The following is a 144,179-nucleotide window of genomic DNA, read 5'->3' on the forward strand; positions in this document are numbered from 1 at the left end:
AACACCAACCGGGAGTAAAGGGGGCCTCCAGGCCTGGCCAGAGACCGCCACGGGGCAGGACCTTACCAATCGGGACTAAATGTCTCTTTTTTTCCCCTTTTTTCTGGTTTCTATTTTTGGTTTCTTTTTTCATTTAATGATTAGTTTTGATATTAAAATACATTTTCGAATACGCTGCTAATAGTAATATATATGTGTACTTCGAACGCGTAAGTTTTCGTTCAAACTTTGTACATAAATAACAAACGAATATACGCGTACATGCATATATATATGATGATCATATATATACACACGTTATTTTATGTACATATAATATGTGCATATATATATATATATATATATATATATATATATTACAAAGGTTTGATATATAAATTGTTTATGTCCTTAGCAATTCACTCCTTCAGATTTGGCATCCATGTTTCGTTCGGGTCATTGTAGAACTCGCCATTGGGGTTGATGACCTGATCATTTAGAAATCCTGCTATAGTCTCTCGAATTGCTTTAAGTTGGTCAAGTCGTATGACTCTTTTCCTCAACCATTCAGTCTTCAATAAAAGTTAAAGGAAAAAGTATTAATATATATATATATATATGTATGTGTATTGCTCATGTAATTACTTATACAAATGAGAGCAATAAAGAAATTATAAATATACGATCAAAATAATATAAAGGAAAAAGTATTTATATATGTACTTTGAGTTGCTCTTCAGGAGTTCTCTTTGAGTACGCCATGATGAACTCGCAAACATAGTATCCGCAGTAGTTGTTACCCTGCTCTTGCCTTAGAACCAACTTTTACGACAAAAAAATCAATTAGGGTGAATTAAAATCATCATATGGTGTTAATTGAATATAAATGTGTAGTTATAGTACTTACTTTGTGTGTGATTACACCCAATGGCGCTTTGCAATGTTTTATTTTTTGTTCCTCAATGAATATTTTCCAAACCCTGCTCCCAATAAAATAAAAAATTAATTTAACCTTTAATAATTGTTGAGAGATTGGCGCCATTATATATATATGTTGTTATAGAGAAACTAAATTAATTACCCTTGTATAATATCTATCATGTCTTGATACTCCGTTTGCGGTTTTCTCAACGAGTCTAAGATTTTCAATCTACTATTGGCCATATCGATGACCATTAATATCCAGTGATTGTTGCATATATATATATATATATATATATATATATATATATATATATATATATATATATGTGTGTGTGTGTGTGTGTGTGTGTGTGTGAGAGAGAGAGAGAGAGAGGTAACTAGCTAGTAAGGAAATATTGATGTCCTATATATATGATTGACATTAATTACTTATAATAACACTCACTTGAAGTTGTAGGGGAAGAGTATCTCCTTCTTGTCGCGTTGGTTCACTAAGAAATTAATGAGATTTCTCTCAGGTTGAGGCTTATAATCCTTCGGGGGGTTAGGGTGTTTGTATACGACATACGGATCAACGAACCCAACATCATTATCCTTTCTCTTTCTAAGTTCTGTCATCTCATATCTGCATACATGAAAATTATGAATATATAATAAAGAAATAGTGAATATAGTAGAAAATAATCACACTTACAGACAATAGCAGCTAATGAGACTTTTGTCGAGAGAGTCCAGGTGGCATAGTTGGTGTAATTCTAGAAGCTCGACATAGATAATGTCATTGCCACGGAAGTAATGGTGGTTTCTAATTCTGACAGAAAGATAGATTTGTCCCGCATCAGACGCCGACATGTACCACCCGTTTAGCAGGTACATTTGCGTACCCAGTTCACCTAATTTCTCTGGGTTGTATAGACTCTGGCCTGGTACAAATTTCTTGTAAGGATCCACTTCCGGAGCAGATGGTCCTTCAGCGAGCTCTTCGACAAGGTTCAAACCAGTGTCCTCATAAAACCGAAGAAACGACTCATAGCCGCCTACCTCCTCCACTAAGTTTAAGTTTGAACCATATTCGTTAGGAACGACAAGGGGGGATTGATTGTTGCGATTGTTGTCCGAGTTGTGCAACACCTTTCCCTACTCTCTTCTTTTTTTTGCGCCGCCTCATATGACTTGGTGAGAGAGCGGTCATAGTCCGATATCGATTGTTTCGCGGCGCTCTTAAGAGAATCCTGTTTTTTTGTTCCAACTTATTTGTTAGCTAATCTGGAGGTAGGAAGAAGTATGATGGCTCTGGGTTCTCCTTCGCTCATCGTGCCTGTTTTGCACCTTCAAAGAAATCTGTCACTTCTTTTTGTATTGCATCCTTTAATTCCTGTTCACTTTTCTCATAAGATAGTTTTTGGGGAATAACTGGATGTGTATTTGCTTTCTGCTTCTTTGCTGGCGGGCAGGGCAATGGCTTCGTTTGCGAGGCTGACCTCGTAGGGACTGGCTTTCTTGGAGGCGGGGGAGGCGTTGGAGACCACCTTGGAGGCAGTGCAGACTTTGGAGGCGACGGAGGCGTTGGAGACCTCGGCGGAGGAGTTGTGGACTTCCTTGGAGGCGGCGGAGGAGTTGAAGATGGTGGGGATGCAGCAGTGCCTTCGAAGGCATCATCATTGTCCTGAGCACTATGATGGTCGGGAGAAGCAACAACTGGACTTTGGTTGGCGGAGGCCCTGCTTTGTGAGTACAAAAAATAATGAGATATAAGTAAATGCTTATTATTAATCATGCCTATAGAAAAATATCAAAAAATTGTTTTGTTAACTTTTGTCCGCACCTAATGTCTGCTAGCGGTGGAGCAGACGCCCCAGGGATAATGATGTAGCGCTTGCGCCATAGTATATATGCCTTCTCTGCTTCTCCTAGAGTCTTCTCTCCATCACCTCTAGGAATGTCAAGAGCTAGATCCTCATAACCTTTGCTCACTTTATCCACTGCGACCCTAGCATATCCAGGTTGTATTGGTGCCCCATGGATTCTTGGTGTCTTGGTAGGGTCTGGAGGAGTAAAAACACCGACATCGACCTTGATTGTGTCATTCCCCCTTGGAACATGTAGCTCAATTGATGTCATTGGAGTAGTGACATCATCCACGGGGAAGCACGGCGCTGCGTCATCTTGCTTTGGTAGCTCAGTGGAAGCGCAGCTGCTTTTCAACTGACCAGGGGGCTAATATTAACATTCATTCCTGGCTCTGATGCCTGCCTCTAGGCACTCATTGCTATCTGCACTTGCTTTCTGATTTCTTCCTACATTCTTGCTTCCATTGCTTTTTCTCGCTCCTTTGCTTCAAGCACCATTTCCTCCAACATTGTCACCTGCGCTGCTTGCTCCTCCTTGCTTCTCTGGCGGCTTCGGTAGGTTTCCCTATCATTAGGGAAACCATGCACCCATGGAGTGTTGCGTCCTAAGTCTCTGGTTTGGCCAGTGTGTTCAGCAGTCCCGATGGCATACGTCAGCTCATCCTTCTCTCTATTGGGCTTGAACACACCAATCTCTTGAGCTTCTATAGCAAAAGCCAATCGGCGTGCTGCTGTTTCGAGTTTTTGCGCATACACTGCCAGACCGGTCTGTGGGTCGAGTCTTCCCCCATGACCAAAAAACCAATTCTTCGAGCGTGGGGGCCACTTGGCTGATTCTGGTTCGATCCCCTTGACAATAATGTCCGCTTCCATTTTTTGCCACTTCGGAATGGCAGTATCGTAGCCACCTGATCCCATGTCATGGTGGTATACCTTTTTTCGGGCATTCTCTTAGTTCCTTCTCACCCGTGCCTCACCCTCTACTGATGTCTTGTACTCTACGAAATCATTCCAATAGAGCCTCTATTTCGAGATCAGGCCCGTAGCAGTATTGAAATTCGGCGTTTTGTTCTTCTTGATGTATGTGTTGTATAGGTGTTTCTTCCAAGTCTGGAATTGTGTGGCCATCTTCTTCATAGCCCACGATCGAACTAGCTCCTTCAATTCATCATCGTTGATATTATCATAATCATCCGCTTGCAACGTGAAATGGGCAAGGATATCATTCCAGAGCAAATTCTTGTCAACATCAGAGACAAAACTAACATCAGGCTCGTTGATCTTTTTCTTCCATTCACGGATACTTATCGGAATTTTGTCCCTTACAAGGTACCCACAGTGTTCCACGAATTTCCTTTTATGTGGACCAAGTGGTTCGCCTGTCTCGATGTTGAATTCCGATATTATGTACCGGCCCTCTAGTGGTTTCTTCGGTCCTCGAACATTTTTGCTCTTCGCCGTTGTGGTCGTCGATCCAGAGGGCTACATATAAAAAATAATAAATAAATATCTTTTGTACACAGAAATATATACAATATTCACATATAATATATATTTAGTATATATACCTCGCCTATATTTTCTTGCAAAACATTTTCTTGCTCATTTACAAGAGCTAGGTATTGACTTCCGTCATCTACATCCTGCTCACCAGCATTGGCAATAATATTCATCATTTCTTCCTCCATGTTGTCTCCCGGGGCAGCCATATCTAACAAAATTTAAGTCACATATATAAACAAGTCATATATATACAATAAGTCATATACAAATTTATCTAAGTCACACATATATATATATAAACAAGTCATATATGTAAACAAGTCATATATGTACAATAAGTCATAAACAAAATAAATCTAAGTCACATATATAAACAAGTCATATATATAAACAATTCATATATGTAAACAAGTCATATATGTACAATAAGTCATATACAAAATAAATCTAAGTCACATATATAAACAAGTCATATAGATAAACAATTCATATATGTAAACAATCATATATGTCAACAAGTCATATGTAAACAAGTCATATATGTAAACAAGTCATATAAACAAGTCATATATATAAACAAGTCATATATGTAAACTAAGTCATATAAACGACGAATTCGCCCTAGCGAGAACGACAATTCGCTTTAGCGAGAACGACAGGGCGAATTCGTCGTTCTCGCTAGGGCGAATCGTCGTTCTCGCTAGGGTGAATCATCGTTCTCGCTAGGGCGAATCGTCGTTCTCGCTAGGGTATACAACAACGGGGCGGCGTTGCTACGCATATACAACAACAGGGCGGCGTTGCTCCGCATATACAACAACAGGGCGACGTTGCTCCGCATACAACACAACGAGGCGGCGTTGCTCCACATACAACACAACGAGGCGGCGTTGCTCCGCATACAACACAACGAGGCGGCGTTGCTCTGCATACAACACAACGAAGCGGCGTTGCTCCGTATACAACAAAACGACGGCGTTGCTCCGCATACAACACAACGAGGCGTTCCTCTGCATATATCACATACAAACACATATCGACGTATGTAGGGGTCGGCGGTGACGATCGACGTACGTAGGGGTCGGCGGTGATGGGCGTCCAGAAGTGGTGATGATGAGGGCGGTGTCGGTGGTTGGGCCGGGTGGCGTCGGTGGCGGCGCGAGCGTCGTGGCCGGCCGGGCCGGGGTGGAGTCGTCAGGGCCACGCGCGCGGCGTCAGTGGCGGCATGGCGTCGGGCACCAGGGGCGGCATGGCGTCAGGGGCGGCGTGCATCAGGGGCGGCGTAAGGGGCGACGTGGCGTTGGGCCAGGCTGTAGTGTGGCATCGGGCCGAGCGTTGGGGCGGTGGGGCGTCGGGGCGCTGGGCCGGGGTGGTCGGGGGGCGGCGCGTCGGCGAGCACGCTTAGTCAGGGCGTGCGCCGGGCCGGGGTGGTCGGGTGTGCGTGCGGGCGCTCACGAGGTGCGGCGTTGACGGCGGATCGGACGAGCGGCGGCGGGTCTGTTAGGTCTTGGCTCGGCAGTGGGGAGGAGGAAGAAGAGGGGCCGGGACGGGCGCAGAGGCTATATAAGGGAGAGGACCTTTAGTCCCGGGCCCTGTTAATGCCCGGGACTAAAGGTCGCACCTTTAGTCCCGGCTGGTGGTGGCGCCCGAGACTAAAGGTAACCTTAGTCTCGGCTAGTGGTGGAGCCCGGGACTAAAGGTTTTTGGCGGGCAGCCAAACTGCAGTTTCACTGCCCGTCAATTCATTAGGATTTTAATATATTTCTTTTTACACAAATGATAAAAGGATAGTTAATTGCACAGAAAATTAAATAAAAGACAAAAAAATATTTTAAAAAAATATAGATTCTATTTTGCTTTATTGCACACAGGAAAATTATGTGACCTAAAGTTTTAATTTTTTAATAAGTTTTAAAACACAATATAGTGTTTAAATTACTATTTCGATAATGCAAAAATATAGTGTTTAATTAAATTCAGAAAAACTCTTGTGTTTCGACTGGAAATTTATTTTCACATCATTTGAACGTGACATAATCCCACCATCAAACATAAATTTATTTTCACATCATTTCAACGTGACATAATCCCAACATCAAACATAAATTTGTTTTCACATCATTTCAACGTAACATAATTCAACATCAAACATAAATTCATAATTATTACATAATATCTCTAATACACACTATTGAACATCAATATATATATCAAGTGGGCACAGTAGTGAACTTCTTCTTGACGTATGTCCCTTGGTTATGATCGCGCCGTAACCATGGAGTGTCCTCATCGTTTAGCTAGATGCTAGGGTCTTTGTTCAGTGTGAAGGGTGAAATTTGGTCATCCTTTTCATAATCTTCTGACATGTCTGACTTGTCTTCGATTCCGACGATGTTTCTTTTTCTTGAAAGAAGTATGTGGCGCTTTGGCTCATCATTGATTGGGTGGTTGTCGTTTTTCCCTCTCTTCGGTTATGTAGACATGTCCTTGACATAGAACACCTGAGTCACATCCTCTGCAAGGACAAATGGTTCGTCTTTGTACCCAATATTGTTGAGGTCCACTGTTGTCATTCCATACTGGTTGTCGACTGCTACGCCGCCTCCAGTCGTCTTTACCCACTGGCACTTGAACAAAGGTACCTTAAAATGAGATGTATAGTCTAGTTCTCATATCTCCTCTATGCGGCCATAGTATGTTTGCTTGTTCCCACTAGGGTCAGTGGCATCTATGCGGACACCACTGTTCTGGTTGGTGCTCCTTTTATCTTGTGCTACTATGTAAAATGTATTCCCATTTATCTCGTACCCTTTGTATGTGAGGATATGCCACGATGGTTGCCTAGCCAACAAATACAGCTCCTCATCAATACTCTCATCACCCTGACATTCTTTTCGCAACCAGTCGCTGAAAGTTTCTATGTGCTGACGCGTAATCCATGCTTCAGACTTCCCTGAGAACTCAGATCGGAGGAGGTTCTTGTGTGTCTTGATATACGGATCTACCAAGGAGGAGTTCTGTAGATATGTGTAGTGTGCTTTATTGAAATAATCATTACCCTTACCAATATATGTTTTCTTCCCTAGTGTCCCCTTTCCACTTAGTCTCCCCTCGTATCGCGATTCAGGAACACCAATCGGGTTAATATCGGGAATGAAGTCAACACAAAACTCAATGACCTCCTCTGTTCCGTAGCCCTTGGCGATGCTTCCTTCTGGCCGAGCACTGTTGTGAACATATTTCTTCAGGATTCCCATAAACCTCTCAAAGGGGAACATGTTGTGTACGAACATAGGACTGAGAATAGTAATCTCCTTGACCAGATGAACTACGAGGTGTGTCATGATATCAAAGAAGGAAGGAGGGAACACCAACTCAAAGCTGACAAGACATTGAACCACATCATTCTGTAGTTTCGCTAGATCCATTGGATCGATTGCCTTCTGAGAAATTGCATTGAGGAATGCACATAGCTTCACGGTGGCTAGACATACATTTGACGGTAGAATTCCTCTTAATGCAACTGGAAGCAATTGAGTCATGAGTACGTGGCAGTCATGGGACTTTAAGTGTCCAAATTTCTTCTCTGGCACATTTATTATACCCTTTATATTCGAGGAGAATCTAGACGGTACCTTAATGCTATCTAGGCATTCAAACAAGCTGTCCTTCTCTTCTTTGCTAAGAGTGTAGCTGGCAGGACTTAAGTACTAGCGTCCATCATCTGTCTTCTCTGGATGTAGGTTGTCTCGTTCTTTCAAACACCGCAGGTCCTGTCGTGCTTCAATTGTGTCCTTAGGCTTCCCATATACACCCATGAAGCCTAGCAGGTTCACACAAAGATTCTTCGTCAGGTGCATCACGTCGATCGCGTTGCGGACCTCTAGGACTTGCCAATAGGGTAGCTCCCAAAATATGGACTTCTTCTTCCACATGGGTGCATGACCGTTGGCATCCTTCAAAACAGGTTGGCTGCCAGGTTCCTTTCCAAATATTACTTTCACATCATTGACCATATCGAGGACGTCCTCACCAGTTCGGTTGCGAGGCTTGGTCTGGTGGTCTGCCTTACCTTTAAAATGCTTGCCTTTCTTTCTTACGGGGTGATTTGTAGGAAGAAATCATCGATGCCCAAGGTACACAACCTTGCGACACTTTTTCAAGAATATACCTTTCATGTCACTAAAACAGCGCGTGCATGCATTATATCCCTTGTTTGATTGTCCTAAAAGATTACTTAGAGCTAGCCAATCATTGATTGTTACGAACAACAATGCTCGCAGGTCAAAGTGCTCCTGCTTGTGCTCATCCCACACGCGTACACCTGGCTTATTCCACAAAAGTAGAAGTTCTTCAACTAGTGGCCTCAAGTACACATCGATGTCGTTGCCAGGTTGCTTTGGGCCTTGGATGAGCACCGACATCATAATAAACTTACGCTTCATGCATAACTAGGGAGGAAGGTTGTAGATACATAGAGTAATAGGCCAAGTGCTGTGACTACTGCTCTGCTCCCCGAAAGGATTCATACCATCCGTACTTAAAGCAAACCTTAAGTTTCTTGCGTCACTTGCAAACTCGGGGAATTCTCTATCGATTGCTCTCCACTGGGACCCATCAGCAGGGTGTCTCAACATATTGTCTACCTTACGGTCTTCTTTGTGCCATCGCAACAACTTTGCATGGTCTCTATTTCTAAAAAGACGTTTTAAGCGTGGTATTATAGGAGCATACCACATAACCTTGGCAGGGATTTTCTTCTTGGGACGTTCGCCCTCAACATCACTAGGGTCATCTCGCCTGATCTTATACCGCGACGCGTGACATATAGGGCATGCATCCAACTTCTCGTACTCCGTGCCACGGTAGAGGATGCAGTCATTAGGACATGCATGTATCTTCTAGATTTCTAATCCTAAAGGGCAGACTACCTATTTTGCTTCGTACGTAGTGCTGGGCAATTCGTTATCTTTCGGAAGCATCTTCTTTTGGATTTTTAGTAACTCCGCGAATCCCTTGTCAGATACACCATTCTTTGTCTTCCATTGCAGCAATTCCAATGTGGTACCTAACTTTTTCTGCCCCGCATCACAAGTTGGGTAAGCAATTTCTTGTGATCCTCTAGCATGCGGTCGAACTTGATCTTCTTCTTTTCACTTTCGCATTCTCTTTGTGTGTCACGAATGGCCTGACCAAGATCGTCAGCGGGCTCCTCCTCTGCCCCTACCTCTTCTTCAACGGGCTTCTCCTCTCCTCACCTCTTCTTCAGTGGGCTTCTCCTTTGCCCCCACCTCTTCTTCATCTTCCCCCATTGCAGTATCATTGAAGGCACCATATTCAGCAAAAATGTCATCATCGCCCCATTGTTCTTCTTCACCTTCTTCCATTACAACTCCGGTTTCTCCGTGCTTCGTCCAACAAATATAGTTTGGCATGAAACCCGACTTGAACAAGTGTGAATGAAGAGTCTTTGAGTTAGCATATTCCATCGTATTCTTACATACGGCATATGGGCAGCACATGAAACCATCGCATTTGTTTGCCTCGGCCGCATGTAACAAAGAATGCACGCCGTCCATGAACTATTGGGAGCGACGATCAGCATTGTACATCCAATGCCGACTCATCTGCATTACATGACATAAATACCATATTAAAACCTAGAATATAATTAGTTAATTATACAACATGCATACCACCACAAAAGCTATAAATTTAAGAAAGCCTCGCTACAATGTAGACAATCCCAACTACCACTAAAACACTAAAGCTAAAATGCACTTCAGCAGCACAAGGATTTTGCGACCAATCCCAACTAAAACAGACAGATCCCCCGTTTATTCAACATCTTTGGGCTTCTTCGGCTGGATCACTGCCTCATTAGCTGCCATATCTGCTTGTTGTGCAAGATATTTTTGCACGAGTTCAACATACTCTTCCTCCCAGTAGAAGCCTGAACATCCAGTGCCATCCCACTGAAATTAAAACAGAAAATTAGAACTTTAATCACAACCATCATGAAAATAGGTATAAACTAACCATAGTCATTAAATACGATAAAATAACTCACATTGCGATCCGGACACTTGTAGAAAATACGACCCTTGTTGGGACCCTCCTTCTTCACTCGGTACTCCATCACAATCTTCGTCTCATCACAACACTTACCGCATGCAATGAGTGGGAGGCCCGGCCTAAGTCGCTTTGGAAACCCATGAGAGGCCGAGGACCCGGAAGCAGTTGCCATCTACTCTCTATACTCATTTTTAATACACTATAAATTTCTCATTTTATAAACAAATAAAATTAAAAAAACTCTAAAATTCTCTATATATCTAAACAATGAAGTGTGCTATGCATGCTACAAATGAATGGTGAATACTAGTTTTTAATAGCTACTTTAACCTTCCTTCATGTAAATATGCAAGCTTGAAGTGATTTTGAGCTCAAATTGCTTACAAATGAAAAAAAACCACAATAAAGAACCTTATATATATAGTGAACAAAATGAGATAAGACAATGGTGAAACATGAGAGTATGAAGTTGGTAACCTTTAGAACCGAAGAATCGACGGAGGAATCAAAGAAATCGACGGAGGAATCGAAGAATGGATGGAGAAAGAGCAAGAACACTGCTTAAATTTGAACTGAAGCTCTCGGGCGGGCTCGGGGAGGAAGAAGACGGCCAGCAGGATTTACAGGGGGGACCTTTAGTCCCGGTTGGTGGATCCAACCGGGACTAAAGGTCACTTTCTAGTCCCGGGCCATGCCACTAGCCGGGACAAGAGCTTTACTCCCGGTTGGAGCCACCAACCGAGAGTAAAGGTCGACCTTTAGTCTCGGTTGGTGGCTCCAACTGGGACTAAAGGTCCCCTGCCACAACGGCCTGGCGTAGGAGCCGTTCGGCAGGGACCTTTAGTCCCGGTTGGAGCCACCAACCAGGACTAAAGGTCTCTCTAGTCCCGGGCGTAATATTTCTCGAGACTAGAGCCTGGTTTGGCCCTTGGATCAAAGGTCTGTTCTCTACTAGTGGTAACAGCGGCTAGGCAGTATGTAATAGAATTAGCATCATCTTGATGGTGGTCCAATGCAATATGGTGGCAGTTGTTAGACCTTAGGGATCATTTAGAATTAGCATCATCTTGATGGTGGTCCAATGCAATATGGTGGCAGTTGTTAGACCTTAGGGATCATTTAGGTGCAGATAGGAGAGTGAAACTCTTACTGGTTGAATCAAATTAGACCTAGAACTTGCTACAGGAGAGGGAGATAGAGAGAGAGATGTAGGAGCATCTGACCGTCGATATTGGAGGATGACGAGCCATCCATGGCGTAGTCGTCTCGGAGGGTGTCGGAGTAGTACAAGCAGGGGAGTCTGGTGTGTCGTAGACGTCCGTCGTGGCGTAGAGGCGGTGGTGGTGCTTCCCGCCGCTGGTAGTGCCCCCTCTCTAGATCGGATTAGGGTTAGGACATCACGGTGAGGCGCTGGCGGCTGTGGTAAACCTCGTGTCTCGTGCCTCAGCCCCCACCGTCCTTTTATGGCACTACGCGACGGGGGCCATCAACTAGTAGAAAAGCTGAGCGCCCCCAATCAGGACACGGATCAAGGGCCCTAGGTCAATTGGTGGATATCAACCTAACATTCTCACCATTGATCTCACCTTATGACTTAAACTTAACTTTCTTTTTTTTTTCTTTTTTCTATTCCATCACAGATCAGTGCATAGAGCGTGCCTCATCGTCATGGTCAGTTGCCATTAGATTTAACAACTACAATGTACCTCTCTGTTTTGAAACAGATACTCAACTAGACCCTTAGTATCTAGAAATCATAGGCTTTTTCGTAAACCCATGTCGACTGTGTGTTCTCTGAACGTACTGGGTGGTAAGCCTTTGGTAAGCGGATCCGCAAGTACTTACTCGGTACTTATGTGCTCAATGCTTTCAAAATGATTCTGAATTTTCTCCTTTACAACACATAACTTAGTGTCAATATGTTTGGCAGCACACTTGACCAGTTGTCTTAGGAGTTAACTTACTTTAAATAGTTATTGTTGTTGTCTACCATTGTTAAATCCGGGTACTAATTCCCTTAACCTTCTTTTGCCTGTTTTTTAAGCCTCATGTCAAGCTATACTATGGTGTGCATCACTGATGACACCACAATAGTTTCTTTGGAGCTTTTCCACAATAATACTCCAACTGCGAGTGTTAGCAACTGCTGTGGATTTCACTACACATCTCGCCAAGACTTAACATTTGTACCCTTAACTATTTGAGAGTACTTGTTCTTTCTTACTCAACATGAGGCCTATGATACTTTACAAAATTGCAAGATATACTCAACTCTATTCCAGTGATCTATATCTGGACTGGACTTCTGTCAAAATATCCCGGATACGTAAACCACGTCAGGGTAAGTTCTTACTTGTACTTATACACTCATCAAGCTTCCAACAGCTGAAGCATATGGAACCATGTTTATTTGATCGATCTCATATCGGTTCCTGGAACACTTAAAGTTCTTAAATATATTACCCTTGACTATAGGAGCAGGCATAGGTTTACTCGCATGCATACTTTATTTCTTTAGAATCTTTTCTAAGTATGCCTTTGCGATAGTCCTAATACCCTATTTTCTTCTATCTCGGTGAATTTTGATTTCTAGAACCAATGCCGCTTCACCAAGATCATTCACATTGAAACTTGAGGACAAAACTTCTTCTCCAATGACAGATTAACATCACTACTAGTGAGTAGAACGTCATCTATTCACAGGATATGGAAAATGAATTTTTCATTCTTGATTTTTGCATAAACGCTATTGTCCTTCTTATTTTCTTTAAAACCAAAACTTTCTTATCATTTCATCAATTTCAAATACTACTGTCTAGAGACTTACTTTTAACCGATAAATAGATTTCTACAGGCGGCATCCCATACATTCTTTTTCTTCCACGATAAAACCTTTGGATTGTGCCATGTAAACGTTTTCATACAAATCTCCGTTGAGGAATGTCGTCTTTACATCCATCTGATGTAACTCTAAATCATAATGTGCCATTAACATCATTATGATTCTAAAAGAATCCTTGCATGAGACTGAAGAGAAAACTCTCATCGTAATCTATTCATTCTCTTTGCGTAAAGCATATTGCTACAAGTCATGCTTTATATCTCTCTACATTCCCTTTGGAGTCACATTTTGTCTTGTAGACCCATTTACAACCTACTGTTTTGGCTCCATAAGGAATTTCATCTAAGTCCCAAACATTGTTGGTATTCATCGAATTCATTTCAGCTTCCATAGCTTCTTGCCATTTAAACGAGTAAACGTTTCTCATGGCTTCTTCAAATAAGGTGGGATCACCCTCCATTTGAATTTCTTTACTAACATAAACTTCATAGTCATCAGAAAAACTAGTTTGCTAATTGTTTGAGACCTTCTAGGGCGTCAGCTACTGACACTTTCATATTGGGCTATTGTTGCTCTTCATTGCCAAGAGGCAATTGATTCTATAGGCTCCTGTACAATAAGATCATTGTATACATTATTCATCTTCTTCGAAGAGCAAACAACAGGTGTTGTATTAGTCATACAACATCAACAGGTATTGAGAAACTTGTTGCTCCTGAGTCACTGGAGTGGGCACGCAGTCCCTATTCTCTTCAAGTCTTAGGTCTCTATATACCTCTACATACCATGCTCCCCCAAATCTTCTCATTTTTTCTAAAAATCATATATCTTTAAATATCTTATTTTGGGTTTAATCTGTTAAAACCTCCTATGGCGCTTTAAGCACCACCTTAACATCTTTGAGGCTGACTACGCTATTTTCCTATTAGAACTTTAAAAGATCCAGTAATTTAGCTATTTCTCTACTTAGGGGTATCATTGTTGTAACCGTTGTACTCCTCCAACGGTCGCATTCATCTTAATTGATCTTTATCTCACTTTTAATGAAGAGTATTTTTCTTAATTGATCTTAATATTCTCCCCCTTGAAATATGGCATGAACTTTACTGCCATAATTTCGAGAACTATTCAGAAAACCTATGAACGAGGAGACACTTATAACTTATTTTATTCACATGATTATGTCATGTAAACAAAGTTATTTCTTGATCCATTTAGGAGTACACTTTCCTTATTTCACTTCAAGAACTCAACGAGGTCTTTCATTAGCAGTACTTTTGTAAGTCACGCTTGCATCTTTTCTTATCTTTTGGTTAGTATTGACCATGACGATGTATTTCTATTATGCCAAGGTCAATACTAGGACATCATAAGAGCTACCCAAACTTCTCTCGCTATGCGGGATACAAAACATGTGAATCATCACAAAACTTCTCCTGCCATGCAGGATTGACTAGCATAAGAACTTTGCCAAAACTTCTCCCCATGCAGGATACATCTATACGAAAACTTAGTCATGACGACTAAAACATTCACTTATACTTTATTTTCTAATTAAATCTTCCCGTTGGTTTCAATTTAATCAGAAAATTAGTAAACTAACAAAAAACTGTCCTGGACTAGCTTGACTCAAACCTTTTCATTCACATAGCCCAGCATTGCACCCTATTGGCATGCAGCCGAGTGATTTCGTCTGTTAAATAATCAAGGTGCTTCTGCATCAATTCTACATCGCCGCTAGACAGAAAATAGAATTAATGCATAAAACTCATAAATCAACTTAAAATACATACAACTACTCTTCAAAATTAAATTCTCCTGTTGGTTCAAATTTAATTAGAAGATAATGAACACTTCATCGTAGCGGAAACATGTTAATAAAATACATTCTATTAGTTCAGGAGCATTTCTTGGTCCTTATCTACTCTCTGTAAAATTGACCACGTTGGTGTAAAATTTATCAGAGATTTAAACCTCAATCTTGAACTCATTATAATATTGTTATCATCAGTCAGAAAATAATAATACCATAATCTGACTTAAACAAAAAATGGACTACTCCTCTAATTTAAATTTTCCCATTGGTTCCAATTTAATTAGAGGATAAACATAATCATAATTTACTAAATATAACTGCTCTTCAAATTAAATTCTCCCATTGGTTCAAATTTAATTAGAAGATAATCAACATTAAACTTTGCAGCGGACACTTAAGAATATAATTTATCTACTTTTCAGAAGCATTTCACTGTACTCATCTACTCTCTGAACAATTTATCCCATTGGTTCAAAATTGAATAGAGGTGAAAAACTAATCAAAATTCGCTTCTGAAAATAAATAAGCAGAAACTTTGCTACTGAAAATAGAAAAACTTAATTCGGACCAAGGCCGAACGGCACGGTGCGCCCTCATGCGATCCAGGCACGAAATCGGCCCAAGACCCATAGGCGCGCTGCACCCTCCCGCGTCCTAGGCCGTAACCTAGGCCTAGGCGGGGAAACCTCTTTCCCGCCTGGGCCACATTCAGCCCGAGCGCTGTCGACCGTCGATCTGCATCCGACGGTTGTCGGTTCTTCTCGCCCGAGTAAAACCCCGCCGTGGCTGCTCCCATGGAAACCCCTAGGTCATTCTTCACTTTCCTTTCTCTCTCTTCGGTCCCGAGACGGAGAGACGACTACAGAGTGGCGCCGCCACCTGTCCCTTCGCCGGTGAGCTCACTCACCCGAGGCTGAGCGGGCCGCCGTCGAGCGGTCTAGGCGACGGTGCCCTTGACTCTGCGTGGCTCTACTCCCCTAACCCTAACCTCATTCCGTCTCTCCCCTTTCTCTCTCTTAGCGGCAGCCACCGATCGAGCGAGCGTAGAGAGCCCCCGGAGCAGAGAGAGAGAAGGTGGTGTCATCGCTGGCCCCCTCGCCGGTGCGCGTGCTCCCCGGCGGGTGAGCGCGCCGTCGTCGAGTGGCCTAGCCGTGGCGCCCTAGCACGGCCGCAGTACATCGGGGCAGAGGCCCTTCCCAGGGTGATCCGGTGAGTTGAGGCCGGCAAGGTAAGCTGCGTCCCTAGCCCTTCCCCTTTCCCCTTGATCTTCTCTATTTGGATCTTCTTTCTTTTCTTCTCGGAGCTGGTCCGATTTAGGGTTAGGGTTAGGGTTAGGGTTAGCCCTACTGTTCATCTTCCCCGTCTGTCTTCGTGGGTTAGGGTTAGGGTTCGAGTTGTTCTCGAAACCGAGACCCCCTTTGCTGTTCTTTTCTTCACCCCGATTAGGGTTAGGGTTCGCATCGAACCCTTTGCTTAGATCCGAATCGGATCTCTCACCTCCTTCTAATTGCTGCTACCCCTACCAAATCTACGCCTAGATATCGGCTCTGATACCTTTGTTAGACCTTTGGAATCATTTAGGTGCAGATAGGAGGGTGAAACTCTTACTGATTGAATCAAATTAGACCTAGAACTTGCTACGGGACAGGGAGAGAGAGAGAGATGTAGGAGCATCTGACCGTCGGCTTTGGAGGATGACGAGCCGTCCATGGTGTAGTCGTCCCGGAGGGGGTCGGAGTAGTAGAAGCAGGGGAGTCCGGCATGGCGTAGACGTCCGGCGTGGCGCAGAGGCGGCGGTGGCCCAGTCCCGTCGTTGGCAGCGCCCCCTCTCTAGATCGGATTAAGGTTAGGACATCACGGTGGGGCGCTGGTGGCCGCGGTGAACCTCGCGTCTCGTGCCCAGCCCCCACCGTCCTTTTATGGCGCTTCGCGATAGGGGCCCATCAGCCAGTAGAAAAGCTGAGCGCCCCCGATCAGGGCGCGGATCAAGGGCCCAATTAATTGGTGGAGATCAACCTAATAGCAGTATGATGCGGGCTCAGTAGTGGTACCGGGCACAGGCGTTTGACAGTCCAGCAGAATAATCATATTCATTCCAGCAGCCTGAGCAGCGATCTGCAAGCAATGGCAGCCCTGCGGCGAGCATATGGCAGAAGAGCAAGCATGGCCGAGACAATGGCATGGCAAAGGCACCCCGGTAGCGGCTTGATGAGTTTGGCGTGGCCCAGCAGTGGCTTGATGAGCTCGGCGTGGACCAATAAAAGCAAGTGTGGCACAGCCCACAATGGCCCAGTGACCAAGCCTGATGGCAAGAGCATGACAGTTTTTCCTTTTTGAACGTAAGAGATGGCAAGCATGGCAGTAATCAATGGCAGCGGTGGCAGGTGAGATTGATGTAGCAAGATGATAGCAAGCACAGCAGCAAGGATAGCAGTAGCGTGCAGTGGCTGTATATGTTAGCAGCTCCAGCTCGCCAACCACATACGTGATGAATGGCCTCTAACATGAGTAGAAAGGGCAGCAGTAGTTCCAGATCGGCAGTCCCGTGATGAATGGCCGGCAACACGAAGCACTCCGGAAGTACGGCAGCTTGACGATCGCAATAAGATGAGTATATCAACGGCATAGAACACGCCCACGCAGCAATGGTCTAGCAGTAGCAATGAAGTACGTGCTCGGCAGCAAGCTTTTGACAGACGCGCCCCGGCAGTGACGTTCTCTGGCTCAACTCAACATAGCAACCCACGACGAGCCTCAGCAGTCCGTACATGGGCCTTTCCTGCTGGTGTCGTTGAAAGCTCTGGCAGCGTAACATACGCAAGGTGAGGAAGCAAAGCAAGTAGTCATGTGGCTGCATCAAAGAAAGAAGCAAGTAGAGGGCTACGTCCTTCCACAGGACCATATACACATGCGTGTGTCTGGCGTGATAGAAGCAAAGCAAGCTAAGAAGAGCCTCCCTGAGCACCATGTAGGAGAATACGTGTATGTGTATATGTTTATGTATACGGAAAAAAGAGAGAGTCAATGGTCAACCTAGCATAAGTTATGCCTAGAAGAGAGCGTGCGTCAACTGGCAAGGGGGACGTCATTTGCATGAGAGATTCTTTTAGCAAAGCTCTTGCTGTGGAGACCGGGCTGCCAAATAAGCTCTACATGCCTTGCTTGTTTGTCATCATGCATTGTCCGGGAGTTCGGGCCTAAATAACAAATGCCCTGGCGGGCAATGCACGGCTGAATAAAAAAAACATGGCGCAAGACATGACCAAGTTAAGAAACATCGTGGTGCACAATGCATGATCCGTTCAAGCTTAGCTTGCCCGCAAGTTTGGTCTGCACAATTCCCTAATCCCTATTGTCTGCTTCCAGCAGTTCCAGTCTAAAGTTTCCGAAGGTTTTGCGTCATAAGGTTCTTAAGCAAAGGTGAGACCGTCATTGTTTATGAAGTTTTTGAGTCTTCCAATTTTTTCGGATGAGACCGTCGTTGTTCATGAAGTTTTTGCGTCTTCCAATTTTTTCGGACTCGGCGGAGTTGGCGGTGTCGCGGCGACCGTTGCTGCGGTCGTCTCGACTGGCGCAGGCAACTCGGGGATCATGTGCGGTGAACAGAACATGGATGTGGGCGCCGGCTCAGACAGATAAGAACAGCTCGATCGATCACTGCAAGTTCCATGCTTAATCTGTGTTTGCTTGACTGTCGATAGGGTGCAAAAGAAAGGAATATATTAGAAATAAAGATAAAGCAATATAAAATAATATTTGTGCAACTTCAACGTTGCCTCCATCTGTATGACTGATATCGCAAAATTTAAGCAATACTTGTGTTCAATTACATATAAATGCATGAATAAATCTTCTTTTATATCAATTTGATGGGTAGTATTTGTTCTTTCTGGTGAGTTTTTCTTCTCTGCCGAGCAGCATTTTATTTCTTCTTAAAGTTCCATTCAAATGAGAATGTTTTCTGCCCTCATAGAGACTGGCCTTAGTGCTACAGGTGTTATTAGTACATTGGCTCCTCGGGGGTCGCCAACATCTCGTTGTCCATTTGGCTTGGTATGTAGCTGCAACAAGGACCTTGTCTAGGGTTCATGTGACATTTTCTATGAGGACCCACCTAGATTAATTAATCTAAAGTTCTAAACCAAGTGTTAATCTATTAACCAACTCAATGTAAGCTAACTAACCTCGGTAATCTCTGGAGATGCATTGCTTGCCTCCACTGGCACAAATATAGGATCATGATTGCAAGGTTTGTTGGGCGCGCTTAAGAGCTGAGACTGATGCTGCCAAATTGGTTACATCATATCAAACCATATCTAATTTAGAGTTTTTATTAAGTTTTCGCTTAATTCCTGTTGTCATAAGTAATTTACATTTTCATATAGTAGTATTCTGCTTCCATCCTGCATGTAGGTAGCATAGTTTTGCATTGTCGTATAATAGCATATTACAAAAAACATAAATATTTATGATATTAATTTTTGTAGGTTATGTAAGTGCTTGAAAGATCATGTATATCAGAAGTGCTATTGACGAGGTAGTCTTAACATTGCTACATAACATCATGTATGTATATGGCCTCCAGGATTTATTAGAGTTGTGACATAGATGTTCAATTATCTAATTTATTGCACTCATTTAAGTTTCGTCTATATACCACAGAAATGATCATATATATTTATGTTATGTTCTTGCAGGTAATGCAAGTGCTTGAAAGATCGTAAGGTTAGCCCATGCATATGAGAAGTGTTATTGCCAAGTTGAATTTTAGCACAGTTACATGACATGAGACAACATGTATATTAATCAATATAAAAAACCATCCTGATGGCTCTTTATCATAAACCCTTTGTTCAAAAAATTTTAAGACAATTTAAAGGAATACTCAAATGACGTAGGTACCCATGGATTAAACCCAATTAAGGAGTTTCTCCTCAAATTTTGATTTTTTTTAACAAATAACTTTGCCAAATCTTAGCATGGACACTGTGCAGAGTGTCTTATATTTCAGTATAAATTTTAAAAGTCATAATGAATTGTATTCTAGGACGAAGGGAGTAATTTAGAAACCACATTATCTAACAATCTTTTTTTCCTATAATATATAGGATGTCGTCAATTACAACCATAAACACGTGCGTATCACACATGTATAAGTATTAGTTAAGTTAAACTTTCTTTAGCCTGACTTGATCTATAAAAATCATTAGCAATATTCATATCTTTAAACATGTTTATTTTGAAAATATATTTGATGATCCATCTAATAATATTTATTTCGTATCATAATTGTTAGTATCTTTTTATACATATTTAGTTAAATTTAAGATTTATTTACTTGTTGAAAAAATAATAATGACATTTTTCAAGGGAGGGAATACCCTAGTACACCCACAGTTTGGCAGTTTCCTCGGAGAAAAAAAATGGCACACCAGCAGTCAAGTCAACATTATTATTGGTTACTCCAGCTGGCTACGTAGTGTACGTACACCCACAGTTTGGCAGTTTCCTCTGAGGAAAAAAAAGTTGCCTAAAGTACAACCGTAGTCAAGTCAACATTATTGGTTGCACAGCATATATATATATATATATATATATACACACGATTAGCCCTCGTTTAGTTCCAACCTAAAATCCTAAAAAGTGCTACAGTAGTCATCACATCGAATGTTTACGGCCCGTGCATGGAGTATTAAATATAGACGAAAAAAACTAATTGCACAGTTTGGTGGGAAATTGCGAGACGAACGTTTTGAGCCTAATTAGTCCATGTTTCAACACTAATTGCCAAATAAAAACAAAAGTGCTACAGTAGCCCTAAATTCCAACTTCCTAAAACTAAACGCGCGCTTAGGGATTGTGACTAAAATTTAGGTGGTGTCACGTGAGAATGTCGTATGTGGTGTTTGGATACTAATAAAAAAATAAATTACAGAATTCGTCAGTACTCAACGAGACAAATTTATTAAGCCTAATTAATCCGCCATTAACACATGTTACTGTAGCACCATATTGTCAAATCATGGACTAATTATGCCAGTCTCAATGGAGATTTCATAGAGTTTCATAGGCATTAAATATGCTGACATGGCACTGTCTTGATGAAGAGAGAGAAGATAAAAGTTTCATGGGAGTAGAGAGAGTTTCATGGGGATGAAACTCTTCTGCACTGTTTTTCAAAATATGGATGTATTAGAAACTGGGAGATGAAACCCCCACTGAGACTGGCCTTAGGCTTAAAAGATTCGTCTCGTAAATTAATCGTAAACTGTGCAATTAGTTTTATAATTAGTCTATATTTAATACTTCATGTATGTGTCCAAATATTAATAGGACACCGACTAAAGTGTAGGATGAGAAATCAAACATGGATGAGGAACCAAACCTAATTTTTTATAATTTGACCTTTTTTCGAAGAAAATTTACATTTGACCCCTACGAGACTTAAACTCATCTTTGGATCCTAGGGTCGACGCTAGGACTCATAACGTCGAGGTAACACGTCTCGGCGTCACAGATCTTGACGTCGATGTCGAAAACTAGATGATAACATGGTGCTGGCTCCGATATGACATAGCTCGACGGCAGAATACATTACGCTGAACTGCTCGCTACATATCTTGGGGCCGATCTGTACGCACCCACGCGACGGGATGGGTGCGGGAGACACGAGCGCGCGGACTGCGGCGTGCGGCTGCTGCGTGCGCCCCTCTCTCAGGACGCGTGCACGTTTTCACCACTTTATTATTATTTTTTCGCTAAATCTATACGGCGCTCCGGTGAAATTTGGCCGCATCTCACTCGATCTCTCGTGGCCGTCTGATGTCGCTGTGAACGGTGCGGGTGCATGCGGTGCAGGTGCTGCTGCGCGCCTGCGACCATGCAGCTTTGATTAATGACCATGACGCGCGATGGTAAAGCGGTGGAGGGCAAGTGCACGCAGCTTTGCTGCTGGTGCAGTGCTTTGTTGCAGGTGCAGTGACTGCTTTGCTACAGTGTTGGGCACGCGTGGGCCCGATTCTTGGCCAGTGTTGGGCTCATCATCACGCGTGGCTGGCTTGAGGCGGGGCCCGCCCGCTAGTCGGTTCTTCTCGTGGAAAAGTCGGTAACACCAAAGGTCCAGAGCTTTGCATTTGTATCGGCACCCACAGAGAGACACACACACAGTCCATTCGTCTCTCCTCACCCCTGCTTGCTGGTGCTGCATCCTCGTCTTAGCTTCCATCTCACCAGCTTCCCAGTCCCAGGCCCTCCAATGCAAGAAGGTCGGTCGTCTTCAGGTCGGTCCGCTCCCCCTCATCAGATCTTGCCTAGTATTTCTGCTTTGTGCTGCTTTGCCGATAATTTTGTGGGAAACTTGTTACTTTTATTATTCTCATTAAGCCTCTGTCTTGTTCTAGCGAAAAAGGCGCCCTGATCCCAACTTATTGGAGCGGTTTATCTGTACTACTACTAGAGTATGTTGTCGTACTGGTACTCCTACATCAGAAAAGGCTCGCGCCCTCAGATCTACGCACTTGCATGCTAGGTCTCTGGCCCCGTAACCACTTGGTTCCAATGAATGGATCGTTCCAATTAATGATTCATTTCACTCATATAGGAGTACTAATCATAGAACACTGTAGAATCGTAAGGAAACTAGCGTCGGGTAGCCTACGCGCCCGCAAAGCATCGAGTCTTCAGCAACGGGCTTGGAATTGGATGCTGATGTTGCCTTAGCGTCGGGTAGCCCACGCACCCACAAAGCATCGAGTCTTCAGCAACGGGCTTGGAATTGGATGCTGATGTTGGCAGGGCATGCACGGATCTCAGGGCTGTTTGTTTGGCCTGTAGCTTTTTGACTTTTGATGACTCAGAACTTGGCTTTTCTGTCTGGCTTTTGGTTTTTAACTTTTTTATAATAAGCTAGCGAATGTATCCGTACGTTGGCAACCGAATCCAATACGTATTGGAATCGGACTCCGTATCATCGTTAGACACGAGTTGTTCTAACTCGTATGAGCACGGTCATGAGTCCGGGTCACATACGAGAAACTCTCCACTGTCCAGGCAGTTAGGGAGAGGTGGACAAAAAAATAGGAATTAAATTTTGGCTCTTTAGTATTAGATATAGATTTTTAGTTTCTCAGCACACCAAAAGTCCGAACTTTTTAGCTTTTAGTTCATTTGCTCGTAAGCCAGTTTTTAAAAACTGCTCAATAGCTGGACTGTTTGTTTTAACTCGTGGCTTTTGATCGGTGAAAGCCGGCAGCTGAAACAAAATGGCTCATCCGTAACACAAGCTTGCACCTCGATTCGCATTCCCTCCCATGCAAGATGCATGGGCCATGGCCAGCAACAGGCTGCCCCCTGCCTCTGCCCGCCTGCTACTCTCTCTTTACTGTCCATCTGTCCCACATGCTTCAGATTCGGGTTCAACCTTAAATTTCCTGGATTCAGATTTAGGTTCAACATTAAAATGAAGTTGGAAGCCCTTCTTACAAATTGTGCTCCCATTTCATAGAGCCAAAGGAGCTCTTAACGACATAATTGCTCCACTTAAATGCTACAGTACTATACTCCCGTAAAATTTTCTGTATTATGTATTTGTCCAAACCGGCAAACCGTCCCCTCCCAACTTCGAGTTTGTAAGACTTTTATAGGATTCTTTTGTGCTATATATAATAGGTTATATAATAGGCCTATAAATAGAAACGTTGTTCCTTAGGTTTCTGACTTGACATTAATCAGATAGGTCCATGTAATATGTGTGCATCGGGCAAATATAATTATGCCACTGGGTCAATTGCCATGTTAAGAAATACCACAATCTTACTATTACTAATTCAAGACCCTCGACATACAGAGGCTTACTTTAATATAATATACTCATGAGACACCCTAGGAAAAAATGATACTTTTTATATATTCTCATAAGAATCAGAAACATCCGTCCATCAACCCGGTAGCATCGCTATTGTATCTACTTGGTCTGTTTTCTAAAAAGCTACCGATCACTGCTGTTACAAAAGATAATATAAAATAACCCAACTAAATTTTGTATTTAATTTGCCCACATTCACCACTATAATATATAGTCCACGTAACCCTGTGAGTTTGCATGTAAATAACACACCTCTGCCATTATTAAAAATAAACTAAAATATCCCCATATTTATACATTGAAACCACAAAGTTGTTCGCCCCTTACTGTAAGTTGTTAGAAACCACAAAGAAATAAATTACGTAAGTTGTTACTCAAACAAATTTATACATTGTCACTGAAACATTATAACGTATCGGCATGGATAGTTTAACTATAAGCACTATATTTTTTATTAAGAAAACTACACTCCTACGCTTATAATTCTTTGCTACGTAGATATGCTCCCATATTCACCCTCCCAGTCCATTCCGTGCCCTCCTCACCCCTGATATGATGGTTGACTCCCCTAAAACTAGCCTCCCATCACCTATATTTGGGACCCGGGCGGGCGGGTGGTCTTCCATCCTATATATACTTGATGAAACAAAGAGATAGTGCTTGCACTTGGGGGCTCAATTGTCGGCGAGATTAAGGGGATCTGCAGGACCATGAAGAGATCCAAGAAGAGTAATATTTTAGGGAGGACTATATGCTACTATAAAGGTTGAGTTTTAAGGATATTCTGCTGAGAATGCCCTAAGTAGATATTTGTTTTCCAAGACGGTCTAACATTCTCAATCCTCGTTCATCTATTGGCTGACAAATAACTTTCTATTTACAACATGTAAACAATGGGAATGCTAGTTCCGAGCGTGCATCCACAAAGCGTTTGGCCAGCATCAAGAAAAAAAGAAGAAGAAAAAGAAAATACTCACTCATGGCACAGCAACGCGGACACAGAAACTTGCCGGCGTTATGGTTTGAAGTCTCTAGGTTTAGGGTTTAGGGGTTCTGGGGGGTTTCCATGGTTGCGAGCTAAGAAGAGGTTTTTCAAGAAAGACGCCGGACCGGCGGGGGTATAGATGGCCAAAGGGCACGAGGCCCACGAGCACGTCCCATGGCCCGACGATTTGGCCCGACCTAGGCACGGCACGGCCCGGTTGCCATCGTGCCTGTGCCGGTCTGGCCCGACGAGAGGGCAGTGCCTGGGCTCCTCCCTCGGCACGACGTGCCGGCCCGGCCCAGCCCGATTAATAGCAGGCCTGCTAAAGGCCCATCCAGCCACCTCCGCTTCGCATAAAAATGAAAGAAACCCTACTCATCAGGGAGATTCGACTCCCGGGCGCCGCTCGCTCCCTTCTCTCCTTTCCGCTTCTTTCTCCGACTCTCTTGCTTCCTCTTCTTCTTCGACTCTCGCTTTCTTCTCTGCGTAGCAGCTCGTGCTCAGAGTGCCTAGCGCGCGGCGGCGCAGTAGCAGCTCGCACCCACGGAGGCGACGCAACAGCTCGCGCCCACGACAGCCATCGCACGGCACTAAAGCAGCTGGCGCCTCCATGACCCATAGCGTGGCGTCACAGCAGCTCACCCCCACGGCAGCGAATGCGGTGGCGGAGCAGCTCGCGCCTGGGCTGCCTTAGGCACGACGGGCTTGGCGTGCCGACGAGCCGGCACGGGACGGCCCGAACCTTATAGGCCCGTGCCTGGGCCGTAGGTGGACCCCGTGGGCGGGCACGCCCCAGCCCGATGAAGCAGCCGTGTCGTGCCGGCCCGACCCCCATCGGGCCGTGCCCTGGATAGGCTCGTGACGGGCCAGGTCGGGTGGCCCGAATGGCCATCTATAGGCCGTGGTGGTGGTCGAGACGACGGTGGGGGTGCCACCTGCTGGGGCGGTGGGAGAGGCCGGTTGGGCGGAGCGGTGGGAATAGCCAGAGAAGAAAAAGAAGAAGGGGCTTGTGATTAGCAGCGGCTGCGGCGGCAGTTCGCCACCAAAGCCGACAGGTGGTGGAGGCAGGGGTGCTGGCCTAGAGAAAGGGAAGTCAGATTGGATTTAGCGAGAGCGGTGACGAAAGGTGGCGGCATATACTTGTGGGCGCCGCCGGAGCCAGATCAGTTGAGGCGGTGGAAGAGGAGCACAGGAGGTTAAAGATGCTAGGAGAAAAAGGAGAAGGTGAGCATACACAATCATGTGGTAGTAAGGCCCTTTAAAGAAGAGTCTGTCTATCTCTCATTCGAGTGTTTGAGTGGCCGGGAGCACTCGATTTTTTTGTACTGGTCTTCTCCCTCCTCTCGCTGCCCGTCGCCCATCGCCCCCGCTGCAGCGCGGTAGGGTCTCGCCGGAGCTCCTCGTGGGGGCGTGGGCACGTCACCGCGGGCACGGGCGCGTGCTGTGGAGAATCGAGTGTTGGTTTCGTCCAAAACACTCGGTTGCCATATAACATTTCTGTTAAAGAAAGGGCAAGTTGCCATGTTTTATTTGTAGGTAAGTTGACAAAAGTTCGTATGCTCAGTCCGCTGACCAGTTCATTGCAATTTTTAAGAGCCTGTCTAAACTTGCGTTGCCACTGAAGCTCATATGTATCATAACAACAATTGGGTAGTTGGCCAGCTTCCATCGCTTTCCTCCTACCGAATGCTTATCCGATGGTACATATGACGTGCACCATCCCAAAACAATATACCACGTACCGCTACCCATACATCATACATGCCAAGAATCAGCCAACTCTTACACCGTGTCCTGCTAATGGATTGAACCTGCCCTTGTTCGACGGCCCCACCCATTCTGTTGTATAAACCTAATCTAATCCAACTCATGAATTGGTTCAACTCTTGAATTTGATGCAAGAAAGAATGTATGGGTTTACATAAAAACTATATATTGCATAAAACATGTGGGCCCACATAAAATGAACCATAAAGATAAAATCTTTTATTCACATTTTATAATAGTTCCTACTACGAATTAGTTGAAAATAAGTTTCAGCTGACCAGACGATCCAATACATGGCACATAGAGCACCCGTGGATCATCAAGTGAGTTCATTGTGGATTGAATAGTCTGGTCTTTCGGTTTGAGCAATCCATTAGAACACACTGGTTCTAGTGTTCATTGTTCTTTGGCGATATGCTCATATATAATTCGATTTGTTCTATGAAAACAGAGAGTTCTTTGGTGGTTTGCTGGTAGATCACTCATTCCTCGCACGAAGGTTTTAGTGGGATTCAAAAGGGGAATTAAATCTTTTGTACTAGTCAAAATCCCTCTCCTTTCTAATTGTAAGGGAACGGATAGACTATGCTAGTAAAAAATAAAATTCCTACCGCATTCAATAAACATATCATGCGAATAGAAGACCGTAGTCGTTACCACTAGTCGTGATATGCAGTGGAAGAACAGTTGCTGCAGTCTGGGCCAATGTTGTGCATGTCAATGTAGAGGAAGTCGTCTTCACGTCCCAGCAGCAGCCTCGGGCCTCTCATCCTTCCACCCGGAGTTTGTCGCGTTGGGGTTTGGGAATGGTAGAACCAAGTGTAAAGCCTTTATCCCTGCCTACCCTTATATATGTAGATTCTGTTAATGGACTTGTAGACTAGACTAGAGGCCTATTAGGACTTATCCTTGAGAATCAGTATCCTCCTTTGACCAATGTATGCATCCAATCTATAACGTGGATAATTGTCTCTTGGACACAAACAACACTAATCGCTTAGGTCCTGTTTGATTCTCAGGAATTGAGAGGAATTGAAAACTAATCTAATAATAAAATGGGAAGCACTTTCTAGATATTGGTTTCAATTCATGAGATCCAAACAAGTCATTAAAGAGATTAAAAACAAGAAGCCAGAAATAGGATTTGATTGTCCCAAGAAATCAGCCGTTTTTTTTTCCTGCCGTACGTCTCCGAATTGGTCACTATCATTGCCAGCCGCACCATATCGTTCACGCGCTCGGTGTGCTGCTCATCGTGTATTCAATTCGCAAACTTATGTCATCAAAAGCACGCATTTTGCAACAACACTTAATTGATCCCTTCTTGTTCGCGATAAACTGGTCTTCTTTTTCTCTCTAATTTTAATTTTTCATATTTATATTTATATTAATATTAAAGCAAGAACGTGACAATCTTGTAGGGATAAACAGGTAGCTTTTGTACCTACATCAACAGCTGCTTGCTCAAACTCCTTCCCCTGTACTACTAGCTGGGTTAGTCATTCAAAGCTCCTGCAGTCATATATAAATATAAATATAAATATAAATATAAATATAAATATAAATATAAATATAAATATAAATATAAATATAAATATAAATATAAATATAAATATAAATATAAATATAAATATAAATATAAATATAAATATAAATATAAATATAAATATAAATATAAATATAAATGTATATGTATATTTATTTATATTTATTGCAGAGCAGCACCAAACAAGGACATCAAGTTACATAATACAACAATGAGGCATGCAGATATAACATTCCAGCTATTACAACAAATTACAGCTAACTTCTCTGAGGAGCGGAAACTTGGCCAAGGCACATTTGGAACAGTTTACAAGGTAAGATTATCAGCGTAAGTGCAATCCACAGCTTTTTTCTTAGTGTGTCCTCCAAACTAGCCATACACCTGCACGGCTGCACCACATGCATGGTTTGTTCATAACAGAGGAATGTCGAACATGCCTCTTGACCCACAATTTATGTTTCATATATTAAGTTGAAGCAATATATATTTAACAGAAAACCACACAGGGATTGCACTAAGTGTTTGTCAATTGAGTACTTATATATGATATATATCATGAACAGGGGGTGCACAATGGTGAAGAGATTGCTGTGAAGATGTTTAGAGATAAGGACCCAGGACTTGATGACGCACGATTCCATGATGAGTTTGATAAGCTCAAAAGTCTCAGTCATCCAAACATCGTACAGTTAATTGGCTACTGCTATGAAACTCATCGTGAATATATTGAGCACGAGGGAGTACTGGTACATGCTGAAAAGATATACAGAGCACTCTGCTTAGAGTACTTGCACAAAGGGAGCCTTCAAAACCACCTATCTGGTAGGCGCTGATGCACCATTATTATTATTTTTTTGTTTCAGTCCACTTTATATAAAATTGTACTCGTTTACTTGTGCAGATGAATGCCATGGACTTGACTGGCACACGCGCTATAATATCATTAAGGGGAGTTGCGAGGGTTTAAAATACCTTCACATGGGATTAAAAAATCCAATCCACCATCTAGATCTGAAACCTGACAATATATTGCTTGACGGTAACATGGTACCAAAACTTGCGGATTTTGGTTTGTCCAAGATCTTGGAGCAAACCAGGAGCACGGAACATGTGCATGGAACACTGTAAGTTCCATGTCTAGGAATGCATTTTCTTGTCTATGACACCGAAATATACATAATTTTGTTGTCTGTGCTATATTTATGATGCGCAGAGGATACATGCCGCCTGAATATTGGGGTAACAGGATTCGCTCAACGAAGTTTGACATATTCAGCTTGGGTGTTGTAATCATGGAGATAATAGCAGGGCCAACAGCCCGCACAAGAATTGACGACATGCCTCCTCAGGAATTTACTGGTCTGGTATGAAAGTCTATGTTTCTATACCTAGATCAACTACCACTACTATAATAAACATACTAGTCTATTAACCCGTGTTTTCAGACAAGTTGGTATCTTACGAGCATAAGCATTAGTTTTTTAATACCTCTGGTAATAAAATTACTTATATTAAATTCAATATTTTTCTCTTTATTTATTTTCTACAATAAGCATAATATATACTATGTAGTCTCTATCTAGCTGTGATAAACTTATAAATTAGTGATTATATATTTGCATCCACATCCATAGTTTGTTTTCCATTTGCATGGCACCTTTTTGTATTTTTAATATCCATTTAGTTGAACCCTTAGTTAGACTGTGGTGGTTCTTGTTGCGGCCCATACCTCATGACATTATGAACCTAAATTTTAATTTTCAAATAATAGTCTTATTGATTTCTACAAATATTTTTTATCCTCAAGTTAACTTGAAACTCTTGTGCTTAGTGTATCTTTTATTAACACTTCTTTTGTACTTTTTTAAAAAATAAAGGCTCCAGGTCATAGACTGCACTCTTAAGTAAATAGAAATTTAAAACCTATAACATGTTGCTTAAGATCAGTGATAGAGCTTGAAGGAAGATCTAGAATGAATAGTAGTGCTAACCTCAAGAGGACATTAATATTTAAGGTGCTAACCTCAAGAGGACATTAATATTTAAGTCTTATAATGACTATTATTCCAAAGAAATCTCAAAGGCCAAAACTATATAGCCAAATGTTGTTTGCACTAACCTTCGCACTTCTAAAGATGTCTGAATTTTCTTATCAAAGAAATTATATGTGAAATAATTGTTACACTATCAATATAGATATGCCAAACATTTCTATTAAAATGTATAAATATACCTAAAGTAATAACTTATATAAATTGTATGTAAAGATTATTAATAATTTTAAATAATTTATTAATATCATTAGTATATGAGTCGTAAAGGAAATATTTTTCATGATTACTAAAACATAACACATATATTTGTATTCTATGCATGCATGTGTACATGATCTACATGATGGCACAACCTATATGTTTACTTTAATCAAAATTTTAATATATTAATATTAATAGAAGTGGGCAACGTAGAAAAATATATATGCTTTATGGTTATTTAAAAAAATTATAATAGAAAATGTTGATACTTTAGATTATATTTGAGGGGATGTTTTAGATTTTTCTTTAATAAATGTAAGTGGTAACTTATATGTAAATTTTAGGGGTTACATATATTATCTATCATAATAGTAGGTTCGCAATTAGATGCAAATTTAGGTTTACTTTAGATCATTTTCATTAGTGGTATACCTAGGCAATTTAAATATAGATTCATATGTTACCTTATGCTGGTAGCTATTTAGAAAATAAAATAGATACAGTAATTATATTATTATCAATTGTGATTAGAGTCTATAATAGACATCTAGATATTTTTGATTTTTTTAGAACTTCTAGAATTTGTCTTCTTTTTTTTCAAGCGAGCTTCATGAGGATTAGCATAGAGACTCCACTAGGGAACGCTAGTTAGAGTTTCTAGAAAATATATAAGCTCTTGTTGCATTACTTTATGTGACATCAAGGACCTCTAGTTTAGCTTTCAACCTTTAATTTAGTTGTTGCAATTGTTTATGCACATGTTAAGTCAAAACTCCCGTGTTTAGTTTATTTTCTATTTAAATTTTTTATTTTATTAAGAAAGATCATAGGTCCTAGGTTACCCTCTTGTTGTTACAACAGTATAAGTTTTATCATGCATGGCAGCACTCGACATGTTGAATTTATTATATAACATAATTATATATGGAATGCAATTGTCTTATAAAACATAAAGTGCTTAAACATAAATTACTAGTATTAATATCACATATGTTTCGGTCAAAATGTATAAACTTCTTTATAATAACAACTTATGAAATTTATTATTATGGAGTATTAATATAACTTAAATTGAATTGTTAGTGTTATTGCTATGTGGTTTATTAAGTGAACATTTTTCCACACTTGATAAGCAATTAAAATAAATATTTATCTTAATGTATACATGTTTACTTGGTCTACATGGTGGAACATAGCATTTTCTTACTTTTAACTTAACAGTTGTAAAAGTTTGTAATTTAGAAACATATAGCATAGTTTATGGAGATTTAATTTGTGAGATATTTTTGTTTATTATTTATGACGATAGAGTTGGATAATCTAGATACAAATTAAAATTTATTGCTTTCTATTTTTATTTCATGATGGCATATATATATATATAGGTAATTTGAATGCAAACATATGTGTTACTTTGCATTATCTTTAATAATGGTAGAGGTGGTTAATTTATATTCAAATTAGAGGGTTATTTATAATTATCTTTGATAATGACAGAGGTGGATAATTTATATATAGATTTATGGGGTTATTTTGAATTATCTTTTGTAATGGTAGAGGCGGATAATTTAGATGCAAAATTAGGGTTACTTTATGTATTTTCTTAATGATAGAGATGGGTAATTTTTTATACAATAGAATAGATCCAATGGTTATTATCAACGATAATGATAAGAGTACCCAATTAAAGGCCAGATGTTTCTGATTATTTTCTAGCATGTCTGGTGAGAATTAACGTGGAGACTCAATTGCTCTAATTAGTAATAGTAAGATAAGATTTTTATAAAAAATAGATCCAATGGTTATTATGATGATGATGTTAAGAGTCTACCAAATTAAAGGTCAAATATTTTTGATTATTATGAGAATCTGTAGAATTTATCATATAATTTGGAATGAAGAGAGTAGTTGCTATTCGCGGGTTTGGTTGAGATAGTTGTTAGTTGGATATTAACTAACAATTTGCTAGATTATTAGCTACATGTATTTGAATCTAAAGGAGCTAATTATTAACAGCTAACTATTAGCTTTATGGATCTAAACATGGTCTTATTTGGTTTGATGAGAATTGGAGGGTGATTATAAATCCCTTACATGTCAAAATCTTCTCTATCTCTTCCTCTTAGAGAGAGAATTAACCGAATAAGCCCTAAGAGAATGACGGCGTGGGTAGGTGTCGGATATATGGGCCTAGGGTACCCTCATTGAGCATATATCTAGCCCATCAAGTAAAGGGCGTTCAAGGATGAGGCCCACGAAGACTAGACGAAACCATCAGCTTAGGGATCACGACGTATCTAGGATATCTGGCGCCAACATAACCGTGGGAAGGATAGGATTGATCTATTGTAACAAACTAGTAATCCAATCTGGTAGGCCGATCGCCCTCGTTGTAACCCTACTTTACCTGCCTATATAAAGGGAGGTAGGGATCCCGCGTTCGGCACGACGAGAACATTCATTATCGCCTCATCTACTAGGTAGCTAGGAGCAACAACCCCTGTAATCGAGCATACGAATGCAAGCAGAGCAGCAGCACCAACTGGACTAGGGTTTTATGCGCCACCATAGCCTGAACCAGTATAAATCCTTGTGTCTCGTGTGCTACCATCTGATTCCTCTTACGCGATCACATTGCTAGGCATTGCTGGAGCTAAATCATTTGATAGTTGACACGCCAGGTAGGAGCCTTTCGCGTACAGATTGATATTGTGTTTTAGATGGGAATCATCTTCAACTTTGATGATGTCACGAGAAGATGCAGCCAGGCGGAAGGATCACCTTCGGTAACCTGGACTTCATCGCCGACCGGTTCGGGGACTTGCATTTGCAAGAACCCGAGCCACCCGTGGAGGAGGAGGAATAGCCTCCCTCGATCTGTGCATTCTTTGCCGAACTGGAGGAAGCAGTGGGTGAGGGGCCATGCGCTCTCGCCCAACACCTGAACCTCTACGGCCGCGCGTCTTCACCAAGATCGGCCGAGAACATGACCTCGACGCTGTAATCTAACTCTGGCAAGATCCAAACTGGGTCCCCAGATCGGATCTACCATCGCCACCCGACCACATTCTTCCTGGCTTCTTGATCGGGCTAAGGAACATGGTGGCAACATACTCAAGCTGGCTTCAACAAACCCTGGCAGAACCCACCGAACCACATATCAAGGAGAGCCATGCTCATGATTCGGACTCTTCTAGATACCTCTGTGACCTCACCACCTGGTTCATCGAGATGGTCGCCCACGGCGATGAAGAGATGGCAGAGGCTCCAGAAGGGTGGGACGATCCCAATGACGAGGAACCCATCCTTGATCTCGAGAACTTTGACTACGATTAGTATCTCCTCTATCTCTCCGAGGATGAAAAACTCAAAGAAAAGGACGTCGAATCCTCAAAGCAACTCAAGTGCTACATAAGCGTGCAAGATCCCAAGCCACCTTGGGAGGAACTCGAGAAACTTGCACTCAATTGTCCAACTCCCTCAGCGAGTGACGTGACCATTCCCAATGTGTCCTATGAGACCAGCAGCAATGCTTGCCTACGCCTATTGTGCCAGAACGATGCGCTCGAGATAGAGAACAACCATCTTCGCCAACCACTCAAGCAACCTTCTAACACACAGCAGATCCAGGTGCCAGCCAGCCACCCGACCGATGGCCAAAACTTGGTCAATCGCCCCTATAGGATGGTCAGGTTACTACAGTCAGTTGCCAATGTCGGACAAGAAAGGCTCTCGATGACTCAAAAGCTGATCCAAGATCGGGAGACTCCCGAATTGCGTCATGCGCTCGTGTCACATGACCCGTGGCAGCATCCCCAGGGACCAAGGGATGAGCGATATGTGGACCAAGCTTCCACCACCATTCAAACCCGATCGACAGCCGATTGGGGGGTGGACCAGATGCTCGCTCGGTCATCAACGCGCGGCGATAGGAACACGATACTCGTAATCCCACTCACTGCTAGAACAACTTCGATGGTAAGTGGGACCGCTCATTAGGAAAACGTGCTTAGTTGCCAATGAAACTTGAGTACAACATCCCGAGGGCTATCCCCGATGCACGCAAGAAACAAGGCTATCGGGACATGTTTGAGTGGATCATGAACAACCCTTGCTAGAATCACGGCTTCCCCGTAACTCACCTGGCCAAAGATTGCGCCGCCTATAGGCAACGTATCGCTCTGGAAGACCAGATGCGGATGGACCAGGACAGATACTAGGAGATCATGATGATGATGAGGGAGGCAATACAACCGCAGGATGCGCGATGCTTATATTTGGTGTCCCGCAAGCCTATCAAGATCGGAGACTCCAGAAGCTGACCCACAGGCAGGTCTACGCGACCGCACTAGCTGCCCCGCTACACCTATGTTGGTCTGAGAGGCCAATCACCTTTGATCGCACCGATCATCTGGATCGAGTGATCGAGGCCGGGCAGTTCCCCCTAGTAGTCAGCGCCGTCATCGAGACCGTGAAGGTGATGAAGATCCTCATGGATGGGGGAAGTGGCATCAACATCCTTTACAAGGATGCCTTCAACAAGCTCAACGTGGACATAAGGAAGCTACACGCGTCATAGTCTCCCTTCCACTGTATCATCCCCGGGCGGCGCGTCATGCCCCTGGGCATGATAGATCTCTCTGTGACATTCGGTGACGCTGTACACTACTGAAGGGAGACACTCTCCTTTGAAGTTGTTGATTTCCAGGGACCCTACATCGCTATATTCGGGAGGCCGTGTTATGCCAAATTCATGGCGGTCCTGAATTGCACCTACCTCAAGCTAAAGATGCCAGGACCTCGGGACATGATTATGGTATCTAGGAACTTCCAAAACACCAATCAATGTGAGAGGGACGCCGTTGAGTATGCGGAGGCCAACTCTCTAGACACGAGGCCAAGAAGGAGTTACCCGGGGGCTCCGGGTTACCCTTGCTCAACACAAGGGAAGAGCTCAATCTGATGGCTCTGAAGCAGCCGTCTCCCGTCGTCCTTGACCCCTTGACCTCCACCCCACCACTGGCTCCTACACCTGAAGGTCTCATCGGGTCTTGAGGGGGCAACCAATGACTCCCAATTATGTCGGTCTCATTTTTTCCTTTTATTATGGTTATCATTTATATTCTACAAAAATATTTTATTTCATATGAATCAATTGTAGTCCTGCGAGTATCTTGTGGAGAACCTCCCTAGTTCACTTGGGGGCTAAATTTTGCAGTTCAAGTTGGTTCCTGTTCATTGTAAAGCACATCGACATGTTACACTAACTTATCAACATGCTCGGGGGCTGCAACGATAACCATGCACACTGCTCACCTACGTTTTCTGTTGCTTAATCAAAGTCTCATAGACCTTGGTATGGTATAAGGGACTCAACAAGACCTTGTGTGGACTCGATCAGAACATTTTTGTTCCGGTGATTAATCCCCAGGTAGCTAAAGTCCAAAACTTAGCCAGCACCAAATGCTAAAGACAATAAAAACATAATACGCAGAGTCAAGTGACATGCAAGTTCATTACAAACGACCTTAAGCGTCGTTCGAACCATCTGATAAATCGGGCATACTGCCCTTCACTATCACTGAGGGATCCACATGATGGATTATGGACTCTGAGGGCTCTATAGCCCGTTGCTGGAGCCTACTGAACACCAAGGGGTCAGTATCGGTAGGTTTCCCCCTGATAGTGCCAATGTATAGGTCGATGTAGATTGTCCCAATGGTCACTAGTGCCATGTACGCCCTAGTGGACAAACCAAATTGGGCGATCTCCTCTAGGCGCCTCGGAATACCCCTCAATCGAGAAGCAACCTCGGACACAGAGGTATCGCCTTCTGGCTAAACAAAGGTTGCCTGGCAGGCTGTGCGTCCCGCTGTGACTGCATCTTGAAGCTCACCCTCAAGAGACGACACCTGAGACGTGTACTTCGCCTCCATGGTTGAATGAGCCTCCATGTGCATGTGTTCAACTTCAACAGTCGTAGCCTCTAGGCTTGCGTACGTAGACCTGCACTCAGAGAGCTCATCTTGAAGGTGCCTTGCCTTAGCTGACTCCGCTGTCAACTAGCACATCAGATGAAAACTTGCATGCAACCGTAACACGATTCACAGTGCAAAAGAAGGAATACCTTGGACATGCTCCTATAGCTCTTTTGTCTCTTCCTGGGCAGATGCCCTCTTCTGCCTCTCCCTCAAATATGCGGCACCAGAGGCATGAAGGGCAGCCTTCTCCCAGGACAACCCAATGATCACCTCAGCAGCAGCTGAATAACCAGAGCTTTAACAAACCACAATAACAACAAGAGAAAAGGTTTTGGCAACAACTTTACCTTGGGTCTCATCCTGATGATGCTTCAAGGTTGCCACTTCCCTCTCTAGTTCGGCTATCTGTGCTCTAGCCGTCGCATCTGGTCGAGGGAACCTCTCCCAATGAAGGTGGATTTCGTCGAAGAACTTTTCTGAATATGCTATAAGAGAAAGGCAGCATAAGTCTTAGCTTCATTCAGAACAAATCAACCCAAGACTCGGGGACTAGACCCATCGGGTCCACTGCACATCCCCAAGCATTTCTCTATGGTTGTGTGCACCTGGTGTGACCACCAGTCAGACACCCGGGGGCTAGAAACTAAAACACCCGACACGAGTCGTACCTCTAGGACAACGCCAAGGGAGTCTCCATGAGAGATGCCTTTGGTCTCAATGGCATCAGCCAAGGTTCGCAGCACCGCCGATAGGTCATCTGCATACCTTGTCATCCCATCCACCTCTTGACGGCTGGAGTCAAGGTGGCACCATTCCTCAAGATCATCAAACAAGCACTCGCCTTTGGTGTCAAAAGCTTGCAGCGATGACCCTCCCCCTGACTGGTCCGGATGAGAACGAAAAGGAAATAAGCAGACATCATCCACATGTGGAGGCGAATCAACAAGCGTCAACCTCCACTCAGGATCGTCCCTCAACAGAGCACTCGACAGCGCTCCCTACGTATTAAACCCGCGCGTAGGCTCAACGATCGGCTCCTTCCCTCGAGTCCCCAAACTGGGAGCCCGAGCAGGATCATCCTGCACAGGCTCCCCCTGGACCTGGGGAGAAGCATCCTCCCGAACACTCTAGTGGTGGCATGCTTGTGGTGAAACAAGCCATCATATCATTGGGTATCATCAACCCAAACTGTCTCCAAATTACTCTTTGCCGGGTCCTCATTCTCGTGCGGGCGAACTTTGGAAGTCTGGGCCTAGCCAACATTGCTAATCGCGATCGCCACGGGTATCTCCCCGGTCGATGAGACCTTCGATCGGGTGCTGCGTCCAAAACAAAAGAAAACATCAGAAGTGCGTCGCCCAGTGGGATGACAAGGCATGGAGATAAACTTACATGTTCTCATCACTGGGAACATCCAATAAAGCAGGCTTCTTTAGTCGCCTGTGTAGGGTCTCTAAACCTTGCCCAAAGGGGACATAGTTCGCCTTTGGGCCAAAATCACCAACAACTAATGCCGATCTAGTCGACGACTTGTCCTCGGTAGCCTTGGATGACTCCAAGACCTTTGGTACTGCGGCCAACTCACAATAAGCCAAGGCAAACACAAATCAATGTCATAACTAGCCATCGACGCCCGACTAACTTGGGATCACCGCCGCTTGAGTTCAGCGTTGCCTCTTCTTCTCGGGGGCTCCCTCCCCCTCGTCGGCGCTCATTGCCTTGATGGCAGACTTGCGCCTCCTCGTCTGCATGCCTGAAGCCGACACACTACGGTTGGGCCAGCTCGACCAGGAGTGGGGACAATGGAGCTCAGCTCTCCCAGAAGCTCGACCATCTCGCCACCAGCGGCGGACGACTGCATCTGGACCGCTTCTCCCTTCTAAACCTTGTCCAAAGGAGCTCTCGAACGATACTTGGAGTGATCCTGCAAGAAAAGGAAACAAGTTATGCGAGGCCAGGGCACACCGCTCATCATCCATTGACAGAGCAAACGCCTCACCTTGCTATCACTGCTTCCTGGCTTCGCGCTCAAGGGCGCCACCAGACGGTCTTTCCCTGTAAGCTAGGATTTCGGGCCCAGCACGTTGTTGGTAACAATGAGCACCTAAAGTGTGGTCATCTCCTCGATGGGATCCCCAGACAGACTCACAACATTGGGAGAATCGCATATCAGAGCCTCGCATTCCCTTAGAGGATGGATCCACCTCCAAAAGAAAGCTATCGGGCAGGCCGGACCGGTGATGCCCCTTCTGCAGTGATAGTCTTGTAGATCACTCTAGAGTTCGTCTGCCTCATCTAGCTCAGACTCAGACAGATCCTATTTCTCTGCCAAAGGCAGAAGAGGAGGGAGTTTGTGGGAGAATACCGGGGCAGAGCAATCATAGACGTAGAACCACTTCTCCCAGTTTGGGACATTGGAGGGGAGGTCAATGTGGAAAAAGGGAGATTTGTCGACAGCCTTGATCCAGATGCTATCGGCGACCTTTCGGTCCGATTGGGGAAGAACATCAAAGCAACGGCAGAACAGGGCCTTGTGGGGTTCAATCCCCGCAAAATCCTCACAGTGGGAGATGAACATCGCTAGAAGCACGATCTTGTTCAGGGTCAGATGATGTACCTGTGCATCATAATATTGAAGGAGATCCCAAACAAACCAGTGTATCAGGACGTTGAATCCATGGCGGAAGAAGTCGACGAAGATCACGACCTCGCCGTAATAGGGAGTAGGGATGTCCTGACTCAAGGCGCACCGGTACCTCAAGAGCTCTTTTGGGGCTAGGAATCCTCCCACAACAAGGCTCTTGATGTCCTTCGTCGCCGTCGACACCTCCCACGGAGAACTGGGGGCAGGACCCTTCTCGCCCTTACTGCTTTTCAAGCTCATACTTTCTTTACTTGCTGAACTGATGGTTTTGGTTTTCTTGGATAGGGTCTTCCTTGGCGCCATCACTATGACTGCTGGGGCGAGATCTAGATGTGACAACATCTGCTAGGTCAAGGTAGGCAGAGGAGTGAGCAGAACTACTTTTGTCGGTGGCAGCAAAGGGACGAACCGTCTCCACCCTTAGCTACTTATAAAGGATGCTACAAACTAGCCAAAAAACCCTGATGGACTCCTGGCCCAAGGCCCAAAACTTGCTGGTGAAACCGGGTGGACCAACATTTGGACTCCTCTAAAACCCGGTGTAGCCCACCAACCCGGTAAGGTGCTCTCGGCGGATCCCACACCCGATCCATTAAACCGACCCTACCATTGAAGAGTGAGGGGGGTATTTGGGAGGGTCACCAGCTAATCCTAAAACCTCTGGCACCCGAGTGCTATGCAAATCTCCCGAATATTCGAACATGCACGAAGAACCTTATTTCAGCGGAGGTGTGCCCCTTTATGGGAAACCAGAAAACTGGTTCGCCAAGGGCTGTAGCCAAAGTACGAGCTCTCGAAGTCTAGAAAAAGAGTTTTATGACGTGCCCATGATGGTCAGGCTTAGTTCCTGTCATCCCTATTCATTAGGATGCGGACGCTCACTTGTTCTTCCCAGTATTAACTCGAAGAATAGCATACGCTAAAGCCCCAGAGGTTCGCCTAAGTGATCCCTAGGCATTAGGGTCACTGGCTCCAAGAGCCTCAATGATTGCTTGGTCATTATAATTTTAGTATGGGCGCTTGCATAACCCAAGGTTAAACTAACCCATCGAGTTGGGTGGGGGGCCGAAAAAATGCAAGGGCAGTCCGGCTGAACGAAAAACTCCAAAATTATCCGAACGTATCGGGAGGCAAGTAACAATGTATAAAATCGGCAAAAGACATTCTTTTCGATTAACCCTGTTACACTTTGCATTCGCTAGGTACGCGATAACAAGGATCTATCGATGACTACTACTATTATGATAACAAAAACCTTATGAGTACAGGTTTCATCCCCACACTCAGGGATGGACATCTCGTGAAGCAAAGAAGCTGGTGAAAGGCATATCTAAACATTCACCCCGTCTCTTGATCTCCTCCACGAGCAGGGGCGACGCCTAGAACAACCCTCAAGAAGAACCACCTCGCGAAGCTTCCTCTAACATAAGAGAAAGAGGAGCCCCACGAGGAGCCCTGCCTGCGCCGCCTTCTTCGACGTCAGGGAGGAACGCGTGGAGACGAACCGATGGTTGGAAGCTACCGGATCGACACACAAGGGGTCCCAGGTCAAGATCTGTGGGCTTAAAAGGTTCCCCGCAACAGCAAGCTGTGCTACACCTTTTGCTCTCCAGGATTTCCTACAGATATCCCGACCTGGGGACCGCGTGCGCGCCAACCATGTGCAAGCCAAGGCACCATGCCTGCAGCGTCCCATGCCGTCGATGGTATTGTTCCTACCCATCTTCGCGAAACTTCCTCTAACACCCAAGACGAACAGCCACGAGCAAGTCGATGCAGAACCCGATCTTGAAAGCCTTCTCCCAGCGGCGGCGGAGCCGCCGAGATGTGTCATGAATAGGGATGAAAACGGATCGGATACGGACGGATATCACCGATATTATATTTGTTTTCATATTTCTGTCCGGATTCGGATTCGAATACGGATAGTGTCAACTATGTCGGATAGGATACGATTGAATATCGACATCATAAATATGCGATTTGAGTATTCGGATACGGATATGGTATCGGATGTTGGATATCCGGACTCGGATACGGACAGATCTCAATCCCTCTAAACGAATTCGGTTTCGAATACGGTCGAAAAATATCCGTACCGTTTTCATCCCTAGTCATGAACCATGGAAGATGAAGAAAACTACCGATCTTTCACTCGATCTAATGCTAAGGGATTTGGAAAGGGAAAGGGTGAGACGCAGTGGCCTCCCTACCCTTGGCTTAAATAAGCGCCCTGAGGATGGTAGTGGGGGAGATGGTGGTTGGCATTAAAGTCGAACACAGTCGGTCCTGTGAGTAAAGGAGTGGTTCAAGCTCCCAGGCACCATGATCCTTATCTTCAACATGATTCAATGATGCGCTGCGACCGTTCGTGCGTTCAAACTGAAGGGACTCCACCCGAGTAACTCTTGGAACCCGAGAGGGCATCACTGCTGTCGAGCGCGATGCTCAATCTCATCCCAATATTCGGGAACCTGCGAGATGTATTCAAAGGCCTCAGCAACCGAGGAGTGCTAATCGGGACCTACGGTACCCGAAGATTACAGGGATCAGCTGTATCCGAAGGATAATACGGATCCATGAGCTTGTCATTAAATCCTACAAGGGCTACTATCGGATATATGGGCCTGGGGTACCCTCACTGACCATATATCTGGCCCATCAAGTAAAGGGCGTTCAAGGATGAGGCCCATGAAGACTAGACGAAACCATCAACTTGGGGATCACGACGTATCAAGGATATCCTACACCAACATAACCGCGGGAAGGATATGATTGATCTGTTGTAACAAACTAGGAATCCAATCTGGTAGGCCGATCGCCCTCGTTGTAACCCTACCTTCCCTGCCTATATAAAGGGAGGTAGGGATCTCGCGATCGGCACGATGAGAACATTAATTATCGCCTCATCTACTAGGTAGCTAGGAGCAATAGCCCCTGTAATCGAGCATACGAATACAAGCAGAGCAGCAGCACCAACTGGACTAGGGTTTTACGCACCACCGCGGCCTGAACCAGTATAAATCCTTATGTCTTGTGTGCTACCATCTGATTCCTCTTACGCGATCACGTTGCTAGGCATTGCTGGAGCTAAATCATCCGACAATAGGGAAAGTTGGGAAGGAGTGGATGGGGAAGTCTACGGTTTGGGGTTTTGTTTTACTTATATTTTTTTATTTGAACTAATTTCCCTGCATGTTTTCGTACCCACAGGTTCATGTATTTTCCTTTGTATTTCCCACTTTCTCTGTTGTTTATAGAAAATTGACAAGTTATTCCAATAGTTATAATAAGAAAAGGCATCCACTATAATAGTGTCACTATAGTATGTTATATAGTTTACAACTGTGTTGTAACAGTACAGCTTTTACATTGTGGCCTTACAGCTACAAACAAATTGGAGGATGAGGTTGCAGAAAGCATGGAGCGGTTCCTCGCTTGAAGCATATTGCCGACAGGTAAATACATGCATAGACATCGCATTCAAATGCATGGAGTTCAACAAGGATAAAAGGCCCCATATAGCAAATATTGATCGGCAGTTGGATGAGATTGAAAACGAGATCGGCAAGGTAACTAGCTAATAACTTTTTTGGTGACTTTCTTTTCTCTCCGTATTTCTCTCTTATTATATTGTACTTTGTATACCGCTTGATGTGTGTGTGTGTGTGTGTGTGAAACACACATTCACATACAGAGCATGCACGAGCTTGCCGGGCCTCATGTTGCTGCAGGGAAAAAAAGAAACCGATACTGTTTGTACTGTTTGTAAATCGATCTTATGGGTGTATAATAATTATGCACTAGGTTTTTAAGGGACACTCATCAACCATTCACAGTAAGCACAAAAAAGTTTATACAGGTGTAGGCCTCATGTAGGATAGTATCAATATGTCATATTTGTGATGCAATTATATTGTAGTTCCTGCTTCATTCCAAAGTATATATGGATCATTTTAATTTTGTCCTAAAAAAGTCAACTTTTCCAAGTTTGACTTGATTTATAGAAAAATGCACCAGCATGCATCTACAACATCAAATTAACTCCATCCATAAAATATATATGTCTTGATAGTGCACTTATTTGGTATTGCAAATCAGCAAATGTTAATATATTTTTTCTATAAACTCAGTCACAGTTAGAAAAGTTTGATTTAGGACAAAACTCTATATTTTAGAATGGAGGGAGTCTATGCATTCTAGGAAACTGCTAAGCGTATGGTTTGTAGATGTTTCTTCTAACTTCAAATGAGTTGCTAGGAAGAGTCCTTGCATTTTGTCTCCCGTCCAACCTCACATAGTCACACAAAAGGGGGCATGTTGTATCTGGACTTCTGGAGTCCTACATACATACATATGTAACTTATTGTTTCTTCAAAGTTTAAACACATTATTCCTTATATCCCAAATATTATACTTGATATATTAGCATACTCAGTATGTAGTTGCACACTTGTTCTAGGCCCAGTGGCGGTAACTAGCACGATACGCGCGCTTCGCTGCGCGCGCACCTGCTATACACGGCCATGGTAATTATGTTGGTTTAATATATCGATTTAGACCATACGTGTTGATATGTGTAGATAGGTGGTGCATTGCTATGGGGTGACGACTGCATCACCCGTACATCGTTCTAGGCTTCTCGCTGTAGCGATGTGCGTTTATTGGTTTTAGGCTGCTATATATGATTTTTCGCATGAATTTTACTCAGAATCTGAAGTCATAAGTAGTAAAAATGAAGGCAATAAAACCAGTTACTGATCTGACTCATGCAGTAAACAGAACTCCCACTACAAATTTGTATACTATAGATAAATAAATTGAACATGGCGTCTAAATTATTAAGACGAAGAATCGCATAATGACCATGTACAGAAGGACATGCAACCGATATGGCCAAGGATGACACATTGTTTTCCAATAAAACAAAGATTGATCATCATAAATACTAAATTTTGTAACTTCTCTACCTCCTAGTTGCTAATTCCCATAATATCATGACACCAAACTGAACAGTTTCTCTGTACCAAGATGAACCAAACACTTTAGCTGAAGTTGAGAACCTGCACATATCGGGTGTCATCATATCATATTATAGTAAGTAGGAACATAACAATGTAACACCTATCAGAGCATTATGCATAGATAGATGCCAGAGTAGATGAGACAAACAGGGGAAGCCTCTTTAGGTCTTACGAATTGAAACTCCAACAAAACTTAGTTTGATTTATTACACTTACTGAGTGTTCCAAAAGTAGAAATTGTTCCATAAATGAAAAGGATAAATTAAACAACCCGAACCATGCCAGCAAAATATGGCAATATATAATTTACTAAGATTGACTTTTTCAAGTAGGACTTGACTACACGAAAAAAATTTGAGCTAGGCATAGAGGCATCTTTTTTAATATGATCCTATTTTGAATAGAAGGGGAAAACAACTAACAATTCAGACTTAGAATTATAAAGGAATCCGCTCAGATAAGTGAACATATAATTTTTAATCAATACAAAAGGCACGCTGCTTGCCTTGACTATTATAATCTCACCTTAAGAGAATATCCTCAACTAACATTAAAAAAGGATACAATTGGAGTAACCTCTCCTTTTCGTCTACTCAAACCAACTGGTCTGTAAAAATGTAAGTTTCTTTTTTTATAGCTAGAAAAAGATGTGCTAGAATAGATGAAATAAGGAGGAGGCAAAGTTCATTCCTACCATTGAGGCGGTAATTGGAGAACAAACAGAATTCACATATCATGTTTATAGGATCCACACACCATGATGAGTTTATCTGCGTAGCACAACACAGAGGGATGAGTTGCAAGTCCAAACATCTGCAAAGTACATATCTAGTCAAATGTATAATCCTGATCCATTAGCACCAGCATGCATACATAATTTTCTGAATGAAACAAATTATTAAGGGACAACTAAAAAATTCAACATACAAACCAATTGTTCTAAACTGATTTATGGAAAGCTAAGTTTTTTGGAGCTAAAAAAGCAAACTGTAGGGAATGATCAAAATTTCCAAGGTAATCTAGAAACCACACAACAGGAACCGAGTGCACATGATCACAGGTAGTAACTTGCCATGAAAAATAATTCATCTTGCATACTTGCTGCGTCAGGAAACTAACAAATTAAGGTCCTCTAGGTCCCATGGTTCTGAAGCAAAGAAAAAAGATATGAGAATAACAGATGCATCAGTGAAGAGATTTACGATCAGCACTGTAATAGAAAAAGAGCCAATCATATTGGTTCACATATTACTATGCAGTCAGCTCAGCTTATTTGAATCCCTACAAAGTGAAGCATTACCACTTTCACCAAAATGGTATCCTAATTTCACCACAAAGCAAACAAAAAACCAAGTACAGACAAATTGACAAAGTGAAGCATCACAACAGAGACATATCATCGAATACGCAGGATGCAAAAAGCAGAGTAACGTATTGAGTCTGGCTGCTTCAAGGTTGCACATGCTGCTGCTCTCCAGGCTTGGGAACGCCACGAACCAGCATTGCACAAGATGTTTCTCAACCGGCTCGAACGCCACAAATTCCAGTAGCTGGAGGCCATCACGGCGTAGCCGTTGTGCTGAGTGCCGTAATCCATTTGTGCCGCATGGGACTTCCACTGCCGGTACCTGAGAGTAGAAAATAAAGAGAAAGTGGAGATTAAAACAAAACTACAATTGAGAGAGAGGGGGATGGAGATTAGGGCCATCACATACCTATCACCTTGGCCACCTCGTCGTTCAGTTGGGAAAGCTTTATCTCGCCATCATCAGTGTTGCTTTGACGAAAAAGCGAGGCAGCATGGACGACACCACATGGTTTAACCTGCCTACTGATGGCACCACGACGGTGGATCCAGCGTCGACGGCGGTAGACTCGACGCCGGCGTTGGTGGACCCGATGTGGAAGCGCGCATTGCGAGCAGATCCGTCGTTGCCGCCTGAGCACGCACGAGCGATGACGATAAGGGCGGCGTGGGATGGGATCGGGGGAAGCGAGGGAGGGGGCGACGACAGAAAGGGGAGGCGCCGAGGAGGAAGAGGAAGGGGGCGACGACGGAGAGCACGAGAAGTGGAGGACGGAGATGGAGAGAACGAAGAGCCGAGGACGGAGGGGTGGGGAACAGTCAGCGACTGATTTGTGCAGCTCTGATTGGAGTACAGCCGCAGAGGCCTCCGCTGGCCTCCAAATAACTTCTGGTTGAGGGCTGACGGACGGAGAGAACAAAGATTAACTGGCCCAGTTTAACGAAGAGAGAGCGAATCGATGATCACACACGCACGAGCCCACGTGGCTGCACACGATTCGTCAACAGCAGGGAAACAGTAACCAGAGTGCTCTCGTAACGCGGATTCCAGGAGCTATATTGAGTAGTATATAATGGTGTCCACCAGGATAAAGATTAATGCTCAGTGCAGATACCCTATGAGGGATCCCAAAACCATGGTTTTTTTTTTGGAAACGTGTTTCCTCTGCTTTTAAGAAAGCAATAAAATTTAGAGCTTGCACGGTGCCCTTCCAGTGATCTTTTTTAGATGCCACATAGCTAAGCCTCTCCACTTTAAGATAGCAGCCTCTGCTCTTCAAGATTGCAGCAGCTTGCAATTTATTATTAAAGAGCTGCCAGAGGAACACTTTGATCTTCATCGGCACCTTGAACTTCCAAATACTTAGAGCAGTTCTAGAGCATACCCCACCATCAGTTAAAAACGTGTAAAGTGATTTGGTGGAGAGGGATTTAGACTTGTCCATGTCCCACTTCACCTCGTCATTTGCATTCTTCTGTAAGTGGATGCCTTGTAATTATATCAACGGCTCCTGCCACTGGGGGAGGTCGTGGTGAGACAAAGATCTACGTAGGCCAATATCCCATCCGTGTTCAGATCTACACTCAGCCACCAAAGCAAGAGGGTCCTCACAGATATTATAGAGATCAGGACATTTCAGCTGAAAAGGAACTTTATCTAGCTACAATCCTGCCATAATAAGGCTTCTAGAATTTGATACCACATTTCCTTAGTCCCATGCATGATTTTCCATATCCATTTAACCAGAAGACAGTCATTCGTGAGCTTAGTGTTAATAATCCCAAGAGCTCCTAAGACCCCCTTGGTCTTTAGGTATAGTGACCATTTCCCACTTGTCCATGTGATACTAATCAATGATTTTCTTAGACCCATGCATGATTTTCTGTTTGGCTCCTTGCCAAAAGAAACTAGATTTGATGGTGTCCATCTCCTAATGAGCCCCTCCGACAAGCGGATAGAAACCCATTGTATATATTTGTAGACTATTGAAGCTTGTGTAGGTTAAAATCTTACCCTTCCATGGGTCAAGTCTCTTCATCAATTAAAATGCCAGAAAAATTAAAGTAGCAATGCTCAAATGATGGTCGGGGATAGGAATTCCAAGGTATTTCATTGGGACACTGCCTAGACAACAATTCAACATGTTTGATCCTCCTGTGTATAGTGAAACATATAGACTTCACTCTTGTGTACATTTATTTTGAGACTAGTCATCCACTCAAAACAATAGAGGAGGAAGTTTAAGATTTCTGACTGAGACGTCACTCCCGTCTATCTACCATTATCATTGTGTCATCAACATATTTGATGTGAAAAATCCCCCATTAGATAATGTCTGGAAGAATGCCTACTAAGTGATCATGGTGAAAAACCTTCTCCAACGTCACAATGAGGGCATCAGCAGCTAAGTTGAAAAGCAAAGGGGGAGAGGATCGCCCTGTCTTAATCTTTTAACGGTTTTGAAAAAAGGCACTTTTGCTTCCATTAACATTGATGCAAACATTACCTCCCTTGATAGTGTCCATCACCATATTTTCCAAATCTCAGGGAAATATTTTCCCCTCATAACATCTTCTAGGAATTCCCATCTTACTTTATTGTATGTTTTCTCGAAGTCGATTTTCAAGATCACACCTTTTGTCCTGCTTGATTTTAGTTCGTGGATGACATCATGTAACACTATCACCCATTCTAGGATGTTTTTGCCTTTAATGAACCCAATTTGGTGTTTCCCAAACAGCACCTTGGCGCATTTAGTCAAAAAATTTGGTAAAAATATTGAAATACACATTCAGCAGACAAATGGGACGATATTGTTTAATCATATTGGCCTCCTTGACCTTACAAACTAGAGTAATTACACCATAGTTTAATTGCTTCATGTCCAGGAAGCCTCCTTGGAAATCCTTGAATATATTCATCAAGTCTTCCTTAACGAGCTCCCAGAAATATTCAAAAAAAGATAACTCAAACCCATTTGGTCTAGGGGCCGAGTCCCTCTTCATATCCATGACCACCTCTTTCACCTCCTCATAATCGAAAGTTTCTGTTACAAGTTTTTTCTCTAGCTGGGAGAGGTAGGAATGATCTCGCCAAAAGTTTGGTGCCAAGTGTAGGCTGCAGTGTTGATTAGGGCTAAAATGTTCTTTATAAAAGGTAACCACACATCACTATTTACTCTCAAGGCTAATAATGTGACTCTTTCTTCTTCTGCCATTAGCATAAAGATGGAAAACTTTTGAAATAGAATCTCCTTTGATGATTTAGTTCTTTCTAATTCTTTGTCGGCAATAGATCTGATAGATTGCCTCTAGATGGATTTTCTATTCCTGTTTTTGTTGCCACTTGAGGCCTAAAACCACCTTGATTTCAACGAGTTTGTCAAAATTGTCAAGTTGCTCAAGTAGAATCTATTTCCACTTTTTCTGTCCTCTAATCTTCTGCATACTCCAGCCCTTTAGTTGTTGGTTTAGGATCTTAAGACTACCATGCCAACCATCAAAGGAATATAGTAATGAGGTGGCCTCCTGTCTTTGCTAGCAAGCCCTTTGCTTTGCACCATCTCACAGAAACCATGTATCATGAGCCATTGTAGGTCGAAGAAAAAAATGTCTAACTCTGGGATGGTCATGTTATCTAGAATATAGAATTATTGGAGAGTGGTCAAATCCCACCATGGTTAGGCTCCAGGCCACAGTTGGGGGAAAATGTTCCTCCGATTCAGTGGAGCAAAAAAATATGTCAAGCTTGACCATCATTGGCTTTTCCTGCTCATTAGTCCACGTGTATTGTTGTCCTCCCATGGACAGTTCTCTTAACTCGAATCTACCAATAAACTCATTGAAAAGATCTATGAGTTTCTAGTCACAATTAGAATTGTTCTTATCTTCGATGTTCCTAATCAAGTTGAAGTCTCCACACACTGGCCAGTTCTTCTAAGAAATCTTCACAAAGATGGTGTTGGGCATGCCCATAGACTGTGATCACTTCCCATTTGACATTGCTACATCTGTTTCTAACTATCATGTGGATACAATATTGTAGAATTTTATATGGTTTGACCTCAAAACCATTTATGTTAACTCCCATTATCATGCCACCTGAATGTCCACGAGCAGGCATCCATTGCCACAAGAAGTGTTTTGAAGATTGGAGAGATCCAAAAGTTCCTAATCAGTGAAGTCCTGTTTTATTTTCTCATGTATGCCCAAGATGTTAATGTGTTCTTTCTTCATATACTCCTTGAGTTGACCTCTTCTAAAGGCCTTCCCAAGGCCCCTAGCAGTCCAACATAACAATCTCATTTATTCTTCTTACTAGGTGGCCGCCCACTCTCCCTTTTTTAGGCTTAGGCATATCCCCATGGATATGGGCCACCACATGATCAATGTTCATGACAGTATTATCAATGGCCTCCCTGGCTAGGTCATCAACTTCCTTCTCCCCTTGGGGGCATTGTTTAGCATTTATTTTTTCCAAGTATGTTTTATAGTTAGCTTTAGCCAAAGTTACCCTAACGAGTTTTTCAGTTTTAAAGGTATCGATTTGGGTATCAAAATCATCGCTGACCACAGCTCAAAGATGTCTACCATAATTTGTTTCAATTCATCATTGGAAGTATTATTAGTGTAAGGAAAATGGACCCATGGCCCATTTAGTTTGGATTTTGGTGTCTGATGATCAACAAGACCAAATTGGACTAATGTATTTGCAAGTGTTTGTTTTGTAGTCCAATAGGGTGCAAACGTGACTTGGACAAAGGCAACATGATGATCCAATGATCAACACCTCAAGAAAGACATTTGAAGCTACAAAGAAGATCTACAAGATCATGCACAAGTCAAAGACACAAGATGGAACCAAGCTGTGCGCAAAGATCTCAAAGAGATAAGAGAAGAAAGGGTTTTTGGGTGACCGGACGCCAGGACCGGACGCGTCCGGTGGTAAACCCTAGCAGTGAGGGCGCCTGACCGCTTGAGCGGACGCTGAGGAAAAGTGACCGGATGCGACGATGGCATTGTTCACTGTCGCGGCAACAACTCAGCGTGGACCGAACACTGGCGACTGGATGACCAGACAAGGGAACAGTAGCGTCCGATCGCCATGCGGAGAGGTTCCAAAGAGGCGCCACGCTGATCGGACGCGTTCGGTGGCTGTGACCGGATTCGGTTAGAGTCCGATCAGTTGAACGCGCCGAAGGCCTGGTGACCGTTGTGAGAGACCGGACGCGTCTGGTGCCGGCGCAAGTCACGTCCGGTGCTAGCCAGAATTGCTGGACTTTGTTCCAACGGCTAGTTTCTCCATGGGGCTTATAAATAGAACCCCCAACCAGCCATTTGGAGAGTGGAAGAGTGAGGACAAGGGTGTTGAGACACCATTTTAGAGCTCTACACTTGCTAAGTGCTTAGTGATATATTCGGTGATTAGCGTAGGTGCTTTGTGAAGTGCTTAGGTTAGTTAGACCACCGCGTATGCGCTTGGTCTAGGTTTAGGCCTAGTGTTTAGTGAGGTTTGCATACCTCTAACCACTCGATGCTTGCGCGCACCATTGTTGTACATCGGAGGGGCTTGTAGTCTTGCGAGATCACACCAACCGCGTTTGTGGTGTGGCCGTCATCGTGTACCGGAGGGAACAAGGCCCACGGTGTTTCGGCAGGAAGCTTGATAGTGAAGACGGCAGGGAGTGGTCCAAGAGAGGCTTTGCCATGAGTGGCTTAACTAGAGACCTGCTTGCACGTGGGGAAGGCCTAGAGCTATCCACGGAGTTATCCGACCTGGAGCTTGGCCCTTGCATGGGATTCCTTGCGAGGGGCTCCAACGAGGACTAGGGGGAAGCTTGCGTGCTTCTCGATACCTTGGTAAAAATACCGGAGTCATCGACGGGAGTTTGCATATCTCTACCTTACTATTTAGCTTCCGCATTTACATTGTTTGCATAACTTCTTTTGCGGTAGAGATAACAACACACTAGCAAAACCGTAGTTGCATATTTAGATAGTTTATCTTTTGCATAGGTTTTGCTAAGAATAGAACAAGAGGCCATAGTGTAGAGTTAGAGTTTTCAGTTGCCTAATTCACCCCCCCCCCCTCCCCCTCTTAGGCATCACGGTCCTTTCTTCAATTAGGAATAGTAAAAAGGGTTTGAAGATGATGTACCTAAGTTTTGATTTTTAGCATGAGCTCTCTGTGTGGCTTTCTATGCAATGGGGACGTTGTCCTTTGGAATCCTTGTGCCAGCTCTAGAGGCCACAATGGGTATCTTGATTTTGCCTTTGACCCATGTTTGAGATGTGGGGACCGACCACCCGTGGCCATTGTCTCCTTTATTAGTAGTTTCCACATTTTGAATGGAAGTATAATCCATCTAGTCCTCTTGAGATAGGGTATTTTTAGTTCCATCATTCTTTTTGCTAATGAGACCCAACCTATCTTACTAGTCTATTTTGCTTTCTCAATCAGTGTAGGCCACGGGTGCACCAGCATCACATTATCATCCTTGTTCTCTAGGAGAGGAGCTACTTCTTGGGAGATACACTCAAATGTCTAGATGTTTTCATCTTCCATATTTTCAGACAAAGGAACCACCTCCTTGGTAGAATCCTCAAGAGTTGGTGTGTAGTCGATATATATAATTGAGTCCCCAAGGTTGATGGTGTCTGTAGAGGGTTTAGATGTGTCATGCAGTCCTTTTGTAGGGGAGTAGGACTTCTCCTAAGGAATTCTATTTTTTCTCCTAGTGTTTGCCTCATCCTAGGTGAGACTTCCATTTGTTATCAACTCATCTTCCAAGATATCTTCCATAGAGTTTCCTAACTGTGTTTCGTATCTTTCTCCAAGCACCCCTTCTAAGTGGTTGTGTCCTTCTTCTTTTGTTAAGGGTCCCCATTCTTGTCCCCATTCAGATCATGCGTATCTAATGGTTTTCCACTCCATTGGGTTTCATCTCCTTCACCATGTGACTTGCCATGGAGCGAAGATCATACTCAGTGCCATTGAAAAGACTTCAATGAAATCCCTAATTTGGCTAGGGTCTCTACAATTTACTTTGACTCTCACTAGGACATCTCTCTTGAGGCTAGATAGGTCGACATTACTTTAACTAATTTAGCAAATAGGCATCACAATTCCTATACCGCCTCCTCACCCCTTGCAATACTTAGTATGCTGTAAATTTTTACCCAATAGGATTGAAGGAAAGAGGAGGTGGTGGGATCAAGGTTGGATCTAGACATTTCACCCTGAGCTTGTATAACACTAGCTATAATCTAGTAAAGTTGGTAAATGTGTTCAACTAAGGTTCATCAAGGAAAGAAGCTAGATAGTTGGTAGAAGAAATTTGCTTCACCTTGAAGTTCCATTTGTTACTGATCTGGTTCTTCAATTATTTATCTAGATTGTCAGGAGTAGCTTCACTCTCCAATATAGATATGATCCCATTGATTTCCTTAGTTTTGATTTTCACATCAAGGATCCAGATTAAGTAGAAACCGTGAGCAAGTATGCCAAAACCAACTTCCTTGAGTTTCTTGTGCCGCTTTAAGTGACAAATTCTAGCCATGTGCCTAGTAAGTTACATTTATAGCAGATACGCCCATTGTTGCAATCCACCTAATGGTGCCCCATTTTATTGCATCTAGAACACTAAACTTTATTTGGTTTGGGTTTACATGTAGGTTTTTGTTGTTTCCCTCTATATCCATATAGTTTGTTAGGTACGTGGCCATGGTCATCTTCCTCTTAGGTGAGAGTTGTGGCCGCCCATGACCACTGGCGGAGCCAAGGGGGGGCTGGCAGGGGCCATGCCCCCCCCCCCCCCAATGTTTCACAACAAAAAAAAATTAGTAGTATGACTTAATATTTTTTATTTATATTAAGTGGGAGATTATATAAAATTCTTGTCATATATACCTATTAATATCTTCTAGATAATATAATCATACAAAACACAACTAGATAATAAAATTATCGTAATGAAAAAGACCGAGCCGGCCCCCCTAAGTATAATTTCTGACGGCCGGCCCCCCTGAGTATAAATCCTGGCTCCGCCACTGCCCATGACCTTGCTCTCACCCTGAGAGCGAGAAGGAAAGGAGCCACGGCTTCCACGCCCCGGGTGATCTTGCAGCTCCCATCTCCTAGCACCCCTACTAATATGTTCTTCCCAATACCCTCCTCAATAATCCTATTTCTCTCCTTCCCCAAATCTGGCGCCCATGCGATGCTGGAGTTTAGCCCTTAGATCTTGTTTAGTGTGTTGATCCTAGAATTTCTCCTCTATGAGGTCGTCCTCCTCCATCCACTCATCTGCCATCCTCTTCCAAGGCCTATCATATTGTTGCTCTCTCCTTGCCATTGCCCCTTGCTTCACTACTTTAGCAAACAATGTAGATAGGGGAGGCGACTCTTCAGTCTTCTAGAGAAATGTGGCTTGGAACCCTAGGCAATGAACCTCTTCTTTCTTAGCTGGGTAGCCAATCCCCAAAACAGGGTTGGGCACCCATATCCATTTTAGGTTTTTGGACCTCTAGGAATGAGTGTGTTTGTTTGGCCCAATATTGTGACTTTCTAGGAGCCCACCGCCATTCGGCGTAGAGCCACAACGAACAGTGGGGGGCGTCTAACTCCTCACTCCCCAATCTAGATAGTTCTGAAAGTGATTCCTCCAGGCTGCAAGAAGCAATCTCTGAGTCAATGAACTCATGTAAAGAAGGATCTTCCTGTTTCTTAGTGTACGAATTATAGTTGGACAAATGCAGCTTAATTACCTCAGCTATGCACTCCTTCTCCAGTTTCCTAGATTGAGGTGAAGTGTAATGAGCTCCAGTAATCCTATTGATTCGCCCTGAGGAATGCTCCCCTTGAGGAGCACACGAGTGCATCGAGCCCATCCCTCTACCCTAAGGTAGAGTATTGTAGTAGAAACACGAAGACCCACCCCTAGCAAATCCCATCCCATGAACAAAGCCGACATTTGAGCAAGTTCTCTTACCTCCAAGATTCTGCAGTGAGTTGTTGTCATCACTTTGTGGGTCCAACCCCCCCCCCCCCCCCCCCCCCCCCCCCCCCCCCCCGTGGACTCCATGTGTTGAGGCCATGTGAGGTTCTCCAAGCGTCGCGATGAGCAATATGGGACATCGATGGCTCGGGACCCCTCTAGAAGGCGTCCATGCCCCACTGCAGGGTGGCGCGCGCGGCTCCCTACCGGTCTCATGAGATCGGCCCGTCTTTCTCTCAAGTTAAACAACTCCGGAGATCCCTCCTCACTAAGGTCGTGAAAAGCTCTCCAGGCGTCATGATGAGTGGTAGAAAACAACGGCGGTGCATCCCCCCTTTCTCAAAGGTGTTGCTTCCTCCGAGGTGGTGGGGGCTGTTGCTGGTCCTTGTTGCCAGTCGGGGAGCATCAGCTGTGAGCGCTCCTGTAACCCCCATCATCAGCTCTAATATGGACGTTACATTGATGTCATGAGGACATTCTTCAATAATTCGTTGGCTTCTTCTTTCACTCCCTTGGGGCGCTAAACATGGACTATGAAGTTGTCTCCCAAAACCATGGTTCAATCCTATACATAATATCTATCTTCCATGATCATATTGTTTTGCGTGAATATTCCATGTAAAGGTGCTTTTGTCAGTAAACTACTTCACTACAAAAAGGCTATGTAGCATATCATTAACTGAAGGGTAGCATGGGCTTGGTCACCTTTATTACTTGGTGAACAAGTTCAAATGTAAAGTAACTTAGTTTGAATTGATGGAGCATATAACAGGAGACAAAGGTTCAACTATATATTTTATTCAACACAAAGATTCAACTGTAATTGCTAATTACTATTTGAAACCTGGTGTTAGCATTGAATCCTTTTTTGCTCTTTTACATGTGAAAGTTAACCCAGTATTACACTCCACTATCATATGACTAAAAGAACCAGAGTAGACTATGCTCTTTTATCTTCTTTTTGCGAATACAGAGTAGACTGTACTCTATATATCAGAATACGACATTGACAGCTGTTAATATGTGACTCTCCCTCCGTTCATTGCAGAGCGTCCTCCTCAGCGTCCAGTCAGTGGAGCTCCAGTTCCACTCGGATCCAAGCGATTTGACAATCTCGTCCTTGCTGCGTCTAACAAACAATACTGCTGCCCGAGTTGCCTTTAGGCTGCTCACCATGAATTCGGAGTATTTGTTGAGGCCACTCGGTGGTATGGTGCCGCCAATGTCCAGCTGCGTTCTTGCCGTGACCACGTTGTCTGACCAGAAACCACTACAGAACAGCGACGGGTGCTGCTTCACCCTTGAGAGTGTCATAGCAGTCGATCAGGGTGTACAAGATGCATCTCGTGACGCAGCAGACAACTATAGCAGATTCTTTGCGGAAGCTCAAAAAGATGGCCGTGTGGCCCAGCAGGTGAAACTGACGGCTTCCTACATTGCACCTCCTGTAGCGGGGAACACGACAACGACTGAGGTAAGTTCCCTTCTCTGACTAAACACTGCTCTGTATCGGTTATAACTTATATAAAACAATTCAAAGATGGGAGTCCTATATTTGCCACGGTCTAGTAGGGAGCAAGTGCGTCACAGATGACTAGACATAATGTATATTAAGATTATCAAAAATTCTGCTAAGCCCCGTTTGGATCCTTGGAATTGAATTCATTCTAAAAATTTAGGTATAGATAAGCTAATATGGTTGTATACGAAATATATTTGAATACTATTGTTAGCCATACAAAGAAAAAAATTATAGTTGTAGAGGAGAAACATAGCATGGTGATTATAGAATCAAATTCCATCTCCCACCCTATGAATTTGAGATAGCCATACAAGGGAAAAAATTATAGTTGTGGAATGTCAAATTCCAAACCAAATAGCCTAATTCATTAAGGAGATTCCAATTCCTCCAAAATGAAAGGATCCAAACGGTCCCTAATGGTATTTTTAGTTCCTCGTGTAGCACATATAAATGAACATCTACATTATTACTCGACATAATACTCTTTCCAATTGATACATGTGAAAGTTGCATGCTTCCTCTGCCTCTAAATGTAGGTTGTTTTACACTTGTGCACAAAGATTAATCAAATAGACCTTGGTGCCCTGCGTTTATAACACAATGGGAAAGATGACTCACTCGTTTATGTGGACGGCAATATATATTAGGCAGGGGCAAGGAACAAGGAACTAAGAAAAGAGTAAAAGATGCATACGCTGTCTAATTCGAAATATATATAAATATTCTGATTTAAAAGGCTTTGCTGATAATACGCCTAACTAATGGTTAACATTTGAATCTTTTATACAAAATATTGTCATCCAGATCTAACAAGGCAATCGTGATAAACTAATAAATTCTTCATACAAATCACTTACACAAAATACTATCATCTAGATCAAATTAACCACTAGGTCTAAATATGAACCAACTAGAATAATAATCTACATAGGGTGTGTAGCGTGAGTTTCGCCGTTTCATCCTCCCCATTGTGCTTTGCTAACCGTTTACACACCCACTCTTGTGTCTCTGCTTCTCCTGCTCATTTTCATGTGTGGACCCACCCTCACCCCTACTCCACCTATTCCATGCCACAATGCATGTCCTCAAGCCCTCACCTCACACCCACGTGGTGTAAAAATGACACTAAGGGCTTGTTTGGATGTCCATGTATCCACCTCAATCCATGTGTGTTGGGGTGGGTTGGTATGGAATTTAGTTCCAAAACAAGCCCTAATATAAATTTATTTACCTGTCACATCTCATTGTATTGACGGTTCTCAAGTTGAAGTCAGTGGAACATCATCAATTCTACTTAACCTTTCACACTAGCCGTTCAAAAGATTAGCAGTGAAAATCGAAAACTACAACCAATACAAATTGCTTCTATACTAGTGCACTCGAGCCTTCCGTGCCTACACCCATCAATGACCACTCCTTCACTTGTGCCCTTGCCCGCTCAGGCAACCCCATCTTCCTCCTCTTTTATGGCAATGGCTTGTATTGTGTTATCTTGAAGTCCTCGTCGATGGACTCCTCACAGTTGTTCTCATCGTGTGCCTTGCCCGCTACTTGCACCACAAAATCCTTGTCCTCTGGGGTTAAGCACTGACTACATGGAGGGAAAAGCAAAGGTTGAGATCTTAGTGGTGGCCATGGATCATACGGATGCATGGTGGTAAGCCATGGCTAGAGGGGATTGGGCTGGTGAGTGTGCAGTAGATGTGTGTAATGTAATGGTGAGCGATGGGCAATGGGGCTTTTTTAGGACAGCGGAGGAGAGAAATAACTCTAGCTAGAAATTAAACCTGCATGCATGGGAAGACGAAACATCAAATTTTTGATGGCTTTGTACGTGCAGCTACGTGGGATGATGACATAAAGCGTGATCGATAAATCGCTTCTAGAGTGCTCCACACCTTGTTTTTGTTCGTTTCATTCCGAAACCAAGGGGATTGGAGGGGATTGAGAGGGATTTAATCCTCTACAAATCAAAATCCCCCTCAATCCTTGGTTTGGGGAAGAAACGAACAAGGCCTTATGCGGCCTTATGCAGGAATCTTTGGTTTCTCGCATGGCTCTAGAATACAATCATGGTGGATAATTCATATTTTGTCATGGATGATATTACCCTGCCAAAGATAATTCCAGCAAAATAGACCCATGGCAGTGAATTATCTCCTGCACCTAGCTAGTGTTACAAACTATGATAGGAAATCTATTTTTTTAACCGGTCCATGACGAACAACGTCCAATATGAGCATTCATGTAGTATAATATAAAAACATTTGGAAAGGGTAGTTTCAATAAAAATGATATTTAAAATCAAATCAGGACACCAATATTTGACAAAAGTTCAGATAACATAAAAAATGTTGAACTCTTTTGAGCATGTTCTCAAATTCCAGTCAAAAATAAATTCTGGATGCTAGTTTGAGTCATTAATCCTGAATTCATATTTTTCAGGTTTTGGTAATTTTTAATCAATGATACAATCAGTTTCACAAAAGTTACGAAAATGGTATTACTTTGGTAGAATATTAATACAATTGCAATTCTACAAAAAAAAATTTGGGGGTAGCAACATCTTCATACGATTGTGGTATTTTTTCCATTTGCATGATAAACATGCTGCACAATTTTCTTCTAAGTTAATTAGCATGATATAGACTACTTATTTTAATGCTTAATTTTAGCGCTGGGCTATGAAATAGCTTAACATTTTTGTCCTATTTTAGACACTATAAATTATTAATGGATGCACAAATCAAATGAAAATTTGCAGATGGTGAAGCAACAGAAGAACAGTACATATCAGCAGCAGGATTTACCCTTGATAGCAGGCCCTAGCTGCAATGAGCCAGAATTTTATGATGTGCGTGAAACATCTTCAGATGTTATAGAAGAACTTATTGTTGGGAGGACTGAAGAAAAAGAACAAATAATGGCTTCTTTACTACAATGTGACAGCATGACACATAACATCACCATTCTTCCTATACATGGTATTGGAGGCATTGGCAAGACAACATTTGCAAAAATGATATACAATGATACAAGATTCAAATATTACTGTCAAGTATGGGTCTATGTGTCCCCAAGGTTCAATTCAAATAAAATTGGCAACTCCATAATTTCACAACTCTCTGAAAAGGAGAGCCAACTAAATGTGAAACAGATGATAAGGATACACCTCAAGAAGCTACTAGCTGGGAAGAAGACTCTGATTATTTTGGATGACTTGTGGGAATATAATCCAAATAAATTGTTTGATTTGAAGACTATGTTAATGCTTGGTGGGACAGGCAACACAATAGTTATAGTAACGACACGCGATGAACGCATTGCAAAGGAAATTGGAACCACTGAGCCATATAAGATAGAACTCTTGACAAAGGAATTGTGCTGGGATATAATAAAACAAAAATGTGGTTTTGAAGCAAGGGATGACAAAGAACAACTTAAGGATATAGGATTGGAGATTGCCTCAAAGTGTGGAGGTGTACCTTTAGCTGCTCAATCTCTTGGGTACACATTGCGGTTCAAGGATTTAAATGACTGGGAGAAAGTTAATGAAAGTGATGTCTGGAATGAACCTAATTCAAAGGATGGATCTTTGCAAAATCAAGTGCTTGCAGCCTTGACATTAAGTTATAGCAGTATGGATCGACCCCTAAGGTCATGTTTTACCTACTGTGCAATCTTTCCAAAAGGTCACAACATAGTTAAAGATGATCTAAGTCACCAATGGATTTCACTGGGGTTCATCAGGCCAATGAAACCACCGTTCAAGAAGCTCCAACTTAGCGAGAAGTACATTGCGCAGCTCCTAGGAATGTCTTTCCTTCAGCCTTCAATGCCACCATCGGTGAGTTATTTATGTCAACCTCTAACCTCTGGGAATGAACCTAATTCATTATTTCTTCAAAACAATTGTAATGAAATTCACATAAAGATGTAATTCAACAATTAATGGTACACTGACAAAAAGAATAGTGACATAAAGTAATTGACAATTAATGCTATTATAAGTATGTATCAGTGCCAACACTCTTAGTGCACTGGTAAGCTCCGCAGTTTAGGGAGACACTGGCTAGAGATCACGTTTGGTTTGGGGTAATTGAGAAGAGGGAATGGGAGTTTGGAGGTAGGAGTTTAGAAATCTTTTGTTTGTTTTGGTGAGAATGGGAGTTCTAGTGGGAAGAAGAATAGGAGTTTAGATGGCAAACTGCCACTAATCACTTCCCTAGGGAGGTGCGGGAATTGTGCTTTAATGGAAAAAAAAATCTATCCTCACGTCCATCAGGGTGTGTTTAGCAACTACGTGGGAAAAGGCATGGGAATTAGTGGTGGGAGTTGATAGAGGGAATTATGGTGGGAAATTGACTTTTAGTCCCAATCCCTTGTTTGGTTCATGGAGGGAAATAAGAAAGGGAATTGAAGAGGGAATCCATGTCCCCTGTTTGGTGTGGGGTTTTGAGGGGAAATTAAATGGCAAATCATGATGGACGGTGAGGATCTATTTTTCCTTTATTAAGAACACAATTCCCACCCAATTAACACCCCTCCCCTAGGGAATTGATTAGTGGGAGTTGGTCCTCTAAACTCCTCTTCCCCTTCCCACCAAAACTCTCATTCCCACAAAACAAACAAAAGAATTCTAAACTCCAGTCTCTAAACTCCCATTCCTTGCTTTCAATTACCCCATCATGATTTATCCTATGATTTCCCACTCAAAACCCCCACACCAAATAGAAAATATGAATTCCATCTTCAACCCACCTCCCTCTATTCCTCTCCACGAACCAACCAAACAATGGATTGGGACCGAAAATCAAATTTTCACCTTAATTCCCACCACTAATTTCGATGCCCCTTCCTGTGTAATTGCCAAATGGCTGAGAGTCATATCCTAGCTAGTGGGGGGAAAACTCTCACTGGCAACCCAAAAAAATAGAGACAGGGTGCTAGCTTGTGCCACCTATGGTTGGTTTGGGCCCTCTTATCATAGGGGTTTTTCTCGAGGGTGTAGTGGTCTCCAGCCTAGAGGGTTGTGGTCGACCTAGGTGGGGGTTTTTCTCGGCCATGTGGTTGACGTTTCTTCTTAATCATAATGCCTCAGAGAGGCTGTTCCAGGGTCTTGTGTTTTTTATATGATTACAAATTAGTAAACCCAAACTAATAAGAAAACCACACCAGGGATGACAATATATCCTGACCGATAACACTGTGTACTTATGATTTCTGTGTGCGCAGATTGTTTTCATTTGCCATCATGTGCAATTTTAAACGGGGAAACAAAATTTCTTGTTCTGGAACCAGGATTTGAGATCTCAATTTGTCATACTATCATAAGCTCTCATTAGCCTTTATGCCGACAACTTTTGAGGCAAGCCTAAAGTAGGGAAATAATAAGTTGAACATAATGTTTATACCTATATCCTTAACATATGGTACGTACTTAATTCTTAAATGATGAACTTGAAACCATAAACGTAACTTCTTGGAACAGACTCAAGTAATCACACTGGACATTAGTTATTTGACTTTGGACTTTCCCTTGTTAGTCAAAGTAAATTTGAACTTCAGCATAATAAGTTCCAGGATAGATTCTTGAGCCAAAAGAAATTTCTTATTTTCAAAACATAATAACCTTACAACATGCCACAAGTAAGCTTGCATTGTTAATTATTAATGATGCCTTAAGAGATTTGTTGAAGCCATTCCACAAGATGGTGAAAATATAAATTGATGCGAACTTCTTAGTATCAATGCACCTTGCAAATCATTATACAAATTAGCTATAACTTTGTGGTTATCATATTCTTTTAGGTGTGGGCATGTAACCTTTAGCACCATATGTATAACACAAAGCTTATATTAATCATTTTTCTATGGTCCAGTCTAGATTGTTACCTGTCACATATCCCAGCTACAAACATTACATAATATAAGAACACATAACAACTAAATATATAATGCATAGTTCTAACATAAGGGAACTTCGCCCTTAGTAATGGTAGCTTTGCTCTCTTTCTCTTTCAGACTCCATTAGTAAATGACGTATCTTGATGAGTTTAAATTGACAAACATAAGAGGCATCACCAACATAATCTTAATACCTAGACGAGGGAATTTAGAAACCAGCTGACACTAGTTGCATTTGGACTTTGTCGCAGACTTCTGGAGTGTATCATGAAGATATTACATTGTTTACCATGCATGACCTGGTGCATGACTTCGCGGTACTAAAATTGGACGATAAATTTCTGGATGCTAGTAAACAAGGCAGTTTTCGGGGAGGCAGCTGCCTCTTTGCACTGCTCACTGATTGTAGCAAGTCGCTGGTATTATCCTTGACTTGCCCTGACAGTTTAAGGGCATTGCGATTTCTGGACTGCAGCAAAATTGAACTATGTGGAGATGCATTCTCATCTGCAGCATCCTTGTGCATCTTGGATTTAAGTGAATGCCACATAAATCAGTTGCCAGATTCTATTGGCCACTTACAGCATCTCAAGTATCTTAATGCTCCAGGAATCCATGATAAATCTATCCCCAACTGTATCACGAGGCTCAAGAAATTAAACTATCTCAGCATTCGCGGGTCTTCTGAAATATTAGAATTGCCAGAGTCGATTGGAGAAATGGAGGAACTGGTTCATCTGGATTTGTCAGGTTGTTCGAAAATAAAAGAACTGCCAGAATTGTTTGGCAATCTTAAAAATATGGAACATCTGAATCTTTCAAAATGCTCTGATGTTCGAGGAGTATCAGAACAGCTGGTCAGCCTCAAGAAACTGGAGTATTTGGACGTATCATACTGCAAAAATATTGGAAACTTACCAAGAGAGTTTAGCAGTCTCACTGAACTGGAATATTTGAATTTATCATTCAGTTCATACCTGATGGGTATCGAAGACAGCCTCCTTTGGGACGAAGAATTGTACAAGTATCCAGCAGACAATATTTCAAATCCTGCAGGACCCGGGATAGATGGTATAGTTGAGGCAGAGATCTTGGGCACCCTGACCAAGGTCAAATATTTGAAGTTATGTATAGATGGATTTACTACATCATTGCTTCCAAAGGTCCCTGAGTCTTTGGGAAGCTTTAGCCAACTCAAGTGTTTGGACTTATCAGGTTCTTCTACACTGTATAAATTGCCAGCATCATTTGGGAAGCTCCATGATTTGCTACATCTTGATTTGTCACATTGCTTTCGTGTTGAAGGTGTACCAGAAGCCTTGATTGGCCTTAGCAAGCTCAAATATTTGAATTTGTCAGGCTGCTCTGCTGGTGTAAATGAACAAGAACAACAGCCGAGCCTAAGAGGGCTACAAGAAGCAATTGGCAACCTCACTGAACTACGCTATTTAAATTTACACAGGTGTCTGAAAACCATGTACGGTGACCAGCATGTAGACGAAAGCAATGCTTTCCTGGGGCAAATCAGTACACTTTCAAGCCTAGAGCACCTGATCTTGTCACAAAATGAGAATCTTTACGGTTTACCTGAAAGTTTTGGCAAGCTCAGAAAGTTGCGTACGCTGAACCTCTCATATTGTGGGAACCTCAGGATGTTGCCGGTAAGTATATCTGAAATTGGCAGTCTGAAGTTTCTGAATACGTCCCATTGCCACAGATTTGATGAGACCACATTACCTCAGTTCAGAAATAATTCTGTCTTATTACCTCACTTTATGGTCCTTGCCGATGATAGTCAATCCAGCAGCAATCTTATTAAGCTCAAGGATGAAAATCCTGCAATCTTGGAGATAAGCAGGCTTGAAAGAGTCAAGTCTGCTGCAGAAGCCCAGAGCATAAAATTGTCTGGAAAACAAAGAATTGAAGAAATAAAATTTAAATGGACGAAAGATGGCGAGAGATTTGTGGAGGACATCGAAATTTTACAAGAACTAATGCCACCAGCCTGTTCAGAATACTTGGTGCTACAAGGTTACAACAGCATATTTTTTCCACCCTGGGTGACAAGCATCGCAAGCTATTTACCTCGTCTCGTTAGTGTTTCCATTATGGAATTGCCCAGCTGCAAGAGCTTGCCGCCACTCGGTCAACTAGGAAACCTTCAGGAGCTGCATATCGAGCAAATGGACAGCATCTCAAAGATTGGCGCGGACTTCTACGGCTGCGCGGCGGGAGCTTTTCCCAAACTGAGAACCTTTCGTTTATTCAGAATGGAAAGCCTTGAAGAGTGGAACACGGAATACACCTGTGGTGGTGAGGGTGGCTCACATGTTCTCGTGTTCCCTATACTAACCCTTTTGGATGTAAGAGACAGCCCTAAGCTGAGGATAAAGCCATGCCTTCCTAGAGGTGAGTACTTCTTGGACATAAGGAGTTGCGACAAGGTACTATACTACTCACCATTGGAAGAGAGATGCAACATCATCCCCGAAGAACTCTCCTACCCGGCTCCAAAAGGTCTTTTTATGTATTGCAGCGAGCAGCCTCTGCATGAGTGGAGCTTGCTCCACCAGCACAATGGGTTCAAGTACTTGGGCATCGAGCAATGCAGTGACCTCACATGCAGCTCAGCAGAGATTATCCGAGGTCTCTCCTCCCTCGAGACTTTATCTTTGAGAGATTCCAGTAGCATTACAGCCGTGCCGGACTGGTTGGGGGATCTAAGCAGTCTCATCAGACTTGAGATAGTCAACTGCTCTGGCATCCAAACTCTGCCAGGGAGCCTACAGCAACTCACTAATCTTGAAGAGCTAACAGTTTCAGGCTGCCCTGATCTAGTGCGGTGGTGCAAATCAGAAAGCTCTACGACCCTAGCTCACATCAAGTTTAAGGTATACACTATATACCCGGCCAAGCTATATTTTGCGGGCGCTACTCCTTTTGCACATTGATATAGGTTGCACTTTGTTTTGCATATCAGGATTCAGGGATGCTTGTCAACTCACTTTCTTCCAATGACCTTTTTTTTCAGGAATTCGATAATTGACATGCTAGCAATATAGTCAACTCCATTTGGTGATCAACCTGTTCCCTCACAAGATGAATCTAAGGACCCAGTCACCCAGACCCACCCATTTGAAATCTCGATCCTTTCATCAGGTCCGGTCCTTGCGAGGGCCGAGCAGCATCCTGGCCCTGTAATTAACCGAACCCCAATCAGCCATTGCTGCAGACTGCAGTACCTTGGACGCTCACTTGGAAAGCAATGAAGTTAGAATGTGTTGGTTCTCAAACTAAGTGGTGTGATGCCGATTAAATACGGGAAATAAGTTTGCAATACTCCTATTATTGGGTAATGTGCTCGGTGCTCCACGGAGGCAAATGCCGGCCCGGATGGTGATATCTATTGTCGAACAATGTATGCACTTTGTCTCTCTCTTTTCATGTGTGACAAATATAATTAAAGTTTACATTTTTAAAGGAAAATGCAAGTAACCAGCTTTGCTGATAGCATCTACGAGGGTCGATCCATTTGACCCCATTGGAGTGGACAGTCCCAATCCCAAACCCATGGTTTCCATAAGTAGTTTAGAGACAGCAATAAATATCACGTAGACAGTGGTGGAACCAGTAAAATGGGAAAGGGGGTGGTGGGGGGGGTGGGCACTTTGGCCGGACAAATACGGCAAGATATGTATATATATATATATATATACATAATGTTTGTTGTCACAACATATAAAAGTAACTCTTTTAGAAAAGAGCACAAGAGAAACTTAATTTTTTTTTCATTTGAGCTTCACTTTGCACGTCTTTATGGCATAGAAATCATCTATAATGGCATCCGTTGTGAATTAACCTAGAAATTAAAAGGAAAGGGAGAATGCATCTTGTTATTTCTACAATTAAAAAATTGGAAATCGTATCATATAAATTATACTTACTTTGCGGCTGCTTGCCCCTGCAGTCTGCAGACTTGCTCGCTCGCAGTGAATCAGTGGTGCTCGCTCCGTCGCTCAGGCTCGGCTGCTGCGGTGCTGCCTGCTCGGCGCTTGCCTGTTCCAGCGAGCGGCGACGCGAGCAGCGAGGCCGCGATGCCGACGATTGGACATGGACGCGGAGGTTGTGGCACAAATATATCATACTATTAGTTTATCAGAATGCGTCATGGTTACTGCCGGATTGGGGAACTTAAGGGGATGAACTGACCTATTTCGTTCACTGATTGCGCCCGGCACCGGTGGGTCGATTGCGGCTGTGTCGATGTCTCCGGCCGATTTTCGCTGCAGTTGAGCTCACTGCCCCGCCGCCGGAGTCCGAGGCCTAGGGAGGCACGCCGCACGCGGCGACTGCAGCTCTGCTATCCGCCTGGCCGAAGAATCGCTGAACGCGCAGGGAACCGGAAGCGACACAAGTAGCAAGTTATCACGCGAATCGCGAGGCGCTGATGTTTAGGGGGTGCTGGGTTCTTTTACTCGCTCCTAAAATTCATGTCACATCGAATGTTTATATACTAATAAAGAATATTAAATATAGATTAATTATAAAACCAATTACATAGATCGAGGCTAATTTGCGAGATGATTTTTTAAGCCTAATTAATATGTTATTAGCACATGTTTACTGTAGCGCCACGTTGTCAAATCATGAACTAATTAGGCTTAAAAGATTCGTCTCGCAAATTAGTCGCAAGTTGTGTAATTAGTTTCGTAATTAGTCTATATTTAATACTCCATGTATATGTCTAAACATTCGATGTGACAGAAATTTTAGGAGCGCATGTAGAAACCAAACATGGCCTTACTCTCTGCGACTCGTCTGTGATGGGGGGGGGGGGGGGGGTTTGGGGGGGGGCGGGGCAGGGGCCCCTGGTTCTGCTGTGCACGTAGAAACTAACCTTCCTAACCTATAGTTAGAGAAATTTAATGACCTCATACCTGAACAATAAAAGGGAGGCTGATCAGCTATAGCAAGCAACAAACACTACTACATAAACCTTTATCGAGGTGGGCGAAATGGGTTAACTGAGGTGGACATCATGTCTGTCTCGGTCTAAAGGTCTCGATTAATCATTATTTACCGAGGCGGGTCAAATGCCCGTCTGCGAAAATCAAATAAAAAACAAAAAAGCCCCTAGCCCAACCGGGCCCAGATCCGGGCCTCGCGCCGTCGCCCCTGCACGCTCCCCGCCGCCCAATCCACCGCCAAGGAAGCCGAATCTACGCCTCTCGGGGAGGGAGAAGAGGGAGCCACCACTGGATCCGGCCTTCCCACGCGCCGCCATCGCCCGATCCGGCCTCCACGCTCACACCGCTGCCGGATCGGGCCTTCCCACGCGCCGCCGTCGTTGGATCCGGCCTCCACGCTCGCTCCGCTGCCGGTTCCGCGCCGCTCAGGGAGGGAGAAGAGGGAGAAGCCATCGGATCCAGCCTCTCGAGCACTGATGTAGGGCCGCTGCAGGGGCCGTGCGCGCCGCGCCGGAGGAGGAAGGGCCCGGTCCCCTCACGGAGATGGCCGGACCGCGCAGAGAATACCGGCCCGCCACGCCGGAGGAGGGGACCGCGCAACTTGAGAAGAGAGGGAGGGAGATACGGCGGCGCCACCACCGGAGAGGTGAGGGAGAAGTGAGGGAGGGAGAGACGACCGACGGGCCGAGGGCGGGAGACATGAGAAAGAGTTGGAGAGTGAGGTGAAACCCTAACTCCTGTATATATAAACCCGATAGGTGGATTGCATATGGGCTTTTTGCTGGTCCTCATGCATATTTTTCTAGGCGGGCCTTTTGAGAGGTCCGCCTTAAAAAATGGAGGCCATTTTTTAGGCTCGTAAATAGAGTTTAGGAGGCGGTTATTTTTTTACTGTCTCTGTAAATTGATTTTGTGAGCCGGTAATTGTGACTGCCTCGGTAAATGAAAACAACAGCCTTGAAAAATCCCCATGCATTTTACGAGGCGATTGGATTTTGTGATACCGCCTCACAAAATCATTTTTGTAGTACTAAAAATACCCAAAATGGTATGCATGCAGTCGCTAATGCATGAAACTAAAAACTGCTCAAACATATATATATACTTAGCCTGTTCGCTGGTTGGTTTCTGGACTGATAAGCCCGGCTGGTGCTAGTTTGTTATGAGAGTAAAACACTGTACCATGGCTGATAAGCCCTGGCTGAAACCAACAAGCGAACAGGCTGACTATATTCAGTATCACAATTCACAAGATAATGTTGAACGGGCAGGGTTTGTAGCGTATATGTGTCATCAATGTGCAACCATTGTGCAGCAAGAAACAAAGGCGATTGAGGAGCACGTACAGGATGCTGCATCTCATCCATCTGACCATCAGAAAGAAACAAAAAGCTTCACTCTTGAAGTACAGCTAATTACTTTAGAGCTGCCCATCAGCAGAACAAACCAGTATGAGGCACAAGTATATCGGCGCGCAGAACATACCTCAAAGAAGCCAAATGGAAGACGTCCCGTTGAAAGCTCTAGTTTGGTTTTGGTAAATTGATGAAACCCTAAGTGCTAACCTATTGCTCTAAGTGATCATGAGATAGGGAAGCACATTCCAAGTGATGGAGCAAATGAAGATCATGATGATGGTGATGGCACGGTGATGATCAAATGCTCGGGCTTGGAAAAGAAGAAAGAGAAAAACAAAATAGGCTCAAGGCGAAGGTGAAATCCATATGGTCATTTTGTTTTGGTGATCAAGACACCTAGTGGGTGTGATCACATTTAGGATAGATATAGCCGTACTATTAAGAGGGGTGAAACACGTCGTGAAATGCGGTTATCAAAGTGCCACTAGATGTTATAACTCATTGCATATGCATTTAGATTCTAGTGAGTGCAAACATCCTTGAAAATATTTGTGAAAATATGCTAACACACGTGCACAAGGTGATACACTTGGTCGATGACACATTTGACAAGGGTGGCGAAGTTTGAGAAGTGAAGGAGTTGATTCAGGGGCGTCGGACCCTGCTTCTCGGAGCGTCGGACCGGCTGTTTCCCTGGTCCGACGACTAACCCTAGGTGGGGGCTGACGTGGTGGCCTATGAGCGCTCGTGGGAGAGTGTCGGACTTGCTTGGGTCTGATGGCCAGGGGTCGGACTCAGTCCGACGGCTCTGGTACCTCTCGGTATAGTTTTGATAGGCGTCGGACCCTCTGCGTCAGACCTTGTTGAAAGGTGGCGTCGGACAAGTCAAGCGTACTGTTCATTGCGTGGTGTTTGGTGAGGCGAACGAGGATGCGACACATGGCGGTGTTGGACTTCCCCTAGGGTCCGACGGACGGCGTTGGACCGGCGTCCGAGGGTTTCTACCCTCTCTGGACCTTAATGGACCGCGTCGGACTCTCCCTATGTGGAGTCCGACGGCGGGTCCAATGGCCGGGTCTGAGGCTCAGTTCAGCGCACGGCAGGCGACCGTTGGCGGCAACGGTCGATTTCATTTGAACGTGGTTACGTGGCAACGCGTGGCTGGTTGTGGCTGGTGTCGGACCCTAGTGTTGAGCGGTTCGACGGCCCGTGTCTGTGGGTTTGACGGTCACTTAAGTGGCCTAATGGTTACTAGCTCGAGGGGGCATCTTTTTAAGCCCCATGGCCGGCTCTTGCTCACTCTTTTGTCCATTTTCATTGACATAGCAACCTAGTGAGCTGAGCCAAAGTCCTCCCACTCATCTCCATCATTGATTCATCATCTTTGTGAGATTGGGAGTGAATCTAAGTGCATTGCTTGAGTGATTGCATCTAGAGGCACTTGGTGATTGTGTTTTGCTGCGGGATTCACTTGTTACTCTTGGTGTTTGCCGACACTTAGATGGCCCGGTGATTGGTGGATCATCGAGCGAAGGAAGGTGATTGTCTCTGGCTCTAATCATTGTGATTGTGAGGGCTTCTTGTGCCTTCCCTGGCAGAGCGCCAAATGCAACTCTAGTGGATTGCGCATGGCTTATGTGATCCTCATCTTGTGTTGGTTGTACATCACCCGATTGCAGGTTAGGCGTGTGATGCCTATAAGCGCATGAACCTCCAAGTGAGTGAATCGCCACAATGGGGACTAGCTTGCCGGCAAGCAAGTGAACCTCGGAGGAAAAATTGATTGTGTCATCATTGTCTCCTTGGTATTCTTGGTATTCATTGTGATTGATTGCTTGCCACAATGGTATATCAACTCTAGCTCTCTTGCATTACTTTCCTAGTGTAGCTAAGCTCTTTAGTATAATTAGTTTTGAGAGCTAGCTTGTGTCTTTGTCTAGTGGTTAGTGAGGCTCTTTAGTTAGTCTTTGAGAGCTCACTAACTTAGTGGTAGTGACCTAGCCTTATGTGTGACATAGAGACTATAGCAACTAGAATTGTTTGTAGGTGGCTTGCGTTTTTAGTAGGCTAGCGCAACATTAGCTTCGCCTCATAATTATCTAACCTCTTGGATTAGTGTTGTTATAGAAATTTTAATAGGCTATTCACCCCCCTCTAGCCATTAGGACCTTTCAAGTGGTATCAGAGCCATGGTCACCTTGATTTGAAGCAAAATGGTTCAAATCAACAACACCAAGAAGCCACCCCAATTTGATGGCTCAAATTATCCATATTGAAAGGCAAAGATGACCACCTACATCAAATCAATCAATAGGAAGGTGTGGAAGATGGTGGAGACCAAGATTGAGGTTGCCAATGAGTAGGCTCCCACCGCCGCCAAAGAAGTGCTACTCCAAAATAATAACATTGCTCTTAGTGCCAATCATGATGCATTGGATGAGAGGACATTTGAGCAAATCAAGAATATTGAGATGACTCATGAGGCATGAAAGAAGTTGGAGGAATTATTGGAGGGCACTCAAGCCGTGAAGGGTGCCAAGGCATACATCCTTAAGAAAAAGTTTGCAAGTTTCAAGATGAAGGATGATGAGAGTGTGGCGGAGATGTTTCATAGGCTTCAAGTGCTTGTTAATGATCTCAAAGCACTTGGAGCAGAGGTGAAGGACAAGGACTTCTCCCATAAGTTCTTGAGATGCTTACCTTCAAGATTTGGCACATTGGTCACTATTCTAGTGTGGAGTGGTTTGGACACCATGACACCAAACTAAGTGTTGGGAGATGTGATGACCGATGACACATATAGAGATGATGATGAGAAGGAAGAAAAGAAGGAGAAGAAAGATGAGAAGAAGAGTGTGGCATTCAAAGCCACATCATCATCAAAGGGCAAGGCCAAGCAAGATACATGAAGTGAAGATGATGATTCAAGCTTTGATGATATGGATGATGAGAAGATGGCTCTGTTTGTGAAGAGGTTTGGCAAATTCATAGTGAAGAAGGGCTATCGTGCATGAAGGAAGAAGTCATCATCTAGGAGCAAGGATGAAGAAAAGAGGTGCTTCAAGTGTGGTAGCAAGGATCATCTTGTTGCTCAATGTCCCTACAATAGTGAGAATGAAGATGATGACAAGAAGGGCAAGAAGAAGATCAAGAAGGAGAAGAAGGACAAGATGATCTTCAAGAAGAAGAAGAATGGTGGTTCATATGTGGTCACTTGGGATAGTGATGCTTCCTCAAGTGATGATGATGATAAGACCACCAATAAGAAGGCTCTTGCAAGCATTGCCATAAATGAGAAGCCTTCTCTCTTCGACAATCCATCTACATGCTTCATGGCTAAGGCCACTAAGGTACAAACTTGTGATGATGGATGTGATGAGGAACATGATAATAAAAGTGAAAGTGATGATGATGATGAACCCACTAAAGATGAACTAATTGATATTTAGAAGATGCTAAAGAACATTTTGACATTAAGAGAAGGGAATGCAAAGACTTGCGTAAGGAACTAAAAGCCCTTAAGTAAGCCTTTGATGAGCTCAATGCATCTCATGAGAGTCTAAAGGAAGACTATGAGGAGCTTGGCAAGGCTCACAAGAAGCTTTAAAAAGCTCATTCCTCTCTACTTAATGAGCAAAATGAGAAGGAGGATGCTGTAATATGTGACAATGGCTTAACATGTGATATAATTGATGAATCATTCTATAAGCCTATTGATGTTGCTCCTGCTAACCCTTCATATAGCTCATCATCCACTTCCACCTCATCTATGAGTGATGGTTTCACTTGTGATACCTCACTTATGGTTGAGAATGAGACCTTGAAGAAGAAGGTCAATGAGCTCACTTGCGCCTTAGGAAAAGCCTATGGTGGTGAGGATTGCCTGCTTATGTGCTTGGGTAGCCAAAGAGCTTCTCTCTATAAAGTGGGATTGTGCTCTACCCCCAAGAAAGGCAAGGCGGCCTTTACTCCTCACAAGACTAGTTTTGTGAAGAACAATGGTCTAGTTGCAAGCAAGTTGGTCACAAAGAGCAAAAATGTATGAACAAGAAATCACAAGCTAATGTATCCTCAATTAAGCTTGGTTCTTTGTATGTGCTTACTAAGGGTATTAATGGTGTTCATGCTAAGTTCATTGGTGCACCATGGATGGGCTCAAAGAAGAAAGCCATTTGGTACCAAAGAGCTTAGTGACTAACCTACAAGGACCCAAGCAAGTTTGGGTACCTAAAAAGAATTGCTCTTCCTTTGTAGGTCAATTACAAAGCCGAAGGAAGGCATTGGATTCTTGATAGTGGGTGCACTCAGCACATGACTGGTGATGCAAGAATGTTCAACTCAATCAATACCAATGGCAATGATGGTTATGATAGTATCACATTTGGTGGCAATGGCAAAGACAAGGTCAAGGGGCTTGGTAAGATTGCAATATAAAATGACTTAAGCATTTCTAACGTGTTGCTAGTTGAGAGCTTGAACTTCAATTTGCTATCCATGGCTCAATTGTGTGATCTTGAATTCAAATGCATATTTAGGCTAGATGATGTAGAGATCATAAGTGTAGATGGCTCTAATTTGATCTTCAAAGGCTTTATATATGAGAATCTATACTTGGTTGATTTCAGTGCTAGTGAAGCTCAATTGTCAACATCCTTGTTCATAAAGTCTAGTATGGGTTGGTTATGGTATAGAAGGCTTGGTCATGTTGGAATGAAACAATTGAATTGATTGGTTAAGCATGACTTGGTTAGATGCTTGAAAGATGTGTTTGAGAAGGATAAGCTTTGTAGTTCTTGTCAAGCTGGCAAATAAGTTGGAAATACCCATCCTAAGAAAAGCATAATGAGCACTAGTAAGGCATTTGAATTATTGCACATGGACTTGTTTGGACCAACACAATACACCACATCGGTGGAAATAAATATGGCTTTATGATAGTGGATGACTACACTAGATACACTTGGGCATTCTTTCTAGTGAACAAGAGTGATGTGTTTGCAACATTCAAATCATTTGTCAAGGGCATTCACAATAAGTTTGAAACAACCATCAAGAGAGTTAGCAGTGACAATGGAAGTGAGTTCAAGAATATTAGAATTGATGAGTTGTGTGATGATTTTAGAATTAGACATCAATTCTCGGCTAAGTACACTCCACAATCAAATGGCCTTATTGAGAGGAAGAATAGAACACTCATTGATATGGCAAGGTCTATGCTTAGTGAGTACAATGTGAGTCAATCCTTTTGGGCCAAAACTATCAATACGGCTTGCTATTGTAGCAACTGATTGTATTGTCACCCATTGAAAGAGAAAACACCATCTGAACTCTTGAATGGTAGAAAGCCCAACATTACATATTTTAGGGTATTTGGTTGCAAATGCTACATATTGAAGAAAGGTACTAGATTGAGCAAGTTTGAGAAGAAATGTGATGAAGGATTCTTACTTGGGTACTCAACCACAAGCAAAGCATATAGAGTTTGGAATTTGGCTAGTGGTACTCTTGAGGAAGTTCATGTGTTGAATTTGATGAAACCAAGAGTTCCCAAGATGAGAATGAGAACTTGGAAGATGTTAGAGGCATTCAACTTTCAAATACCATGAAGAACATGGATGTTGGTAAATTGAGGCCTTGGCAAGTGATTGATGAATAAGATGATCAAGTGCAAGTGCTCTCTAACTGAAATATGCAAGTTGACACTAATCAAGCAAGCTCAAGTGGCTCTCATGACAATGTGCAAGATCAAGTGGCTAGTACATCATCTCAATCAAATGTGCAAGCAAGTGCAAGCAACAATGTTCCAATACTCCAGCCAACCAACATAGCAAGAGATCATCCATTGGATACTATAATTGGAGATATTTCTAGAGGTGTGCAAACAAGATCAAGATTGGCTTCATTTTGCGAGCATTTATCATCTGTGTCATCCATTGAACCAAAGAAGATAGAAGAAGCATTGATGGATATTGATTGGGTGAATACAATGCATGAAAAATTGAACAACTTCACAAGAAATCAAGTATGTGAGTTAGTAGAGAGACCAAAGAACCACAATGTGATTGGAACCAAATGGGTCTATAGAAACAAACAAGATCAAGATGGGATAGTAGTAAGGAACAAAGCAAGATCGGTAGCACAAGGTTATACTCAAGTAGAAGGTCTTAACTTTGAAAAAACATATGCCCCGATTGCTAGATTGTAAGCAATTAGAATCTTGCTAGCCTATGCTTGTGCCCATAACATCAAGCTCTATCAAATGGATGTCAAGAGTGCATTTCTCAATTGCTACATCAATGAAGACGTGTATATTGAACAACCTCCCAGTTTTGAAGATAACAAGAAGCCCGACCATGTGTATAAGTTGAAGAAGGCATTGTATGGCTTAAAGCAAGCACCTAGAGCATGGTATGAGGGGTTGAGGGAGTTCCTACTCTCAAAGGGATTCATAATGGGCAAGGTTGACACCACTCTTTTTACCAAGAAGATTGGCAGGGACTTGTTTGTGTTGCAAATCTATGTGGATGACATCATATTTGGATCAACTAGTCAAAACTTTTGTGAAGAGTTTGGGAAGATGATGGCTAATGAGTTTGAGATGTCCATGATTGGAGAGTTGAGTTACTTCCTTGGTCTTCAAATCAAGCAATTAAAGAATGGTACATTTGTGAGTCAAGGCAAGTACATCAAAGACATGCTCAAGAAGTTTGGCATGAATGGGAACAAATGGCAATTTAGATAGTGATTCAAGTGGCAATATGGTGGATTAAAAATTGTATCGGTCTATGATTAGAAGCCTATTCTATGTGACCTCATCAAGACCGGATGTCATGTTTAGTGTGTGCATATGTGCAAGATTCCAAGCCTCACTAAGAGAAAGTTATTTGAAGGCTACAAAGAGAATATTGAGGTACTTGAAGCATACACAAAATGTTGGTTTGTGGTATCCCAAAGGAGCAAAGTTTGAATTAGTTGGATATTCGAACTCCAATTATGCGGCATGCAAGGTAGAGAGAAAGAGCACATCGGACGCATATCAATTGTTGGAAAGATCACTTATTTCATGGCCATCAAAGAAGCAAAATAGTGTTGCATTATCAACCACCGAAGCCGAATATATATTCGCCGGTAGTTGTTGTGCATAAATACTTTGGATGAAGGCCACCTTGAATGACTTTGGAATCAAGTTCAAGAAAGTGTCATTGCTATGTGACAATGAGAGTGCAATCAAGCTAACCAACAATCTGGTTCAACATGCAAGAACAAAGCATATTGATGTCCATCACCATTTCATTAGAGATCATCAATAAAAAGGGGACATTTGCATTAAGAGTGTGGGCACCGAAGAATAACTTGTCGACATATTCACCAAGCCACTTGATGAGAAGAGGTTTTGCAAGCTAAGAAATGAGTTGAACATATTGGATTTCTCAAATATGTGTTGATGCACCCCCCCACTTATATGACATGCCTCTCCTTCAAGCAATCCAAGGTCAAAGTTGATTGGCATGCATACATTCTTTGCTAAGGACATGTTTAGTGCATCTAGTCATTCCTCATGTTTTATAGGCTCATTCATGAAAATTAAATGAATTTGATGCTTGTATGGTACCACTATTGCTTCTATGCTTGATTTGATCTAGTGGTAGCATATAACATGTTTGTGGGCTTGTGAACCTAGTGTTTGATCTAGAAAATGAGCTATAAGTGGCCTAACAGTCACTAACTCGAGGGGGAGTCTATATAAGCCCCATGGCTGGCTCTTGCTCACTCTCTTGGTCATTTTCATTGACATAGTAACCTAATGAGCTGAGCCAAAGCCCTCCCACTCATCTCCATCATTGATTCATCATCTTTATGAGATTGGAAGTGAATCCAAGTGCATTGCTTGAGTGATTGCATCTAGAGGCACTTGGTGATTATGTTTTGCTACGGGATTCACTTGTTACTCTTGTTGTTTGCCGACACCTAGATGGCCTGGTGATTAGTGGATCATCAAGCGGAGGAAGATGATTGTCTCCAGCTCCGATCATTGTAATTGTGAGGGGTTCTTGTGCCTTCCCCCGTGGAGCGCCAAAGGCAACTCTAGTGGATTGCGCGTGGCTTGTGTGATTCTCATCTTGTGTTGGTTGTATGGCACCCAATTACGGATTAGGCGTATGATGCCTATAAGCGCATGAACCTCCAAGTGAGTGAATCGCCACAACGAGGACTAACTTGCTGGCAAGCAAGTAAATCTCGGAGGAAAAAATGATTGTGTCATCATTGTCTCCTTGGTATTCTTGGTATTCATTATGATTGATCACTTGCCACAGCGGTATATCACCTCTACCTCTCTTGCATTACTTTCCTAGTGTAGATAAGCTCTTTAGTGTAATTAGTTTTGAGAGCTAGCTTGTGTCTTTGTCTAGTGGTTAGTGAGACTCTTTAGTTAGTCTTCGAGAACTCACTAACTTAGTGGTAGTGACCTAGCCTTGTGTGTGACATAGAGACTATAGCAGCTAGAATTGTTGATATGTGGTTTGCGTTTTTAGTAGGCTAGCGCACCATTTGTTTTGCCTCATAATTATCTAACCTCTTGGCTTAGTGTTGTTGTAGAAATTTTTAATAGGCTATTCACCCTCCTCTAGCCATTAGGACCTTTCACCCGTCCACATACATCGACGCGAGGGACGAAGGGCCGAGCGGACTCTCGCCAGGGATGACGTGGGAGAACATTCCTAATCGCCCGTTGATGGTCAGAGCTGTTGCAAGTTCCCGGCCATAGCCCAGTAATGAGAATGTAGCAATCACTTCAATCGCTCCACTTCCTGGTAACCATCTGGACTTTGCAGTGGTTAGAGAAGTCCTTAGAGAGTTTCTTGTTGATCAGGAGCGTGTGCCGATAGTGGATATTCATCCATGTCATCTAGGCCAGGCATATGTTTGCTTTCGTACCAACTATGATAGGGGCAACTATGTTCTAGAAAGCCCCCATCCATATCAAGATGTCAACATTTCATTTCAAAGGCATGATCGGGGTAGGAACTGGAGAATAGTCATTTTCAACCAAGAATGCTGGCTTATGTTTCTAGGCATGCATCTAGACTATTGGGATCAAGAATATATAGAAACTGCACTTGCTCCTTTTGCTAGAATTATAGTTTGGCATGTTGATGACCGTCGAAGGGCTAGAGTGTTGGTCTGGTTTTGAGGGGGAAACTTGAACAATCCAATGTAAGGTGGTGCAAAGGGAGATGTTGGGTGCTGGGCCCCACGATGAGAATCCCATCCTGTCCCAATCGCAGATTGATGGTGACAGACCAGGGTCCTAGGGGTTCCCCACGGGGTACTACTTGGATGGGCCCTGGGATGGCCCACGATCTGTTGAAGGACGCGAGACAAGGTGGCGTGGACTTCAAGCTATTCTAGATCGACTTAGTCGGCTTACTATGAATCTAGATTCTGTAATAGGACTAGGACTCTTATATTGTAACCAACTAGGACTAGATACGTGCCCTTATCCTCTCCCCTATATAAAGAGAGGTACGGTACACCCCCTTGTAACCCTAACAATCATACAATCAATCCAACGCAATAAGGAAATACGCCGACCTGCACAGAAAAACCGGAGAAGAACCGGCCTCTAGGGCCCAGAACCGGAGCCGAACCGACAAAACCGCGCTGTTTTCTGTTAAATGAAGAGATAAAATGGCCTTCTCGGCTAGCTGGATCGGCCGGTTTAGGTGGCCCAAGCGCGCCTGGGCGTGCGAACCGCGCCGCCGCCTTGCGCCATCCATTCCCGCGCTGCCACCTGTTTTAGACCCGGCCCGCATCGCAGCTCAGCACGCCCTCCGTACGCGCGCACAGGCACGGATGTCCCCTGGCTAATCCTGCTACGACACGTGGCCCCAGCTGAGCGGCTCCTGCACCAGCGCTTTCCCTCCGTGCGGTCGCGGACGCGTGCGAGCGTGGCCACAGCGCCGCGTGTCGTTGCCTCACAGGCCGTCTCCGTCGCTCGTCCCCCTGTCCGGGGACAGCCCGGGGCCGCCTTGTCTCCTCTGCGCAAAGGCAGAAGGCGCCCGCCACCGACAGCTGCTGCGCTGCGGGGCCCACCGACTGGCCATGTCGATGTCCAGGGCAACTCTGCATGGCTCTATGCGCTGGGGCCCACCGGTCAGCGGCTGCCTTTGCATTGTACTGTTGACGTGGGTCCCACCTAGCATGTTGATTTTGTTTGGGAAATTAATATCTTTTCGCTCCGGGATCCAAATATAGCAAATAATATATCCGTTTCGATCAGCTCGACGAGCTCTTCGCAATGGTGTACTCCAATTCATCATTTGCGATAGTTTTTCTCGGTGAAAAATTAAATATCCCGCAAAACAATTGAGAGCACCAAAACTTGTGGAAGTTGTTAGAATCAAACCCTATAACTATAGTTTGTGATTCATTTCATGTCAATTTATGAAATAGTTGATGGTTAAATTTGGAGTTTAATGACCATCAACAAGTTCCCCCACACTTGTCCTTTGCTCGTCCCGAGGAAAGGTTGAGATAAACATAAACATAGCTTTTCAAGACATGGGACTAGCATACGGATTATTCCAAAACATTCCTTGTACTAGCGGGATTTATGGAGTGGCTAACATATCTCCTTGAGAGGTTGAAAAGTGGAACATCTCTTGAAGCGCAGTCATCTTCTCAAATTCTCATCTCAGTAACTTGGAATTTTTAAAGTTTTCACCAGAACACATAGTGTCGGTGTGAAAAGTGACCAACACGTAAATATTTGTAGTTTTACCGTACGTTGTGATCGGATGTGGCCTAGCACTCAATGACACAGGGTTTATACTGGTTCAGGCAACGTGCCCTATATCCAGTTTGAGTCGGTCGGTGACTTTATTTCTGAGCCCATGTGCTCGAAGTTTGCTGTGGGGTTACAAACGAGTGGGAATAAGATGGGGGTGTTAGAGGTCCGGTCGGACTCTGGACTGAAGGGCCAAGAGTGACGGGAGCTCCTACGTGCGCTAAGTATCGAAACGTATGCTCTGTGTAGCTTTAGAGTTCTAGAGCCGTGAAGCTGTTCGAGTGATTAGAATATCTAAAGCTAGCAGAGAGGGAGTCAGAATTGTCCTTGTTGGGAGAGAGCGCATCCCTTTTATAGATCAAGGGGACGGCCTTACAAGTTCCAGAGAGAGAGAGAGATAGAGTGCCCTAGTTTTATTGCCCACACCATCGAGTACAAGATAGTTTGTCGGCGCCCACAATACTCTTGACGCCCAAATGCATGTGGCAGGCTCCATCGTGTTCTTCTGGTATGGCAAATGTCGGCGCCTACCATACAGTAGCACAAATGTCGGCGCCTACAACACTGTTTGTGTTCTGACATGTCTGGAAGGCTGCAAAGTACCCTTCTGACATGGCCTGACAGCACTGTCATGCAGGTGTGCAGGGTACGGTCCTCGATAGTGCGGTTGACTTTAGCGCCTTACCTTATCTGTTCCGTCTGATTTCTTGGGTCCTCACCGAGCGGGCGTCCTCGGCCGGTCGTTCCTAGTTGGCTCCGACCGTGCTGGTCGGAGAAGAGCCATAAGCAGAGGTTCGGTGTATTCCCGGTCGGAGAGGTGGGTCGGAGTCGGAAGCGAGCATCGTCACCTCCTTGGCCAGGCCTTCCGGTTGGAGAGGCGGGTCGGAGTTGAAAGCGAGCGTCGTTCCCTCCTTGGCCAGGCCTTCCGGTCGGAGAGGCGGGTTGGAGTCGGAAGCGAGCGTCCTCCCTTCCTTGGCCAGGCCTTCCGGTCGAAGACTGGATCGCTCTTCTGGCCTGTTGTTAGGTATTTGGGCTGGCCCAGGAGTTGCGCGTCATTCGTAATGCCGTCTGTCGGGCCGAGCTTTTGCTGGGAAGCGGGCTCATTAGGGACCCCGGGTTTATGAACTTGATAGGAGCCCCAGAGCCCCTAGGCCATTCGGGTAGAATCGTTTGCGGGATTTTTCGTTTTGCCAGCGGGTGCGCGCGAGCGCACCCAGTGGGTGTAGCCCCTGAGCCCCCGGGCGATTTGGGTAGAATCATCTGGGGGATTTTTTGACTTGCCAGTGGGAACGCGTGAGCGCACCCGGTGGGTGTAGCCCCCGAGCCTGCATCCAACTGGTGAGTCGATTGGAGGCTGAGTATCTTGGTACTCTTTCCTGGGGCCGTAGAGTCCTGTGTTTCTGCCATTTAGGGTGTTCTCCTGTGTTTGTCCCACCCGTGACCTACACGGTCGGTTGATTTCTCGAGTCAGCATCGGGCGACCTGAGCCCCTGAGCCCCGTTGGGTTCGGTAGAGGTTGGTCTAGTTCGGTGCGTTACCCCATCCACAGTTTTCAGAATCGGAGGGGCTGAGCTAAAGTCGCTTGCCTCGATGGCTCGAGTGACGCGCTTGGTGAGCTCTCTAACGGGCGCGTTCGAGTGGAATCCGGGTCCGTTGTTAGTAACAGGGTCGGCATAGCCCTCATGTGGCATTCCACTTCTCCTTAACCCACCTCTCGGTAGATGCCTGGGCCGTTCCGGAGACTGACTCAGGTGGCCCGCTGGCCTCCCCTCGATGGAGATTCTGTGGGCATGGCTCAAGGTTAGGATTGAACGAGAAGGTCGAGATGATCCTATCTACTTTTGAGCATACCAGGTGAGGGCCACTGGGGCTCATCTATATTTTCTCCACTGGCTCTGTTTGACATGAGGCGGCCTCGAGCCCTCTATGGGCCAGCCTTCGAACCTCGGTTGGTCATTGCTCATGTTGAATGAGGCAACTACCACTTCATGACGCAACAAGAAGCGTTGTGATGCATTAATTGCATATGCGATGCTTTGGATGTATGGCATGAATGAATGATTGTATGAATGAATGTGTGAATGTGTGTATGAGAAAGAATGAATGAATGATCATGCATCAGAAAACAAAGTAAGAAGGCTTGGTAAAGTTACCTTGATGACTCGAGTGACGGGTTGGAGGAGCTCTTATTGGACATGTTTGATTGGGATCCGTGTCCGCCATTCACGATAGAGTCAGCGTAGCCCGCATGGGGCATGCCACTACCCCTTACCTATCTCTCGGGAGTCTCCTGAGCCATCCGATCGACTCAGGTAGCCCGTTGGTCTCTCTTCGATGGAGATCCTATTGGTGGGCCATTCGAAACCCTGCCTGGGAAGGCGGAGGGTCATTTGCATGCGATTGCACCTTGTTTCCTATGCCTGGGTTGTGGTAGTGGTGGGCCCAACCCAGGCCACGTCCCGCTTTAACCGGGTGACATTTCGTTGGGCGGGGTGCATCCCATCAGTCAGGATGTGTCCCATCACAAGCCTATTCGCATTTAAATAGGGGAAGGGAGAGGGTTTTTGTCCCATTCCTTTGCCTTTCTCCATCTACTGCCTCTCCTCCTCCTTCCTTCTTGCCAAGCATGTTCGTTCACCGCGGCGGTTTCTCTGAGAGAGAGGGTAAAGCGAGGGTTCTTGCACTGGTTCTTGCACGGGCTCCTCAACGAGTGGGGCCTGGAGCTGCAGCACCTTAATCCAACTGTGGTGCTGCATGTTGCTGGTTTCATCACCGTTTGCGAGGTCTTCCTCGGGATGGAGCCGCATGTGGATCTATTCTGGCGGATCTTCACCAGGCGAGCCCTATCGGAGGGGAAGCCACCTAGGACCGCATCGGTTGGGGACTTCACCTTGCAGAAGAAGTGAAGGCCATCGGGCTCCTACCCCGCATACTCCCCCTATGACTCCAATCGGGGGTAGCATGGGGAGTGGTTCTACATCAGGAACCCAGTGGAGGCGTCATTCCCGCCATTCACCGGAAGAAGGCCGGAGAGGAGGGAGAGCTGGTCGTGGGGGCCCTCCAGTCGGTAGAATAAGCTGGTGGTCATCGAGGCGGAGCTCTAGAAGCTGGTGCAGCATGGCCTCGATGGGCTGTGGGTGTTCCACACCTTCTTCCGCCATTGAGTTGCCCCGCTGGCGGAGAGGAGGTGGCTGATGTGGAACTACTCTGGCCCGACAGATCCCGACCGCGTGTCGCCGGAGGAGTTGGCGAAAGATGAGGTCTGGAGCCGACTTAACCGGGTGTTGCAGCTGAGGGATAAGGAGTCCCTCGAAGGAAAGCCCAGACCTCTCCACGCCATGAAGCTATCCACTCTGGTATGCTCCCTTCTCCTTATTCCATGACCTTTTTTCTCTTGCTCTCCTTTGTTTTGACTTCGAGTTGTCCATTTTGTAGGGACTCTCCGGTTACAAATCTCAGCCACATCTTCCAAGTGTGCCGGAGGGCGCAGCTCGGCAAGCCGCTCTGAAAGAGGCAACAATTGCCAAAAAGAAGAAGAGAGCTCAGAAGGCCCGGAGGAGGCACGAGAAGGAGAAGGAGATCGCTCGGTTTGTCGCCAGCGGATCAGGGCTTCTGGGCCCTGCCGCTTTCGTCTAGGTATGCATCTTTTTTCAATCTCACAGTTGAGTTCTTTGAGTGCGATTGACCTATACTTATATGACAGTGGCCAGGGATTGATGAGATTGGGCATCGCCCCACCTCCCGTGCGGGAGGAGTGGAGGCCCAGCCTACAGTGAGTTGCGACGAGTGGTGGGGAAAGCAGACTAGCGGCGGTGCAACCTTCCCTTCTAGGGGTTGCATCCTCTCGGCCGGTCGCGAGTACGGCGGCAGCGGTGGCGGTGGTGATGGCGGCGACCCTTGTGATCCCTCCCCCAACAGCCATGGTAGAAGAGAGGAGGTAGACCAGGCTCCATGCCTCGCCCAGTGGAGGAACACACGGCTCGCCCACCTGGTCAGAGCTGGAGGGGTCATGAGGAGTCATGGCCAGGCCGAAGGTAGAACATCCACCGATGGGCCATAGAGTCGAGATAGTGGAGATCCCCTGCTCCGGCGAGGCGGGCGCTAGGGTGGAGCCACCGGCCATCTCGCCGTCATAGGAACTGGCGGTGGTCTGGTCATCACAAGATGTTGCGGTGGCTAGATCTTCTAGTGGGTTGGGGGTGACCCCCGTGACCCAAGGAAGGCTTGGTTTGTCCTTCGCGACGAGGAGGAGGTGGTGCTCTAGCACTTCCTAGAGGAGAGAGGACTGTCGATGGAGTCCGATCTCGCCCAAACCAAGGCAAAGCATAAGGAGGCCTTGGAGCGAGTTGAGCTCGTCCATCAGGCGGTCTCAGTCGACCTACCATGCATTACCGAGGTAAGCCTTCTGTGTTTTTAGTGTTTGTCCTTAGCTCCTTGGTCTTCTGCTGGTTGTGTCAGCGTGCTTGCTTCTCGCTTTATAGGAGTTAGAGGCGACGTCGATCCGCAAGTCCCATTTCCTTCGGGAGGAACATGTCGGATGGAGCAGGAGGCCATGATGTCATGGTGGGTCGATGAGCTTGAGCGCCAGTTGGAATCCGCACGCCACGAGTCCTAAGACCGGGCGGCTGAGGCGATGGGAGCACGGGCGACGAACTGCTCATGGCAGAACGGGCGACTGCTGCCGAGCGGGGATTCAACGCAATGAAGGTCGACCTGGTGGAGACTGAGGCGGCTCTCCAGAAGTCCTTGGAGACTCTGGAGATGGAGCAGAAGGCCCGGTCAGAGGCTAATCGAGAAGTGCTCGTGCTCCGTGGACAGATGCTTGTGGTGGAGGAGTCAAACACCTGACTGCTCGAGAAGATCACCCAGCAAGAGGAAGGGCTCTCCATCCTCGATGGCACCCGCCATGGTATGTATCTGTTCTGCCTTTGGTTGATGTCTTGGTTTTTCCTTTCCCTTGCTTCTGAGCTTGTCGTCCTTTTTCTAAAACTGGTCAGAAAAATTGGTTCTCTAGAGCGGGAGCTGGAGATAGCCAAGGCGGCGATTGGTCAAAGCACGGAGGCGCTAGCCAAGTCCCTTGAACAGCGACATGCTCTCAAGGGGGAGCTCGACTAGATCCACAACTCTGCCTAGGTGTTCGTTTCCGAGGTGTTCTGGTCAGTGCCGAGCACCAATATGCCCGCCGTCCAGCTGGCGGAGGTCCCAAACGAGGTTCGGGCGCTCATCACCAATGGGATGTTCTACGGGACATCGGGGGTGCTGACCTCAGTGGCAATGCACCACCCAGACCTAGACTTTGCCGCCATCGGCAGAGGGTACGCCAACGGCTGGAGCGTGGATGCCATCCATGCGCTCGGGGAGAGCTTGGTGCCATACGCACTGATGGTTGCCGAGCAAGTCTCCGCGCAGTGGGTAATGGAGGCTCACCGTTTGAGCGTGGCTAAAGGCATGCGTCAAGAAGATGTTATCCAGCCAAACATCGTCTCGTCGGAAGGCGAGCAACCCTTATCCTCATCGACCGAGCCGTCAGCCGATGCCGCCGGGCGGCCACAATAGTTTTTAGAGTAGAAACAGTTGGTAAATGTAAAAGATAAGTTCATGGGGAGCCCTCGTGTGAACATTTTTTTGTATTCATGAATACTTCAGTTTTGTTTTGTGATGGAATCACTTCGTAAGGGGAAGTTTGTCCCATTCGTTCCTTGTTTATACCCTAGCATAGCTTTGTTTTTTATCCTTTGTTTTTTGCACCTGCATGTTTCACCCGTAGACTGCAACCTTAAGAACCCTGGCGTGGCCCACGATGCTCAGCTACTCGTTACCATAGGTCGTGGCGGGGTGTGATCGGTCGTGAGTTTAAAACAAAGTTACGTAGGGTAATTGAAGGAATGAACTACCCTTTCGTTTGGGTAAAAAATATTTACTATATGATAGTAAAAAAAGAGGTGGTATCGCACCCTCGTGGAGCCCCTGAGCAACCTAGGCTGAGAGTGCCCAGGCTAGGGTGCTTGTAGGAGCAAACGTTGAATGAAAGAAAGCGGTAAGACCAAATTTTTAGGGGAAGAAATGACGTAACTGTTCGATGTTCCAAGTGTTGGTGAGAACATTGCCGTTGTCGTCCTTCAGTTGGTAGGCGCCCGATCGGATCACCTCGGTCACCATATAGGGTCCTTCCCAAGGTGGAGGGAGTTTGTGTTTCTCCTTGGTTGATTGGGTTCTTCGGAGCACGAGGTCTTCGACGTTGAGGATCCCCCCTCTGATTTTTCTTTCATGGTACCTACGGAGAGTTTGCTAGTAGCGAGCAGAGCAGATTACGATTGTCTCGCGAGCCTCTTCGAGCAGGTCAACCACGTCCTACTAAGCCTCCGTGGCTCGGTCTCGATCGAAGGCCTTCACTCTTGGGGCACCATGATCGAGGTCGGAGGGCAACACTACTTCAGCTCCATAGGCCAGGAAGAAGGATGTGAACCTTGTGGATCCGTTCGAGGTCATTCTCAGGATCTAGAGGATCGCTAGGACCTCTGCAACCCATCGCCCAGTGTACTTAATGAGTCGGTCGAAGATGCATGGTGTAACAGAACCGCTCAATTTATACATGATTAAGTATGGTTGTCCCCGCTAACACGTTGACACACACATACTTTCACTCATATAAACCCGGTAGTCCGCCGAGTGTCCCGAAAGACCTCGGTAAATCAACATCACAACCAAGATCACGTGATTAAGCAAATACACATCACATACGCAGAGTTGCAGCGAAAATAATATTACAAATGGGTTCACAAATAATAGTACAAGTTTGGGTTTCAAAACCGCTTAGTGAAAACAATCATAGCTTTCAAATGATTACATTAATATAAGTTCCAAATATATTGCTAGCATAAGTGACATCATCCGACAAAAGCATATAGACGAGAAGTAACTATAGAATCACCGATCCCACCGGCGGTTAGCCATCATCTTCAACAGGCCGAGAACTTCACCTGCAACATGGTGGGATAAACCCTAAGTACTCGAATGTACTCAGCCAGACTTACCCGTCGGAAACCAAAACAAATGACACCAAGGATCATGCATAGCTTAAATTAGTGGATCTAGCTGGACAACCATTTTGCATAAAAGGTTGAGTAACCATTAGCATTATTCACCTGTACTAGCAGTGACTTTTAGCCATTACCTACCATCTATATTAGCACCTGTACTAATCAATCACTTGATTAAGTTGCAAACAATAATAACCATATCAGGTATTTCATGGCTCATTGTCAATATCATCATCATCATCATTTAACCATATCTTTAAATTTAGTGAATCTACGTTGCCGCTGCTCAGTCAAGTTCTCACTATCGGGGAGAGACGGCGATTCGAATCGATTCCTATCCAGCTGGAGGGGTAATCCTAAACACAAACCCTGCTTCCCCCGTCAGGGTCACAAACGAGTCACCTTTGGTATGATTCAGGAGTCACGAGTCCGAACAGATCGACATTCTCAGAGAACCACTCTGCCAAGGTTGTTCGGGACTCTAACCCGCCTTGGACTTATGCCAATGGCTCTCCGCACATCCTTACTACCTCCAGAATGCACGCCACTACTCGCGTCCCCGGCCTGAGTCGAGCTACTAGGCTTCGCGGTCGGAACGACTTATCCGGCCAGCTAAGTGTTAGGCTGCGTTCAACATGACATGATGACGTACAGCGAATCGGTCCTTAAACGACACAGACGGGAATAGATTCACACCCAAGACCTCCATGCCTTGTTGCTGCACTACCGTCCATAAAGCATTGTTACATTGGGAGGAATCCAAGACAGCACTGTCCTGCATACTTCGTCCTCGATGTATGAAGAGTGATACAAGCGTAGACTAAATACTTGTAACAGCTACTTCCCTAGTGGATATAGCACAGACCATATGGACTTTGCACTAGACCGTAGTCTGTTGATGAATATTTCTTGCAACGGTGCTATATTTGTACACAAGGTTTGAAAAAGCAGTTCTCTACTAAAGTGGCTTGAGCACAACTTTACGTAAAGGATGTGATCATAGACGGGGTAAACATCCTTTGAGGGTATGAGAAGCTAGCTAACCAATATCCGAGCCGGCGGTAGCGGTGCAATCACTTAGATGTCAACTGATGGAAAGCTACATAAGGTTCCATGTGTGCAGTGCTCTTTCTCTGATAACAACACTGTATTATCTGAGTCTGTTGAGTGAAGATGAATGTGATAGCTGACTCTGACTACCCAGCAATTTCGATGCTCATTAGTTAAGGGAACCTTAGAATCTAAGTGGCCATAGGAATCTAGGTTAAACTTGATGCAACCTCTTAGGTAAAAACACATGGAAGGCACCAAATGACAAGGCAGCATTGGTAAACATTGCCAAGGATGATGGATAGCGAGGCCTAGAGTGTAATAAAAGTTGCAAGTATTTCCTCAAACTAGGGAATTAGTTCACTACCATGCATTTTGAGTATGATTCTCCTTCATGGTGTAGTTGCTCAGTAAGTTGGGTTGACTTGCACTATATCGAACTATCTTTGTGGCACTACTTTTGACATTGGGGCTTCATTTCTAATGTCAGTCAATATCTCCAAATCACAATTTGAAATATGTTGTTTGACGCCTTTCAAAATGCTTCCGATTTGCAAGGGTACAAATTGACTCGTAGAACACCTCGATTGCTCGAACATTGTTGATAGGAGAGACCAAGAACAAGGTACAAAGGGGTCCAAGGAGTCTTCTTTAGGGCATCTAAAGGATTATCTAGCAACAATTATTGACCGCGTTACATACCTTGGCATCAATTGCAAACACAACTTTCGAATGCGAAGGATGATCGCAGTCACAAAGAAATTACAGATTCTGTACTCTTCGGTTTTCTGTTCATATTTCACAAACTAGTGCTCCATTGTGCATGAATTTTGGTAGGAATATAGATCCATGAGTCCCCTAACCGCTCACCAAAATTCAGCTCAAACGGACACTGTTTGACTATCCAAACAATGCGGCTACCAAAACTGCTCTGTTCTGAAATGGCAGCAAACCGAGCTGACAAGACATCTCTCAAATCCGATGTTTTACTTAACCAATACTCAAACCAACTTAATACATTGAAGGATCCTAAGCGAGGAATGAGATCACCAAGTTTGGGGCTAATCCAACCACGTTTGGGTCACTAATTGCCGACTTGAAGATAACCAATTTTACTGTCGCAAAAGCTGGACAGATTTCTTGTTTCTTTGCTTCACACGTTGTGGTGTGTGTTCTATACTCTCGATTGCTTTGTATAGCAGCAGGAGCAGCTCTTTTCTCTGAGGATGTAGACTAAGGTTTTCTATATGTGGTTCTCAGGAAACAACTTAAATCGTTTGATTTAGACACCAACTTGACGACGCACAAGCATTGGACTTGTGGGCTGTTTTCGCAGGGCACAAAGCATTATTCCACATGTAGGGCATTCCTACATAGACAAGGAACCGTTTCTGAATATTCTCTGGCACTTGGTCCAATAGAACCTTGAACAAATCTGTTTGTGGCACCTAGGGGCACAATGATGCTGACTGAAACTAGGGACGTGCTTTCGATAGCTCCTTACGTAGCCGATACAATGTCTTGTACTATCTGTGTGATTGTCCAAGATGGAATTGACTTGATAGCATAGGTTTTGGAAAACAGAGCAGTAGTTGCATTGCTAAACGGCTTGTTGTTTCATTGCTTAACATTGCTCTGCGAGACATAGCCTTCATATAATTAGCAAAAAGTTGTCACCTAGCTGGGGGTTAAGCTTCCTACTAGTAACTAATCAGTTGTCTCTCAACACTAAAAATTCTAAATCTTCTCTCTTGCCAACATAGTTGTGATTGATGCATAACAGATGGTCGCCATCGAAGTCAGTAGGCAAGGGGTCACACTAGAGATGGTTGATCTCGATTGTGCAATCCGCATGCACATAATGATCAAGACTTGGATAGCCAGGTCATAATCATAATGTGATGTTCGATTCTTATCTGACTAACAACTTGTCCAACATTAAGTGTTGTGTGCCTTTCTGATCCAATGAGAATGACATAAGTTGCTCACTAGATGACTGACATCATTACAGGGACCGTCAAGTAGAGTCACTTGTCTACCATCTCTTGCAGTCTGTTATTGTTTATGTCAGTGACCAGTTCTTCAAAGGTTATCCTTTTTGTGACTTCAAAAGGAAGCTCTACTACTTTCGGTCTGATATAAGGATCTTCGATAAGATATGGAGAGATAACCAAGGAAGAGCTCACGTGAAAATAACACATCGGTGTAGTTCGGCAATGGATCATGACTAGAAACCTCGATACCAGCGCGCACCCAGCAGCACAACCATGTGCCGGCCGGCCATAAGGAGGCCCTAGGTTCCGTCGCAGCTCCATAGTTGCTACTCATAACATTACTGATCACACACCCAAAGTGAATTTTCAAGTTGCACAGATTGGGTCATAAGAACAAGCACTATGCAAAGGAGGGATAGCAAACAAAGGTAGTCACAATGTTAGGACTCAACAAGGAGGCGATCAGAAGATCAAAACATAGCGCAAAAGAACATAGCTTAATTGCCAAAGACAACTGAGCATGGGACTTCTTGCCTAATTTCCATATACGCCTCGTGTCCACCAAAGTGATTACCAGATAAAGATTAACATGAGATTTGGTCTTATCGAGCAACAACATGAGATCAAGACTGATAAACATCCAGAGACTTGAAAGAGTTGGAGACAAAATACACAAGATTTGAGGGATAGAGCCATTGCACTGACTAGGGATTCAGTTGATAAAGCAATGACATGATCTGCGAGGAAAAGGTTCCAAAGCCAGGGCAGATAGCGATTAGCGTTGCACTAGCTCATCAGGAGGAGAAAGAGCAATGAGGTCCGACAAGGATTTTTGAGCAGGGTCCTCCCACACAGGAGCGGGACAACCACGACACATGCAAGCATTCTAGGGAACTAAGCTTGGGCCTATGGTTCAAGCAAGGCATAGATACACAAACGTTCAAGGGCTAGTGACCACGTCTACAGGCTTAGGCTCCCAAGAGAGAACCTAATTGGAGACGACAACCGTGTGATTACGTAACTTGAGCGTTGTTCTAGGATAAAGCTATTTGACACTCATATGCTTACCGAGGACAAACGAGGTGACAACTATGGCACTAATTAGATAACAAGCATACATACCACATCATAGTTTCAAGCAAGCATTTGAGAGATTCAATCAAATTAGCTTAAGCACAAATACCAAGCACAAGGCTCACACACATAACAAGCATTTACCAGACAAGATTTAACTACAAGCTTGGCCCAAAACCAAAGCAAGCTAAAGCATCCACTTAGTATATGCACAGAAAACTGAACAACAGTACAGTAGGCACATGTTTCAAGCATAACGGAAGTTGTAGGCATCAAACAAAGGTGATCCTAGACTTTAGGTAAAGCTTATTAAGTTGTCTATAACTTTCTTATTATCATATTAAGATGATCCTACAGCTAACAAGACCAAACAAGACAAAGAAGGCATCTCTGCCCAGATTTGGACAGATTCTGTCATTCCATTTTGCAAGCTCATAACTGGAGATTTATATCACCAAAAGCAGTGATATTAGACATTTTGGAAAGCTTAGAAAAATTACTATACTTCTTCTACTATTTCCAAGAAATAATTCTATATGCACACAGGTAAAACAAACCAAATATTCAGATCTATTCAGAACATAAGCAAAACCTGACAATAAACTTCTAAAATTCATAACTCCTAAACCATAAGGCCTGGGGTCATGAAATTTTAGGACAAGCAAGATACGAAAGTTAGCTACGACTTTGGTATTCTCCATAACTATAGAAAACACCGTTATGACCACGAAAACATCACTACTACAGAAACTGTTCTAGCAGCCAACGTCCCACAAGCAAAACAATACTTGCCTTTGTTCTACTTAACAAGAGAGCACACAAACATGTTATTCTAGCAGCTCTAAACATTGTTACCTTAGACCAACAATAAATTAATTTTAGTCATAAGAATCACAAGTACTTAAGTGAGGCCTAAAGCATTTGCAAAAGCTTGTAAGAGCAACATACCCACCACTTGGCTAAACTAGAGGACATTTATAGGATTAAGCATGTAACCACAATTATTTCTAGCAAGGCTAAGCACACATTTTTCCCAAGCACTTCCTATTCAAGCAACATGGAACAAGGCATTCTTGTTTAACTCCACACAAGGAAGATAGTGCAACACATCGATCACAAGTTACTTAGTACTAGAACAAAGTGAGGGAAGCATATTTATGCACAAGCACAATCATGATGCATGCTCGTCCTATTCGTCCTCACGAAATTGCTAGCCTAAGGTGGCAATCACGTTCTATGTCGGTGGCATAACACGTACTCTCTCGATATATAGCTAGTCGTCAGCTACATTCAATCTACGCATTTGTGGTTAGCGTACCTACAGGCAAATTCATTGCAGCCCATCCCCACAAGAGATAAATAAGCACACAATGAAAGCAGTAAACTAAGATACTCTCCATATATACATCCCTAGCTATATATACTTCGGTATCCATAGCTACCAAACAGATATACCCACAATTAAGTACCTTCATATATACATGTGTGTAACAAGTAAATATTCCAGTAACCAAAGCTAACTCTCCCCTAGACCGATAGTTGGACGGTCATGCTCTCACAACTCACACTTACCTGGGCGTAGAGATAATTGATCCATACATTACCATTCAAGCGAATGGCATCCATACAATAGCACGCCGTATGGACGACGAAAGTAAAACCCCCATGTTAGTACTTAGATAGCCACCTAATAGTCCTTAACTGGGCATAAAGGAGGATGTCGCTAGCATAGTTTTGCAAATAAGTTCTGACAAATTTATCTGTCGCTAAAGTTTTAGTCAAAATAGGCTTCTTAAAACCAAAACTTTGTTTTTAAAATGACGTACATGACAGTATTATGCTTAATCTTGCTCTGATACCAGCTGTAACAGAACCGCCCAATTTATACAAGATCAAGTACGGTTGTCCCCGCTAACACGTTGACACACACATACTTTCACTCATATAAACCCGATAGTCCGCCGAGTGTCCCGAAAGACCTCGGTAAATCAACATCACAACCAAGATCGCGTGATTAAGCAAATACACATCACATACGCAGAGTTGCAGCGAAAATAATATTACAAATGGGTTCACAAATAATAGTACAAGTTTGGGTTTCAAAACCGCTTAGTGAAAACAATCATAACTTTCAAATGATTACATTAATATAAGTTCCAAATATATTGCTAGCATAAGTGACATCATCCGACAAAAGCATATAGACAAGAAGTAACTATAGAATCACCGAGCCCACCGACGGTTAGCCATCATCTTCAACAGGCCGAGAACTTCACCTGCAACATGGTGGGATAAACCCTGAGTACTCGAATGTACTCAGCCAGACTTACCCGTCGGAAACCAAAACAAATGACACCAAGGATCATGCATAACTTAATTTAGTGGATCTGGCTGGACAACCTTTTTGCATAAAAGCTTGAGTAACCATTAGCATTTTTCACCTATACTAGCAGTGACTTTTAGCCATTACCTACCATCTATATTAGCACCTATACTAATCAATCACTTGATTAAGTTGCAAACAATAATAACCATATCAGGTATTTCATGGCTCATTGTCATTATCATCATCATCATCATCATTTAACCATATCTTTAAATTTAGTGAATCTACGTTGCCGCTGCTCAGTCAAGTTCTCACTATCCGGGAGAGACGGCGATTCGAATCGATTCCTATCCAGCTGGAGGGGTAATCCTAAACACAAACCCTGCTTCCCCCGTCAGGGTCGCAAACGAGTCACCTTTGGTACGATTCAGGAGTCACGAGTCCGAACAGATCAACATTCTCAGAGAACCACTCTGCCAAGGTTGTTCGGGACTCTAACCCGCCTTGGACTTATGTCAATGGCTCTCCGCACATCCTTACTACCTCCAGAATGCACGCCACTGCTCGCATCCCCGGCCTGAGTCGAGCTACTAGGCTTCGCGGTCGGAACGACTTATCCGACCAGCTAAGTGTTAGGCTGCGTTCAACATGACATGATGACGTACAGCGAATCGGTCCTTAAACGACACAGACGGGGATAGATTCACACCCAAGACCTCCATGCCTTGTTGCTGCACTACCGTCATCCCGTCCGGTCTCTTTTCATTATTAACACATGGTTCTTTTTCATGATAGCAAATATAGCCAACCGTGACCAGAGCTCATCCTACATCTCGCAGGTGACAGGAAATCACCCGACTTCTACCGGTCTAAGCATAGCTAAGCATCATTCGATCCTACACTTAATTAGGATTCATAGGATTTTATCTGGACAAGGTAAGGATATAATGCAACAATTGGTTCCAACCAATTCCTATACTTAATGCATCATCAACAATAAAAGATACTCAAGATATTTGTAAAAACATGGGAGACTTAGAATGCTCCGGGGCTTGCCTGGGATCCGACACAAGTCAGTTCAGTTAGCTTGCACCGTCATGGTGACATCTCCGGTCCTAGCACTTGCTTAGTCCTTCCATCTTCGGGATATATCCACCAAACCAAATCTTCGGGTTTGGCTCCAACATCGCATCCTTCACGTGGTGCATCTAGCGTACCTAGATGAGATGCAATATACAAGTGCATAAATATGAAGAATAGTACCATGAGACGCATCACAAAATAGCAAGCAAGACAAGCATAGTTTACACTAACATACTTAAGTACTTTGCGATGCTTAACTTAAACATCACACAATCTATCATGCTAAGATGGCTAAGAAGACGACAACACCAAGCATGACACAAGTTTTCCAAGATCTCAAGTGCTCTAACTCAGTCATCATTCAAGGCATAAGTCACACTTAACAATATACAAGCAAACACTATAATTGGAATCTGCCAATTTCTGGACATGCAAACAGCAGCTACAAGATTTAGCTATAACTGGAGTTACACAAATCCAAATGACTTGCAAGAAGACATTTTGGAAATCTTATGAAATTATCTACATTTCATCTATAACCATCACAGCATGATTCCCAAGTTAAGTAGGTCGAAATTATACCTTTACAGAAACTGGTTCATACAAAACAGAGAGCAACAAATCCTGTATTCTAACTTTAAACAGTTGTCACTCAAACACTACTCAGCCAAATGATACCAAATTTTAACAAAAGCTAGATACATAAATTATCTACAACTTTTGTATAAACAAGTTTCACAACAAAGCAACTTATCATGAAGAACTTTGCTAAGTTCCCAGATCTGTCCATAAACCACATCGGCAAGAAAATAATTATTAACTTATGTTGCAAATTCATAATTGGGCAAAACCAACTTTACCAACATTTCACACATGACTAAAGAACACCAAAAAGCATGGTTCTCACCTCTAAATAAATTTTCTTAAAGCATTTCTTAATTTATTTAGACATCAAGGTGTATTTATGAACATATACCAAAAATGCACAATAAATTCTACAAAAATTACAGTAGCTCACATATCCTCTCAATAGTCTACTGTACAAATTTCATACCATTTGCATAAGTATAACTGCCTCTACGAAAAAGACAATTTGCTATTGCAAGAAATCATGTGAGAGTGAGATAAACCAATAACTCACTCATACTTCATCCAATACTCATGAAATTTTTACCACACATCAACTATCACATGAGTAGCATGCCACAAAAATTTCACTTCATTTGGAGCCCTAGATCTGCAGTTATGGAAAATAACAAATTCAACTAGCATTACAACCTTACTGCACAAATCTACTTTTACCGCAAAATATTGAAACTAAAACATGCCATATTATAGATCTAATGCATAGAAAATTTCACAAGGATTCAAAAAAGTCCTCATTTGCTATTTTACGAATTTCCTATGAATTACTATGAATTTCCAAAGATTCAGCAAATTTACTGCAAATGGGTCCTTATCGGCACTATTCATTTGAGTCACAGACTTCGCAGTTAGAACCTTTCCTTTTCTCGAATTCGAGCGCGAAGTCCCTGGTGTTCTCTTCTTCAGACTGAAGCAGGTCACAGCTTGGGTCGGCCGGGCTCGGGATGGTGAAGCTCGTCGGCAGCGAGTGGCAGTGCTTGGGGCGTGCGACCGCTCTTGGGGGAGCCCACGACGCTGGACAAGGGGTGCAGCTCGGCCACAACGACCCGAACAGCTTGGCCACGGCGAGGCTAAGGACCGGCTTGACCGGCGACCGGCGGAGGCGCGTTGGTGGAGCGAGGTCGACGAGAGAGGAAGATCGAGGTGACCGTTGCGTCGGCAAGCAGCGGTGTACGGACCGACAGCCAAGAAGAGGGAGCAAGGAAACGGGGCGGCCATGGAGCACCGCTCGACGACCATGGCTCCCTGCTGCCGCCGTGCCTGGCTGAGGAAAACAGCAAGGAAAAAGAGAGAATGTAGAGGAAGGGACAGACAACGGCGTCCATTTCATGTCTCCAGCACACGTCCGAGGCGAGCTAGCGGGCATGCAAACAGCGACGGCGAGCGAGGGCAACACGCGGCGTCGGCACTCTGTGCCGCTGTCGGCCTTACTGCCTCTGCTGAAAGAAGGAAACAAATTCAATACCACCTCAAACATACCACTGAAGCCCGATGTTCAGACCTCCATATCTCCTAAACCACTTAGTTTTGGCACAATCCGTAGTAATCAAAATTGTAGAGCTACGCGACATCTACAACTTTTCTTAAAGTGTCAAAGTCTGATTCAGCCAGGTTGGAGAGATACATGGCTACGAAGCGGGGTACACGAAAACTAAAAACTCCATTTCAGTCATCCAGACTTAGCCGATTTTCGAACCCAGAAAACAGCACTGGATTTGATATTGTGAGCGGCATTTGACTAAGCTAGGCACTAATTTAGCTCTTGAGCATTAAACAAAGTTTGTTCTACTCCACTCAAACTTCAACTTTTGTTAGGTTCCACTACCATGCAAACACTCTAAGCCACAGTTCAAACCAAGTCAAAGTAGCATCGCGGTAAAGCTTAAATCTGAGTTTTAGACCGATTGATGCATTTTCTTGACATTTGCCCAACATGAACCCTTCATAACTTTTGTTCATGAGTGCAAGTAGAGTTGTTTGAGCAAGGTACCAAGGTTTGGTTGACTTCATAGGTTTCCATCCACTTGATAAAGCAATTCATGCAAAGATATGACTTATCATTTCATGTGACTTTTTGATTCCAAACTTCATGAAACTTTTCCATGGATCAATATAGATGGATATTGATGCGAGACACATGAAACAAGTACATCCAGCATTACTCAAGCATACTTTTTAGAAAAGGCAACATGTAAGCAATGGTGCATGGTCCAAGTTTAAGTGGTGGCTCATTTTCATATGTTTGACCTAACATCTCCATCACCACTTAACATGTCAAGGTTGAGCTTAAACCCATTGCTTAACTGGTGACAAACACCTGGGGTGTTATAGCCCTCCCCCCTTAAAGGAATCGCGTCCTGAGATTCGGTGCGAAAGACTTTTAAGGGAAGAGAAACTTGTCATCCAGTTTCCAACATCAGTGATAGCATTAGGCTACTTAACTTCGAAGTATCAGAGAGGCTAATTTGGTCACGACACTTTCTGATACTTGCTCTTCGTCGTAAGCTGTTGTCTGAAGAATTTCCTTCGTTGGCGTCCATAAAGCATTGTTACATTGGGAGGAATCCAAGACAGCACTGTCCTGCGTACTTCGTCCTCGATGTATGAAGAGTGATACAAGCGTAGACTAAATACTTGTAACAGCTACTTCCCTAGTGGATATAGCACAGACCATATGGACTTTGCACTAGACCGTAGTCTGTTGACGAATATTTCTTGCAACGGTGCTATATTTGTACACAAGGTTTGAAAAAGCAGTTCTCTACTAAAGTGGCTTGAGCACAACTTTACGTAAAGGATGTGATCATAGACGGGGTAAACATCCTTTGAGGGTATGAGAAGCTAGCTAACCAATATCTGAGCCGGCGGTAGCGGTGCAATCACTTAGATGTCAACTGATGGAAAGCTACATAAGGTTCCATGTGTGCAGTGCTCTTTCTCTGATAACAACACTGTATTATCTGAGTCTGTTGAGTGAAGATGAATGTGATAGCTGACTCTGACTACCCAGCAATTTCGATGCTCATTAGTTAAGGGAACCTTAGAATCTAAGTGGCCACAGGAATCTAGGTTAAACTTGATGCAACCTCTTAGGTAAAAACACATGGAAGGCACCAAATGACAAGGCAGCATTGGTAAACATTGCCAAGGATGATGGATAGCGAGGCCTAGAGTGTAATAAAAGTTGCAAGTATTTCCTCAAACTAGGGAATTAGTTCACTACCATGCATTTTGAGTATGATTCTCCTTCATGGTGTAGTTGCTCAGTAAGTTGGGTTGACTTGCACTATATCGAACTATCTTTGTGGCACTACTTTTGACATTGGGGCTTCATTTCTAATGTCAGTCAATATCTCCAAATCACAATTTGAAATATGTTGTTTGACGCCTTTCAAAATGCTTCCGATTTGCAAGGGTACAAATTGACTCGTAGAACACCTCGATTGCTCGAACATTGTTGATAGGAGAGACCAAGAACAAGGTACAAAGGGGTCCAAGGAGTCTTCTTTAGGGCATCTAAAGGATTATCTAGCAACAATTATTGACCGCGTTACATACCTTGGCATCAATTGCAAACACAACTTTCGAATGCGAAGGATGATCGCAGTCACAAAGAAATTACAGATTCTGTACTCTTCGGTTTTCTGTTCATATTTCACAAACTAGTGCTCCATTGTGCATGAATTTTGGTAGGAATATAGATCCATGAGTCCCCTAACCGCTCACCAAAATTCAGCTCAAACGGACACTGTTTGACTATCCAAACAATGCGGCTACCAAAACTGCTCTGTTCTGAAATGGCAGCAAACCGAGCTGACAAGACATCTCTCAAATCCGATGTTTTACTTAACCAATACTCAAACCAACTTAATACATTGAAGGATCCTAAGCGAGGAATGAGATCACCAAGTTTGGGGCTAATCCAACCACGTTTGGGTCACTAATTGCCGACTTGAAGATAACCAATTTTACTGTCGCAAAAGCTGGACAGATTTCTTGTTTCTTTGCTTCACACGTTGTGGTGTGTGTTCTATACTCTCGATTGCTTTGTATAGCAGCAGGAGCAGCTCTTTTCTCTGAGGATGTAGACTAAGGTTTTCTATATGTGGTTCTCAGGAAACAACTTAAATCGTTTGATTTAGACACCAACTTGACGACGCACAAGCATTGGACTTGTGGGCTGTTTTCGCAGGGCACAAAGCATTATTCCACATGTAGGGCATTCCTACATAGACAAGGAACCGTTTCTGAATATTCTCTGGCACTTGGTCCAATAGAACCTTGAACAAATCTGTTTGTGGCACCTAGGGGCACAATGATGCTGACTGAAACTAGGGACGTGCTTTCGATAGCTCCTTACGTAGCCGATACAATGTCTTGTACTATCTGTGTGATTGTCCAAGATGGAATTGACTTGATAGCATAGGTTTTGGAAAACAGAGCAGTAGTTGCATTGCTAAACGGCTTGTTGTTTCATTGCTTAACATTGCTCTGCGAGACATAGCCTTCATATAATTAGCAAAAAGTTGTCACCTAGCTGGGGGTTAAGCTTCCTACTAGTAACTAATCAGTTGTCTCTCAACACTAAAAATTCTAAATCTTCTCTCTTGCCAACATAGTTGTGATTGATGCATAACAGATGGTCGCCATCGAAGTCAGTAGGCAAGGGGTCACACTAGAGATGGTTGATCTCGATTGTGCAATCCGCATGCACATAATGATCAAGACTTGGATAGCCAGGTCATAATCATAATGTGATGTTCGATTCTTATCTGACTAACAACTTGTCCAACATTAAGTGTTGTGTGCCTTTCTGATCCAATGAGAATGACATAAGTTGCTCACTAGATGACTGACATCATTACAGGGACCGTCAAGTAGAGTCACTTGTCTACCATCTCTTGCAGTCTGTTATTGTTTATGTCAGTGACCAGTTCTTCAAAGGTTATCCTTTTTGTGACTTCAAAAGGAAGCTCTACTACTTTCGGTCTGATATAAGGATCTTCGATAAGATATGGAGAGATAACCAAGGAAGAGCTCACGTGAAAATAACACATCGGTGTAGTTCGGCAATGGATCATGACTAGAAACCTCGATACCAGCACGCACCCAGCAGCACAACCATGTGCCGGCCGGCCACAAGGAGGCCCTAGGTTCCGTCGCGGCTACATAGTTGCTACTCATAACATTACTGATCACACACCCAAAGTGAATTTTCAAGTTGCACAGATTGGGTCATAAGAACAAGCACTATGCAAAGGAGGGATAGCAAACAAAGGTAGTCACAATGTTAGGACTCAACAAGGAGGCGATCAGAAGATCAAAACATAGCGCAAAAGAACATAGCTTAATTGCCAAAGACAACTGAGCATGGGACTTCTTGCCTAATTTCCATATACGCCTCGTGTCCACCAAAGTGATTACCAGATAAAGATTAACATGAGATTTGGTCTTATCGAGCAACAACATGAGATCAAGACTGATAAACATCCAGAGACTTGAAAGAGTTGGAGACAAAATACACAAGATTCGAGGGATAGAGCCATTGCACTGACTAGGGATTCAGTTGATAAAGCAATGACATGATCTGCGAGGAAAAGGTTCCAAAGCCAGGGCAGATAGCGATTAGCGTTGCACTAGCTCATCAGGAGGAGAAAGAGCAATGAGGTCCGACAAGGATTTTTGAGCAGGGTCCTCCCACACAGGAGCGGGACAACCACGACACATGCAAGCATTCTAGGGAACTAAGCTTGGGCCTATGGTTCAAGCAAGGCATAGATACACAAACGTTCAAGGGCTAGTGACCACGTCTACAGGCTTAGGCTCCCAAGAGAGAACCTAATTGGAGACGACAACCGTGCGATTACGTAACTTGAGCGTTGTTCTAGGATAAAGCTATTTGACACTCATATGCTTACCGAGGACAAACGAGGTGACAACTATGGCACTAATTAGATAACAAGCATACATACCACATCATAGTTTCAAGCAAGCATTTGAGAGATTCAATCAAATTAGCTTAAGCACAAATACCAAGCACAAGGCTCACACACATAACAAGCATTTACCAGACAAGATTTAACTACAAGCTTGGCCCAAAACCAAAGCAAGCTAAAGCATCCACTTAGTATATGCACAGAAAACTGAACAACAGTACAGTAGGCACATGTTTCAAGCATAACGGAAGTTGTAGGCATCAAACAAAGGTGATCCTAGACTTTAGGTAAAGCTTATTAAGTTGTCTATAACTTTCTTATTATCATATTAAGATGATCCTACAGCTAACAAGACCAAACAAGACAAAGAAGGCATCTCTGCCCAGATTTGGACAGATTCTGTCATTCCATTTTGCAAGCTCATAACTGGAGATTTATATCACCAAAAGTAGTGATATTAGACATTTTGGAAAGCTTAGAAAAATTACTATACTTCTTCTACTATTTCCAAGAAATAATTCTATATGCACACAGGTAAAACAAACCAAATATTCAGATCTGTTCAGAACATAAGCAAAACCTGACAATAAACTTCTAAAATTCATAACTCCTAAACCATAAGGCCTGGGGTCATGAAATTTTAGGACAAGCAAGATACGAAAGTTAGCTACGACTTTGGTATTCTCCATAACTATAGAAAACACCGTTATGACCACGAAAACATCACTACTACAGAAACTGTTCTAGCAGCCAACGTCCCACAAGCAAAACAATACTTGCCTTTGTTCTACTTAACAAGAGAGCACACAAACATGTTATTCTAGCAGCTCTAAACATTGTTACCTTAGACCAACAATAAATTAATTTTAGTCATAAGAATCACAAGTACTTAAGTGAGGCCTAAAGCATTTGCAAAAGCTTGTAAGAGCAACATACCCACCACTTGGCTAAACTAGAGGACATTTATAGGATTAAGCATGTAACCACAATTATTTCTAGCAAGGCTAAGCACACATTTTTCCCAAGCACTTCCTATTCAAGCAACATGGAACAAGGCATTCTTGTTTAACTCCACACAAGGAAGATAGTGCAACACATCGATCACAAGTTACTTAGTACTAGAACAAAGTGAGGGAAGCATATTTATGCACAAGCACAATCATGATGCATGCTCGTCCTATTCGTCCTCACGAAATTGCTAGCCTAAGGTGGCAATCACGTTCTATGTCGGTGGCATAACACGTACTCTCTCGATATATAGCTAGTCGTCAGCTACATTCAATCTACGCATTTGTGGTTAGCGTACCTGCAGGCAAATTCATTGCAGCCCATCCCCACAAGAGATAAATAAGCACACAATGAAAGCAGTAAACTAAGATACTCTCCATATATACATCCCTAGCTATATATACTTTGGTATCCATAGCTACCAAACAGATATACCCACAATTAAGTACCTTCATATATACATGTGTGTAACAAGTAAATATTCCAGTAACCAAAGCTAACTCTCCCCTAGACCGATAGTTGGACGGTCATGCTCTCACAACTCACACTTACCTGGACGTAGAGGTAATTGATCCATACATTACCATTCAAGCGAATGGCATCCAGACAATAGCACGCCGTATGGACGACGAAAGTAAAACCCCCATGTTAGTACTTAGATAGCCACCTAATAGTCCTTAACTGGGCATAAAGGAGGATGTCGCTAGCATAGTTTTGCAAATAAGTTCTGACAAATTTATCTGTCGCTAAAGTTTTAGTCAAAATAGGCTTTTTAAAACCAAAACTTTGTTTTTAAAATGACGTACATGACAGTATTATGCTTAATCTTGCTCTGATACCAGCTATAACAGAACCGCCCAATTTATACAAGATCAAGTACGGTTGTCCCCGCTAACACATTGACACACACATACTTTCACTCATATAAACCCGGTAGTCCGCCGAGTGTCCCGAAAGACCTCGGTAAATTAACATCACAACCAAGATCGCGTGATTAAGCAAATACACATCACATACGCAGAGTTGCAGCGAAAATAATATTACAAATGGGTTCACAAATAATAGTACAAGTTTGGGTTTCAAAACCGCTTAGTGAAAACAATCATAACTTTCAAATGATTACATTAATATAAGTTCCAAATATATTGCTAGCATAAGTGACATCATCCGACAAAAGCATATAGACGAGAAGTAACTATAGAATCACCGAGCCCACCGACGGTTAGCCATCATCTTCAACAGGCCAAGAACTTCACCTGCAACATGGTGGGATAAACCCTGAGTACTCGAATGTACTCAGCCAGACTTACCCGTCGGAAACCAAAACAAATGACACCAAGGATCATGCATAGCTTAATTTAGTGGATCTGGCTGGACAACCTTTTTGCATAAAAGCTTGAGTAACCATTAGCATTTTTCACCTATACTAGCAGTGACTTTTAGCCATTACCTACCATCTATATTAGCACCTATACTAATCAATCACTTGATTAAGTTGCAAACAATAATAACCATATCAGGTATTTCATGGCTCATTGTCATTATCATCATCATCATTATCATTTAACCATATCTTTAAATTTAGTGAATCTACGTTGCCGCTGCTCAGTCAAGTTCTCACTATCCGGGAGAGACGGCGTTTCGAATCGATTCCTATCCAGCTGAAGGGGTAATCCTAAACACAAACCCTGCTTCCCCCGTCAGGGTCGCAAACGAGTCACCTTTGGTACGATTCAGGAGTCACGAGTCCGAACAGATCAACATTCTCAGAGAACCACTCTGCCAAGGTTGTTCGGGACTCTAACCCGCCTTGGACTTATGCCAATGGCTCTCCACACATCCTTACTACCTCCAGAATGCACGCCACTGCTCGCGTCCCCGGCCTGAGTTGAGCTACTAGGCTTCGCGGTCGGAACGACTTATCCGGCCAGCTAAGTGTTAGGCTGCGTTCAACATGACATGATGACGTACAGCGAATCGGTCCTTAAACGACACAGACGGGGACAGATTCACACCCAAGACCTCCATGCCTTGTTGCTGCACTACCGTCATCCCGTCCGGTCTCTTTTCATTATTAACACATGGTTCTTTTTCATGATAGCAAATATAGCCAACCGTGACCAGAGCTCATCCTACATCTCGCAGGTGACAGGAAATCACCCGACTTCTACCGGTCTAAGCATAGCTAAGCATCATTCGATCCTACACTTAATTAGGATTCATAGGATTTTATCTGGACAAGGTAAGGATATAATGCAACAATTGGTTCCAACCAATTCCTATACTTAATGCATCATCAACAATAAAAGATACTCAAGATATTTGTAAAAACATGGGAGACTTAGAATGCTCCGGGGCTTGCCTGGGATCCGACACAAGTCAGTTCAGTTAGCTTGCACCGTCATGGTGACATCTCCGGTCCTAGCACTTGCTTAGTCCTTCCATCTTCGGGATATATCCACCAAACCAAATCTTCGGGTTTGGCTCCAACATCGCATCCTTCACGTGGTGCATCTAGCGTACCTAGATGAGATGCAATATACAAGTGCATAAATATGAAGAATAGTACCATGAGACGCATCACAAAATAGCAAGCAAGACAAGCATAGTTTACACTAACACGCTTAAGTACTTTGCGATGCTTAACTTAAACATCACACAATCTATCATGCTAAGATGGCAAAGAAGACGACAACACCAAGCATGACACAAGTTTCCCAAGATCTCAAGTGCTCTAACTCAGTCATCATTCAAGGCATAAGTCACACTTAACAATATACAAGCAAACACTATAATTGGAATCTGCCAATTTCTGGACATGCAAACAGCAGCTACAAGATTTAGCTATAACTGGAGTTACACAAATCCAAATGACTTGCAAGAAGACATTTTGGAAATCTTATGAAATTATCTACATTTCATCTATAACCATCACAGCATGATTCCCAAGTTAAGTAGGTCGAAATTATACCTTTACAGAAACTGGTTCATACAAAACAGAGAGCAACAAATCCTGTATTCTAACTTTAAACAGTTGTCACTCAAACACTACTCAGCCAAATGATACCAAATTTTAACAAAAGCTAGATACATAAATTATCTACAACTTTTGTATAAACAAGTTTCACAACAAAGCAACTTATCATGAAGAACTTTGCTAAGTTCCCAGATCTGTCCATAAACCACATCGGCAAGAAAATAATTATTAACTTATGTTGCAAATTCATAATTGGGCAAAACCAACTTTACCAACATTTCACACATGACTAAAGAACACCAAAAAGCATGGTTCTCACCTCTAAATAAATTTTCTTAAAGCATTTCTTAATTTATTTAGACATCAAGGTGTATTTATGAACATATACCAAAAATGCACAATAAATTCTACAAAAATTACAGTAGCTCACATATCCTCTCAATAGTCTACTGTACAAATTTCATACCATTTGCATAAGTATAGCTGCCTCTACGAAAAAGACAATTTGCTATTGCAAGAAATCATGTGAGAGCGAGATAAACCAATAACTCACTCATACTTCATCCAATGCTCATGAAATTTTTATCACACATCAACTATCACATGAGTCGCATGCCACAAAAATTTCACTTCATTTGGAGCCCTAGATCTACAGTTATGGAAAATAACAAATTCAACTAGCATTACAACCTTACTGCACAAATCTACTTTTACCGCAAAATATTGAAACTAAAACATGCCATATTATAGATCTAATGCATAGAAAATTTCACAAGGATTCAAAAAAGTCCTCATTTGCTATTTTACAAATTTCCTATGAATTACTATGAATTTCCAAAGATTCAGCAAATTTACTGCAAATGGGTCCTTATCGGCACTATTCATTTGAGTCACAGACTTCACAGTTAGAACCTTCCCTTTTCTCGAATTCGAGCGCGAAGTCCCTGGTGTTCTCTTCTTCAGACTGAAGTAGGTCACAGCTTGGGTCGGCCGGGCTCGGGATGGTGAAGCTCGTCGGCAGCGAGTGGCAGTGCTGGGGGCGTGCGACTGCTCTTGGGGGAGCCCACGACGCTGGACAAGGGGTGCAGCTCGGCCACAACGACCCGAACAGCTTGGCCACGCGCGAGGCTAAGGACCGGCGACCGGCGGAGGCGCGTTGGTGGAGCGAGGTCGACGAGAGGGGAAGACCGAGGTGACCGGGGCGTCGGCAAGCAGCGGTGTACGGACCGACTCTTCCGAGCGAATGTTGGTGATGGGCTTCGCCTCTATCCACTTGGTGAGTTTGTCCACTGCTATGAGTAGGTGAGTGAAGCCACCCGGGCCCTTTTTGAGGGGTCCTACCTTGTCGAGGGCCCAGTCCATGAACGGCCAGGTGATGGGGATGGTTTGAAGCTCCTGTGCTGACAAATGAGTTTGTCGAGCGTAAAACTGGCATCCCTCACACCTGCAGACGACCTCCTCTGCATCTCGTAGCGCGGTGGGCTAGTAAAAACCTTGGCGGAAGGCTTTTTCAACCAGCGACCTTGGGGCCGCGTGATGTCCATAGATTCTGGCATGGACCTCGAGTAGGAGCTGTTTCCCTTGGTAGGTAGGGATGCACTTCATGAGTATTCCTGATGGACTTAGCTTGTAAAGTTCGTTACCGAATGTGATGAACGTCTTAGCATGTTGAGCGATCCGTCGTGCTTTAGTCCTTTTGGGTGGGAGAATCTCCTCGAGGAGGTAGGTGAGTAGCGGTGCTCTCCAGTCAGCTTGATCGAGTGCTACCATGGCGACGTCGGCGGGCGATGTCATCAAGGAGGTGCCGAGGTCGGAGCCCCCGAGCGCCAAGTTGGTGTCGGGGTGTGTCTGGATCGGACCTTCCAGGACATGGGCAGACGGCTCGTGAAGGTCATTGATGAAGACCCCATCTGGAGACGGAACCCGCCTGGCAGCCAATTTTCTGAGAAAATCGGTGGCATCATTGTCCTTTCGGGGGACATGATGTAGTTTGATCCCCTGGAATTTGTCCTCGAGCTTGTGCACCTCCTAGCAGTATGCTACCATGAGGGGGCTTTTGTAAGAGGATTCCTTCATGACCTGGTCGACGACCAACTTTGAGTTGCCGTGGACGTACAACCGCGTAGCGCCGAGCTCGATGGCGATGCGCAGTCCATTGATGAGGGCCTCATATTTCCATGGTGTTGTTTGAGGCCAAAAAGTGGAGACAAATCATGTAGCAGAGCCTGCTCCCATCCAGGGAGATAAGAACCACTCCAGCCCCTGAGCCGAGCGCCATCACCAACCCATCGAAGTGCACCGTCTAGTATTCGTGGGTGACGTCTGGGGTTAAGAGCTAGACCTCCGTCCATTCAACGACAAAGTCCTCGAGAGCCTAAGACTTAATAGCAGTGTAGGGGATATACCTGATGTCATGGCCAATTAGTTCGAGTGCCCACTTGGAGATCCGTCCCGTGGCATCGTGGTTGCGGATGATGTCTCCCAGCGGGAATGAAGTGATGACCATGACTTCATGCTCGATGAAGTAGTGTAGGAGCTTCCAGGTCACCATCAGCACGGCGTATAGAAGTTTTTGCACTTGGGGGTACCGTATGAAACAACCCCGATTTCCGCGAAGGGAAATCCACAGCGTCGAAGTGTAATAAGACCGTTGTAGATCATATTACCCAAATTCCAGTTGAATATCACATCCATACAACGATAATATCAGAGTACAAATAGTGCGGAATTACATAATTTATTACATCGCCGCATTGGCGGAATCAAAAGTAGCATTCATTCAGAACAGCTTGAAGATAAGATCGCCAAACTCGAGCGTAGGCACGAACCCCTCATCCGTCAAACTCCTCGGAGCTATACTCCTCAGCAGAACCTGTGTGCCAAAATTTATCAGTACGATTTGTACTGGCCACTCCCATCCCTATGAGCATTGCTTTGTGGAAATTGGATGCAAGTGGGACATAGTCAAAGGAACCTATAAAGCTGGGGTTTCCTATGCAATAGCATATCAAGTAAATAGTAATAGTTTGTCAAGTTTTTAACACCATTCCCACACACATTCTACTCCATTCCCTTTTCCGAGCCAGGTTTCGATCCTGGGATCGACACACCACCATCTCCATACCATCACCATACCATACCATTGCTCAGTCAACAGGCCAACTCCCTCTCGGCACTGTCTCAAGGCCCGTAGCCCCTGGCTACGACCGACACTCTCTCACGGGGGAAGAAGAGAAGGACTCATCTCACTATCTAGTTTAAGCGAAACCCAGGAAAGGTCCATAGCCGACAAGTCGGCACATGTATCGATCGATCAACCATACACTCTGCAGAGGTTTTACATAACCACAAGATCCGCCTTCCTCGCTGACCATCGTCAACTAGGCTGATTCCGGCTGCTTGCTAGCCTAGGATAATGCCACTCTACCATTCAGCCCTGGTTCACCCCAAGTCAAGTCTGGGGTGGCTGAAACTATGAGTCATGAGCCGGGTCCACAAGGTCTCCATGAAGTCTCGGAAGGGTGTGGGGGAAATCCTCCGCACCCCGTACCTCCTTACACTGTCCGCTATCAACCTAGCAGTAGTGGCAATATCCTACCAAGTAGTCCAGCCGTCCCGCACCATATAGGGCAAGTGGTACGTAAGGCTTCCCGGTGAATCTGAGTACTAGTAAGTCCTTAGGGATGACCAAGCCAGAATGTCTCCATCAGGGTTTCCATTTACCGTGCCACCACAGCACCTCCATCTCGGGCTCCACCCGTCATAGGTTCACACCCAGGTCCACCTCATATACCATTTTTACCCACCACAGGTATCCATTCCAGGGGTGCCCAGGTAGCACCCCATGGCAAGACTTGCCCCAGGCTCGTCGTATACTCCAACTTGGTCGACACAACCCTCACCCTCCACACACCCAAGTCACACACGCAACACTCTCCCCATAGTCCAGGTAACACCAGTTTCCACCACGCACGTAGTATAAGCGTAGTAGAAGTATAAGTAATGAAATATATAGCAGTAAGCGTGTGTCTAGCCTAATAGCAGGGTATGCAGGGGTAAGGTTGCGTCAAGGTAAAGGCTTTCAAGCAAGCATACTACCATGCAAGTCCTAGCATAATATAATTGTAGCAGTAAAGTAAAGCGATAGCAGTTCTATATTAGCCATGCGTAATAGGTGCTACAAGATTGGGTGGGATGTGGCACCTTCAGTGTAGTCGTCTCCGTTCTCCTCACGGTACTCATGGTCCTCGTCCGTCCGGTTCTCCTCTGAGTCTGCAAACGACCGCATTATAGTCGCGTTAGCGACGTCTATAGAATAGCACAAAGAAGCAATGAAAATTCAAAAGAACCGAATGCACTCAAACATGGGTCCATTGCGTAGAGCTTGATTTTAGATGAATTTTGGTCCTGGTTTCGTATTTTTCCGAGGTCGTATGAATTAGTTATGAATTTCCGAAGATCAAATCTATTTCTGAAAATGGAAAAAGGCTGAATTAATCCTGGGCTGACACGTGTCATGCTGTGGTTGGTCCACGTGGCTTGCTGACATCAGCATGACATCAGCATGACGGTTCTGAGCTGACGGGTGGGTCCCAGCATGACGTCAGCATGACGTCATCAACGTCGTCCACACCGACAGGTGGGGCCAAAAGCTATTGGGTCACTGACAGGTGGGTCCGGTCAAAGTCAACATTAGTCAATGTCAGTCAACGGTCAATGGTCAATGGTCAACAGTCACGGTCACTGACAGGTGGGTCCGGTCTGCTGACGTCAGCAGCTGATGTCAGCGTGACGTCAGCATGACGTCACCTCGGCTGTGCTGGCTTCTGACATGTGGGTCCCGCGTGATGTCATCATGACATCAGCATCTGACGTGTGGGTCCAGGGTGTCCGTGTCACTGACAGGTGGGGCCAGGTCAATGGTCAGCGTTGACGAGTCAATGGTCAATACGGGCCGGGTCCGAACTGGGCCGGTTGGGCTTCGGGTTGGGCCGGTCTGGGCCGGGCCGGGCCGAACATGTGGCACGCTGTGATGCTGCCACATCACGGCCGTGGGCTCTTACTGGGCCATGTCCACAACGTGGCTCACACCGTGTGGTTCACGGTGGACCAGCGCTCATGGTCCATAGACCTACGGCAGGGCGCATGGTGGACCGAGTCCACCGCCTCTTCTCCTTGGCTTGGCTCATGTGCACCGAGCTCACGCTCGGGTGCCAGCGAGAGGGGGGGTGTTCCCCTATTTTTCCCGCGGCGGCGCTCCTGCCGGTGGCGATCTTCACTGATGAGCCTCTATGGTGAGGCTGGTGTCTGATTGGTGTGGGGAAAAGTTTCCCCGGGCCACGACGACTGCGTCTGTGGGGTCAAGGTGGTGACCAGAGCTCCCCAAGGTGCTGGCCATGGCGAGCGGCGGCTCGGCAGTGCTTGTTGGTGGCGAGGTCGCGCACGCTGGCTCCCCGGTGGCTTATGCTGGGTAGAGGGGGCTTCTATGGTTCCGTGGATGCATGACGAAGGCGTCCAGGGCTCAAGCGGGGCTTTGGTCTCCTAGGTGGCCGTTAGGGGCTCCAGCAGCCATGGTGACACGGTGCCGATGGCGATGCACGCACTGGTGCGCTATGGGCTCCGGTGGGGTGTCACGGTGATCTCGGTGTGCGCGTGGGTGCATGTGTTCCAAGTGGCTGAGGCAAGGCACTGGCCTACGCGCTCCAGGCGTGGAGCGCCATGGCCGAACAGCAGGGTCCGGCGGCGAGAGAGACCAGAAGGCTCACCTTAGGTGGCGTGGGAGAATGGATGGCGATGCCGTGTCGATTCGAGGCCGTGAAGCTACGGAAGCCGTGTAGTACCGTGCCGAACCGCGTCGGTGATGTAGACGACGGCGTCGCTCTCAGCTCCGGCGATCTCCCCTCCTACAGCGGCTTCGGCGTTTGCCCCTCTTCCTTCCCTTTTCCCTCCTCTCTCTTGGTTCGGGTGCGCAGTGGATGGCCACCGAGGTGGCGGCGGGCAATGGGACGAGCGCTAGGGCTCTCGGCCGAGGCTTTTGTAGCCGGAGCTTCGACCACAGCATGGACGAGCGGCGGATGGGGATTAAGGGTGATTGGAGCGCGAGCTTGCATCGGACGGTTGTTAGTGGTTGCGTGGGCGTGGCGCAAGGGGACAAGGTCATGCCCCGGGCGTGACCCCCCCTGGCCCGCCCCTGTCACCGCTATCGGCGTTCGGTCGGCGGGCGGTTGAGGCATTGGCGTGGAGAAGATGACACTGTGGACGGGGTGGCTGACGTGCGGGGCCCGCGTGGTAGTGGCTACGAGCGAAGGAAAGAGAGGCGCGTGGGTGAGCAGCGCGCGGCTAACGAGCGGGGCCAAGGTGGCAGCGACTGCTGGCGAGCTAAGGGCGCGCGGGCGACGCTGGGCCGCAAGCTGGGCCGCGCGCGCACACCGGGCAAATGCAGGTGTGGTTGGGCTGGCTGGGCTGCTGCGCGCTGGCGGGCCGAGAAGCCGAGCAGGTCTGGGCTGCGAGGCCTTCACCTTTTCCTTTTTCCATTTTTCTTTTCTTATCCATTATTTGAATTCAATTTTGGTTTAGAATTTGAATTCAAAACTGAGGTAACTTATTCGTTGGAATTTAGGGAATTTCGTTTAATAATAACTTTATGGGTTATTACTTTAATGGAATTTTTAAACATAGCATAAAGCAAATGAAAACCCAAATCACAGTTTAAGTTAACATTGTATGCAACATGTTATTTGTTGGAAATTTAATAATCATAATTAACAAATGATATGCCATGCTTATGTGTTGACTTAGGTTGGGTTACCTCTAATGCAACTCTTAGGGTTGGCTCCTACAATGTCACTCATCATCACATGGGAGTTTTAAGAAAAATTTTGTAGTTGTGATTTTTGGTGTGTGGATTTCTAGGTTGTTACAGTCCTACCCCCTTAACAGAATCTCATCCTCGAGATTAAAGTGTAACGTACTCTTTAAAGAGGTAAGGATATTGTAGCCAGAGGTCCGACTCTTTCTCCCATGTTGCTTCTCCCTCAGTGTGATTACTCCATTGGATCTTGCACATAGGAATAGTCTTGCTTCGGGTTTCTTTGGTATCTCTGCCCAGAATTCTGATAGGATGTTCTCTATACTCAAGTGTATCTTGAATGTCAAGTGTACCAGTTGGGACTGCTTCATCGGGTACTCTTAAACATTTGCGTAGCTGGGATACATGAAATACGGGATGTACACCCGTCAATTCCTCAGGTAACTCAAGTTTGTAGGCGAGCTTTCCAATTCTCTTGCAAATCTTGTAGGGGCCAACAAATCTAGGGGCAAGCTTGCCTTTCACATGGAATCTGACTGTTCCACGTAGCGGGGATACCTTGAGATAGACGAAGTCCCCCACATTGAACTCCAGTTCTCTTCTTCTTTTGTCAGCATAGCTCTTGTATCGACTTCGAGCAATTCTCAAATTCTCTCTTACCTGAGCAACTCCTTCTTCTGCATCTTGAATCTTAGCGGAGTCAAAGAATGATCTTTCTCCCGGTTGGGACCACATCAGGGGTGTCTTACAAGGTCTGCCATACAAAGCTTCAAATGGCGACATCTTGATACTGGCTTGGTAGCTGTTGTTGTAAGAGAACTCTGCACAGGGTAGGCATTTCTCCCAATCAGAGCCGTAATTCAGTACACTAGCACAAAGCATGTCTTCTAAGATCTGATTTACTCATTCTGTCTATCCATCTGTCTATGGGTGGTAAGCGGTACTGAAATCAAGTTTGGTTCCAATAGACTTGTGCAGAGCTTCCTAGAATCGGGACACAAATTGAGGACCACGATCAGATACAATACTAGAGGGAGCTCCATGCAGTCTGAGAATATGCTCAACATATAGATCCGCTAATTTCTCGGCGTTGGTCTTGGTCTTTACTGGTACAAAGTGAGCAATCTTGGTCAAGCGATCAACAATCACCCAGATGGAATCATTGCCTTTCTGTGAACGAGGCAATCCAACTATGAAATCCATGGATATGTTCTCCCATTTCCACTCGGGAACGTCAAGAGGCTTTAGCAATCCTGCAGGTCTTTGATGTTCAGCCTTGACTCTGTTGCAGGTGTCACAACGTGCCACATGTCCTGCAATGTCTGTCTTCATGCCTTTCCACCAGAAGTGTTTCTTCAGGTCTTGGTACATCTTTGACCCCCCAGGGTGAATACAGTATTTGGAATCGTGAGCTTCCGACAGAATTTCCCCTCGTAGTACTGGGTCAGATGGAACGTAGATTCTGTTCTTGAACCAGATGGTTCCTTGTTCATCTTCTTGGTGGTTGGTCTTGTAGCCTAGTTTCATCAGACCACGGAGATACTCAATCTCTTCACAACTTTTCTGAGCTTGACGGATGCGATCTGTGAGATCATACTGTATGCGGAGCTCATTCAGCAAGCCATGCGGTAGTATCTCTAGTTGGAAATCATCAATATCTCCCTTGAGCTCAGGTGGTACTGATTCAGTGATCAAGGTGTGATAGTAACTCTTGCGACTAAGAGCATCTGTGACTACATTAGCTTTTCCCAGATGATAGTGAATTTCCAGGTCATAGTCCTTGATCAACTCAAGCCATCGGCGTTGCCTCATATTCAAATCTTCTTGAGTGAAAAAGTACTTCAAGCTCTTGTGATCGGTGTAGATGTCACACTTGTTGCCTATCAAGTAGTGTCTCTAGATCTTCAAGGCATGCACAACTGCTGCTAACTCTAGATCATGAGTAGGGTATCGGTTCTCGTGTTCTTTCAACTGTCGAGAAGCATAAGCTATTACTTTTCCATCTTGCATCAATACACAGCCAAGTCCTTGACGGGATGCATCACAATAGACCACAAAGTCTTTGCTGATGTCAGGCAATGCTAGCATAGGAGTTGTGGTAAGCTTCTGTTTCAATTTCTAGAAGCTTTGTTCGCACTCGGGTGTCCATTCAAACTCCTTGGTCTTCTTTAGAAGATTGGTCATTGGATGGGCTATCTTGGAGAAGTTCTCAATGAATCGGCAATAATATCTAGCCAATCCTAAGAAACTTCTGACTTCTGTCACATTACGGGGTTGATCCCACTCTTTTACAGCTTCAATCTTGGCTGGATCAATTGCGACACCCTCAGCTGATAGTATGTGGCCTAAGAAGGCAACTTCCTGTAGCCAAAACTCACATTTACTGAACTTTGCATATAGCTGATGTTGGGCTAGTTTCTCAAGCACGGTTCTCAGATGATGTTCATGTTCTTCAGCGGTGGTTGAATAGACAAGGATGTCATCAATGAATACCACCACGAACTTATCCAGTTCATTCATGAAAACTTTATTCATCATGTTCATGAAATATGCAGGAGCATTCGTGAGTCCAAAGGACACCACAGTGAACTCAAACTGCCCATACCTAGTCACAAAAGCTGTCTTCGGGATATCACTTTCTCGTATCTTCATCTGATGATAGCCTGATCTGAGATCAATCTTGGAGAAATACTTTGCACCTCAAAGCTGATCAAGCAGATCATCAATTCTTGGCAGGGGGTACTTGTTCTTGATGGTGACTGCGTTCAAGTTCCAGTAATCAATGCACATTCTCATTGAGCCATCCTTCTTCTTGACAAATAGAACAGGGGATCCCCAGGGTGAAGCACTAGGCCTGATATATCCCTTCGAGATGAGCTCATCAAGCTGTTTCTTGAGCTCAGTCAGTTCATCAACTGACATGCGATAGGGTCTCTTGGCAATGGGTCCCGTTCCCGGTAACAGATCAATGATGAACTCGACATCACGGTCTGGTGGCATACTCGGTAATTCTTTAGGGAATACATCGGGATAGTCTCTGACTACTGGCACATCATGAACTGTCTTCTCCTCTTTTTGTGATTCTGAACTTGCTTTAAGGGCACATAGGATAGAGGTGGACTTTCCAGACTGGGGTTCACATCTAACGACTTGGCCTGATGGGTGGGTTGCTTGGACATATCTAGGTGAACATGATATGATACCACGGTGAATGGTTAACCAATCCATACCTAAGATGACATCTAGGTTAGTGGAAGGTAGCAGGGTTAGGTCGGCTCTAAAGATAAGACCCTCGATGGTAAGACTCACTCCCTTACAGATGTGGGTGCACTTTAGGTTTCCTAATGGTGAGCTGGTGATGATAGGCTCTTCATGTGGGGTTACAGATAGGTCATGATCTCGTGCAAACTTGGATGATATGTAAGAACAAGTTGCTCCAGAGTCAGGGTCTTGTTCTGAGATTGGATCTTCAGCATATCAATCCCCTTGGATCTCTCTCTGTCTCCTCTGTGGTTGAACTCAGCCTTCTTGTCATCCAACTCACTCTGCAACTCCAAGACCTTGTTGTCGAGGTAGCAGTTCCTGTTGCCTAGGTCAGTTGCTTTGTCCTGTAAGTCAGCGACCTTGGCTCTGTGGTCCTCCTCATGATGGTTGAGCTCGTCCTGCAGCTTGGCAACTGTCTCTAGTAGACTAGCTCGCTCCTGTGCTCCCTGCAAGTCTCGCTCCTGGTACTCCCACCGGAGGGCTTGGTCCTGACGTCTCCTCTGCTCTAGCTGGGTCACGTACCTATCCTGCTCTAGTAGGTGAATAGCTGAGACATGAAGGCATCTATCCTCCTCGGCAAGGATAACTCTGCCTGCTGTGAAACTCTGCTCACTGGGGGTAAGGCTGAGGTCGAGGGCCAGGGGAAGTAGACAGAACTCTGTCGTCTTCAGGTGCTCGTAGTGGTCCCTCATCACTCTGCGAAGTGCCTTGTGTGAGATAGCTCGCAGTCCCTCCTCGACTATGTCCTCTATAGTCAACTCAGTGAAAGCTGGGATAGAAGGTAAGGTAGTGCTAGCTGGGAACTCCACTGAGGTGACAATCGGTCCTTCGATTCCTCCTTCCTTAGCTGGCTTCCTGGTGCAGGTGACCTTGATAAGCTCGTCGGGGACACCTAACGCGACGAGAACTCAACAGAGGGTCTGTGCAAAACCCCCGAGCTCACGTAGGTCAAAGGTAAGCTTGGCGTGGTCCAGAGGTAGCGGTCCTAGTGACAGCCAGTCGACGTTCGTTGCCATCTGCATGTTTCAAGGGGACAGGTGTTAGCAGGTCAATAAATAGATAAGCCTTGCATAAAAGTAAATGCAGGGTCGGTATATAACCGAAAGAAGGGCTATTCACGTCCTATTCTATCGTCCATTTCTAAAGGTTTCGTCCTAAGGTCAAGTATGGCTCTGATACCAACTGAAACGACCCCGATTTCCACGAAGGGAAATCCACAGCGTCGAAGTGTAATAAGACCGTTGTAGATCATATTACCCAAATTCCAGTCGAATATCACATCCATACAACGATAATATCAGAGTACAAATAGTGCGGAATTACATAATTTATTACATCGCCGCATTGGCGGAATCAAAAGTAGCATTCATTCAGAACAGCTTGAAGATAAGATCGCCAAACTCGAGCGTAGGCACGAACCCCTCATCCGTCAAACTCCTCGGAGCTATACTCCTCAGCAGAACCTGTGTGCCAAAATTTATTAGTACGATTTGTACTGGCCACTCCCATCCCTATGAGCATTGCTTTGTGGAAATTGGATGCAAGTGGGACATAGTCAAAGGAACCTATAAAGCTGGGGTTTCCTATGCAATAGCATATCAAGTAAATAGTAATAGTTTGTCAAGTTTTTAACACTATTCCCACACACATTCTACTTCATTCCCTTTTCCGAGCTAGGTTTTGATCCTGGGATCGACACACCACCATCTCCATACCATCACCATACCATACCATCACTCAGTCGACAGGCCAACTCCCTCTCGGCACTGTCTCAAGGCCCGTAGCCCCTGGCTATGACCGACACTCTCTCACGGGGGAAGAAGAGAAGGACTCATCTCACTATCTAGTTTAAGCAAAACCCAGGAAAGGTCCATAGCCGACAAGTTGGCACATGTATCGATCGATCAACCATACACTCTGCAGATGTTTTACATAACCACAAGATCCGCCTTCCTCGCTGACCGTCGTCAACTAGGCTGATTCCGGTTGCTTGCTAGCCTAGGATAATGCCACTCTACCATTCAGCCCTGGTTCACCCCAAGTCAAGTCTGGGGTGGCTGAAACTGTGAGTCATGAGCCGGGTCCACAAGGTCTCCATGAAGTCTCGGAAGGGTGTGGGGGAAATCCTCCACGCCCCGTACCTCCTTACACTGTTCGCTATCAACCTAGCAGTAGTGGCAATATCCTACCAAGTAGTCCAGCCGTCCCGCACCATATAGGGCGAGTGGTACGTAAGGCTTCCCGATGAATCTGAGTACTAGTAAGTCCTTAGGGATGACCAAGCCAGAATGTCTCCATCAGGGTTTCCATTTACCGTGCCACCACAACACCTCCATCTCGGGCTCCACCCATCACAGGTTCACACCCAGGTCCACCTCATATACCATTTTTACCCACCACAGGTATCCATTCTAGGGGTGCCCAGGTAGCACCCCATGGCAAGACTTGCCCCAGGCTCGTCATATACTCCAACTTGGTCGACACAACCCTCACCCTCCACACACCCAAGTCACACACGCAGCACTCTCCCCATATTCCAGGTAACACCAGTTTCCACCACGCACGTAGTATAAGCGTAGTAGAAGTATAAGTAATGAAATATATAGCAGTAAGCGTGTGTCTAGCCTAATAGCAGGGTATGCAGGGGTAAGGTTGCATCAAGGTAAAGGCTTTCAAGCAAGCATACTACCATGCAAGTCCTAGCATAATATAATTGTAGCAGTAAAGTAAAGCGATAGCAGTTCTATATTAGCCATGCGTAATAGGTGCTACGAGATTGGGTGGGATGTGGCACCTTTAGTGTAGTCGTCTCCGTTCTCCTCATGGTAGTCACGGTCCTCATCCATCTGGTTCCCCTCCGAGTCTGCAAACGACCGCATTATAGTCGCGTTAGCGACGTCTATAGAATAGCACAAAGAAGCAATGAAAATTCAAAAGAATCAAATGCACTCAAACATGGGTCCATTGCGTAGAGCTTGATTTTAGATGAATTTTGGTCCTAGTTTCGTATTTTTCTGAGGTCGTATGAATTAGTTATGAATTTCCGAAGATCAAATCTATTTCTGAAAATGGAAAAAGGCTGAATTAATCCTGGGCTGACACGTGTCATGCTGTGGTTGGTCCACGTGGCTTGCTGACGTCAGCATGACATCAGCATGACGGTTCTGAGCTGACGGGTGGGTCCCAGCATGATGTCAGCATGACATCAGCATGACGTCATCAACGTCGTCCACACCGATAGGTGGGGCCAAAAGCTATTGGGTCACTGACAGGTGGGTCCGGTCAAAGTCAACGTTAGTCAACGTCAGTCAACGGTCAATGGTCAATGGTCAACAGTCACGGTCACTGACAGGTGGGTCCGGTCTGCTGACGTCAGCAGCTGATGTCAGCGTGACGTCAGCATGACGTCACCTCGGCTGTGCTGGCTTCTGACATGTGGGTCCCACATGACGTCATCATGACATCAGCATCTGACGTGTGGGTCCAGGGTGTCCGTGTCACTGACAGGTGGGGCCAGGTCAACGGTCAGCGTTGACCAGTCAATGGTCAATACAGGCCGGGTCCGAACTGGGCCGGTTGGGCTTTGGGTTGGGCCGGTCTAGGCCGGGCCGGGCCGAACACGTGGCACGCTGTGACGCTGCCACGTCACGGCCGTGGGCTCTTACTGGGCCGTGTCCACAGCGTGGCTCACACCGTGTGGTTCACGGTGGACCAGCGCTCATGGTCCATAGACCTACGGCAGGGCGCATGGTGGACCAAGTCCACCGCCTCTTCTCCTTGGCTTGGCTCATGTGCACCGAGCTCATGCTCGGGTGCCAGCGAGAGGGGGGGTGTTCCCCTGTTTTTCCCGCAGCGGCGCTCCTACCGACGGCGATCTTCACTAATGAGCCTCTGTGGCGAGGCTGGTGTCTGATTGGTGTGGGGAAAAGTTTCCCCGGGCCACGGTGACTGTGTCTGCGGGGTCAAGGTGGCAACCAGAACTCCCCAAGGTGCTGGCCATGGCGAGCGGCGGCTCGGCAGTGCTTGCCGGTGGCGAGGTCGCGCACGCCGGCTCCCCGATGGCTTGTGCTGGGCAGAGGGGGCTTCTACGGTTCCGTGGATGCACGACGAAGGCGTCCAGGGCTCAAGCGGGGCTTCGGTCTCCTAGGTGGCCGTAAGGGGCTCCAGCAGCCATGGTGACATGGTGCCGACGACGATGCACGCGCTGGTGCGCTATGGGCTCCAGTGGGGTGTCACGGTGATCTTGGTGTGCGCGTGGGTGCATGTGTTCCAAGTGGCTGAGGCAAGGCACTAGCCTACGCGCTCCAGGCATGGAGCGCCATGGCCGAACAGCAGGGTCCGGTGGCGTGAGAGACCGAAAGGCTCAGCTTAGGTGGCGTGGGAGAATGGATGGCGATGCCGTGTCGATTCGAGGCCGTGAAGCTACGGAAGCCGTGCAGTGCCGTGCCGAACCACGTCGGTGATGTAGACGACGGCGTCGCTCTCGACTCCGGCGATCTCCCCTCCTACAGCGGCTTCGGTGTTTGCCCCTCTTCCTTCCCTTCTCCCTCCTCTCTCTTGGTTCGGGTGCGCAGTGGATGGCCACCGAGGTGGCGGCGGGCAACGGGACGAGCGCTAGGGCTCCCGGCCGAGGCTTTTGTAGCCGGAGCTTCGACCACAGCATGGACGAGCGGCGGATGGGGATTAAGGGTGATCGGAGCGCGAGCTTGCATCTGACGGTTGTTAGTGGTTGCGTGGGCGTGGCGCAAGGGGACAAGGTCATGCCCCGGGCATGACCCCCCCTAGCCCGCCCCTGTCACCGCTGTCGGCGTTCGGTCGGCGAGCGGTTGAGGTGTTGGCGTGGAGAAGATGACACTGTGGATGGGGTGGCTGACGTGCGGGGCCCGCGTGGCAGTGGCTGCGAGCGAAGGAAAGAGAGGCGCGCGGGTGAGCAGCGCGCGACTGACGCGTGGGGCCAAGGTGGCAGCGACTGCTGGTGAGCTTAGGGCGCGCGGGTGATGCTGGGCCGCAAGCTAGGCCGCGCGCGCGTGCCGGGCGAATGCGGGTGTGGTTGGGCTGGCTGGGCTGCTGCGCGCTGGCGGGCCAAGAAGCCGAGCAGGTCTGGGCTGCGAGGCCTTCACCTTTTCCTTTTTCCATTTTTCTTTTCTTATCCATTATTTGAATTCAATTTTGGTTTAGAATTTGAATTCAAAACTGAGGTAACTTATTCGTTGGAATTTAGGGAATTTTGTTTAATAATAACTTTATGGGTTATTACTTTAATGGAATTGTTAAACATAGCATAAAGCAAATGAAAACCCAAATCACAGTTTAAGTTAACATTGTATGCAACATGTTATTTGTTGGAAATTTAATAATCATAATTAACAAATGATATGCCATGCTTATGTGTTGACTTAGGTTGGGTTACCTCTAATGCAACTCTTAGGGTTGGCTCCTACAATGTCACTCATCATCACATGGGAGTTTTAAGAAAAATTTTGTAGTTGTGATTTTTGGTGTGTGGATTTCTGGGTTGTTACACCGTACCTTGGCGTTGGTGAGTACCTCGCCGATGAAGTATATGGGTCGCTGGACATTAAGGTCATGTCCTAGCTCCTCCCTATCGACAACTAGGGCGGCGCTCACCACGTGGTTGCTTGCCGCAACATAGAGGAGGAGGGGTTCTCCCTGTTCAGGAGCAAAGAGGATTGGGGCCGACGTCAGTGACGCTTTAAGGCTCTCCAAAGCCTGCTGTGCTTCCTCAGTCCAGACAAACATGTCCGTCTTTTTGAGAAGCTTGTAGAGAGGCATCCCCCACTCGCCTAGCCAGGAGATGAACCGGCTCAGGGTGGCCAAATAGCCGGTGAGCCTTTGTACGCCCTTGACGTTGCGTATAGGGCCCATGTTGGAGATGGCTGTGATTTTTTTGGGGTTGGCCTCGATACCATGTTCGGACACGATGTATCCAAGCAGCTTCCCCTTCGGAACCCCAAAAACACATTTTTGGGATTCAATTTGATGTTGAACCTTCGGAGGTTCATGAACATTGCGGCCAAGTTCACGATCGGGTCGTAGGCTTGAGCTGTTTTGACTACTATGTCATCAACATAGACGGTGATTGTTGGTTTTGGCCGCTTGACTTGGTCAGGCTGGTCGAGCAGGTCGATTTGATCGGTGAAGCATTGCTGCATTCACTGTTGATAGGTGGCGCCAGCGTTCTTCAGACTGAAAGGCATGGTTACGTAGCAGTACAAACCATATGGGGTGATGAATGAAGTTACAAGTTGGCCAGACTCTTTCATCGTGATCTAGTGATAGCCTAAGTAGGCATCCAGAAAGGAGAGGATTTCACATCCTGTGGTGGAGTCGACTATCTGGTCTATTCGTGGCAAAGGAAAATGGTCCTTTGGACACGCTTTGTTGAGGCTAGTATAATCAACACACATTCTCCATTTCCTAGTCTTCTTTTTAACAAGAACAGGATTGGCTAGCTAGTCGGAGTGGTATACCTCCTTGATGAATCCGGCTGCCAGGAGTTTGGCGACCTCCTCACCTATGCCCTGCGTCTCTCATTGTCAAAGCGACGCAGGCGGTGCTTGGCGGGCTTTGAGCCCGGGACAAGGCGTAATGCATGCTCGGTGACCTCCCGTGGTATGCCTAGAATGTCAGAAGGTTTCCATACGAAGCCATCATGATTGGCGCATAGAAAGTCATCGAGCTTGCATTCCTATTTGACCGGAAGCTAGGTCCCGATCCACACCGCCATGGTTGGGTCAGTGGGGTCGATCCCCACCACCTTAGTTTCCTCGAGTGGGTGGAAGGCAGTCGAGGAGGTTGGCTAGTTGCAGTCCAGGACTACTGGGCCCGATGATTCTCTGAGCCGAGGGAGCTCGGCTAAGTTGATGACGGCAGTGGCGAGCTCGTAATACTCGCAGTCGCACGTGTAGGTGTGCGAAAAGGTGCTACCCACAGTGATGACACCGTTCGGTCCCGGCATCTTCAACGTGAGGTAGGTGTAGTTGGGGATCACCATGAACTTGGTGTAGCATGGCCGCTCCAAGATGGCGTGGTAGGACCCTGGGAAGTCCACCACCTCGAAGGTGAGGACCTTCGAGCGGAAGTTGGCACGGTCGCCAAACATGACGGGCAGGTTGATCTGCTCGAGTGAGTATGCTTGCGTTCCTAGGATCACACCGTGGAAGGGAGAGCTCATTGGGCGGAGCTTCGACCGGGGGATGCGCATGGCATTGAGGGTGTCGATGTAGAGGATGTTGAGGCCGCTGCCTCCGTCCATCAGCACCTTGGTGAGGCGCTTCTTGTGGACAATGGGGTCGATGATGAGCAGGTAGCGACCCGGTCTAGCGACATGGGAAGGATGGTCCCTCTGATCAAAAGTGATCAGAGATTCTGACCAGCTAAGGAAGGAGGGGATGGCCGTTTCAGCGACGCATGCCTCTCTGTAGCGTACTTTTAGATGGTGCTTGGAGTAGATGGCATTAGATCCCCTGAAGATCATGATGCATTCCTCGGGATCGAGAAAGCCATCCCCATCCTTGCCCGCCATGCCTCCTTTCTTGGCCGCTGCCTCCTTGCCCTTTTCTTCTTTTGGTCCGCTAGCCTGTCGCAGAAAGCGCTTGAGGAGTTCGCAGTCCTTGTAGAGTTGCTTGACGGGGTAGGCGTGGTTGGTGCATGGACTCTCCATGAGCTTGTCGAAGTGGTCGGGCTGGCCCTGCTAGGGCTATTTGCCCGTGCGATTGGCTACGGTGACCAAAGCGGAGTTGGCTGGTCGGCACCGATCCTTCTTGTTCTTTTTGCCACTTTGTGTGGAGGGGCCTCATCTTGGTCATCGTGCTTGGCCTTGCCCTTGTCCTGGCCTCCACTAAATACCACTCCAACCACCTCCTCGCCGGAGACATGGTTCATGGAGACATCGAGGAGGTCGTGGATGGTCCGGGGCTTCAAACAGCCGTGCTTGTGGATCATGGACTCACATGTTGTCCCGAAGAGGAACGCGCTGATGATGTCCGCATCAATGACATCAGGAAGGGAGTTGCATCATTTTGAGAACCTATAGATGTAATCCTGCAGGGACTCATTGGGCTCCTGCTGGCATCTCTTGAGGTCTCAGGAATTCCTAGGACGGACATACGTCCCTAGGAAATTCCTGATGAAGATCCTCTTGAGATCCGCCTAGTCGCAGATGCTGTTAGGTGGGAGGAATTCGAGCCATGCTCGAACAGGCTCCCCCATGTAGATGGGGTGGTATTGAATGATGAAGTGGTCATCATCCACTCCTATGGCTTGGTACGCGAGCCGGAAGTCTTCGAGCCATATACCAGGATTCGTTTCCCTGGTGTACTTGGCGATGTTAGTTGGTGGTCGGAAGCGCTGTGGGAACGGCACTTTCTGGATGCAACGGCCAAAGGCTCATGGTCCTAAGCCATTTGGGCTAGGACTCCGGTCATCTAGTCGGCGACCATGCCTGGGGTGCATTTCCCTGCTCCCCTCGATGGGCTGGCCAGGGCCCGTGCCACCTGCTCCCACCGCCCCTTGATGGACGTCATCATCACACCGGGCTGGACGCCGATTGTTGATGACACTGCAAGCATCTCGGTTCAGTCCGAGCCATTCATGCACAGGCGGTCGGTGTGGAGCGGGCACCGGGTCAGGCCATGGTGCAGCCGCGGCCTCCTGTTCTGCACCCGACGACTGTAGTGGTGAGCGGATGGAGTGATTCGACTGGTGCGCCCCCATTCCCCCAGTTGGGAGAGAGGCCGCGAGTCGGTGTCGTGACGCGGAGCTCTCCGCCTGTTGAACGGTGGTGGTTTCCACCAGCTCCCGGAGGTTTCGGTGGATCGCCTACTCCTAGGGGTTGATAGTCTCTAGAAGGTTGCGCAGAAGCATTGCCGCAGCGGCGATATTCTAGCCAGCTTGAGCAAACTATGCGGGATCACTCCCCCCATCAATGATGTTGTGCTAGACCTAGCGAGCACCGTTCATCGGGTTACGTGTGCGTGGCGCAGCATGCTGCACCAAGCGCAACGGCACAGGTGGCGGCTGGATCTACCGCCTTTGTCGTAGCTCCTCGCCATGCTCCTGCGCACGCGCGAGGGCCTCCACATGAGGGTCCAGAGGGGTGTGAGTCTGTAGAGACTCTGCTACCACCAGCAGCTATCCCAGAGCGTCCGCCATAGCCCACTCCTGAGACAGAGGGTGGCTAGGTGCCACGACGTCACCGATGCTGGAACTGTCACTTTTCAACCTTGTCATCCATGAGGTCATGGAAAGAGGCAGGAGTGTAGCCTGCCATCCCCATGAATTCATATGTGAGAGGGGGCGGCATCAGCATCCTTTGAAGCCCCACGCATCCGCGTCCATGGGGGACACGAGACCATAGGGGAACCGGTCGCATGGCTGTTGCGGTGGGGACAACAGGGTCCCTTCAGAGAGTCGGCGGAATATATCAAAAAGCGAGTAAAGAACAATATGTACGTTACTCATAGTGGGGTTTGAGCCCAGCGTGGGCTCGAAGCGAAGCACAGGCGTCTCATCGTTGAGGTCACCGGGTGTCCTGGAGCCGACGGAGGGCGCTCCTCTTTTGACTGGTGTCGGGACAAGTGCCTCCTCACGAAGGTGAAGCACGTCGAGCTGGTTGGCAACGAAGTCTAGGCTTCCAAAGAGGAAGGTCTAGGATAGCTCGAAGATTTGAGGAACCCACATCCCATTAGGTGCGAGCGTGGGAAACTCCAGCGAGCTGAAGTGAGTCATATCGCTTGAGCCCGTCATGATAAAGATGGAGGAAAGGTGGGCCATCCGATGACTAAAAGCGTGAACATACAATGTCCTCCCCATGGACGGCGCCAACTGTCGGTGCGAAAAGTGACCAACACATAAATATTTGTAGTTTTACCATACGTTATGATCGGATGTGGCCTAGCACTCAATAACACAGGGTTTATACTGGTTCAGGCAACGTGCCCTACGTCCAGTTTGAGTCGGTCGATGACTTTATTCCTAAGCCTAGGTGCTCGAAGTTTGCTGTGGGGTTACAAATGAGTGGTTATAAGATGGGGGTGTTAGAGGTCTGGTCGGACTCTGGACTGAAGGGTCGAGAGTGACGGGAGCTCCTACATGCGCTAAGTACCGAAACGTATGCTCTGTGTAGCTTTAGAGTTCTAGAGCCTTGAATCTGTTTGAGTGCTTAGAATGTCTAAAGCTAGCAGAGAGGGAGTCAGAATCATCCTTGTTGGGAGAGAGCGCATCCCCTTTTATAGATGAAGGGGTTGGCCTTACAAGTTTGAGAGAGTGAGAGAGTGTGTGTGAGTGTGTGCCCTAGTCTTGTTGCCCACACCATTGGGTATAAGACAGTTTGTCGACGCCCACAATACTGTTGATGCCCAGATGCATGTGGCAGGCTCCATCGTGTTCTTCTAGTATGGCAAATGTTGGCGCCTACCACACTGTAGGACAAATGTCGGCGCCTACAACACTGTTTGTGTTTTGACATGTCTGGAAGGCTGCAAAGTACCCTTCTGACATGGCCTGATAGTACTGTCCTACAGGTGTGTAGGGTACGGTCCTCGGTAGTGTGGTTGACTTGAGCGCCTTACCTTATCTGCTCCGCCTGATTTCTTGGGTCCTCACCGAGCGGGCGTCCTTGGCCGGTCATTCCCAGTTGGCTCCGACCGCGCTGGTCGAAGAAAAGCCACAAGCAGAGGTTCGGTGTATTCCCGGTCAGAGAGGCGGGTCGGAGTCAGAAGCGAGCGTCGTCCCCTCCTTGGCCAGGCCTTCCAGTCGGAGACTGGATCGCTCTTCCAGCCTGTTGTTAGGTATCTAGGCCAGCCCAAGAGTTGCGCGTCGTTCGTAATGTTGTCTGCCGGGCCGAGCTTTTGCTAGGAAGCGGGCCCATTAGGGATCCCGGGTTTATGAACCCGACACATAGTTCACTTTATACTCCTCAAATGGTACTCTCAATCGCTCAATGGTGTATGATTCCTCACCAATGCATAAATTAGCGTTGCCTTCTATTCCTTCCTACTTGTAAAAAGCTTATGTGGAGTTTTAGGTAGGGATAAAATATGTAGCATACTTATGTTGCATATATTGTAAAGTCAAATCCCAGATCCAAGGAGGGAAATGTCATACTCTTAGATCAAGATGTGCATGTGTGTGGAATATTTGGTGGCTAACCTAATTCTACTGTGCTCCTTGAAATATATCTCTTGAAACTTGGAAACATTTTTGCGAGAGAACAGGGGCTATCTTATTCATCTTTTTTTCATGGCGGACATCTTTGTACCCATTGTTTTCAATACTCCGGACATCTTCGTGTCCATTTTTCAACTTTTATTCTTTCCTTCTTTTCACTGTTTTCTTTTGAATAGCCCCATGTCTCTTTTCTGCAACAAACTTTTCAAGAGAGATATTCACAAGAACTTGGAGCATTTATTTGGTGGATAAACCTATCCAGCATATTTTTGTGTTCACCCCCAGTGTAGGAGTAAAACATTTTGAGGTGGATGAAAAGCATGTTTTTGCATACTTCTGGTGTAGAAGCAGCACATATATGTGGCGTGTACGTGATTTTGGTCTTGAGAGCATGATAAATCTCTCAACAAGGGTCAGCAAGACTTGACAAACACTCACAAAGCAAGCAACTTATGTGGAAGGTTTGTATCCTACAAGTACATATATGGCTCTGGTAGGAATTTATCACCAGTGAGGAGTATGTGATACTATGGTTTTATAATATTTTTATCAAAACCAAATTCTCCAAGCACATTGACTAGAATCGGTAGGATTTCTAAGCCAGAACTATATCACAGTCCACAACAACTTAGTCAATATGATTTTCCTATATGATATTTTCCCACAAGCACCAAGCATATGTAAGGAATAAACATTATGCAGGCCAATCTTAAAGAGCTATATTCATATTCACTTTCAAAATTTTAATTCGAAGTGTGAAACTTAGTTCCTTTTAATTTGCATGTTTAAACAAGTCCAAAATAGGGTGTAAGCATATGAACTAGTGGAGAAGGATCAAACCAAATTCCAGAAGTTGTGTGCAGGCTCCTTCACCAGTTCATGATGTGCTTCAATGCTTTTGTTCGTCATTAGCAGTTGGCATGACCCCCACACTTCTCTAAAAATGTACCTAGCTTTTATTCATAGACAAAAACAGTGAAAACAAAAAGGGACTCTTCTGGTGAGAGACACCAGAGAGTCAACATTTATTCAACTAATTTTTTTTAACTAAAATCAAATCAAGACAAAACTAAAATTTCTAAAATTTTATACTAAGGAATGGTCCCAATGTTATGAGGAAGATTGAATGAGCTTTAATGTAAGAATTCTATGAACTCAATCACATCAAGTTCCTCAATCATATTAATTTGTGGCTCAAAATAAATTTTCAACCGTTGTCCATTTACCTTAAAAGTGTTACCTATATCATGTTCGATGGTGATGGCTCCAAGAGTTGAAGTGTCGACGACTTTGAAAGGTCCATCCCACTTACTTCATAGTTTACCATGTCCAAAGTGCTTTACTCTTGAATTAAATATCAAAACTTTGTCTCCAGGCTTGAATTCCTTATGCTTTATTCTCTTATGATGCCATCTTTTTGTTCTCTTTATAAATCTTGGAGTTGTGATAAGCTTTTTCTCTCCATTCTTCAAGCTCGGATAGTTGCATTTGACGATTCTTGCCAGCTAGGTGGAGATCCATGTTCCATTTCTTGATTGCCCAATGGGCCCTGAATTCCAATTCAATAGGCAAATGGCATGTTTTTCCATAGACAAGTTGATAAGGTGACCTGCCAATCGGCGTCTTGTATGCAGTTCGGTAAGCCCAAAGTCCATCAGGGAGTTTGTCCTTCCATCCCTTAGCCATTTCATCGATGGCCTTTTGCAAAATATTCTTGATTTGCTTGTTAGATGTTTTTGCCTGACCACTAGTCCAGGGATGGTATGGCGTTGCGATGTTATGACAAACTCCATGTTCCGCTAGGTACTTCCGGAAGACTTTATCTATAAAGTGAGATCCTCCATCGCTTATGACCATCCGAGGTGTACCAAAGCTAGGAAATATGACTTTGTGGAACATTCTCTTAGCATGTTTCGAATCGGTAGTTCGACATGGAATTGTTTCTACCCATTTGGACACATAGTCCACGGCCACCAAAATGTACTCACAGTTCTTGGAGTTAGGAAACAGCCCCATGAAATCAATCCCCCGCACATCAAAGAGTTCTACTTGGAGATTGTTCATGAGAGGCATCGCATCTCGTGAGTTGATATTCCCTTGTTTCTGACATCGGTGGCATCTCCTGACAAACTCCCTTGTATCTTCATACATCATTAGCCAGAAAAAACCACTTTGTTAGATCTTGGAATTTATCCAGAATGCTCTGTAATGTCCTCCATATGGTGAGGCATGACATCTCTCCATAATCTTGGTAGCCTCATCCATAGGGACACATCTCCTCAACAATCCATCGACACAAACTCAGAAAAGATATGGCTCATCCCATAGGTGAAAATGACTCTCATGGATCAACTTTCTTTTGTTCTCACCAGGTGGGACATAGCCTGCCACTATAAAGTTCACGATGTTTGCATACCATGGATCGGAGTCCGTTAACTTGAGCAGGGTGTCATCCCTTAGGTAGTCATTGATGGGTAGTTCATGTGTTTCCTTAAACTGAAGCCTAGACACGTGATCGTCTACCGAGTTTTCTACTCCTTTTTTATCTCGAATTTCTATGTCAAACTCTTGGAGTAGAAGGATCCATTGAATTGGTCGAGGCTTAGCATCTTTCTTAGTGAGGAGGTACTTAGGAGCAGCATGATCTGTATAAATAATTACCTTTGCCCCCACTAAGTAAGATCTAAACTTGTCTATAGCAAAGACAACAACCAACAATTCTGTTTTAGTGGTAGCATAGTTGAGCTGAGGTCCAGCCAAGGTTTTGCTAGCACATGATATGGCATAATGCTTCTTATCATTGGTTTGGTCTAGAATGGCTCCAACCGCAAAGTCGCTAGCATCACACATGATTTCAAAAGGAAGCTTCCAATCAGGTGGTTGAATAATTGTAGTTGAGATGAATGCACTCATCATTAAAAATGAAAGGTGCATCCTTAGCTAGTAGACTAGTCAAGGGTCTAGCAATTTGACAAAAGTCTTTAATAAAGCGCCTATAGAACCCTGCATGTCCTAGAAAGCTACGGATTCCTTTCACATTTGTGGGAGTGGAAGTTGTTCAACAACTTCAATCTTTGCTCTATCCACCTCTATCCCATGTTTGGACACCTTGTGTCCTAGCACAATTCCTTCCTGAACCATAAAATGGCATTTCTCCTAGTTCAGGACTAAGTGCTTTTGTTCACACCATTGTCAGACTTTGTCTAAATTCTCCAAACAATCCGCATGGGTTTTGCCATAGACAGTAAAGTCATCCATGAACATCTCCATGATTTTCTCGATCATGTTGGAGAAAATAGACATCATGCACCGTTGGAAAGAAGCTAGAGCATTGCACAACCCGAACAACATTCGTCAGTATGCATAAGTTCCATATGGGCATGTGAAAGTAGTCTTACTTTGGTCATTTAGGTGGATTGGGATTTGATGATATCCGGAATACCCATCAAGGAAACAAAAGAAGGAATGATTCGCGAGACGGTCTAACATCTCGTCAATGAATGGCAATGGGAAGTGATCCTTCTTTGTGGCCTTGTTTAGCTTACGGTAGTCAATGCACATCCACCACCTAGTGACAGTTTGTTGAGGAATGAGTTCATTCTTCTTATTCCTAACAACCATCATTCCTCCTTTCTTTGGCATAGCTTGGACAGGGCTAACCCACTCACTATGAGGCACATGATAAATAATCCTGGTGTGTAGAAGTTTAAGGACCTCTTTCTTAATAACTTCTCGCATAGCATTGTTAAGTCTCCGCTGTGGCTCCCTTGAAGGCATGTAGTCAGGCTCGATAGGGATGCGGTGAGTACAAAGAGTGGGGCTAATGCCCTTGAGGTCTTGGAGTGAGTAGCCTATAATAGATCTATATCTTTCAAGAACGGTGACAAGCTTTTGTGTTTTATCATCGGAGAGCTTGTCACTGATGATTACAGGGGTTTCCCAATTATCATGAAGGAAGACATATTTTAGACCAAGAGGAAGAGGTTTTAGCTAAAATTGAAGGTGGTAATGGTTGCTCATTTTTATCGAGCTCAATGGGCTCTGCTAGCTCTTCCTCTTCTTGACAAAGTGTTCATCATCGAGGGTAGGTTGAGCCATCTCTTCTAGAGACGCCATTAAAACTTCCTCAATGGAGTCTTGTTTAGGTTTGGGTTCCACCATTGTGTTAATAGAACAAGCAAGAGGAATGGCAATAGTGGAATTCCGAACCTTAAAGTCTAAATGACCTTGTAGTGGTTTTTCCTATAGAAGTCTCATGATTATTCTGCCAATCAAGAGAGGAATCTTCGAGATGTCATAAATGTGAAAATCTAGACATATCCCAGAGTTACTGATTGTGACAGGAACAGTCCTTAAGACTCCATGACTTTCAAGAATAAATCTTGATGGGCTTTGTAGAAGTTTTTGAGATGGGGTTAAGGATGTGTTGGGGTAAAGAGTATCGGCTAATGCCTTCAAAATGAATGGTTGAAGGAGAGGTGATTTGAGCTACCTTAGGAGATAACTCCGCTTCCCTCAACCATTCATAACTCATGACTGACGAGAGGCTTTTAATGGGTTCTATGTGGACTAATTCTTCATGCGGGTCAGATGAAATGGTCTTTGCCAAAGGTCTCACTTGGACAGGCAAATTCAAGGTATTTCCATAATCTTCAAAGATATCTTCCTCGAATTCAAAGGGAAACTCTAAAGGATATGGTTCATCATCCTTTAGTTGGTTTTGCGTTCCCTTATCGGAAGGTTTTTCAGCAACTAAATTATGAGAAGAATCAATTGGAATTTCCAATTCAATTGCGTGTTCCTCCTCTTTTGGCACGGGGCTTAGCTCGACTTCTTCTTCGGGGAATTCATCGTATATGTCAATGTATGGGGTATTTTCAAGGATTTTGTCAAGGATGGCTTTCCCCTCACTAACAGTTTTATGAGAGAACGATCCTCCTGAAGAGATATCGAGAAAAAGGGCATCTTCTTTGCTAAGGCCATAATGGAAGTGATGTAGAAGAACATGGTCAGGAATAAACAAATCTGGGCCAGATGTAATTAAATTTGAAAATCTTGCCCAAGCTGCTCCTAAAGTTTCCTTCTCCTTTTGTTGAAAAGTAAGAATTTCTAGATGAAGAGTGATAATCCTAGAAATAGGGAAGAAAGCAAGACAAAATTTGTCTCGAAGTTCGTCCCAATTTCCATTTACACTTCTGACGATATGAGCATACCATTGTTTCGCCCTCTCGGAAAGGGAGAACGGAAACAATTTCCATTTTAAGATCTCATGTGTCATGCCAGAAATATTCAATCACGAACATAATTGCTCAAATTCCCGAAGGTGGACATATGGAATTTTGTCTTCTCCTCCAAAGAAGGTTTGCTCCCGAACCATGGCTATGAAAGCAGGGCGAAGCTCATAGCCAGATGTAAGGATAGGATGTGATGATTGTGGAGGCTCCAACAATTTGCCCTTTGGAGCGGAGAGTTTATAAATAGGAGTGGAATCCATCTTGTAAGATGATGGTGGTAAAAGAAAAACAAGAATACACGGCCGAACTTGGTTTGAAACTAGCACAGCTACCATTCCCTGGCAATGATGCTAGAAAGCTTGTTGGTATTTTTTTAACGCAAACAGATAAATCTGCAAGGGCACAGATACCACTATAGCTTTCACCTAGGAGTATTCCAAGGTATCAATTTCCACGGGGAACGCGAAGTGTACTAATAAAGGATCAAGGTTGTCCAAGGATAAAAGATCAGTGTAGGTAAATATATGTTTTTGTGGGAAGAAAGGAATTTCCTAAGGTTTCTCTAGCTGATCTAAGAATCAAGGTTACTTCAAGGTTTACTTACTTCAGAACATCAGAACACTAGTCTCAGACTGAGATGAGAAAGGAGCTAGGAAGTTCTAACTACGCTCCTGCAAACACCAACTATCGGTGTTTTCGGACCACCGACGAGTAAATTTGTATTTGCGCATCTGGCTCGGATGGTGTGCTTAGAGGACACAAGGGTTTATACTAGTTTGGACAGAACGTCCCTACGTCCAGTTTGTTGCTGCTAGTGTTACTGGCACTTGGTTTGCAGTAGGGGTTACAAACGAGTAGAGAGGGAAAGGATCCCAAGTCTCTGATGGAAGGAGTGATCGGGTGCTGAGAGCTCGGTTGCTGCTCAGCTATGTGTTCATGTCATGCTCTTGTGTTTTCTTTCTCGTAGTTCAGCCTCGTGTGGATCTAGATCCCCCCTTTTATGGGGTGCCTTGCTTCCCCTTTTATAGGCGAAGGTAAAGCTCTGGTTACAGTCGAAGGAAAAAGAGAAGAACGAGAGAGAGAAGAAGGCTTCCAGGGTCACCGGGTCCTTCTTCTCCTCCATGCGGGTCCCACCGATCCTATAGATGTCAATAGGGATGGCTCCACATTGCGGACTTGTTTGCCACTGGTGCCATGTGTAGGCGTCATCTGCCGGTCATGGCATTCCATTCCATCCTGGTGGATGTCGTGGTGAACAGACGCACCTGTCAGCGTTTGTATGAGGGTTAGGCAGAACAGCACCGGCATGCCTGACACTGTTCTTGGTGTGAATCCTCAGGTATGGCTCATCATGGCCAAGGGTTACATCAAGTCATGCCAGTCTCTTCCCTAGTGTTAGAGTTTTGACCCAGGCCCATACGCTTGGACCTAGAGTGGTTGGCGGCGGTATGGGTCCCCATCGGGCGAGATAGAGCCTGCACCCAAGGGATTGGGCAAGGCGGAGCTCGTGGCCTCGGGCGAGATAGAGCCCACACCCAAGGGGTTGAGCGAGGTGGAAACCACATCCTTGCGGTCGGGCAAGACGGAGCCCACGGCCTTGGGTGAGACCGCCGCGGCCTTGGGGTCAGATGAGACGGAGCCCCAACTCAGAGGTTGGGCGAGGCGGGGTGCTCGACCCAGAGGTCGGGCGAGGTGGAGCCCACACCCAAAGGTCTGGCGAGGTGGAGCCCATGCACCTAGGGGTTGGTTGGAGCTGTAGTTGCGCTCTTGACTACTCAGATCAATCAATGTTGATGACCATTAGCTCCTCCTCTTTGGGTACCGTAGTATTGGTCCTCGACAGTAGCCCGTGACTCTACGGAGGAGTAGAATACTCCTTTAGAGGCTTTTCCGAACAGGAGGACTCTGAGGGCCTTGGCCTTCTTTTGTCACCCACGGCGTGTCCTGGGGACAGCGATTCCCTTTCGTCGTGATCGGACCCCTCGGGGGTACAACCATGAGATTTGGTGGGTCAAAAAAGGTCTTTCCTGATTCTTACCCCCATGGGGGTCTGACATTCTATGACCACATGTTCGGTCTCCTTGCGAGTCCAACTTTCCTCATGCCCCCACCCGTAGCAGGAGTCCGGTCGATGGTCGACTCATCTTTGTGATTGTCTTCCATCAAGCATTTTTTTCGATAAAATACAGAGAGGCTGAGCCATGCCATGATTTTCCTCTATGGACAAATCGTGGTGCTCGGTGAGCTGTTAACGGGCTAGTCCGAGTAGGGCCCTGCATCCCATTCACGGGGGTCTAGCTTGGGTCAGCTGGTGACCGACTCCAGATTCTCAGCGGTCAATCCATATAGTTCTCGGGTCCGTTCGACCAGTCCCGAGGGCTCTCTGCCTTTCTTCAAGGAAAAAACATGGATTGTATCTGGCCGAGACTCAAATGTGGGCCAGGATGCCTGTGGCACCCATGTGCCCGGGTACTGGCCGCTAGCGGGCCCATCCCTTTCCACCCCTCACTCTAAAGGTGTTCGGAGTGGTTGTTGAACCCATTGGTGGGCCAACCTTCAAACTCTTGGGCCTAGATAGGCCGTAGGAGCGTTTTCAGCTCTATATCCCTCTTATCTGTGATGGGTCATGGCCTGTTTGAGGAGGCAAAACGTCTGGCGTGTTTTTCGAGGGGACGGCCATAGGTTGCGTGCGCACGCCCCATGACAAGACATGGTGACAGGTTATGGCAGGCATGGAGATCTAGGCGGGTGGTTGGTTTCCTCGCACCCATCACCCCTATAAAGCCAAAGGGTTAGCCCTCCGTGTTTCATACGCACACCTGCATCCTTACCTCCGCAGCCACACCACCACCGCCAATGCTTAGGTTTCCTACCTTTGCATCTCCATCACCGTTGAGCTCACATCCATCCGCCCCCACCTCCAATGGATACGTGGTGCCGTTCTGATATCACCTTCCAATGTATGGAGGGCCTTGTCCGTTGCGGTCTTCTCCACATGCAGACCTCGGTCGAGCAGTGGTTGCTGCTCGGCAATGAGGATTTGCCATAGCCGCCCGATGACTATGTGGTGTCGTTCACCCACTTCCACGAGCGTGGGCTCACGATCCTCGCCCATTAATTCCTCCGAGGGCTACTACACTTCTACAAGATTGAGCTACAACATCTCAATCCCAATGGGATCTAGCACATGGCGGCGTTCCTCACGCTGTGCGAAGGATTCCTGGGGATCAGCACTCACTTTGACTTGTGGAGGTATTTCTTCACCGTCAACCTCCAGAAGAAGAGGGAGAAGGGTGGCAGGCAGGAGCTGCACATGCCGATGGGGTGCGCCGGCATCCAACTTTGGAACAATCGGGTCAGTGAGTCCCCGTCCATGCGGCTCTCGACGTCCAACAAGGGGTGGCACTCACAGTTGTTCTACCTCAAGAATGACATCACCACCCCTCTGCCGGAGTTCACCGGGCGCCTGATCGAAGAGGCCCTGGAGCAATGGAGCAAGTGGGGCGTCCTAGAGAAGGATAAGAAGAAGATCTGAGACCACATCGCCATCGTCCACATCCTGAAGGAGAACAACCTAAAAGGGTTGGGTGTCATCGGGGCTTACCACACGAGGAGGGTGGCACCGTTGATGATACACACGGTCCTGCTATACGCGATGGCACCCGAGGCATTGTTTGATGGAACGGCACTCGCCGAGGGAACACTCCCCAACTCTGAGATCATGCAATGCATCAATGAGATGATGGAACCTTTGCGAGATGACATGGGTGCCACCCTCGACTTCGTCTCCCCTGTGTCAGGGCATCCTCCGATGCGGCCAGAGCTAGGCTACGTTGTCTTCAAAAGTTTCCCTTTTTCTTGCCTTCTCTTCAATTGATTTCTCGACCCCGTGAGACTAACTTTGAGAGGGGTGGGACCAGCCGAGGGACCTCATCCTCATGGATCACCCAGCGCCGCTACCGAGGGATTTGGCCATGAGGGCGGTGAATCACGCCGAGGGTGAGCGGTTGAGGAAGGCGAAGGAGGACAAGAAGAAGAAGAAGAAGCAGAAGCGGTGGGCGCGGGAACCAGGGGAGGACACTGACACCAATGATGACAATGACATGGGTGACGATGACGAGGTGATGGAGGAAGAAGAAATGGTAGGCGACGATATCGAGTGGGACAACCTGGAGAATGAGGATGCGCTGACAAGCATCGGTTTGTCATTGTAGCTGTTGGGGCCCTTCCCATTCCATGGAGGGGAGGGTACGTCTAGGGAGCCGGCAGAGGCAAGACATACTATTGCCCTGTCCTAGGATACAACAGAGGCAGGCGGCTCTACCGTCAAGCCAGAGGTGCCAACACAGGCGGGTGGCTCCACCATCGCGCCCCAAGAGCCAAGGGGAGTGGGGCATTCCGCCAATGTGCCCCAAGAGCTGCCAGGGGTGAGCCCCTCTACCCAGGAGCAGGGGCAGGCTCGAAACGGCCTTATTCTAATGAGGCAGAGCAAGGGTCGAGGGGTTTGTCCCCCAAATGCATCTGCCGCCCAACGGCACTGAGGTGAGTTATCAATTCCTCTCTTTTTTCTGTTTTAGTCAGATTTCATCATGAATTATGTTTGTTGTCCCTTGTAGCGTCGGCAGGCAGTGGAATCCTTTGGTGCTGGCGCCAAAGAAGAGCATCGCCCTCCAATCAGGGTGGCAGCCATCAGCTGGTGTCATGTCCATTTCAAACGGGAGTGGTGCTAGTGTGACCGCGTCACCGGCCGGTCAAGCGCCACCCATAATGGCGCCTGTGCCCTCAGCGGGGGACTGGCAGATGCGAGCATTCAAGGGGTGCCTTTAGAGGTCATGAAGCAGCCGGTGACGGCCGTGATACTGCTGTCAATGGTGGGGCGAACAGGGCTACCGACCATGCTCATGGTGCCGACCATGGTGGGCTTAAAGCAGCCGGTCATGACCCCGCCGACATAGGTAGAGGTGGCGATAGCCGTGACAGATGGGTCATAGCCGGGCGCAACCGCAGCGTCGCCTGAGGCACCGGCGCATCCTGTGCCATCGGTTGCCCAAGCGATAGTGCTTGGCACGTGCTGGATGGAGGGGGATGTGGCCGAGGGGTCCACGGGAGTCATGGTGCTGTGAGAGAGGTTCACGTCTGCACCGCTAACCCCTTCTATCGCCGGAGGGGGCATCCTGATGGGGACGTCACGGCAAGAGGGGTCAGTGGCGCTTTGGGCCGGCGGGGAGTCATCCCTGATCCTAACATCGGTGGGCAATGGCTTGCCCACATGGGGCGAGCCACTGCTCCAGTGGATGGATCCACAGGATCCGGCGTCGATGCTTTTTACCCTTGACAGTGCCATAGAGAGCATGGAGCGGGAGAGCCTCGACATAGGGATCATGTCCGTGCTCGAGGCCCTGGACCATGCCATAGGCGCATTACGTGATGTCGTTGTTCCCTCTAGCCGGGTATTGCTTGGTCCTACTTCTTGCCCTTTTCTTCCTCTATATACTTTTTGTATCCTGACCATCATCTCTCTGCAGTCCCTTATAGCTCGTAGCTGGGGGAAATCTCAATTCCTTCGTCAACTAAAGGAAGCCTGGGACTACCTCATCGAGGACGCATGGCTACGCGAGGAGCTGATAGCTCATCTCATTGCCACCTAGCAGAGGGTGGTCGAGCTGACTCCCTTCACCGAGGAGGCCGCCAACCTTCGATCGTGGGTGGCTGAGGCCTGTCGGGATGCTGACAAGGCTAAGAAGGTGTTTGATGCCTTGTCGGCGAGGTCGCGGAAGGATGACGAAGAAGCCGCCAGGGTCAGGAAGGAGTGGGATGAGTTGCTTTAGAAGGACGCTGAAACCTACCAGCGGATCCTTGACCTTCTAGGCGAGGTTGAGAAAGAAAGGGATCTAAAGCTAGGGGCTGAGGAGAAGCTCATGGCCCTAGAGAAAACGGCGAGCCTGGTTGCCATGGCGGTCACTCGGCTACGCAAGGAGCGGGATGAGCTGATCAAAACCATGGAGAGGCTCTACTCGGAACATGGCGCGGCTCACGAGGAGTGCGACCAGGCTTTTCGAGAACGTGACCAGACCTACCAAGAGCGCGACAATGCACAGCAGAAGATCGACTCCCTCTAGGCTGAGCTTGAAAGGGAGATGACCCGGAAGCTAGAGGCTAAGAGCGTTTCTACCGGGCTGGTTGTGAATCTCACTGAGGTGAGGAGAAATCTTCAGGTCAAGAGTGATGAGCTTGGTATCCTGCGCGCCACCCTTGGAGTAGTTTACGATGACCTTGAGGTGGTGTGGTCGGATGGGACCAGCTTGCTCGCGACTCATGCCGTCGAGATCATAGCTCGGGTGCGCCAGCTTGAGAGGAACGCCCTTTGCGCCGGGGTCAATCAGTCCTTCACGATTGCTCATTCTCATTATGGGGACAGCATCGATCTAGAGGTGATGAGCCATGGCTGGTTATGAAGTCCACGAGCTAGAGGAGATGGAAATGGCAGTGGCTCCCCTTTCGCAGGACCTGGCAGACAGGATAGAAGGCATAGTTCTCCCCTAGAGGGGCTAGTTAGTTAAATAGGTCGGGAGGTCATTTTTGTAATAAGCGGACAAGTTCCGACCCTTGTTTTTCGTTTAAACAAGCTTGTTATTTCATTTGAACAACTTTGTTCTTTCTCCCTTTTTATGTGTAAAAAGGAGTTAATGCGTTCTGACCCTTCCTGTTGTTAAGACCATAGAGCTCGAGGTTTCTTGCAGTCCGACCAGTTTTTCTTGGCATTTGTTTCTGCAAAACCTTGCCTCTAGTTTTTTAACGTGAGAAAGGGTAGGTCACGGCGACTGTTTTGGAAAGAGTATATATATACCCTTATCATCCCTCGAGTGAGAGCCGACCGCTTACCGTTGCCGGGGTCTGGTTACACTAAAGATCGAGGGGACGATAGCGAAAACTAGTAGGAGAAAGCGTCTCTTGTTTTAGAAACGTTATTCTTAGTTTTCATACATACCCCCTTCCTAGGATCTGAGCCATCATTATGCGACCGCGCATTCAGTCTCCTTGTGAGTCCAACTTTTCTCGAGCCCCCACGCGTAGCGGGGTTTCGGTCGAGGGTCAGCTCGTCTTTGGGATCATTACCCCATCCCCAGTTTCTACAACCAGAGGGGTTGAACTAACGTCATGTGCCTTGATGGCTCTAGTGTCACACTCGGTGAGCTCGCTATCAGGCATGTCCGAGTGGAATCCGGGTCCGTCGTTCGTAACGGGGTTGGCAAAGCCCTCATGTGGCATTCCACTGCTCCTTAACCCGTCTCCCAGCAGATGCTCGAGGTGTTTTGGAGACCGACTTAGGTGGTCCGCTGGCCTCCCCTCAATGGAGATTCTGTGGGCATGGCTCGAGGTTAGGATCGAACGAGAAGGTCGAGATGACCTTGTCCGCTTCTGAGCGAGTCGGGCAAAGGCTGCTCGGGCTCATCTATGTTTTCTCCCCTAGCTCTATTTGACGCAAGATGGCCTCGAGACCTTCGTGGGCTGGCCTTCAAACCCTGGTCGGTTGTCACTCATGTTGACACAAGGCAGCCTCAAGCCCTTCGCAGGCCGGCTTTTGAACCCCGGTCGGTTGTCGCTCATGTTGAATGAGACGACTGTCACTTCATGTCACGACGCGAAGCGTCGTGATGCAATAATTGCATATGTGATGCTTGGATGTATGAGAATGGATGAATGAATGCTCATGCACTGGAAAAGTAAAGTGGGGGTTGGTAAAGTTCGGGGAGCTCTTACCGGCTATGTCCGAGTGGAATCCGGGTCTGTTGTTCGTGATGGAGTCAGCATAACCCGCATAGGGCATTCTACTACTCCTTACCCGTCTCTCGGCAGCGGCCCGAGCCGTCCGATCGACTTGGGTGACCCGTTGGCCTCTCCTCGATGGAGATTCTATTGGTGGGCCCCTCCAAACTCTTCCTAGGAAGGCAGGGGCTAAATCTCAGGGTGCGAGCAAAAAAACTCTAATCATGCTGGTGAGCAAAAATGTTGTAACCGCTAGGGTGTAGGTTTCTTGTGGTCCGACCAGTTTTACTCAGCGTTTGTTTCCGCAAACCTTGCCTTTATGTTTTTAACATGTTAAAGGGTGGGGCATAGAGAATGTCTACCAAATAGACATACTCTTACCAGCCCCCAAGTGAGGCCCGACCCCTTGTCATTGCTGGGGTCGGGCTTCACTCAAAGATCGTGGAGTCAATAGCGAAACTAATAAGAGAAAATGTGCGTAAATTAAGGGTGACCCATCTCTCGGTAGCGGGCCGAGCCATCCGATCGACTTGGGTGATCTGCTGGCACATGACTTACCTTGATGGCTCGAGTGATGGGTTCAGGGAGCTATTACCAAATATGTTCAAGTGGAGTCTGGGTCCGTCATTCGTGACGGAGTCGGCATAACCCCACTGTTCGCCTAAACGGTCGTTTAGCCCATTTACACACCATTTAAATGCTACACGGTTGTACACCGTTTCCGTTTAATCGGTTGTTTTGACCGTTTAAACGACCGTTTTGACCGTTTAAACACCCGTTTTGCCTGAATAATGGGCTAAACGGTAGGTGACCGATTGTTTACCGTTTAGCAGTTAGGATAACACTGCATAACCCACATGGGGCATCCTACTGCTCCTTAGCCGTCTCTCGGCAGCGGCCTGAGCTATCCAATCGTCTTGGGTGACCCGCTGTCACAGGACTTACCTGCGGAGATAGAGGATGAGATCAACCCCCTAAGAAATTAGTTAGGCAGATAAGCCAGGCGGTGAACTCATAATAAGTGGACAAGCTCTTTAATTTTGTTATGGCCAAATAGATTTTTCGCCCTTCTCCCCTTTTTGTATAAAAAGGTTAATGCGTTCTGACCCTTTCCGTTGTTAAGGATGTAAAGCTCGGGGTGCGGGTGAACAAACTCTGATCATGTTAGTGAGCAAAAATGTCGTAGCCGCTGGGGCGTATGTTTCTTGCAGTTCGACCAATTTTACTCAGCGTTTGTTTCCGCAACCCTTGCTTCTAGGTCTCAACGTGAGAGAGGGTCAGGCACATAGAATGTTTGCCAGGTGGATATACTCTTAATCACGTACCAACTCTTTCCGTAGTTAAGGCTAAAAAGCTCATGGTGCAAAAAAAACTCTGATCTCGCTGGTGAGCAAAAACACCATAGCCGCTGGGGTGTAGGTTTCTTGCAGTCCAACCAGTTTTACTCAACGTTTGTTTCTGCGACCCTCGTTGCTTGGTCTTCACCTGAGAAAGGGTCAGGTGTAGAGAATGTCTACCGAATAGATATGCTCTTATCAGCCCCCAAGTGAGGCCCGACCCCATGCTGTTGCTAGGGTCAGGTGTCACTAAATATCGAGGAGTTGATAGCGAAACTGATAAGAGAAAGTGTGTGTAAATTAAGGGTAAAAGCGACGTAGTTGTTTGATGTTCTAGGCATTGATGAAGACTTTGCCGTCGATGGTCTTGAGCTTGTAGGTGCCTGGTCGGAGCACCTCCACGATGACATATGGTCCCTCCCATGGCGGAGAGAGCTTGTGGTGGTTCTTGTTGCTCTGGACGAGGCAGAGCACTAGGTCCCCGATGTTGAAGGCCTGACCCCATACTCGATGGTTGTGGTACGGGCGCAACGCTTGCTGGTACTTGGCCAAGCGGAGGAGGGCGATGTCGCACACTTCATCTAGCTGGTCCATGGCATCCTTGAGGGACACCTTGGCTCCCTATTCATCGTACGCCCTGACCCTTAGCGCTCCATAGTCGAGGTCAGTCTGGAGGATAGCCTCGAAACTATAGACCATGAAGAATGGCGTGTAGCCGGTGGCCCAGCTGGGGTCGTCCTCAGACTCTAGAGCACCACAGGAAGTTTTGTGACCTATCATCTGCCAAACTTGTTCAACCGGCTGAAGATCCTAGGCTTGAGGCCATGTAGGACCATGCCGTTCACGTGCTCGACCTGCCCGTTCATGTGGGGGTGCGCCATGGTGGCCCAATCGATGCGGATGTGGAATTCATTGTAGAATTGGAGGAACTTCTTTCCGATCAACTAGGTGCCATTGTCCATGATAATGGAGTTCAGGACTCCAAAGTGATGGACAATGTCAAGGAAGAACAGCATGGCTTGCTCGGACTTGATCACGGAGATCGGTTGAGCCTCTATCCACGTTGTAAACTTGTCTATAGTGACAAGCAAGTGCGTATAGCCCCCGGGCGCCCTTTTGATATGTCCAACCAGATTGAGCCCCTAGACCACGAACAGCCATGTGATGGGGATTGTTTGGAGTGCTTGGGCTAGTAGGTGGGTCTGTCGAGCGTAGTATTGACACCCTTCATAGGTGCGCACAATCTATTTAGCATCGGCTACTACAGCGGCCAGTAGAAGCCTTGTCGGAACACGTTTCCGACCAGGGTCCTAGGTGTGGCATGGTGCCTGCAGACCCCACCGTGGATATCACTCAACAACTGCTTCCCTTGTTCGATGGGTATGCAGCGTTGTAGGATCCCGGTGTGGCTTCACCTATAGAGCTCGCCCTCAATAAGGACAAAGGACTTGCCGTGACACGCAAGACGCCAAGCCTCCATTTTGTCCGTCAGTAGTGCCTCACGGAGGAGGTAGTCAAGGTAAGGTGTCCTCTAATCGATCAGAGGGTCGGGCTCTGTCGCTGGATCCTCGTCAAGCTCCATGACTTCGAGGTCAGATGGAGCCGATGGCTGGTCAGCCCCCAAGCCTAGGGTAGGGGGCCTGTCACTGGTCTATTCTGCCTCCTCGTAGTGGACTGAGGGCTTGTACTGATCGCTGGCGAAGACGCCCGTCGGCACCGGCTCTCGGCTAGACACTATTTTTGCTAGTGCGTCAGCCGCCTCTTTGAGACGCCTCGGGATGTGATTGAGCTCGAGACCGTCGAACTCGTCCTCCAGCTGGCGGACTTCTCGGTAATACATGGCCATTTTGGCGTTATGGCAGCTTGATTCCTTCATGACTTGGTCGATGACCAGCTGGGAGTCGCCTTGGACGTCAAGCCATCGAATACCCAACTTGATGGCGATGCATAGGCCATTGATGAGTGCCTCACATTCGGCCATATTGTTAGAGGAGGGGAAATGGATGCGAACCATGTACCTCATGCGGACCCCGAGGGGAAAAACAAAGACCGGCCTCATGCCGGTGCCTTTCTTCATCAGCGATCCATCGATGTACATAGTCCAGTACTCTTGGTCGACTACTGCTGGAGGCATTTGGATCTTGGTCCATTCTACGATGAAATCAGCCAGCACTTAGGACTTGATGGCCGTCCAGGGGGCATATGAAATTCATTGACCCATTAGCTCGAGTGCCCACTTGGCGATTCTTCCCGTGGCATCCCTATTTTGGACGACCTTGCCGAGAGGGAAGGACATCACGATCATCACCGGATGCGACCTGAAGTAGTGACGCAACTTCCTCTTGCTGATGAGAACGGCATATAGGAGCTTCTAGATTTGGGGGTAGCTGCTCTTGGAATCGGACAAGACCTCACTAATGAAGTACATAGGATGCTACACTTTGAGGGTGTGTCCTTCTTCTTCTCGCTCTACCACCAGGGCGACACCGACCACTTGCGTGGTGGCCGCAATGTAGAGTTGAACCGGTTCCTCGTCGATCGGGGGGACCAGGATTAGGGCCTTTGTTAGGAGCTACTTGACCTTGTCAAGTGCCTCCTGGGCCTCGGGCGTCCATTCGAAATGGTTGGCCTTCTTTAGAATTCGATAGAGGGAGAGACCACATTCACCGAGGCACGAGATAAAGTGGCTGAGCATGGTGAGGCACCCCGTAACTTGTTGTACCCCATTTATGTTCTGAATCTGGCCCATCCTCGTGATGGCTGAGATCTTCTCTAGGTTGGCTTCAATGCCATGCTCGGAGATGATAAAACCTAGCCGCATACCCCTTGGGACCCTAGAAATGCACTTCTCAGGGTTGAGCTCTATGCCGTTTGCTCATAGTTTCGTGAAGGTCTGCTCTAGGTCGGCTATGATCTGGTTAGCCTATTTCAATTTGACCACGATGTCATCCACATAGGCCTCAATGGTCCGCCTGATGAGATACCCGAAACACTTGAGCATGCAGCATTGGTACGTAGCCTCCGCGTTCTTCAGGCCAAATGGCATTGTGACGTAGCAGAATGATCCGAATGGGGTGATGAAAGACATTTGCGAGCTAGTGGGACTCTTTCATCATGATTTGATGGTACCCAGAGTATGCATCATGGAAGCAAAGGGTTTCGCACTCTAAGGTTGAGTCGACTACTTGGTCTATGAGTGGCAAAGGAAACGGATCCTTTAGACATGCTTTGTTGAGACCCGTGTAGTCAACACACGTTCTCCATTTCCCACTCTTTTTTCATATAAGAACGGGATTGGCTAACCACTCGGGGTGGTATACTTCCTTGATGAACCTGACCACCAAAAGCTTCACAATCTCCTCACCCATGGCCCTACGTTTCTCCTCGTCGAAGCGACGTAGGCATAGCTTAACCGGCTTGGAGCCTACCTTGATCTTCAAGGCATGCAAGGCGACTTCTCTCGAAATGCCTGGCATGTCTGAGGGTTTCCACACAAAGATGTCTCTATTGGCGTGGAGGAAGTTGACGAGCGTGCTTTCCTATTTGGAGGAAAGCGTGGTGCCAATGCGCACCACTTTACCTTTGGAGCCACTGGGGTCTATGAGGACCTCCTTGTTGCCCTCTACATGCTCAAAAGATCCAGTAAATTGCTTGGGGTCAGGTGCTTCTTTGATGACGTCCTCCCTAATGGCCACAAGCTCTCTAGAGGTGACAATTGCCGTGGCATGCTCGCAGCACTCGACCTCGCACTTGTAGGCGCGCTGGAAGGAGGTGCTGACGGTGCTGACTGTAACACCCTTGGTGTTACATTGTACAGTGTTTGCTAAAACACTACATGAGCATCATACTTATGTGCAAATGTGTGTAACATAAAGTATAATCAATGTACGGTACTTGAAACATTTATCTGAAACAAGAAACAAATGTTACGTTTCATGTCGCTCAATATCGTTTAGTATTCTAAGCGAATTTTTATCGAACAAAAATGCTATAGAATGTTTATGTGAACTTTGATAAAGTTTGTAGTATGTACTTCATAGGCGACGATGAAATGCGTACGGTCGAGCATGAGGTTCGCTAGCTAATATATCAAGAAGCTCGGAAAAAGGAATTCGACGTGAAACCGTTCGAAGTTTAAGTCATTTTACGTAAGTTTGAAATCGGGTCGACGAAGCCATGTTTGGTAATTTTTGCAGAGCGATCGGCTTAGGAAGTGGTGAGATGTCATGGCTTAGGTCGATAGCCCTATGTACCCTCTTGTGTATAGAAGAATTGGTTTGGCGTTTGGACCATCGGGTAGGATTTTGCAACAGCTTTAAAAAGCGTGCACGTCACATAGTTTAGCCAAAGCCAGCACTGGTCGCGGTCACCACCTCTGCCTAGCATTGCCACTGTTGCACTTGTGTGGGCACGCCGCCGGTGGGCCACCGCACTGGCCGTCTCGGTCACTACCTGCGTCGCAACTGGCTGCGCTGCGCTGCTGCTCTGGCACGCCGCGTACACCCACGCGTTGGCCCTGCGCTGCCGGCCTAGGTCACCTACTGTCA

The 144,179-nt window shown here is 45.6% G+C and overlaps 1 protein-coding gene and 2 long non-coding RNA genes across 11 annotated transcripts; 1 reads left to right on the forward strand and 2 right to left on the reverse strand.

The window, feature by feature from the left end:
• The first annotated feature begins 22,133 nt into the window (after positions 1–22,133).
• On the forward strand, positions 22,134–65,870 carry LOC136481553 (putative disease resistance protein RGA1). Of its 8 annotated transcripts, XM_066478887.1 has the most exons (12): positions 22,184–22,269; positions 22,390–22,517; positions 28,026–28,098; positions 28,327–28,463; positions 28,714–28,972; positions 29,052–29,274; positions 29,364–29,514; positions 42,417–42,602; positions 55,405–55,830; positions 58,643–59,725; positions 62,037–64,676; positions 64,817–65,257. In XM_066478887.1, exons 4-12 carry the CDS (start codon positions 28,362–28,364, stop codon positions 64,829–64,831), a joined length of 5,085 nt encoding a protein of 1,694 aa, XP_066334984.1. In that variant the 5' UTR covers positions 22,184–22,269; positions 22,390–22,517; positions 28,026–28,098; positions 28,327–28,361; the 3' UTR covers positions 64,832–65,257. The 8 variants fall into 8 exon arrangements, 7 of the variants coding, with proteins under 7 accessions (XP_066334982.1, XP_066334985.1, XP_066334983.1 ...); XM_066478885.1 differs by lacking the exon at positions 22,390–22,517 and having other exon boundaries at positions 22,134–22,269; XM_066478888.1 differs by lacking the exon at positions 22,390–22,517 and having other exon boundaries at positions 22,134–22,269; positions 28,408–28,463.
• LOC136481552 (uncharacterized) lies at positions 43,576–45,672 on the reverse strand. The gene is made up of 4 exons (XR_010764762.1): positions 45,127–45,672; positions 44,749–44,824; positions 44,580–44,661; positions 43,576–44,093 (listed from the first exon to the last, which is right to left on the reverse strand). It is a non-coding gene; the product is annotated as an uncharacterized lncRNA (long non-coding RNA).
• LOC136481555 (uncharacterized) lies at positions 63,330–66,171 on the reverse strand. 2 transcript variants are annotated; one of them, XR_010764764.1, is made up of 4 exons: positions 65,995–66,171; positions 65,730–65,841; positions 63,553–63,690; positions 63,330–63,456 (listed from the first exon to the last, which is right to left on the reverse strand). It is a non-coding gene; the product is annotated as an uncharacterized lncRNA (long non-coding RNA). The 2 variants fall into 2 exon arrangements; XR_010764765.1 differs by lacking the exons at positions 63,330–63,456; positions 63,553–63,690 and adding an exon at positions 65,514–65,644.
• Between the last annotated feature and the right edge of the window lie 78,008 nt (positions 66,172–144,179).

This window comes from Miscanthus floridulus, chromosome 9 (genome assembly GCF_019320115.1).
Source record: "Miscanthus floridulus cultivar M001 chromosome 9, ASM1932011v1, whole genome shotgun sequence".
NCBI classification, from domain to species: domain Eukaryota; kingdom Viridiplantae; phylum Streptophyta; class Magnoliopsida; order Poales; family Poaceae; genus Miscanthus; species Miscanthus floridulus.

Coding starts and splice junctions, on each gene's coding strand:
- LOC136481553 (XM_066478884.1), top strand. CDS start 22,245: ATGCAAGAAGGTCGGTCGTCTTCAG. Junction 28,973..29,051: donor CCTTCAAAACCACCTATCTG/GTAGGCGCTGAT, acceptor TTACTTGTGCAG/ATGAATGCCATGGACTTGAC. Junction 29,515..42,416: donor CTCAGGAATTTACTGGTCTG/GTATGAAAGTCT, acceptor GTGGCCTTACAG/CTACAAACAAATTGGAGGAT.